The following is a 130,784-nucleotide window of genomic DNA, read 5'->3' on the forward strand; positions in this document are numbered from 1 at the left end:
TTTAGGATTTATTTTTCCATTATTTTCGTTATAGAGTTTTAGGGTTTATGGTATACATACTATTTTTTATTTTGGGCTACGGATTTAAGGTTTGATGTTCAAGGTTTAAAGATATATATACTACTATTTGAAAACTAATTAAAGAATAACATTTTAATTTTACTGGGAATCATGTCACGTTGTAGCACACCTATATTAAATAATTAAATAATATAAAATATATGTTCTGTACTAAACTAACACATTGGCGACCCGAATTTGACTTGATATGGTTTATGACTTACGGTTTAGACTTTAGGGGTTTGGCCAACTTTAGGGTTTAGAATTTATGATTTGGTGGTTGTTGTTTGTGGTTTACGGGTTTAATATTTATGGTTAATTTAGGGTTTAAGATCTACAGTTAATGTTTACGATATATTGTGGATTGTATTTTGTGGTTTGGTGGTTTGGTGTTTTATGGTTAATTGACGGGTTTAGGGTTTAAGTTTTACGTGTTGGGATTTAGGGTTTAAAGTTAAAGGTTATAGAGTTTGGGGTTTAGGATTTACGATTAATTAAGGCTTACATTATAGTGGTTTATAGTTTGGGGTATGATGGTTACGGATAAATAAAATGGTTGACGATTTTAGGGTTTCAACTTTAATTTAGGGATTGGGGCTTTTGGCTTTAATCTTGGATATTCTAGATTAATATAAATGAAAATTATATAAATATAAATTAATATTTTAAAAAATATATCAAAATGGGTTAAATCCCAAAAGCAGACACGAACAATGTTTTACTGTTCAACTATTTTATACATTAACTTTTATTGTGTGTGATCCAAATAATCTTGTAAAATAGTAACATAATTATTGATATAATTAAAATAAATTTTTATTTATATTACATACATAAATATTTATATTTATTCAATATAAAAATGTACTGATGTATTTTCTTTTTAAAATGTGTAATTATTAGTTAAAATTTTCTCTCTAATTTAAAAGAAATTATTAAAATATTGGTTAATTGAATTGAAATGTTAGCAAAACATCACCGTTTTGTGCTTTACATTTAGTGGCGCTTTTTGTAAACGCCGCAATAATGTATAATGAGTTAAGAAACTGCATCGTTTGGCATTGTCTTTAGTGGCGCTTTACCTGAAACGCCGCAAATGGTTTAAGTTTTATATATAAACGGTGCCGTTTTACTTATTTTAGTTGTGGCGTTTAGGGTTGAAAACGTCAGGAGTTTGATTTAACTTATGTCGAAACGACGGCGTTTGACTTGATATTTTGTGGCGCTTATGGATAAACACCGCAACTGGGTTAAATAGGAATAAAACGGCGTCGTTTTTTCCATCCTTTTGAACGAAACAAAACCAAAAACCCCGATTAATTGATCACCCTCTTCCCAATCTGTCATCTCCCCCAAATCCCTAAATTCCCCTAATCCCTAACAGTTCCCCATACCCGACGTATCCCTGTAAGGCATCGTCTGCTTTGCCACATCACAGTCCCCCTGCGTCTCCGGTGCCCCAACAATCGGTAAGTTCGGCATCTTCCCTTTTCTTTTTCATGCGTGGATGTTATCTGGCATACCGATTTTGAACAAAAAAATCCATAAACATCAAACAATGTCTGTTTTGGTAAAGATAACAATGAACTCCCTTTTTTTCCATGAACATACCTGCCCCGCTGCTTTCGCTTTCGTTTGGGCCCGGAGAATCCATTGCTTTTGGCTACGGTCTTTATTTACCTTTTTTGCACTTTTGTTTTTTTTCAAAACTATTAAATTCACAAACAGCAAGTTGTTTTTATTTTCCTCATTGAATTCATTGGTCAATCATGTAGATTTCGTGGAAGCAAAAAACAACTTGGAATTTTCCTCATTAAATAGTTTCTGAATTAAAGATTGGAATTTAATGATATTTCGTGGAAGCAAAAACAACTTGCTAATTTGGAACATATCTTATTCTGGTGAGTTCTCATTTTCTTTAGCTTTATTATTACTTTTTGGTGTAGTGTTGATTTATTTGGGAATTCGAATACTGATCTTCTTATTAAGTATCCATGTCTGCAAAATGGCTTCTGTCTGCAAGTTGCTGTATTTGTTGTTTTCTGATCATATTTATTGTTTACTACAACTATCATAAATTTTGCACACTCAATTGTTCTACCTAAGGAAATGTTTAAAAAGTTTGAAAGAAGGCATGTACATACTGAAGACAGTGCAGTTGCTGTTAGTTTAGTCTGCTGAAGTTGGTTAGTAGTTAGTTCTTCTGATATGAAGCAGTTAATTTTGTAATGGTTAGTTTGGGGATATAAATAATTAGGTTCTTCTGTTATATAAATGTTCTTCCTAATGTTTCTAAACTTTTGCATTGTTGAGGGAGATGGGTTTAGAGTTGTTTTAAGAAATTGTAATTTAGTTAAATACTCATCGCTTTCCTTGTTTTATTTTTTTCTTGTTTAATTGGTACTAATTAAAATTTGTTTTCCTTTTATTTTTGTTTTATGCAGTAGTTCGCTTCGAAGTCGAGGGAATTTGAGGTATTTATCCCTATGTTTCCCACCTTGATTGATTAAAAAAACACCTCCAAACGTTTAAATTTTGGATTTTGTTATATTTAAGCTTTATACTTTAATTATTATTTTTGAGTTTTAAAATGGAGTTTTAATTCAAATTTTTAAAAAAAATATTTTTTGTTATATTTAATAACTTTTTTTAAGGCTGTGGGTATCGATTTTATTTATCATTCTTGATAACCGTTTGTTGCTAGCTTAATTTGCATGTTACTTTGCAAAATTTTTCCACAACTGCAAGGTAAAAAGTATGATTCTAATTCTTGTACGTATTTTTAACCCAAGCAAAAACAATTACGCAAATGATTAAAATTCTTAAATCAGTTCGCAAAATTTCAATGGGTTTTGAACAAATTATGGCCGAATAGTTGATTCGTTTTAAAGTGAACAAATTATCGATTTTCAATTTTATGTCAATTAATAATTTATCGATGTTAAACAATTAATGTAATTTATTGAATGTTAATGTTTAAATAATCTATCATTATTTAATAAATTGATCGATTAATTGATTGAATGTCAATGAATTATCAAGTTTTGTAAGTTAATTGATTGGATGTTTAATAAATCGATTATATAATGAATTCTCAATGAATTATTAATTGATTGCATGTTAATAACTATCACATAAGTTTTATATATAAACTTAGGGTTTACATTACTTACATATTAACTTACATAAGTTATCTACAAGCTTATACATAAATTAAATTACTTACATAACTTGAATAAATTAAATAAGTTACATAACTTACATAACCTACATAAATTAAATAACTTACATAACTTACATAAATTAAGTAACCTACATAACATACATAAACTTGCATAAATTAAATAACTTACATAACCTACATAAATTAAATAACTTCCATAACTTACATAAATTAAGTAACTTACATAACTTACATAAACTTGCATAACTTAGATAAAAATATATCATATCACAAATTTCCGTAATTCATTTATGGTTATAACTGGCGTTTTAACTTACCCGTGCAAATTATTGTCAACGTCAGACTTCAAGAATTAAGAAATGGACCGGTCTTGGATGAATTTGTCAAGGGTTAGCAACGATTATCGAAATGGAGTACAGTATTTTCTAAATTTTGCATTTCAATATGCAAGCCAAGAGAACATGATTCTGTGCCCCTGTAAGAAGTGTATCAACATAACCTGGCATTATCGTGAGGTTGTGTACGAGCATCTAATTGTTGATGGGTTTGTTCGGGGTTATAAACAATGGTTATTTCATGGAGAATGCCCGCCTAGTACTTCATCTTGAAGAATGGATGTATCTAATTCTAGTACTGCTTACCATCAGTCTGATAGAGGGGATGACATGGAAGGTATGTTGCGGGATGCATTTAATATGCACAATCATGGTGTTCAGTCATTCCCAGCGGACTTTGTGGCTTCCGATGATTGTAATATTGGGAGAAATACTTTTACCGAACCGGGAAGTAGTGTACCTCATGAAGAGCCGAATGCAGAAGCGGAGAAGTTCTACGCGCTACTTAATGACATGAACGAAGAATTGTATGAGGGATCAAAATTTTCAAAAATGTCTTTCCCTGTTCGTCTTTTTCAGTTAAAATGTTTGGGCGGGTGGACCGAAAACTCGTTGACAATGCTGTTAGAGTTTTTAAGAGAAATGTTTCCGTTTGCAAAAATCCCTCAGTCATGCAAAGATATGAAGAAAATGATAAAAGATTTAGGCCTTGGGTGCAACAAAATCCATAGTTGCCCAAATGACTGCATGTTGTATTGGGGCGATCGGAAAAACCAACAGTGCTGTCATGTATGCGGCCAATCTCGTTGGATAAATAGAATCACAGAAGATGGGAACAACGATGAAAATGATGCACAGTCGAGGAAGAAGCCAGTTAAGATTTTGCGGTATTTTCCGTTGATACCAAGGCTTCAATGGCTTTTCATGTCATCGAAGATGGCAGAGTCAATGACGTGGCACCATGACGGACGAACCGATGATGGATTACTAAGGCATCCGGCAGATTCTTTAGCTTGGAAAGCATTTGACAATAAATTTCCAAGCTTTGCAAGCGATCCTAGGAGTGTGCGGCTTGGGCTAGCATCTGATGGATTTAATCCTTTCAAGATCATGAGCACTACCTACAGTACTTGGCCAGTAGTGCTTGTTCCTTACAATCTGCCTCCGTGGATTTGCATGAAGCAATCTTCCCTTATCTTATCTATGATTATCCCTGGAGAGAAAGGGCCCGAGAATGATATCGACATTTATTTACAACCACTTATTGAAGAGTTAAAACAATTATGGGCTGGTGTCGAGACATACGATGTGCTGAGAAAGGAGAACTTTAATTTACGTGCAGCTTTGATGTGGACCGTTAATGACTTTCTTGCTTATGCCAATTTATCCGGTTGGAGTACCAAGGGTCGTTATGCGTGTCCTTTTTGTGCTACACAAACATGTTCGCAATGGTTGTACAATGGGAAGAAGTTCCCTTACATGGGGCATCGTCGGTGGTTACCGAAAAATCATAGATTTAGATTTCAGAGTTCTGTATTTGATGGTACTGAAGAGTTTAGAGAAGCTCCTTCACAGACCAGTGGCTCTGAAATCTTGTTCATGTTGGAAGATATGAATTTCATTTATGGGAAGATGAACCAACCGCCAAACACGCAAAGAAATAGAAGATCAAATGATGAAGCTGATGATGACTCTGATGAAGAGGACGATCCTAATGAGGCAGACTTGTGGAAAAAAAAGAAGTATTTTTTTTGAGTTGCCTTATTGGGAGCATCACCTTTTACGACACAATCTTGATGTTATGCACAGTGAGAAAAATGTCTGCGAGAACATTGTGGGTACAATTTTGAATGTCGACGGAAAATCAAAAGACAATCTTCAAAGTCGACTTGATTTACTCCAAATGGGAATCCGACCTGATCTTCATCCCAATCCACTTCCGAATGGGAAATATCAATTGTTGCCTTCTATTTTTTCAATGTCAAAGACGGAAAAAGAAGTGTTCTGCACGATGTTGAAGGATATAAAGGTTCCAGATGCGTATGCATCAAATATATCTCGATGTGTTAGTGTTAAAGATCGAAGATTATATTCGCTAAAACCACATGACTATCACATCTTGATGCAAGATTTACTGCCAGTGGCTCTACGATGTTATTTGTCCAAGAAGGTGACGTCTTATATAATTGAACTATCCAACATAATTAAAGCCATTTGTGGCAAAGTTTTGGATGTTCAAGAACTTCAGAAGGTACAGGATCGAGCCGCTTTGACTTTATGCAACATGGAGAAAATCTTCCCACCTTCCTTCTTCACCGTTATGGTTCACTTGATAATCCATCTCCCGCACGAAGCAATTCTTGGCGGACCCGTTTTCTATCGATGGATGTATCCCATAGAAAGGTGTTAATTAAAATTTTTGCAATTTTCCTTCATTCACCTATATACCTTTAGTTTCAATAATTAAGAAATGTTGTATATTATGTTTAGGTTCCTATCCAAATTAAAGTCTTACTGTCGCAACAAGCGATATCCAGAAGGATCGATTGCTGAAGGCTACTTGGCGAAGGAATGTATGACCTTCTGCTCAAGATATTTGGAAGATGTTGAAACAAGGTTAAACAGGCCAAATAGGAATGCTGGACTCACGGACCATAACTTAGCCGATACTTATTTGTTCCAAAGTTTTGGAGAACCAATCGGCAAAGTTGAAATTGCAGAATTAGATCATTTATCGTGGGTACAAGCACATCGATATGTTCTGTTTCACCACGAATCATTGGAACCTTTACGGAAGTAAGTTTTACAAATTTGATAAATATTTATCAAACTAATAACTATTTATCTTCTAACAAGGTGAACATTTTTTTAACATAGTGAGTACAAACAAATATTGAGATCTCGTTCGCGCTCCCGAAGAACACAATATCGAGATATCAATAAGACGTTTACAGAATCTTTTTATGAATGGTTAAGCCAAACGGTATGCAGTTGGAGCTTCTGCTTACAAATAATAATGTTTTCTCATAACATTTTTAATTACTTAGTTTACTTTCCGTTCAATAGGTTTGGAGTGGGAAGAACGTAAACGACGAAGTTAAATGGCTCTCCCAAGGTCTAAATTGAGTGGTTAAAAGATATAGTGCGTTCCTTATCAACGGATTCAGATTTCATACAAAATATCGCGAGAGGTTGAGGAGAACACAAAATTGTGGAATAGTTGTCAATTCTGCAATCACAAGTTATGCTAGTGCTAGGGACAATAATCCTGTCGAGGGAAATGTGGAATATTTCGGACATCTTACTGACATAATAGAGTTGGATTACTACGGCAAATGGAAAGTTGTCTTATTTCGAGGTGATTGGGCCGATGTTAATACAGCTCGTGGAATTAAGCAAGATCAATTTGGTTTTACAATGGTGAAATTTGACCGATTGATTCACACAGGACAACAACTTATAGATGAGCCGTATGTATTCTCATCTCAAGTCAAACAAGTTTTTTACTCAAAAGATCCAACTGATGAGGGTTGGTACGTTGTACTCCGTAACATCCCTAGAGACTTGTTTGACATGGGCAGTGGAAGTAGAGATAACATCGACGATAGATCAGAAACTTTGCCCTTTCTAGAACAAAACTTAAACGACAATATCCCTAGTACTAGTGCACAATTTCAATGGGTTCGTCAGGATACCGATGAAGATATTTACGAATAATGATGTAGTAAGATTTTACGATTCTTTATTTATATGTAATATATTATAATTTAAATATTGGTCTTATTATATATTTCAACTGTTTTATATGTGCTGATATTGTTGTAATTAGTTATTAAGTTGTCAACTATTTTATGTGTATTGTAGATAAAATGCCTAGAAGAAAAATTCTAAGGGGAAGCATTACGAGGAATGATCCTAACTCGACAGAGACAAATAGTACTGAACAGCAGACAGCAATTGGATCTTCGAATGTTCCGATTACAGCTGAGGATCCTACAGAAGTTCAAAGTAATTTTACGTTTAATTTACATGCGTGTTTCTGTTATAGTTGATTTATTTTTCAAATTCTTATATTATAATATACCATTTGTAGCTGAAAATGGTGGGACGCGCAGAGGTCGAGGACGTACGCTACTTAGAGAGTTATACGAGTTAGATCCAGTCGAGCGTGTCAAAGTTGGACGAAACAGTTTTGGTCAGCCTGTTAGATCAGAAGCTCGACTTTTAGCAGGATACATGGGCATTTTAGTACAAAATGCGAATATGTTGCCTATCAACTACGAGTCATGGCATCAAATGCCTGAAAGCAACAAAAACCAGGCCCTCGATAATATTAAGGTAACAAAATGTTAATGCCATCTGTAATGCTTGGGAAATAGTTTCATTTATATTTACTTTATTAACTTGTGTTTTTTGTTTTTTGTAGGCGAGGTTTGCTTTAGAGGTCTCGGATGCTTACGTAAAGAAAGCATTGGGAAAAAGATGGAGAGACAATAAAAGTACTTTGAAGAAAAATTATTATAAAACAAAAACAACCCTAGATGAGAAATTGCAAAATGTCCCGCCGGGTATGTTAAGGTACCAATGGGAAGATGCGGTTAGATTTTGGCATTCGAAGAAAGGCGAGGTATGACGTACTTCCAAACTATTGTAATTATTTTGGTTTATAGTATTTTCTATTTACGTACTAAAAATTTCATAACGTAGGATCGTGAACAAGTTGGAAAAAGCAGCAGGCAAAAACAAAAATTCACCCACACAGCCGGGTCGAGAAGTTTTGCATGTGTAGCTGAGACGGAGGTATTTTTAATTTTTTTAATATTGTCGAATATGTATAACTTTCTGTTAAATAATATTTATACTACCATATTGTAGGAACTGTCGTCCGGTCAAAAAGTTGGACGCCTTCAACTTTTTGAAATTACACATAGGAAGAAAGATGGATCTCCCATGACTCCTGAAGCTGGTGAAATAATGGTACGTTTACTTAATAAGATTTGACTTATTTTAGTTATTTTTAGTGTTTATTTTCTAATGGTATAATTCATTGCTTGTAATGCAACTATTGTTATGTTGCATATGTTTTTTAATATATAATATTGCGTTCCTAACTATGTGATTTATTTATTAGGAAAAACTAAAGGATAAAAAGACGGAGTACGAAGCGATTGCTTCTAGTGATAGTTCTGTTCATCTTGAAGACATTGATAACCAGATTATTACTGAAGTTTTGGGTCCTGAAAGGTATGGTCGGGTTCGATTTCAAGGATCTTTTGTTAGCCCAACCCAATATTTTGGATCTAGCTGCCATCAATACATGGCTTCGGGGAGTCAGGCTCAAGCTGAAGTTCAGAGGTTGAAAGACCAAATGGCTGAGATGCAAGCGACCACAGTTGAGGTTCAAAGGAAATATGAAGAACTCCAGCTACAACTTAAAGCAGAGGCGGCAGCGAGGGAAGCGGAAGCTGCAGCGAGAGAAGCAGAGCAGGCCAAAAAGTACGACGAACTCCAGCAACAGCTTCAGGCTGTGATGAAGATGTTTCAGTCGCAACTTCCGCCTTCATAGTGTATGACATAAATATTTTTATCATTTTAACATTTAACATTTTTGCAAAAATACTATGAATTCACTTTTATTTATTGATATTAATATTTTTTTATTCGTTTAATTTGAAATATTATATAAATTTATTGCTTTTGGCTGGTTTAAATCTGGTTCCTTTTGATTTGTTGCTACAGGAGGCTGAAAAAATAAAAAATTTAATATAAAAAATCCCAAAAATAGCGCTAAAAAACATGATCTTTAGCGGCGTTTTTTTTAAGCGCCACTAAAGACCGCTAAAGAATATGGTCTTCAGCGGCGTTTTTTTCTAAGCGCCGCTAAAGAACATGGTCTTTAGCGGCGTTTTTTTTTGTAAACGCTGCAAACGTTTGCGACGTTTTCGTTAGCGGCCAGAAGCGCCGCAAATACCTTTAGTGGCATTAAAAAGCGCCGCTAAAGACCTGTTTTGGTGTAGTGATGTTATAAAACTTCTCTAAATGGTTCAAAGAGTTTTGAAATGATTTTCTAGTATTTTTGTCCATTATGAGGCCAACTTCAAGGAAATGTACTTTTAAGATTTGATTTCCTTGTTAATGATCACTTGAACAAGTTTGTCGTTTGAAAGGTGTTGAAAAAGTTCAAGTAGGTAAAAAATGTGTTTATTATGTTTTGATCCCATCTTGACTTCTGAATATTTAAATATTAAGTTTTATTTGATTCATTTAAATTAGTACAATTTAGTGTTTATTTGTGTTAAAGTAGTTTTGGCCTCTAGGTACATATAGGTTGTATATATAAGTACATATGTGTGCAAACATGTTTGAAATATGCGTCTTATGTTTAATATGTCATGTGCCAAGCTTATGTGCCTTATTTGAACATTTTAGGACACTTAATACTTTTAGTTTAAGATGCTTTTTGCTCATACAAAGAGCTTACCTTGTGATTCCTTGATTCAATCATGTTTATGATGTTGTTTTTGTTTGTTTATGTATGTTATAATTCACATGTTAGAATACTTTGTATGTATATTGTTCAATGTGGTTTTTGTATCTATTGCCTAAACTCTTACAATCCTTGTGTAAAAAAAATTGGCATAAATCGCATTATCAACCCAATCATGATAATTTTGACAAGGTTAGTAATATTATGTTATCAATTAATGAGAAAATTTCAATAAAACATATAAAACGAAAGATATTATATATTAAAATAATAACAAAAATACCAGCTGAGCAAATACTCTTATGATAACATTAAATAATCATTACTATGATGTTAATAAATCTCAAATTAGTTGTACTTAAATGAAAAAGGGAATCTTTGAAAATTGGGAACAAAATTCACAAATCCCATGTTTCATGTTTGGGAAATCTCAAAGAAAGATGCTTTCTTTTTCAATTTAAGTTATAGCTAAACCCAATAATTTCATAGCTATTTGGTCAGTCAATAAACAGTCATATATATATTTTAATTAAAAAAGGTTGCCCAAGAATAAATTTATAAAGGCTTTGGCTTGAGCTGTTTCCAAGTCATTAATGCCACTCAATTTTGGTTTCAAAATAGGGTTCATTTACTTTATTTCAAAGACATTGACCCAAAAAATATGCTTTAATTAATCATAAAAAAATGGTTTCGTATTATATTTGCATTTTATAATTAAATTGTAACTAAAATTGATCGACTTATTTAAAAAATTATTATTATTGATTTTTTATTAATAAATAAATAAATTTAGGGTCCACATTTGTCTCCAAATTGCAATATAAAAACATTGAAGGCCAGAAATGAAAATAAATTAAAAAAAATTGTAATAATTGATTCCCAACAATTTGCACATGGCCATTGCACTACCTTACCACCTAATTTATGGATCTTGTTTATTTGTCCCCTCAACCATTTATAAAAAAAACATTATAATCATTTCATACATAAAATTTAAAAAATATTACAAAAAGAACGGAAAACACTCAAAAACCAAAACCATTAATATATTTAAAGATATTATTTAAACAAACCATTGAAAGTAAACTTTATGAATTTTCTATTATTTGATTTCTTGTCCCTTAATAAATATCAAAATATATCCCTACTAACTTTTATTAATATTTCTTCTTCTTCAGACCTCGGTTCTCGATTCAACTGGTTTCACATACAATCTGATTTTGATCTGGCTTGATTTTAATTGGGATTGTTGTTTCTAAACCTACCTTAGCTTCTGTTCTTGCACTTCTCTACTGCTCTTGGTGCTGCAGTGCCATGGAAATTAAAACAATAGTTATTATTTATTCTAAAGTGTATTTTGAAAATTTTAATTAAACTACACTTACCAAGTCCAATTGCCTCAGATCCTTTCATAATTCGTAAGCGTTTGCACGAATCAACAAACATCCTATAAATTAATTAACGAGTTTTGTAAAAAAACTTGACAAGAAAATTTATTTAGAAATATAAAATTAAAGTTGTAAAAATAACTTACTCCCATGGAACATCTCCAACAAGCATCCAATCTCCATCTTTGTCTTCATAAGTAGGAACATACTCAGAACCATTCAAAAGGTCTATCAATTTGCTCTCATTCATGAAATCTTTCATTCCATGAGACCCACAGTTACCTAAATCATTTAATCCCAAAAAGAAATATTTTTTTTAAATAATTTACCTAAACCAATATTGAATTTTGGGGTGGATGTCAAATTACCAATAGTGAAGGAGCTGAACATTTTGCTCAAGGCATCAGAGAGTTGTTGGTAACTCTTGTATAGTTTCAAGTCCACTTTGCGTAGATAAGGTGCACCGTCCATGCTGACCTTAACAAACGCCGCAGCCGTGGTGGTAGTAATGGCGGCTGCACTGTTTCCGGCCTTCTTGCTGCCACCTTCCTCCTCGGAACTGGCTTTTTGGACGGCCATGATGTTCTTCCGGAATGACCTGACTGGTGGCCATCCCACCACTTGTGCCCTAAAAAAAGATAAATAAAATAAAATTATTGAAAATGAAAAAACAATCTTAGCCACTTCCCTGTTACAACCTTTGAATTATTGTTTGGTTGGTGGGAAAAGCACTAAAGATTCCATATGTTTTGTTTTTTCCCCTCTTTTTCCCGACAAACAACCAAAGCCATCAAATATCAAAATTAAACATTTCTTTTTTTCCACTTTACAAGGCCAAGATCTAATGAAGACTCATCTTCTTCAAGTTCAAATTAATATCCAACAATATTAGGAAAAGAAAATCCTAAAATCAAGAAATTAATTCCACCAAATGATATAAACTCATGCAATGAACTTTCTTTCTATGTTACTCAAAACAGCCAAGAAAATATATGGTTGATAGCTTACTTGGCAGGTGGCTTTGCAGGGTCAGTTGAGCTCTTCTCCTTCATCTTGTCGGAATCCTCGGCTACAGTCTCCTTTGATGAAAGGTTAAGCTTCAAATTAACGGTCTCTGAGAACCCTCGTTTTCCGTTGTTTTTGGTAGTTTCACCGTCGTTTCCATTGGCGCCGGGCAACCCTAAACGCAACTCCGTCTCTTCGAAGTTAATCGTGCTATACTTATCATCCTCTGTGCCCATAATGCTAGTCATTATGATGATTAAACACGAGCTTTTACGTGCAAAACCCTACAACCATCCAACTTTAGTCCTTTTCCTTTTTTTTTTTTTCGTCACAAAATATCTCTCTTTTCTCTCTCTCTTGATAGTGTATTTGCTAGAGAAATTGCAAGTAGGAGGGGGGAATATATGATAATGTTGGGAAAGAAGGCTAAAAAATGGAATTGTGGTAACATAATATAGTGTACTGGAATGGCTATGCTATGGATTGTCAATGGCAAGGATGATGCCACGTGGAAGATGATGTCATGAATGATGTTATGTTTAGAATGATTTCCAAATAAATAAAATATTATTTAAATATAATTAATAATAATTTTTTATATAATTATATATATATTTAACTATTGGGAAGACATTCAAAGTTGGCTCCACCAAATGCATTAAAAAGAAAGGAATTTAGATTGATAATTTTTAATTATTCATGACGACATTAATTAATTCCATTCCCTTCATTAAATCCTTGCCTAATTACTGCTAGAGCATGATTGATAATTGGCAAAAATGAATAAATATTTATTTTTATGAAAATATAATGGAAATTCCAAGGCTATCCATTAAAAGTCCTTTTATCCTTTACATACTTATCCACACTCTCCACTTCCTCTCGTCACCATTAAAACCTCACATTTCATGTCCCATTTGGGTGCCACTATTTACGCACACAATATAGCTAATACCAAAACAATATCCTTCCCATTAATTAATTAAATGGTACACTATTTATGAAAATTTTAATTAAAATTACAGCATTTTTACTTTAAAAATTTTATTTTAAGTAAAAAAATCTCTTCTCTATCTTTCAATTTCCAAATTGAGTAAATTGATTCTTTTTTAAAAGGTAACAATTTAATTCTTGTCAATTTCTAAAGTGAGCAATTAAAGACAATTAATCACGGCGTTAATGTCTTTAGTCAATTAAACATAATTTTGATTGGTATAGGAATAAATTTAGCTTTCGATATTTACATATTTTGTTATTTTGGCCTTAATTATAAAAAAATCAACAAAATCAGCCTCAACATTTACACATTTACAAAAATATTGTGGGATAAATTTGTTAAATTATGACCAATTTAACAAAATGTGTAAACTTTGAGGGCTAAATTTATAATTATACCAATCAAAATCATGTACAATAGACGGTAAACATTAACGTCGTGATTAATTGTCTTTAGTTGCTCAGATTTGAAATTGATAGGGATTAAATTGCTTTGATTTTTTTAGAGTGGTCAATTTTCTCAATTTCAAAATTGAGAGGTATTGGAGAGGTCTTTTTACCGATATTCTATTATTTTAAATGTCTTCTATTTAACCCTACTTATAGAATTTTTAAAATGTACTAATAATATATAAAATAAATTTTCTTAATTAAATTTAGGGTTAATATATCATTTGGTATTTATATTTGGTTTCAATTTTTAATAGTACTTGAGTATTTTTTGTCTCAATTTAGTACATAAATTTAACTTCAATGTTCGATTTAGTACCCTAACTAAACAACATCGTATGGTCCAATAAGTTTTTGGTATGTGTGCTATAATAAAAAAAACATAAGTACTTAATTGGGACAAAAGAAAAACTCAAGTATCAAATTGAACAGTAAAATCAAATTTAGATACTTATATAAGACAAAGTAAAACTCAAATACTAAATTAAACATTGAAACTGATTCTTATTTATAACTAATATGTACAACAATGTAATATACTGATTTCCTTTCAATTATATATTTAACAAAACTATAAAGATAACTATATATGTCATGATTAAATAGCACATGTTCATATTCTTTTTTTATTTTTTATTTAAAATTCTCAAATACAATTTGCACATAAAATCAACTCAAATTAATCATTTTAGGCATGATTGATAATTTGCATTGATTTTCTTAACAATTTCTGAGGACCTTCTTTATTTCTATTTTTATTTAAAAAAAGTATTATTAACCACAAAAAAAATACATTTTTAAATATCAAATGGAATCATTTAAGCCCAAAAATTGACTTTTTGTTTTTTATATTTTATATATTCTAGGGGAATGAAAAAAAGACCAGAGGACAGAGGCGGAGCCCACAAAAAGCATAGCACCGCGTTTGGCGAAAAAAAGTCAGCACAAAACCATGTGGGCATCTGATTGGGCGGGAGGGTCCCATCCTCTCCAAACACGGTCTTCTTGCTCTTAAGATTTTAGACACCTTTGCATTTCTTCACCTTATTTAGCATCTTTCCCTCTCCCACCCATGTGCCCATACTCTATGGTTGCAATGTAATCAAAATGCCATATAATTTAATGAATGTCCTCTAGAATGAGCATTCGATCGAATCGAATCGAAAATTTTTGAGTTAATCAAGTTTTCGAATCTCATTTTATCATCCTAACTTTATTCGAAGTTTTCTCGAATCGAGTCGAGTGAGATGGAATTCGAATCGAATCGAATATATTTGTTCGAGTTAAATTTTTAAAAATAATTTTGGGTCCTTGTAACCATTATCACCCATCGTAATAAAATTTGTCCACCTTAATCAATTTTTTTATTAACTTTCATCACCTCATAATTTATTTATTAATTTTTTATATACTGGTTAGCTTATTTGTTCGCTTAGTTGTTTCAATTATCTTCAGATTCTTGTCACTATGTATTTTGTAATTAAAAATATATTAAATATAAAAATATGATTTTTTAATAAAAGTTATTTTAAAAATAAAATGTGAAATTGATACCAATATAAAATTTTAACACGAATATTTTATGGCATAAATTAAGAATTCAATTTTAATATAAATATTTAATATGACTAAACAATTCAATAATATAAATAATATAAAGTGTAAAATTTAATTTAATAATATAAATAGTATATATAAATAAAATTATTACTATTTATGTTTAGTGATTTTTTTTTGGATAATTTTGAATTTTTATTTGAGAGTAAAGGGTGAGAAGTAAAAGTTTAGGGGGAAAATAAAAAGTTTTGGAGAATAAAAGTTTGAGGGAAAGTAAATAGGGGAGTAAAATTTTGGAGGGAAAATATTAAAAAAAAATTGGAGGGGGGAGGGTTTGGGGTAGATGGGAGGTGGGATGGGAAGAGAATAAAAGTTTTAGGGGAAAAGTGGGAGGAAGTAAAAATTTTGGGAGAAAATAAAAGGTTTTGAGGGTTTTTGGGAGTAAAATTTTGAGAAAAAAATGAATGGAAGAGTAAAATTTTGGTGGGAAATGGATTTTGGGTAGATTGGGGGGTTGGGAGGGGAGGGGAGTAAAAGTTTTGGGGGGAAAGTGGGAAGGAGTAAAAGTTTTGAGGGAAAAGTAAAAAAGTTTGGGAGTTTAGGGTAAAAATGTAAAATATTATAGTTTGATATTCGAATTATTCGAATTATTCGAGTTATTCGAATTATTCGAGTTATTCGAATTATTCGAGTTATTCGAATTCGAAAACTCAACTTGATTCGAACTTGAAATTCGAAAAAAAAATTCAAGTTGATTCGAATAACTCGATTCGTTTAACTCGAAATTCGAATTTTTTTTCTATTTTTTCGAGTCGAATCGAGTTTTGCTCACCCCTAATGTCCTCAATTCCATATAACACCAATTCAAGAATAGATTTTTTTTTTGGAAATAAATTAAATTATATATTTTTAGAAAATTAAAATGTAATTTTACTATTGTATTAATTTAAAATTTTACAATGTTTAAGGGACAAAACTAGAAATTTACCACTTTAATATCATTGTGGTGCTAACGAACTTTTAGCACATGAACTAAATTTAATTTATATAATTTGGTTAGTGGCTATTTATTTAATGTAATACAAATATGGGTAAATTGCATCAATTGTCCTAAACTTTGATTAAAGTTACATTTTAGTCACCCAACTTTCAAAAGTTACATAATTGTTGCTAAAGTTATCAAAATGTTACATTTTGATCACTCTTCCATTAACTTTCGTTAAGCAGATGATGTGATATGTTAATTTAAAGGGTTAATAACCAATTTAGCCCATGGGCTATAACTAAAATGTCAAATTGAAACTTTTAAAATTTTTCATAATAATAATTCTAAAAAAATTTAAAGGGTAAACTACTCGAAAGTCACTCAATTTTTAACGTGTTCCTATTTTGGTCACTGAATTTGGTTGTTGTTGTTAATTTAGTCACCCCATTAGATTAATTGTCATTTTTAATCACTTCACCATTAAAATGGCTTGGTCACTAAATGAAATGTTGATGTGGTAGTCTTTTGATTGTTATGACAATAAATTTAGCCCTTAACACTTACACATTCTGTCAATTTGTTCCTAATTCTAAAAAATTCAACACATTTAACCCTCAATGCTTACATATTTTGTCAATTTAGTCCAAATTCAAAAAAAATATGATTTTAAAAACTTGAAAATATATAAAATGTATTATAAAAATATAAAATATTAAAAATATATAATTACATAAAGGCTTAAATATGAATTTGGTTGAGGAATTCAAATCAATATTTCTTGAATTTTAACAAAAAATTGAAGGAACTCAACAAATTTTAACCTTCAATTTCTCTTGAATTTTTTGAATCAATATTTCCTTTATTTTCTTTAAACCCCACCGAGCTAAATGAGCCATTTGAATTAATTTTTTGAATCAATCACTACCAAATCCAACCAGCACCATAATCAAATAGTTGGGTGAGGGATTCAACTCAAAAAAATATTTACTTATAGAAACATTTATGCCCCCATTTTAGTGACAAAGTGTAGGGCTTTGAGGGATTCAAACGCTTAAGGCTAAGTGGTGCTTCACTTATTGATTTTTCCTCGTTAAAAGAAAACATGAAACTGAGTTTGGGTGTGTGTAAAAAAAAAAAAGAAACCGACTTTGGGTGTGGGTTTAATAGTGAGTGCTTGGTGATGAAGTGATGATGGAGTTTGGGTTTGGGTTTGGATTTTGTATCGTATTAGAGATTGTGAGGTTTGAGCGGGAGAATGAGAACAAAGATAAGCTTGAAGATGAATAGGGAAGGAGATGAAGGGATTAATGTTGTTTTACAAAATTTCTCTTTTTTGTTTGGTTGGCCAGAAAATTTGGAAACAAGAAGGAAAAATTTGAATTTTTTTCTTGTAATTTTTTAATGACAATGTTGTGCGGTTGCATATATCAATTTTAGGAGCATTTTGTGGGTTTTTCATGTTTGATTTTGGATTTTGATAGATTATTTTTTGAATGTTTTATATTTGTAAATATTTTATTTATAAATTTTCTGGATTTTAGAATTTAGATTAAATTGAAAATATGTGCAAACATTAAGGGTTAAACTTGTTGAAGTAGGACCAAATAGCAATTAAACCCTTATGTATATTTATATATTTTTTAATAATTTATATTTTATGTCTTTTTATAATAAATTATATTTTTTCAAGTTTTAAAATTATAAATTTTTGAATTTTTTGAATTTGGACTAAATTGACAAAATATGCAAACATTGAGGGTTAATTTGTTGAACTTTTCTAGAATTAGGACCAAGTTGACAACATGTGTAAAGTGTTAAGGGCTAAATTTGTTATTATACTAATCAAAATACTACCAGCATTCCAATTAGTGACCAAGGCATTTTAACGGTGGAGTAGAGGTGTTCATGGGTCGGGTCAAGCCAGGTCTAGAAAAAAAATTTTGGCCAGCATCCTAGGCCCAAAATATGGGCCTGAAATTTTATCCAAGCCCGGCCCCGGAAAAAATTTCTAAGCCCGGGCCCGGCCCATTTTCTAAACGGGACTCATTTTTTTCCCAAACCCATATTTCGGGCCTATTTTTTTACCCGAACCCTCCCATATTTCGGACGGACCGTCGGGCCGAGCCGGGCCACCCGGCCCATGAACACCTCTGCGGTGGAGTGACTAAAAATGCCAATTAATCTAACAAGAAGTGACTAAATCAACAAAAAAATCCGGTGACCAAAATAAGAACACATTAAAACTCGAGTGATTATCTGAATAGTTTACCCTTTAAATTTTTAGAACTATTATTAAGAAAAATTCTAAAAGTATAAAATTGATATTTTAGTTATACTTCAGGGGCTAAAGTAGTTATTAACCCTTTAAATTAAAGTGCCACGTCATCCTCTTAACAGAAGTTAATGGATTCGATAACTTTAGTGACTGAAATGTGATTTTAATAAAAGTTTAGGGACAATTGGTGTAGTTTACCCTAGAAATATATTTGAGGATGGAATGGATGATGGTATGGATGGGCATGGGGAACTAGGGGCAAAGATCCGAATTTAATCAACCAAAAAGGTCACACAACACTGAAAGCAAGGATGACAAAGACAAGCCTTGAGCTCCAAAACAAAACAAATTTAAAGAAAGAAGGCAGGCCCCATTGCCAGCCATTCTACAGTGAGAATTGTCCCCTCTCTGCATTCTTATCCCTCAATTTTTCCACTTTTTTCAACCTCAATTTTACCACTAATATTATATTATAAAAATAATTTTCCACTCATTTTTTAATCACCATCATAAAATATATATATTAAAAAAATTAAATTTTCTTCATAAAATCTGCCTATATTTCTTATCTTCTACCTATTTTTTAATTATAATAATAGGATAAAATTCGAACAACAAATACGACTAACACAACTTGAACCTATACTACACTTGGGGCGATAAATACCTTTGATCATCAAGCGATCACATGAAATTCTACCTACCTTTTTAATCACCACTAATATTTTCTTTTTTAAAATTTTATTGTATAGTTATGTGTATATTAAACATCTTATTTTGATTATGTTTAAATGTGTTCCGTTGAATTTATTATACTATTTTCATCTTTACAATTTATATAATTTTTTTTATTTTTCTCAATTAAGAAAAAAAAATTATATTTAAAAAAAAAACTACTCTCTCATGAAATAATTACCATTCTTTTTAAAAGTGACTATTATTTTTAAAAAAAAAGTAATTTTTTACATTCTTTTATATATATAATTTAATTTATTTAAAGCATTTTGATATCACATAAACCATAACTTATTTTTAAAAGTTATCTACTATTTCATTTAAAAATATAAATATTTTTTATACATTATTTCTTAAATTTTAATTTTTTTTATACATGTCTTTATCCACGATGTGTCCAAAATTATGTACTTACATAAAACCACATCCTAAACACAAGAAAATGTCAATATCTCTCTCCAACATCACACGTGTGCCACTTTATATAAAATTTTTAGGTCAAATTCACCTTTTCTTGAGGTTTTTCCCCCTTTTTTTTCCTCCCCAATCTATTGTACATTTCACATAGATTCTTATTTTTCAAAATGGGTACAAAAAAATCTTTCATTTTCCGTACTGTCCTCTTAGGGAAGAAAGCTTTGAGTATCATTTATTCCTTCCATTTGCCCTAAAGCCAGATGAAATGACCCCAAAGTTATAGGCCACTTTGAACCTTATAGTAAAATTAAAAAAAAAACCCTATAGCTTACTAAAATAAATTAATAATTTTATTTATTTTTCTAGCAAGTACATTAGACCATGAGATAATTTAAATCAGATTTATGTGCTGAGATGCTAATAATTTTCTTATAAAGTTATTATATTGTTGGGATAAGAACATATAGAGAGAGAGAAAAAGTCACTTTTTGCAATCATTCCTATGTTTTCGAGGTTTTTTTTTTTTTGATATGTTTGAATATTATAAAGTAATTAATTATTAGGATAAAATTATAATTACATATTTTTGTAATTATAAAAAAATTAATTTACAGTAAAAAAACAAAACAAAAACTGAAATTATTATAACTAATTCTTTCCATTCTCACCCCTAGCGTAAAAATTAGAGAAAATAATTAGGGTGTTTTAGTTACCTTCAAGTCAATAGGAGCCATAATTATTTAAGCATGCAACATTTGAATTTAATCAAGTTGTTATAAAGAGAAAAATCCGAATTGGTCCTAAAAACACCTTTATATAAAATTTAAAGATAAGAACATGGTTGTGTATTGGCAAAACCCCAAAACTCATAATTCAGTTTTGGAGCTTAGCTTAACGAGGCTATCCTATCCCCTGCTTGCTTTCTTCTTAGCTTAATTTGTCGTTATAACAAAGAATACCAACAATGAACTTGGTCTTTTTCCCCAAGCATGGCTTTGTGAGAGGATGGCGACTTCACCTCCAAAAGCTTTGAAATTCGAGTCATAATTGGAATTGGAGGAGTAGGGACTTTAAAAGGATAAGGCATGCAATTAATTGGACAAGTACTTCCATCTTAATTTCAATAATTTAATTAAGAAAATTTTCAAAAAGCCAAATCTATTCAAGAACAACCATTGCTAAAAAAGCATAATATAACTCAAATCTATGATTGAAGTGTTAGTAAATTATCTTTGATGATTTGATCTTTTTGAAATTACATGTATTTCTTAGAAGGTTTGAGGGAAAAAAGAAAACAAATTTCCTTTTTATCTTTATAGATAATAAAAAACAACAACTAAAGAACTACTTCTTTTTTTTATTGGGAGAAAACACACGTGATTGGTAAAAGTATCATGGAGGTTTTTGTATTAGAGTTAGATTATATTTTGTCTCTTTTATTCAAAAAACGGTAAATTAGTTCATGTACGTTAGATCAAAGAGAAAATTTGTCATCTTGTTAAAAATTTCATCCATTTCTACTGTTAAAAATTGGTCATTGTACATCAGCATGAGGTAGGCATGGAACACCACGTGTCACTATCTAGTTATTTTGTCAGTCGTGCCAATTTTTAACAGTACAAATGGATGAAACTTGTAATAGAAATTATCAATTTGCTCTTTTCATCTAATATACAAGGACTAATTTGTCCATTTTTTAGTAGAGAGAACAAAATGCAATCTGATTCTTAATATAAAGGTCTCCATGAGTCTTTTTGCTCTTTAAATATTTGTTGATATTAAGTCTTGAGTTCAAATTTGGAACACTACTTTTTTTTCTCATAATAATATATAATAAATTGATGATTACGGATGGGTTTAGATGGGTGATTAGCGTAAAAACAGTAGTGGCGGTGAAATTAGATACCTTAACGAAGCTGTAGCGTGAGATAAAAAGTAAATTAAACACACCACACCGCCTATCTAAACCCACACTAAAAGATGTGCCAAATTCAAATTACTTTTCAAGAACGTTAGTTAGATCTCTCATCATCTACCTGTCTTACATCTTTGGCAATTTAAGACCTAAACGTAGCAATATAAAGCTCACGAGTGACTTGTCGCCCTCTTGCCCTAACAAGATTTTAATGGTGAAAGGGATTGGAAATTTTAGGTGACATACATAGAAAGTGTAGTAATTTCTTTGAATTATGGGTAGGATGTCTATTTTAAAAGTTTACAATAAAGTAGAATATTGGGGCCACCCTATTTGGAAAATGAATAGAAATGTAGAGTTATTAAGAAGATGCTTCAATCTTAATTTTTGAAAAGTAGAAGCATAGTTAATTAAGTAATGTTTACTTGTTGGGGAACAAAGGAAATTAAACAAGAAAGATACATAGAGATGCTGCTCAAGAGAATATTAATAAAGGCAAATTAGGCTAATGATTATTATTTTTATATAATGATGGAAAAATGGGATTTAAAAGGTTTTTATATGTCCCATTTCTTTATATCTTTTATTATAATCACAATGATGATAATATTTACAAGAGTAAAGTTGGGGCTAGTAACAACAAACGCCACTAGCTTTATCATTTGCTTTTTGTTGTAGCCTTGTCGACATTTTAAATAAGATATCAAATATTAATAAAAGTGGGTTTAAGTTGCCAATTCATCTTTGATTTTCTAATGACGATATTCATCCAAAATTTCGTGTATGAGGAAAGTCTGGCAAATTGGAGTAATCCTTGCTTGAGCTAAGATACATTATCCCCGCTCCCTACCAACTAGAATACCTATCTCCATCTATCTACGGTGTCATCCTCTACCTCTAGCTTGCTCATTGATAGGATTTGGGCCAACAATCTCCTCTAATTTTTACCCTCAAAGTCAGGAGAACCAAATATTATTAATCAATCGCAAAGGTACGAAAGGGTTCGGTTTATATGATTTAATTATGTTCCCATAAAAAGACGAACATAGCATGGTTGACCAATATTTAGTTGGCATCTGTCGATATATATATCAATGGGGTTGGAGTCAATATTAATCAACTAAACCATATCAGCATTTTAGAAAACGACAGTAGTTCATTATATTACTTGACCTAACCCAAAAAGTAAAAGAATTACATACTCATTTTAAGTTCTAACTACACCAAAATAAAATTATGTATCGAATAATTTCATTGTCGGTTGTTGCTATAAATAGGGATTAAGGAAATGGTAAGGAAGATTAGCTTAGCTGGGGATGGGTTATTCATGGGGACCCAAATTGATGTAGGAATAGGGACTTGTTATATAGGCTGGCAATGACTGGCGGATGGGATGGAGAGACCCCCTCCCCTCAGTTCCCAGCCTGACTGTGGACCCTTTCTGCCTGCACTGTGGTCCTTTACTTCCGAATGGACGACCATTAAATGAAAGCTTCAAGTTGCAGAGAAAAAAGAAAAAATACTTGCTAATGTCGACGGTCATGACTGTTCAAACATCCAAGCACTCGTGTGCGTGCTTGCATGAAAGCAACGCATATATAATATTTTATAATATTATGTGATGCATGTATGTTTGTATTATATGTATATGATTCAGATTAAACATGGTACAATCAACCGTTGAGATTGGTTGACGGTGCTAGCCTCGTCCTTAATTACCATGTTTCAATTGAGTTGTATGCATGGATCTATCTTAAGACCAAATTAATTATTAAGCGGTTAGATGTTAGGAATTTTGGGTTTAGGGTTGAGATAAAATTTAGGTGACTTTTTTCCTTTTTAAGCATTTTTAGTTTCTTTATGTTAATTTTGATTGATTAGGAATTTTTTTTCTTTTTTTTTTGTAGTTTTTTAATCTACTTGGAACATATGCAAAGAGCAGAAAGTATGATATGAAACTGTGATTCCGCGTCAGCCCTATCCCTTTTCAATAGAGCATGACAAATCAGATTTTTCCTCCTGATTTTTAACTTTTTCCTCTTAAAAGAAATTCAAATCCAACTAAAAATACTAAAAATTAGGAGAAAAAATTTGATTTATCATGCTGATCTTATTAAAAAGGGATAAGGATAAAGTAAAATCACAGTTTCATGTAATCTTTTCTCGAGAGGAAAAGAGAGAGGAAGCAAATATAGAGTGAATGAGAAGGATGTTCCTCTTGATAAAATTAAGTTCCATTCAATACACAAAGCTTAGTGTTTAAGTCATCTAAAACAAGAAAACATAATCCTTTAGAGTTTCCCATTTGTTAAAGCAAAAGAATGACTTTTTACCAAAAGTATATTTACATCATATAATTGCAACTTTTTGATTATAAGTCTATGTTGTTAATCAACCATATATTGTCATATCATAATTATTTGGAAGATTAAAATGCATACATACCCTTTCAACCCATGGAGAGCCACTATCTCTTTTCTACCTAAAGGATAAAAATGGAGGGCCATGGATATTACTTCAAATCAATGTGTTACTTCTATACTTTCATCTTGATAACAACAAACTTTTTTAATTATATATTCCTGCATGCTGATTAATTACAAATTAAATAACATATAATAATATTTAAATAAAATAATAAATATCAAGCCTATGATGAGTAGGCTTAGTATTTTTATCATATCTAAATCAGTTGTTAATTTCTTATCATTTGCTTGGGGTTAAATTAAGGGGGCTTTCTTTCTTCTTCTTTTCAGATCAAAGCAAATGGATATTGAGCAACAAATGATCAAAATCCTGATTAATGATGGGATGCAGCTAAAGATATTTTCAAAGGAATTCTAACCTTATTTAGAGAGACACTAAATTGGAAGAAGTTACGTACCTCTCTTTTTTATTTCATGTTTTATTAACTACTTAATTGAGCGAAATTTTGGGCAAAATACCAAAAAAGTTATTTTTTTTTACATTTACCGAAATGGGCCCGGTATTTTATTATTTACCGGAATGGGCCCTTTTCCCTTAAAGCGCGTCCACATCAGCGCGAAGTCAGGGGACGTGTCAGCAAATCGCGTCCACATCAGCGCGATTTGCTGACGTTGACAGAAATCGCGCTGATGTGGATGCGATTTATTGCCACGTCATCAAAGCGCGCTGACGTGGACGCAATTTGCTGCCACGTAGCGTGCCCCTAGGGACGCGTTTTCCCTATTTTTTTTACGTTAGGTTTTTAGTTTTTAGGGTTAGGGTTAGGGTTTTTAGGATTTTTAGGGTTTTGAAGAAAAAAGTAACTTAATTATAATTTATTCAAAATTGAATTACGTTTCGTGTTTATGGGTTTTTAAGATAAAATCAAAGCATTTTCATTTATTCAGAAAAGTAAATTAATTATAATTTATTCAAAATTGTTTATTGGATTACGTTTCGACTAGAATACGTAACAATATAGCATTCCAATATCCGATATACAAACTTTTATAACAAATAACAAATTAATAATTATCTAAAAATGCATAAATAAAAAAATCTTAAATAATATTTAAAAATTAAATTTAACACTTACCATTTTCATTTGTTCGACAGGTATGTGCTGCTTATCAAGACGAGTCAATTCTCAAGCCATTGCTGAAATCGTACAAATTTTTACGATTTAAAAAAATTTAAAAAAATATTTTTTTTAAATTTATTTAAAAATAGGAATTTAAGAGAAATTTAAGAGGAAATTGAGAGCAAATTGAGAGCAAATTGAGATTAGATATGGATTTGAGAGAAATTTGGAAGGAATTTGAGAGCAAATTGAGAGGAAATTGAGAAAATAATTGAGAGAGGATTAGTTTGTGAAAAAAAAATAAAGTGTGGGGGTATTTATAGATTTTTTTTGACTGTTGGGGGGTAACAGTCAAAAAAATGACCGTTGCACTGTTCACGCGCGGGGAAATCGCGTCCCCAGGGGCGCGCTACGTGGCATCAAATCGCGTCCACGTCAGCGCAATTTGCTGACGTGGACACAAATCGCGCTTACGTGGACGCGATTTGTTGCCACGTCAGCAAATCGTGCTGACGTGAATGCGATTTGTTGACGCGTCCCCTGACTTCGTGCTGACGTGGACGCGCTTTAGGGGAAAATGGCTCATTCCGATAAATAATAAAATACCGGGCCCATTTCGGTAAATTTAAAAAAATAGGCTTTTAATGGTAAATTGCCCCGAAATTTTAGTGGCTTTATTCTATCATGCTTATATCTTGGAGGCTTTTCTATTGTTTTAAGTATGAGTTGCGAGAGCAATGATTTGTTTATTAAGCCTTCGTTTGTTTCACCCAAAATAATTTTTGGGAGATGATTTCTAGAAAATAACTTATTTTTCTGGTGTTTGGATGAATCTGTGTAAAATATTTTCTGTTGTTTGACATATTTCCTAAAAATATTTCATAAAAATTGTTTCTAATGAAACAAACATACATTTGAGTTTTTCTTTTTTATCTTTCATTATTTAATTGAGTTTATTTTATATCTATAAAATTAAATTTTACATTGTCTTTGCATATATTAAAATTATTTTATTAAATTCAGGTTCATTGCAATGTCATTTTTTAGTTACATGACTATTAAGTGAGTTTTTTTTTATTTAAAAAATGTGACATCAACAAAATTGACAAAAAAAAATTAACAATGTTAACAATTGGACTTGATTTTTAAATTTGAAAAATAAATGGGCTAAATTCTTGAAAACAAAAGTACAGGGACTAACTAAATTCTTAAAAATAAAAGTACAAGGGCTAAATTTTAAATTTGTGAAGAGGAGATGGACTTATGACATATTTTAACATTTATTATTAATATATCTATAATTGAAATAAATATTTATTATTAAAATATTAATATTAATTATTTTCAATTATATGTGAAGAATATTATTTAAAATTATTATTTTGAAAATTTATTTGATGAAACGGGGTCGACTTGGATTTTGAAAATGAAAACGAAAACGGGAGTCGCCACCAATCTTTTTTTGATGAGGTGTGATCGGGTCACCTCGAAAAGTGGTTGTTTTTAATAAACGATTTATTTTTTTATTAAAACAACGATTTTGGTCTACAAAATTCAAAAAAATGCGTTCGAGAGTCGGTTTCGCACAAGGAAGGATTAGCACCCTCGATACGCCCCAAATTGGTACCTAGTTTATTACTTAATGTCTTGGTGTCGAAAATTAAAAAACTCGAAAAGAATTTAAAAATACGATCCCTCTTTATATTGTGTTATTTTAAAATTACTCGAATAAATCAAAATAAGAAATGCCTCATTATCTCGAAGTAACAAGATGTCATATCCAGTAAGTTAAGACACGATACCTCGTATTTTTGAGAGTAAGCTTGTCTTTATTTTTTTATTTAAACCTCATTTATTTCAATTTTAAAAGGATATTCGACTATTTAGGTTTAACGCGAGAAAAAATCGAAACTCAATAAGTTAGGGCACGATTTCTCGAATTTTCTAAATACGGAATATTGCCTTTATTTTCGAAATTTTACCCTTTTGAATTTTGAGTACGAATTAATGGAATTTAAAAAAAAAACAAATGAGTGCAATTTTGATTATATTTAAAAAGAAATTGTTTAAAATGGAAAGGATGCCGTACACGACCTATAATGAATATACAACAATATTTAAAATTCATAACATAATATGCATCATAAAATATACACATAACATTGATACAAATAAATCGAAATGCATGAATAATAATGTAAGAAACAATATAACAATAACATTAATATAATAACAAAACAAATACAATTCTAATATATTTAGATTTGAAAACATTTGAAGATAACAAATAAATAATTAATAGAATGAAATTGCAATAATAATGGCAAGAATTGAAACAAACCAAATCAATATTTAAAATAGTGAATGAATAAATAAAATAAAACCTAATGTACGTTTGATCAAAATTAAGTAAATAAATAAATATTAAATGAAATATTAAATAAACTATTTTTTATGAGTAAATAAATAAATAAATAAAAATAATTAAACCGATAGGGACTGAATTGAAAATGGACGCGAAATCTAGGGCTTGAATTGCAAATAAATAAAAGAGGATCGCCAGGGGACTGAACTGAAACGCGCTCAGAACGCGAGGGACTTACTGGGAAATTTTCCCGGCCCTGCAGTGCAGCGTTTCAACGCAAATGACCACACATGGTTAAAGGACCAGATTGAAACAAACACCGAATTCGCGGCCCAAAAAAAAACTAAAAGACTTAGATTGCACTACGGCGCAAGATGGAGGGACCGAATGCATAAATTACCCATTCGGGTAAGATTGCGCAAAGCTCCCCTCCTCAGACGGCGCCGTTTTACAATCCATAAAAGCTAAAAATTTTACTTCTTTTTTGCTGTTTCATTTTGTGCAAAGAACATAAGAAATAAAGAAAAAATAAAAGGGAGACTCCCTTTTCTCTGCTAGGGTTCCAAACCAGAAACCCCGCCGCCATCAAGCCTCCACTGCCCGGTGGCCAGAGCCATGCGAGGACGCCTCCTCTCGGCGCATTGAAGCGCATTCAGAGGTCGAGGCTATGGAAGCAAAGGGAAAGAGAAGAGCTTTGGCCCCTCTCCAAACCCACATCCGGCAACGGTGAAGCGCCATCAACGGCGGGCCTAAGGGCCGATTTAGGTAACTCTTTTCTTTTCGCTTTTTTTTATTTTTTTACCTTAAAATAGATTTGAAATAAAATAAAAAATAATAATAACTATGAAAAAGAGAACGGAAAGAACAGTTCATTTAAAGAAGAACAACCTTTTGGAACTTCAGTTTCTGATTTTCGATTTACTGATGGGTGTTCGTAAAAAAACTTACAAGAGGATCATTTGGCTTTTATAGCCGAATCCTATTATTAAACTATCTTCTATCTACCTATTTACTGCCATTGCTGTTAGCATGCTCTGTGGTTGCATTCAATTTCTTTGCAGGTAGCAGTGGTAGAGGCGGCCGAGGTGTCAGACGCAGTGGCAGAGGCGTGCGTTGGAGGTGTGGTAGACGAGGAGGCCACGCATGGAAGCCTGCGGCGCAAAAAAAGGGTTAGGGATCCTAAGGTTTTCTGAAAATGTTAAACATTTTGGGCCATTGGGTCGCCTAGGTTTTTTTATTTTGGGTTTGGGCTGTTTGGGCCCTATTGTAAATGGACTGGCATTGGGTTTTAATTTCTGCTTGATTTTGGTTTGGGTCATGTTGGGCCCCGGGCAAAAATGAGCCATTACAAGAATGCTAACAATTGGACTTGATTTTTAAATTTGAAAAGTAAATGGGCCAAATTCTTAAAAACAAAAGTACAGGGACTAACTAAATTCTTAAAAATAAAAGTACAAGGGCTAAATTTTAAATTTGTGAAGAGGAGATGGACTTATGACATATTTTAACATTTATTATTAATATATCTATAATTGAAATAAATATTTATTATTAAAATATTAATATTAATTATTTTCAATTATATGTGAAGAATATTATTTAAAATTATTATTTTGAAAATTTATTATTAAAATAAATTTGAAATATTAAATAATTTATCAAAATAATAAATTATATTAATAATTTATTATATTATTAAATATAAATAATTAAATATGTATGTTTAATAATATTTAAAATTATAATATTTTATATTAATATATTAATAATTTTAAATATTTTAAAAATAAGAATAAATTTTATTATCAATATGATAATATTAAGCTTTATTTAAGTTAATTTTTATATAAGAATAAAATTAGGCATAGAAGAACTCTTTTCCAGAAAATGACTTACACTTTTAAAAATTGTAAGTCATTTTACAGGAAAAAGGGTTTATTTTCCGTTGACCTATAAATAATTTTCTATTAACCAAGCTATTTTCTGTAAAAAAAATACAGGAAAATGCATAAAACATTTTTCATAAAACATTTTACAGTGAAACAAACAAAGTTTATTAAGAGGAACTTATTTTAGATACATGTTTGTAAATAAATTGTTTTTTATTTGTTTGTGACTAAGCTTTCAAAAGGAAAAATTTAGTGAAAGAGTGAATCTAAATAAATATATAGAAGTGAGGCTGCAAGATTTTTGGTACTATTGATTCATAGTGAAATACAGTTTGAGCAAGGTCCTGCAAACATAACAGGTTTTGAATTGTATGACCTATTCTTGTGTTCATTATTTTTATTTTTGGGTTCCAAATGTATCTCTAGTTATACCAACAACTCAATGTTAACATGGTTTATAATTAATGATTGAAAATATATTTTAATATAATTGTTGATGTCTTCTTGGTCTGTGACTAGGCTTTGAACACAACTTTTGAAGTAATCGAATTGAGCTATTACAACATGAATGTTAGTTAATGTCCTAGGTGCTGAGGGTCCTCTAGAGATTTTTTAGATAATGGTAAATTTTAACGACTTTGTTATATGAATTAGACCTTATTTAATAATAAAATTCTTATAACAATTATATAGTACAAGGTGTTGGGGATAGTTATGGTGGTGGTTCATACTGTATACGTACGGTGCAACGAGTCATTAAGGATGGAGGTTTAGAAAGGTGGGAGAGTTGTTGTAAGGTGTTGATATTACAAGTACCCGAGTTCTTCTATGTCTATCTCGTGTCTTCTTTGGTGTTGAAGGGGGGTCGACTAGGCATGAGTCGCAACCATCAGTGTAGAGGGTAGAATGACTAAATGTCAACCACGAGCACTGTTACACTCAATGTGAGGTGACTAGATGAAATGTTGTCAAGTTTGAGATGGTGATGGATTGACGAGTTTTGACATGAATTCTTTTCTTTAAAGATTTATATAATATGGCGTTTGACAAGATGAAACTTGTCCAAATTATAAGAGATGATATGATAAGAACATAAAAACACATTATTATAAAAAAAATTAATTATAAAAGCATAATTAATAGAAGAATATTCTATTGGTTTTCAACGCCCAACCAGATCATCAAATCAGCTGTGAGGCTAGCAATTTCAGGTCATGGCTTGACCCTATCATTGATCCGTGAACAAGTTTAGTTGGAATCCATCCATGGTCATCACATCAAACGCTCCAGAATTCTTCTCCTGGATTCTTTGAAACCGTTTGATCTTTTTTCTGACTTTCACAAAGTTCTATGTACGTGGGCAGCTAAGCATTGTCCCAACCGTGTCCCCATAAGTTATAGACAATAGCCTCACTTATGCTGTTTCATGTTACAAACACCTTAGCTGCCCCAACATGTCCAATTTCATGTGCTAAAAGATACCTTTGCCCTAAACAACTAAAATTTTCTGTTTAATATATTGATTAAAATATTTAAATGCCATCTACTTATCTTAATTAATCATAATTCAAAATTATAATACACTTCAATCATTGTTTTTTATGAACGCGTAAAATTTTAAAAAATTCTTATTTTATTTATTTAAAGACTAAAAATTTAATTAAATATAAGTTATGAATTAAATTTTCACTTGATTGCAACAAAAATATACGACACTTAAATTTGAAATTTAATTTTTATATTTTGATTTAATATAATATAATATAATATAATAATTTTATTTTTAATTTAATATAATTTGATTCTTTTATTAATTTGGAGAAGGTGTTTTAAAAAAAATTCTATACTAACTAATTAACTATTACTTAAATTAATTAATGATACCATAAAAATAAAATAAAAATATATTATATTAAATTACATGAATTAAACCTCAAATTTCAACACGTACAATTTCTTATTGAGATAAAAGGTAAAATTAATTAATTAATTTAGCCATTAATTTTCTAAACAAATGTCCTTTACCTTTATTACCGTAATATTCCCATCTATAAAGATACCATTGAATTTCCGCAAGGCCTAAACACATGCATTTGTTCTTTCTCCTCTAAGAACTGATCATCTTTCAGCTAAGCTTTCAATCTAGCTTTAGTTATAGAAAAAAACAGTGGAATTAAGGGTATGGCATTTGAGAAAGATCTCAACCTTGATGCCACCGAGCTCCGGCTAGGCTTACCGGGAACCTCCGACGAGTCAGCTAAGAACCAAACGCCGGCAACTCTTCGGAGCAACAACAAAAGAGCCTTGCCTGAAGAATCTATGTCTAGTAATGCCACAGCTTCCAAAAACTGTGACCAAGAAACTGCTCCACTCCCCAAGTAAGCAATCTTTTTTTTAATTTCGACCAAAAATGAAAGATTCCTTTTTTTTTTTTTGTTAATCACTCATGTAATTATAATAATATTGCAGGGCACAAGTGATAGGGTGGCCACCGATCAGATCTTACAGAAAAAACAACTTGCAACCTAAGAAAAGTGAGGGTGAAATTAGTGGGATATATGTGAAAGTGAGCATGGATGGGGCTCCTTATCTTAGAAAGATAGATTTGAAGGTGTTTAAAGGGTACCAAGAATTGCTTAAGGCCTTGGAAGACATGTTCAAGTTCAAAGCTGGTGAATATTCAGAGAGGGAAGGATATAATGGATCAGAATTTGTGCCCACTTATGAAGATAAAGATGGTGATTGGATGTTGGTCGGAGATGTACCATGGGAGTAAGTTCCTTTTTCTTTTCAAGAATAATTATATTAACCAACTGAATTAAACTTTGGATTAGACTCGAAATGTTTAAGATCTGCGCGTAAGATTCGAGAATCATATCTTATAGATTTTTTTTCCTGAATGCAGGATGTTCACCAATTCTTGCAAAAAGCTGAGGATCATGAAAGGATCAGAAGCAAGAGGCTTGGGTTGTGTTGTTTGAAAAAAAGGAAGAAAAAAAAATAGCCCTTCAGCTTAGGGTATCCAAAGAAGAAATTACGATCCCTTTTTTTTTTCTTCTTTGTTGATTAAGCAACAAAGAAGATTAATCTTAGGATGTTGTCCAAGGCATAACCCAAAAAATATATATTTTCATGTATAGTTTTGGCATGTTTCTAATTTCCTTGTGGAATTTGTACAAAGGAAAACATATGAAGTTCATAACATGGTTTTCCTTTTTTTTTCTTTTTCATGTATATTATAAACCAAATCCTTCTTTTGCCTTTGGTCTTTATTTACATTATCCATCACTCTTGAAAGAGGAAAAAAGAAAGATGGAATCTTTGGATTTCAAAGTTAATATATATAATGATGAAAGATGTTTTCAAAAAGAGAGAGGTAAGGAAGAAAAGGGATTTAAAGTAATTCTTAACTTTCAGTAGGTCTAAGATATAGTAAATGATATGATAATTTGTTCAGGAAAAAAAATATTTGTGGTTCCTATTGTGTGATATAATTTGAACGAGGAAAAAGTTACATGTTTGTTGAGGTCAGTTTTTGGAAGACGGTCATGCTTGTTGAGTATTTATAGGTTTTATGACATCTGCTCGGAGCTGTCCAAGCTTGTGCTCCCATCCATCTGTTATACTTAAATTCATTTTCAGGGTTGTTAATCTTCGCTTCATTCGGCTCAACTCCCACCGAGTTGGTAGAAACTTATGGAAGCATGAACGAATGGGAGAGTGCTTGTACGAGCTCTTAGGCTCTGCAGGGAGAAGATTCGAATAGATTGTCGATTTTGATCTTTTTTTTTCCCCTCATCCCTTAAATTTATACGAGCAACTAAACAAACTCTCATGCAAGATGAGAAGTTGAAGGACTTGAACTGGTTTGTATCGATTTCTAAAACAAACATGCACCGGAAACAATGTACTGAAAGATTATCTTACCATTTAATTGAGCAATCTCTAACATAACTGATCTACATTCAAAATTATTTGTTCGATGTTCATCGATACAACAGACATACGAATTGAGAAATTTTACCAACAAGACGATGGTTTTAGGAATTCATACACTTTCCTTTGAGCTAGAGACCTCAAGATCTCGTTTCTTCTCTTCACTAACAGCTGAGGTATTCTCCTTCGGTTGCTCTGTTATTGACTCAGGCTCCTTTTTCAGTTCAGTCTCGAACTCCTTCGCAGCCTGCAAAATTTACGGACTATTAGGTTTAATTTCATCAATGATGTAGAATGTAAGCAAGGCTGGGCCACATCAAATTAGAAATATTACTTGAAATATCTTTGGCAAACATAGAAGAACAGATTTTTTTAGTGATCGTCAAGGCAGCACAACCTAATTGGAAGTACCCGTGCCCAACATCCGTATCTTGCACAATATCTGGGCATTGGTATGGATATATAACCCTCCAAGGACTCCCCAAATACATGGAAAGAATTTGAGAAAATTAAGCATAATTTGTATCCAACATAGAGTCTGAGTAACAAAGAAACTGACACGTGGAATAATGTCCTACAGGGAGTAAACTGTTCTTCACAAACTGCAAAATGATTGCCTATGAACAAAATCTAAAAAGAGCAATCACACACATGAAAAATTAAATCAAGTCACTAACAAGGAGACATTAGAACACTCGGCATGAGCCGCCAAAACGTTTTCAATGAATCATCTCAACACGAGCCGTACAAAGATTTCTTCGGAATTCAGTTTAAAAGGAAATGATTCTCAGGATATTGAGACAAATAACCAATCTCTAATTCATGTCACTTACTGGACAAGAAAATGACATTCCTTTCACTGAGCAAACAAAAAAGAACCTCCTTGAAAATGGGAAGAATGTAAAGCAAGCTATACCTAATTCAGATTTCCAATCATCTAGTTGCATGTTCTTCATATTTATCCCATTAAAACTAAAATTTTGGAATAAAACAGGCATAGTACAAATCCACCCTCATCCTAACTTCGACCAAACAAAGAATGATAAGCTTTAGCAATTGGAATTTGGAAGCAAAGAAAAGGTATGCTGAAGTTAAGATGATAACAAAAGAGGTGCTTCTCAGATTAATTCACTGAATATAATATATATAGCAATTGCAATGCAAAAGACTGGTATGATGAAGTTTGAGGACGGCACAGAGTAATTCTATCAAAAGAACATAGCTATAAGAATAGAAAGTTCACTAACAGGAACCATACGAGATGTCAGTTTGAATTAGGATTGTTACATCACAAGAGAAGGTCATAATTCAGCAGGATTCTCATTTCAGCTCTCCACTTCTGGGGGAAGCAAAGAATGTTAGCATTTAGCTTAAGTGGAAAGCACCTACCTCAGTCCCTTGTTAGCTTGAAACATTTAGCTTCAACATTAAATCACTGTGAAGCTTCCAACATGATAAATGACAATGTCAATAGGGATTCTTTCACCCCTGCTAAACTTATCCAAACTTTACATTTTGTTCTCTGAAAAGCTAAGAAGAAATTGTTTTGGTAAATCATGATTGGTTTTACCTTAAACCCGAAACCCCTAAGAACAAAGTTGCTTTACACTTGGTTTCATACATTTTTTGACAAAACACAAGAAAGGAAGTGCATAATTATTCTATTCTAGCTTCATTTATATTATACTTTGTTTTAGGAAAAAATTGTATTCTAGTATTATTGATTATTTCATTCTGGCTATGCGATTCATATGGGTTTGATATAAAGATTTCACCGATAATGTGTAAACCAACTGTGCTACAAACTTTTGCTATCAAACTCAAACACTTCTGGTAGAAGAGACGGCTACACTAGAGCGGCACATGGCACTGAAGACCGCTAAGTTGTAAAACTAGCAACCACCAGGATTTGACTATAGTCAATCCTAGCTTTTAACAATAAGAAACTAATGCAATAATCATCCATGAAAACCAGTAAATCTAAACCATCGACCATACTTATCTGGATAAATTTCCACAAACACAAGGTGTTCACCATGAAGAACACAGTCAAAGGTAATACTGATGTTACTCTAATTTTTCTAAGTGTTTTCATGTATTCGGGGGGTTGAGAGTCATATCCTCATGGTGTGTGTGACATAGGTACTTCATGGGCATAGGGTAATATCATTGCATTCATTTATCAATAGTTCCCCAATGTATTCAAGGTGATTATAATTGATGAATTTTACAGTAAGGAATCTAAAATCAATTCAAGACTCGTTACTATTGGTTTACAGATGAAACTTCAGCAATTATTCCAAGGAAACAAAGCTTGTAGACCCTAGCTTTAGTAATGATTCAAGAAATGCCAAATAACTCACAAATGCAAATAAAAACGTTGAACATTTAGGAAACAATCAGAATTTGAAAACCCGATTAAACAATTCACAAAAAAAAAAACACATTAAATTGATCATCTCTTAGCTAAATTATCTGTCAGATATGAATCTCAATCAAGACAACATAACAAAGTAAAAAAATTCCGTTCCTTTTTTATTGTTCTCCTAAAGTTTCTCAGTGGAAAACACCAAAGCCTCCATTTTCACAACAATCCAATAACAAATGAACCAACTTTTTTTTTTGAACAAAACAAAAAGGATTCAAATTCTCGATCATTTTCCTTGAGTTTTTGACATATCAAGCAAAACCCAGATAAGGAATAAACAAACCTGTTGAAAACTCTTGACAGTTTTCCCAATACTCTTCCCAACTTCAGGCAACTTCTTTGGTCCAAACAGAAGAGCAGCCACTCCAGCAATAACAACGAGTTCAGGCACACCAAGACCAAACAAAGCATTGCAAGTAAGACCCTTTTTAGCAGGCTCGGCTGTTGTCCCCCACCTTGGTCGACCAACAACAAATGAAACAGATTTGGTCTGAGATTTTGCTTTGTTCAACAAAGAAATGGTGCTACCGGTACCTAAAAAATTGGATTGAGAGGAAGAAAAAGGAAGTGAAGGTGCAATTGGGGGTCTTGCAAGAGAGAGAGTTATAGAAGTAATTTCCATGGTATTCCCAGTCAAGATCTTAAAATTCAAAGAAAATTGATATGTTTCTAAGAATTAGAGAGGTTTATGAGTGTGAAGCTGAGGTTTTGAGCAAAGGGAAAAAAATCAAGAAAAACAGATAACAGGAAGCGTAAGGTTGGGAACTTATTAGGGTCAGTTCTCTGTATTTATCTAAGATTTGACTTTATCTGTTGTAATCCTCTTGGCATGAATTTGATGAAAAAAAATAAGAATTACATTCGATTAATTTTATTTAATTTATATACTATATTATTTTATTTACCTACTATATTTCATGAAACACAAATAAAGAAAATATTGGCTCCCCATTGTTATTGTTGATTATAATGGTTAATTTGACCAATTGATTATTGGTTTTATTAATTGTTTATTTAAAATTGTTTGGTAAAATTTAATTAATAGTTGAAAGTTGATATGTACAAAATGATAAATAAACGTATGTCGCATTTTATTATTAAGTATTTATTTGTTTATAATATTTTAATTTTTCTTTTCTTTTCTTTTCTTGAAAGGAAAATTATTACATTCAATGTATGAGATAATACAATTCGATGGAAAAAATAACAAACACCTGTTGTACGTGCTAAAGGATGAGCTCTATCAACACAACAAAAGCTTTAGCTTCAGCTTCAACTTCAATAGAACATTATGGCACGTTGACATTTGGCAAGTCAAGCACAACATATCAGGATTTATTGCAAACACTTAATACAATAAAGAAATCAGCCCTGGATGGTCCAAAGCGACAGGCATAAATCGGCAAAAGAATCGAGCATCCACCAAGCTAGAGAGGATGGCGACAAAATCAACCCTAAAATCACTCGCAAAAGCAAGGCTACATGCATAAGTAAGACTAGAAAACGTACTACAAGAGTAGACAAAAACTTCTAAAAGTGGAGAATTATTAAACAATAGAAAAATAAACAAAAAACATATAAAGCTTAAGGCAACATAAGTCCAAACCGACTCGTGAAATCATTTATTATTCTAAAATACTCTCAAAACAGAAACAAATTAAGAAGTCAACAAAGAGCTACCCACTCCTTAAAAGAAACTATCGGTGGTCAGTGGTGTTTCAACGATGATAGGCATCGTCATTTGTCCATCACAATTTGTGAAAATAACAAAGATACCCACAAAATATATTTGCAAACTGAAAAGAGAGAAGATGCATGGAGTGAATGAGAAGAAGAAAGAAAAAGAGGGTTGATGGGAAGGAGATAAAGGCAGACAATAGCGAGTTTGGAGGCTAACACCACCGCTAGGCAAAAATAAAAAGATAAGAAGCAAACGACTTAGAGAAAAAACAATTTTTAAGGTTTTGAAAAAGTTTTAATCAATTGTACTTTAGTTTTTATTTGGTGAAATTATTGAAATAAAACACTATTACCAAGGAATTAAAACATTTATTATGGAAATTAATTGGTGAATATTTTTAAAATTAAAAAAAAAACAAATTTCTTAAGTTCTTTATTTACAAATGTTAATCTTGTAAAAATTGATAAATATTAATAGTGTATCAATATAATTGTAAACTATATTCTTAGCGATAATTATATCATGTTCTTAGTATGTAAATTAGTGATAATTATGTAAATTACAAGGACAAAAAAAATGAAATACATTGAATCATAGGTTTGGACTTTGAAGGTGAAAGTCGAAATGGGAGAATGTAGAATACTGATATCTTAACACCCCTATTAGGTTTGAGAGCATGTGGCAAAGGGGGTAATTTTTTAGCAAGCATAGTCAGATATGTCATTCCACATATCTTATTCCCAATCAACTGTGAAAAAATTACACATCCATGCATTTTTTTGTTTTGAAGGTTTTAGCTCCATTCACCATACTATTAGATGGTTTGACTACCCAATTTTCCATTTGTGGTCAAATCTATTAAAAAATATCTAAAATTTTATTTACCAAACACCCCATTACGTGACAATCTAAAATTTCAACAATTGATATATCATCCATTATAATATTAAAATAATAGTTAAGCCAATCATTAATTACAATATAATATTTTAAAAAAAATACCTATATTACATACAATAATATTTAAGGAAATGGTTATATTACATACAATACAATAATATTTTGGGGATGATCCCCATATTTTGGGAAAGGATGCAAATTGAACGAGACATATTACTATTTTTAGAGAATTTGAAGGTTTTAGCAAATCAACACCTGTTTTAGATCTTAATGCTTACATCTAATCGTGCCAGACTACTTGTTGTCGTGGAAAGAACTATTGTGGTTGATATTCTGGGTGGGGACTATAAGTGTGACCTTGAGCATTTAGAGATGAAGTTGCTTCATCATGCCAGGTTTGGAGTCATAGGTTATGATATATGCCCTCAAATCTCTTATACTTTTGGTATTTTGGTAGAGTTGCTCTTAATACTGTTGCTATTGTTGTTCATGTCCTAAGTTCTTATGCATCATTTGGTCTCTCTAGAACTCTCATTTGCTCTTGAAACTCCAAGAATTACCCAAGGAACTAATTTGCGTTTGAATTAGGATTCTGGGCAATTTATTCATCGAACGTTGGTATTGAACATGTATTTGATGGAAGGCGAAATGCAGCAATGTGTGGAGGTTGATGATTATACTAGCTCATAGGTGTCACTATAGGGATTGTAAAGATGCATGAGTGAGGTTTGCTAGTTTGACCAACGTGATGTAGTTGAGTTGATGGATGTAGTAGGTTTTCCGGAATGTTTTTACTGGTCCACGCTCATCAAATCAAATTATTGAGGTAAAAAAAAGGAGGTGAAAGATGGTGAATCACACAGTAGTAGAGTGTTAAGAGTCGCAAGAGAAAAGGGAGGCAAATGTACAAGACATAAATGTGGAGAGTTGAAGAAGAAGTTTCCTTCTAAGGCCAAGGATGAATATTTACAAGCGAGGGTGACCTCCCCTTAGCCTTAAGTCTTGATAAGGAATTTGTATTTATCTTATTATGGTTGGTCATTTAAGAAAAAAATAACCTTCTAGATAAGCGGTGATCATGTGATTGATATGAATCAAGTAATTTTATATGATTGCATACATAGAACAATCCAATAACTATATTTGACGAGATAAATTAAAGGAACTCCACATGTTGTGCATGTATTCGTTTGCGATGGAGATAGTTGATAAGGTGGTGGTTATCGAGATCATGATTTGACTAAGTGAGTGTAATGAAATTGTGATTTGACAAAATGAAGATAGCGAGACTTGTTCTCTTTAGATATTAATCACAATTTTAAATAAAACTATAAAATAAAAATAAAAAATCTAGTTAAAATTTTTTTCAGATACATGAATGAATATACTCTTGATCTATATTTAAATATGCCATCTATAAAAATAATAAGCATGAAAACTTTGAAAAATAGAGAGTCGGTGGCAACAAAAATCGTCACACCATTTGAACTTCATCTTTACATTCTCCAAACGAAAACTCACGTGTATCATACACTTTATTATTATGCCTCCTACCCACTAACCTCTCTCCCTCATGCCATAATGCAAAGGCTTCCTCCCCATGCACCGCATCGTCCCCATTTTCCAGTTCTTCATCTGACATCCTCAGTGGAACTATTAACCCAATGAACCAGCAAATAATGCTGGTCACAACAACATTCAAGACGATCACGAACCCCATGGCAGCAATTTGAATCCCCATTTGTTTAAACCCAGCTGGTGTTCGACCATTTTGCAGACCATAAACGAGGCCGAGGTATTTTTCCCAGTCTGTCACCATGTAGAAAAGGCGGCAGAGCTTTGGGACGGCAAAGAAACCTGTAAGAATGCCTCCAAGGCCACCGGCGATGGCGTGGGTGTGGAATATGGCGATGGGGTCGTCGACCAACTTCAATAGCTTAACTTTGTTATGGAGAACCATCATTGTGTACCATGGTACACTTCCTGAGATTATTCCCATTATAATAGCTGCCCAACACTGAACTACCCCTGTTAAAATGTCATATAATATGCCTAAGTAACCATATTTTCCTACTCAATATTTTTCAAATGTAAAAAAAAATACAAGGATTGGAAGCACAATTAGACAAAAAAAAAATTAAACATACTGAATATCAAATACATACATGTATCGAATACTTAAACCCATCCATGCGAATAACATACTCAAAATCTACACTTTTTAACCATTAAATACAAGAAAAAGTTCAGACGCAAACCCGAGAAACATAACTTACACATACACACACATACGGATCTGAGTAAAATATATAGGTGAAATGTACCTGCAGCTGGAGTGATGCAAACGAGGCCAGTGATCATCCCTTGTATGGCACCAAGAACAGAGGGTTTTCCAAAGAAGAGACTGTCAAGAAGGAGCCAAGTCAAGATGCTTGTAGCAGTGCAAACGTGAGTGTTAAGTATAGCTAGACCTGAAATATTGCTTGCCACAAATGGCGCTCCACCATTGAACCCACTCCACCCCATCCAAAGCAATCCTGCTCCTGCTAGCATCAATATTACATTGTTTGGTGGGCAGTTTCGCCTGTCTTTTTCAGCCCTTGGACCAACCTGAAACAAAATCAATTCATTCCTTAAAATTTAATATAATATCCTTTCCTTTAAACCAACATTTTACTCACTATATTAGTGCTTTCTTACCCAAAAGGCTGCAGTGAAACCAGCAACCCCGGCCGAAAGGTGAATAACAAATCCGCCGGCGAAATCTATAACGCCTAGCTTTGCCAACCATCCTTGAGGACACCATATGCTAAAAGCTGCAATCGTATACGAAAACGTAAACCACAATGGCACGAACAATATCCATGCACGAAAGTTCATTCTACCTAAAAGCGATCCGGCTATCAAAACCACCGTGATCGCCGCGAATACCGACTGGAAAAACACCATCGTCGCCGTTGGCAAGTACCCCGCAAATGCCCTCTTTAGCAAGAACTTCTCGTCTAATGCAACACCCGGTTTTCCTAGGAAAAACACGAGTTTGTCCCCGAATGACATGCGGAAACCCCACCCTACCCAACATACGAGAACCATAGCAAAGGCGTAAAACGCCATGAAAGCCGAGTTGATAGCCCATTTCCTTTTCACCATGCTTCCGTAGAGGATGACGAGGCCTGGGATGGTTTGGAGACCCACCAGGGTTGCTGTTGTTAGCTGCCATGCGTTGTCACCTTTGTTCATCCATTCAGGGCTTGCCTCATCTGGTATAAGGTTGGAAGGCAGCTCCATATGGAAATCAAAGTTGAAGTTATGAATATGAAGTCTAAATTGAGGAGAAATAAAATGGAGTTTATAGCTGTTTTGTAAACTTTTTGCTTGGGATGTGATGTTTATTTACTTGTATTGATAGTCGTTCCTTGAGGCCGGCCATGCAGGCTAGTAATTGGCTTCATCTTTGAATTTTCTTCGGTACTTGTGGAAATTTGACACTGACAAGGGAATATCCAAATTGCCAAGACTCCGGAAACAGCCAATCATGGAAAACCAACAAAAGAATGGATGTATAAATCTCGGGTTTTAGTTCGTTCGGGTTCGGATCCGGATATCTATACTTCCTCTCAAATTATGGCCTCATTCGAAAAATATATATCGGATTAAATTAAAGGATTATATTTGCAGGATTTTCCATATATCTTTTTCACTGGTTTCAACTTGAAGTTACGTAGGAATTGATGTGACCTTTTAATGAAAAAAAATATGACCCTTTTGTTCCTCTTCATTGCAGTGCCGGCCTGGGCTTGGCGTCAAGTTTACTGGCAACCATTCAAATTTCTTGCCAAGGAAATTTGAATGTTTAGTCTTTTTAATTTATCATTAAATCTAGTATTATGTTTCATTTTCCTGGAAAAAATTGGTATGACAATGACCAAGAGTTAAGAGAAATATCAAACAGGCTTTCCAATCAATTCCAAGCTCATGCTTATATTTTCTGAAATGCTTTAGAATGGTTTAAAACTAAAACTTCCAACTATATTGAGTCGAGCGGTAAAACTTCAGTGTTGTCTCTTTATTAATGGAGAAAATAAGCTGCTGCAATCCCTAGTAGCTCGAGTCGAGAATTGTGTTAAATCGAGAGCTAAATATGTTAGAATTTGAGAAGTTTTAAAATAAAAATTATTAATGTTATATATGTAACCATCAACCTAAATGTCCTAAAAGGATTTGGGTCTCTCGCCCTTGACTCGAGTGGACCCGACTCGGAAGAGACGTGCTCATCAAAATAGCTCGCAAGAAGAGTTTGCGGGCGCACCTCATAGGATGGGGTCACGAACTGTATTTGCAAAAAGGGTTGCAAGCCCTGCAAGTAATCCAAACTCGTGACCAACGGATACGGAGCTCGCTGTGTTGGAGCACCTTGCTGATAGTATACGAGAAATTGAAGGACACCTTCTGACTTGACTAAAATTTATCATAAAATAATAATGAAGGAATACCGTATAAGAAAAAATTTAATATAAATATTAAATATGATTATGGTATAATAAAATATACTAATTTTTCAAAAATATACAATTTATTGCATCTTAAATAAAATCTAATTGAATAATTATATTAAAATATAATTAATAGTACCAATTACAAAGCCATAAATTTTATTTAGAGAGATTGAGATAAAATTATAAAATTTTGTAGGACTCAAATTAAAATTTTTATATTAAAACTTAAAATGCTTCAATGGGATTATTATTATTTTGGAGAGAAAAAATATGATTTTTTTATTTATTCAAGAGTTAAAAAATTTTAATTTAAAGAATTTTTTTTTTTCATTTAACAAAGAAAGTCAAGACCCCTGACTTCACCTATTTTCAACATGTTAGACAAAACACATTGTGGAACACATATCAAATATTATTTATAAATTTGAATCTATAGTTCAGATGTAGAGTGTAGAACAGGTTAGTGCCTAAAAAGGACTGCAATGAACAACCATTTCAAAAGTTTGATTAAAAGCAATTAATACATATTGGCCATGTAATTTGACCTATCACAATGGGTTTCTTTTTTTTGTTTATCAAAATTTGCACTTGAACTTTTTTTTTAATTACAATAATAAAGTAAAATCTGAACAATCAATACGATTAACGTGACTTAAACTCAAGTCATATTATGGAGTTGATTTTTCTTGTTACATGAAACTAACTGACCGTCAAGGGGTATTTTTTGGGTATCTCCTTATAAATATAACAAGACATAGAATAGATAAGGCCAAATAATTTGTACCAACATAAATTAGGAGGTGGTTGGTTAATATTTAATGAACCTATATTTATTTTCTTTGACCAATATTCTGGCACTTGCCCAATTGAGGGCCACTAGAATTACATATAGAATTTGGCGAAAACTAAATAACATTTTTATATTTTACTTGAAATCTCTCTCCATTTTTAGAGAAAAACGCTTTTAATGGCATTTAAATTTATGTTATCTTTGTTGTTGTTGCAATAGCAATAGTGTTGATTAATCTAAAGCTCAATCAAATATATATATATGCAATAAACCAAATTAATGAATTTATATTATTATTTAAGTCCCTAATTAAATTTGTGTCACGAGTCAATCGGGCACAAACTCGGTTAAGAAATTACAGAAATCTCATTCCTTAATTAAAATAAGTTATATTATTTGAGGTTACTTTAGTATTTTTATTTTAACAAAAACCAATTAAAATATGTATATGGTGGGATTTAAGCCGTGTTAATTAAATCAGGAAAACCTTAAATTTATCGTTCAACCAAAAGTTCGTTTTGTTATTTTTCATATATTTTTATTTTAACATGCACAATTTATTACTTTCACCAATTGTATATATTAATAATATTATTGATTGAGTTGACATCATAAGTTAACTCAACACCAACTCAAGATTAATAACAACATCACGATAAACAATTGTATTTACGTGTTTAAATTTTATTTTACTCATAATTTAGTCTAATTTTTTTTATTTTAATATCACACATATTTCATGTATTATTTTTATTATTTTTTATTTTTTAAAACAATTGAATGAAAGTTAAGTTACATTCACATGCATAGCATGAGGTTTAACACTTGAATCAGGAATTGGTCCAAAGAAAATTAGGTTCTCCAAGTTGTTTATATTAATTTTGTTAATTCAATGTATTCAAAATTAGAAAAGTTCAAGCAAGAATTTAACAAAAATGGAGGAATAATATTTCTTGAAGGACCCGAGTTGGAAAAGTGGGATCCAAAATATATTTTATTATTCTAATAACTAAAAAATTTTAATGGAATATATATATTTACAAGTCATTATCACTTAGGCCAGAAGCCTGAAGAAAATTCTCTTTGAAAATGAAAATGGAAAATTTTAATTCAGCCCAAATAATCAATAAACAAGACTTTGGAAGAAATGGACTGAATTTAATTAAAAACCAAACAACTTACCAGAAAATTCATTTATTACGACTTTTTTTAACTATAAAAATGCTTTGCTTTTTTCTAACTTAAACAAAGGTAGCTTTTAAGATTCAGAGAAAAGAACTCACGCATTAAATCCAGCAAACATGGGAGAAATCATGTCTGAAGAACTCATTGCTGAGTTCCAAGAAGCCTTCTGTCTCTTTGACAAAGATGGGGATGGTAAATTTTCTTCTCATATGTTGTTTTTATGTTTAATTCTTCTCTATCTTCCATAGGATCATTATTGTTGGTTTTGTAGGGTGTATAACCATGGAAGAACTAGCCATTGCAATCAAGTCATTGGATCAAAATCCAACACAAGAAGAGCTGCAAAACATGATCAACGAAGTTGATAGTAATGGTAATGGAACTATTGAATTTGGGGAATTCTTGAATCTCATGGCAACAAAAATGAAGGTAATCTATAACTATATTCAAGGTTACAAGCTCTATATAATTGGTATGTAGTCTATCATTACAAGAGGGGCGTCGGAAAAAGATGTATTTCCGATCACTATTTTTCCCAACAAAAAAATTATTCTTATTATTATTAGCAAGAAAAAAGAGTGATTAGTATGTGAAATCTAACAGGAAGCAGAAGCAGAAGATGAACTGAAAGAAGCTTTCAGGGTATTTGACAAAGATCAAGACGGCTACATATCACCTTATGAGGTTTGATTAATTATTAAATATTTCGATCTTAAACACGAGTTACGATATTGTCACGTTATGATTATAACATTATCTTCATGTTAAATTTTTAACTCTGTGTTTTTAACTATATGTTGTCGGATTTGATAATGTAATTATGCAGCTGAGGCTAGTGATGATGAACATAGGGGAGAAACTAACAGATGAAGAGTTAGAACAGATGATTAGAGAAGCTGATTTGGATGGAGATGGTCGAGTTAATTACGAAGAATTCGTCAGAATGATGTTGGCTGCTGCTTCTTAATCCACTTTCATTTTATTCCGCCCCCCAAAAAAAACAATTATTTAAATGCATCCACAAAATTTTAGGTTTAAGCTTTAACTATTTTAGGGTGGGCTGGCTAACCAGAGAATATATATATATGATAATGGAACTCAAATTTCAATCATGATGTAATTTTTATATAATTATAGAGCAATAATAATTTATTTTCCAGTCCAATTAGCTATATATACTAGTGCGCTAGTTTTAATCTGACTTTTTTAATGAAAAGTCGGTTACTTTATTGAAACTAGAACCCGTAAAACATAGTCTACGAAAGCAATCAAAAACCTAAAAAAAAGGTTCAAAAATAGAAAGTAAAATAAACAGAGACCTCACACACAGAGACCATCAAGTGAAAATAACAAGAACGACAATGAGCAAGCACTTGAGGATAAAAGCTTCCCCAAATCAAAACATCCCACGACCCGAACTACGGTACGTCAAGTGTAAAAACTTTTGAGAGAAAATAAATTCCTTTCCTCTTTATTAACAGGCCAAAAAGAGGTATATATATACATGATAAGCACGGAAAATAAATCACCCAATAAATATATGATAAATCCTTAACTTCTCTCCTAAATATATTATTTACATATTTAACAGACATTTGCATATCTAAATATATTCATTAATTTCTTTCCTAATACCCTCCCTCAAGTTGGTGCATAAAGATTTTAAACCCCCAACTTGCATAGAAGATACCCAAATTGTTGTGTCCCTAACGCCTTAGTGAATATATCGGCTAGCTACTCAGAGCTGCAAACATAAGTGATTTGAACATGTCCATGTTGAATCTTATCATGAATAAAATGGCAATCAATTTCAATGTGCTTTGTTCGCTTATAAAACACAGGATTTGCACTAATATGTAAGGTTGTTTGATTATTACAATACAACAACATAAGATCAAAGTGAACAACACCAAGAGACCCTTTAACCATTTTAGTTCACATACAGTTGTAGCCATGGAACGATACTTTGCTTCAGTAGAAGATCTCGATACTGTATGTTGCTTTTTAGTCTTCCAAGAAATAGGAGAGGTGTCTAGCATAACAAAAAGGACAACTTCCCCAATCAGAGTCACAGTAACCTTATAGTCGTAGATCACAATCAACTCACAAAAGTATTCCTTGTCCACGACTTCCCTTCAAATACCGAACCACGCGCAAAGATGCTTCCCAATGAGCTTCCTTTGGTTGATGAATAAATTGTGCCAAGATATGAACATTGTAGGAGAGCTTAGGTCGAGTGAGAGTCAAGTAAATCAATCTTCCCACCAATCTCCGATACTTCCCTGAATATGCCAAAACAACACTCTCTGCCAAGACTAAATGATGATTTTGTTCGATGGGAAAACCACATGGTTTAGCACCCAATAGCCCAGCTTTATTAATATTATCCAAAGTATATTTGCATTGGCAAAGAAAAATCCTTTTGTGATTACATGCCACCTCTACGCCCAAAAAAAATTTCAATGTCTCCAAATCTTTCATGTGGAAGCAGTGGCATAAATAATCTTTAAACTTCTTAATGACAATATTATTATTTCCCGCAATAACAAGATCATCAACATACACCACAATTGTATCTTGTCCCGATTCAAAGTAAATAGTCAATAGTCAAACTGAGATTGAAGAAATCCATACCGCTTGAATGCAGTTTTCAACTTTGCAAACCAACACTAAGGAGCCTGTTGTAAACCATAAAGTAATTTACATAATCTACAGACTTTGCCAGCCTGTTGAGTGATAAAACCAGAAGGCATCTTCATGTACACCTCTTCTTCTAAATCTCCATGCAAGAATGCATTATAAACATTCATTTGATGAAGTTCCCATTTCTTTGTTGTTGCCACCGAAATAAAAGTAAAAACAGTCACCATTTTTGCTACAAGAGCAAAGGTCTCATTGTAATCAGTTCCTTCAATCTGATTATTGTCAAGAATCACCAATTGAGCTTTCTAACGTTCAACCGACTCATCTGAATTATATTTGATTCTGTAAACTCATTTACTCCCTATAGCTCATTTTTCTAATGGTAAGTCTCCAAAGTCCATGTCCCATTAGACTCAAATTTTTTCCTCATAGTTTTTTTCCATCAAATATCTTTTATGGCCTGAACATACAAGGCAGGCTTCCATTCTGCTGTCATAGCTGCTAAGAAATAACGACATTTTGGAGAAATTTTATCATAATTTACATATGTGTTATAGGATAGGAGATACCTAAGGACATGATTGGTTTGGATGAACATGCAAAGGGGTTTATTCATTGTATAGCATATGCCACAAAATTTCGCAGTCGGGTAGAAACTTCTTTTGTTCTATGACCATGCCCAAGTTGTTTTTAAACAAATTCACTCGAGACTTCAGTGACACCCCTAATCATCGTTATCACATTGAGTCACAATTGGATTCTCAAGTACTTAACTTTCTTCATCCTCATTCAAGTCACCATCGGCATTATTGGTGATACCGAAAGGAGCACTCTGTACTAAATCTAGTTGTGCACCCTCCTTACTAACACTAATAATGGAAATTCATCTTCAGATAACACAACATCTCTTGATACAAAATACTTTATTGTATCAAGATATAAACTTTCCACCTTTTTTTTTCCAAAGGGGTATCCTACACTCAAGCATACAAATTCAATCTCATTATCAGTTCTAAGTACTTTCATTTCTTTATGAAATTGTATTTTAATCATAGCAAAGAAATTACGCATGACAATGTCCATTTCTATTTTTTCAGTCAACAAATATATTCATACACCATTAGAAAAATCATCAACAATGGTCAAAAAATACAAGGCACCACAAGAAGCTTTAACACGGTAAGGTCCCCACAAGTCACAATGAATTAATTCAAAATTTTCATTCACTTTAGTGTCACTAGAAACAAAAACTTCCCTTATTTTCTTAGCTCTCAAACAAATGTCACATGGTTTATTCTTCACCAAACTATTACTATATTTAATCTGAGGAAGAGATTCAACAATTTTTGCATATGGATGCCCCATCCTCCTATGTCATAATTCAAAGGAATCTACATTACTAGCATTGCATGCTTGGACTAATGCTGCCGACTTCAAATAGTAAAGCCCCTTGCGTTGTTCACCTACTCCAATCACTATCCTCGAGGTGTGATCCTGTATAACATAAATTTTATTAGTAAATTGGACGTCACAATTAGATCTATCAACCAATTGTAACACAGATATCAAATTGCAATTCAAATTTGGAACATAAAGAACACTGTCCAGTTTGATATGTTTTCCCAAACAAACTGATCCCTCCTTCAACGCCATTACCTCTTCATCATTAGGCAAACCAATTGGACATGCCTCAATTTCTTTCAAATTTGTTAAACATTCTAAAGTACTTATCATATGTTGGAAAGCACTCGAATCAATGATCCAACTCAAATCACTCTTACCATTCAACTTTTCGCTAGTACTCGATTTGAACGTGTTCAACATATTGCGAAAAAACATCCATTGTTTAGCTATCAAGGCCCCATAAGTTGTTCTTTCTCCTATTGAGCTATTCATGACTATTTTATTTTTCTCTGGCTCTTGATACCATGTAAAAGCTTTTGAGAGAAAATAAATTACTTCCCTCTCTATTAACATGCCAAAAAGAGCCATATATAGCATGAAAAATAAATCACCCAATAAATCTATGTAAATCCCTAACTTCTAGAATAAATCTATTATAACTAAATATATTTTTTATATATTTAACGGATATTTGCATATCTAAATATATTTATTGGTTTCTTTCCTAATATCAAGCAATCTTCTGTCCTCATCAGCGATAGCAGCAACCAACAGTGGTGCCTCCTCCATCCAAAAACGGTCTTCCCCTTTAATATTTTTTATTGTATCATATTAATATAAAATCTTAAATTTAAATATAAAATGTAGCATAAATTTTAATTCTTAATATCAATAGAAAATAAATATATGTTTTTTTTTATTTTTATATTTAATTTTACATGAATTATTTAAAATATGAATATTATAATATTTTATTAATTAAAATTGATGCATTCTCGATTAGGTATTAACTATTCTTAGGTATTAAAAAGTGATTGATACTTATAAAAATATTTAATTTTTCTACTTAATTAATTAATAAGCTATACTTTTTTATAATTATAATTATTATTATCTTCAACTATTAATTATTTAGTTTTATATTATATATCATTTATTATTTTGTATATAATATTTTTTACTCGTGTATTATAAATTATTTATTACTATGTTAAGAAGTGTCTACCTTTTCATTTTTAATTGATTACAAACTATTATTGATGGTTTACTTTTGTTATGTTTTTGTCGAAACAGATGTTGTAAAAAGCTTTTAAACAGAATTGATTTGCAAGTTCAGCAAGAGGGTAAAGAATAGTAAGAGACCAAATTTGTTAACGCGGTTCGGATTAAACAATCCAACATCCGTAAAGCTTGGCTAAGAGAATGAGTTTACTAAATATTCTTTTCAATACAACACTTGATTTAAGCTCAATACTCACAAGCATAATTGCAACTTCATTGTTGCCCAATTGATTTCATTCTCTCTCCCCAAAGCCTCGCATACAAATGTAATCTCACCAAAAAATACTTAAAGGAACTAAGAGGATTTCCACAAATATTCGGAGTAATACAAAATAAAACACTCCCAACAAGGTACCAACTAAGGATTTTCCGCAACTTATTTATAGACTATGTTTTATTTAATTTATCACACACGAAGATATATTAGTTTGAAATTTGAATTTGATTCGTGCCAAATAAAAGTTAAATTATCTCTTCCAAATCGAAAACATTATATCTTTCGAAAAGATCCTTGAACTCAGCAAGATAGAGTCTCACAGCGTCCTTCAAATGAGTCTGTACAAATCATATCTAGTTCCCTTTTTACATCGAAAACTTGCAGTTACAATAAACTCAACATTTAACATACTACGTAAATTATTACAAGTTAAAATCGTTAATTCAATAAAATACTTTGACTGTTAAAAAACTTGTGTAATATCAGAAAGTTGGAAATTTAAATTAGTTTCAGAGACAATTGAAAAATAGATGAATCCATTATTTGAGTGGAAAAAGCAAGTGATTTATGATATTAGCATAATTGGACCATACACATTCTCGTTATGCATCTCTAGCTAGGAAGGAATTCTTCACTGTTATAAACACCTCACTACATTCTCTTTCAAACCATTAAATCTTTATTCTTGTATCACCATGATCAAAGGTGAGTATTCAAGTGAAAAATTTTCAAATTAACGAATTGATAAATCTTATTTTTATCATTCTAACTCAATTTTATTTTTTTGTGTAAGATACACTTGATTTGATATTTTCTTTTTCAAAGTAAGGCCACACAAATTTATTATTTTAATTTTTTTTAAAATTTCATATAATTTAATTGTTTTTATATATTTTTTATAAACATTTCAATTTTTATAGTTTTTTAAAAGTATCAATTTGCTATTTTAAAATTGTCAAAACCCCCCCAAAGAATATTTATGTCAATTTGTTATTAAAGTTTAAAAAATCAAATTACTTATTTGAAATTAAATTAAAATTTGAAAAAAGAAATTCAATTTCTTTTTTTCAAATTAAATACGCCCGACACTCCCATCACGTCCAGACACGTATAAAAGGACCACAACAACTCGGAAATACCAGTACATAAAAACCTCTATAGCATTTTGGACGAGGACAACATGGACTACCCAAAAAAAAGGATAAAGACAAACCATGCTTTGCTTTCTAGCTAACCACCTCTCACCAACCACGTCCCAAAGACCCTCCCATCTTCGTATCAACAACCAAATTGTCAGGCTTGCATGTAAATGAAAGAAAACGAACTTAAATCATCATCAAAATAATGAACCGAATTTTCGACAACCAACCCAGATGAAACACAATCAGAAGAACCTTAAAGACATCAACAACAACGACAACCACAATGTGATGTCAAAAGCTGATGCTGTCACATAAATATAACATTTTTCAGATTTCTCATCACAGTAATTCAACGATCCAAAACTAAAGAAATGGATAACAAAGCTTATAGTATCCCAAGCCACAAGAGTTCATCCATGTCCTTGCTTTTTCCTTCAAGCTCCTTCCAGGGTTAATGATCCTCAATCTTCTTCAACCCCTTCATGTCCGTCGTTTCCACCCTGCATTACATACAACTTATCAACAATGTCATAGTATATACACACATACAGACATATATCTGTTCGTGAGCATGTGATGTAAGCTGATGATTCTATCGTGCATTGATGATAAATTTATATCATGAAAACGGGCGGCTGCATAGCATTCTTAATGCCAAAGTTAAGAAATGTCACTCATGAAACCGAGTTAAAGATGATAACACCCTAAAGTCAGTCAAGATTAGAACCCAAAGCCTAGACCAAGAACTAACTGGAAAAACATACAAAACTGACTTAACTAACATGATAGCCAACAGAAGCAATGAAGCAAAATCCTCCGGAGGTAGATAGATATCCTTGGTTCTAAGTGACCATTGTTACATATGGACCCAAAAAAAAAATATACCGAAGCTAGTTGGTAATAAAGCAAAAGAAGCAGCATATGCTATAACAAATTACGGCAATGCTCAGCTCTGTTCTGCTTAGCTAGTTTTAGGGGTAATGCAAACAAGCTCTTGATTAAAGTAGTTCTCAGATTTGGAGAAGTCAAGCGTAGAATTACTTGGTTTCTTTACTACCAAGTACTAGTAAGCAATATGCATTCTTTGAAAACGAGTTCACAAGTGACAAAATCATATAAGTTCAAGGTCCAAACAACATGTAATCATAAACATATATCTTGATTGGTAAGAAGGAACTAGGAAATTAAAATTTATAAGCAATTTCTGGTTGTATAGATAAAACAATGCAGAAAAGTAGGAACTATAACTATAACAAAACGTACGTTGATCCATACAAAGCAATCTTCTGAACCTTCGTAATTTCCAAACCTGACTGATTGTCTTCAATAAATATTGTCAAGCTGGTAAAGGTAAAAGCAAAATTAACACTATGTTACTTAATGTTATAATAAGACAAAGATGAGGACATCAGTACCAAAACTATAAACATACCTACGGACATTCTGAAACTTGACATACTTCACGATTACAGGTTTTCCCTGCAAAAAAGGAAGAGAAGGTGAACTTTATGAGATTTATCGATTCACGGTGTTTTTTTTTTAAATACCCTTATTTTTCCAACAATGGAAAGACGGACAAAGAAGAGCTACCTTTAGATTATCCTGGGATAAAACAACAGTGTCACTTGGAGGGAAGTCACTGACATTACTGCATTAAGTAAAACAAAACATCCTCAGTGAAATGTAACAATGAGAGAAAGTAACAAATTGCGAGAATGTAACAATGCCTTTGACCTTACCTAAACCCCATATGCTCCCTGTTTGCAAAAAGTTTCACTGTCTTTGGACCTGAAAAGACAATCATCATGTTCAACAATCGGCAACATCAAAGGTAATTCTACTAGAGTACAACTGAGAACTGGCACTCGTGATTCGTCAACAGAATAAGCCAATGGGACTTTGCTTCTATGTGATTGAATGCAAGATATATGGAAAGGTAAAAAATATACAAAACTTTACCATCCTCTTCGGATCCCATGACAACAAAGGAATGTAGTTTAATAACTTGAGTGAAAGGGATATAAATCAGAAGTTGCTCATCGGCATCGCTCTCTAGGTTCAAGCCTTCATCTTCTCTATAACCCTAATTCATGAGCATAAAATTGAAAGATTTCACACAAAAGCAACTTAATTAGCAAAATAAATACATGGTCTTTACAATGGTGAATCAATTAACCCTAAAATCAATGTTTAAATAGAACTTCAACAAAAACCCACTATTTTTCCACAAAATAAATAAGCATATCTGCCTAATTGATTCAATAAAAAAAATTAAAATCGGCCATTATTAAGAGAAACAAGAACAACTTGAAGAGAGTTACCTGTTTGAGAGCATTGGGCAAAGGGTGACTGGAGCTTTGGTTAAGGCATTCAACTCCAGACCAATCAATAAAATCCAAGAGATCAACCTAATTATCAAAAAAGAAAGTTCCCAAATCATCAAGCTACTATAATTTTAAAGAATCCTTCTTTGAATAACCCCCCAAAAATACACTAAAGACGAATTCTTTCAATTACCCAAAACAATATATATATTTAAAAAGAAAAAAAAAACTAATCTTTCAAGTAAAGAACACCATCTGAAAAGATACCCATTTCTTTTCCATTCAAGAAATTGTCAAATTTTCTGGGAAACCAAACAAAGGATATCCCATAAAGGAAAGAAGTTTGAAGACAAGAAGACTCACTTGGTTTCTGTGAATTGCAGTAGCTGATTCAGCAGCCGACATGGTTCAAGAGTAGAACGAGATTGCTGAGATAGGAAGTTAGAAACTTTGTTTTATACAAAGAAAAATAAAAGGGTTGAGACGGAATAATCGAAGAGAAAGTTAAAGAAGAGGAGAGATCTTAAGACAATCAAATAGTGATCATAGGAAAAGACCAAACTAGAAGAAGTTGTTGATACGTTGTCGTTTAGTTACGTAAAACAAGTCTTTGGTTTTTGACATCTTTACCCATCGAATCGAAAGAAAGAATAGTATTCAAAATCGAATTAGCGGTCAAATGGTATAACAAGCGCGCTTTAATGTTACTCATTTGAAACTCTGTTGGAAAGGTTTAGATAAAATATAATATTAAAAAATAAGTTTTGGATAAATCTTTTACCAAGCTCGACTCGAATATATTATATTATAAAAATATTATATTAATTATATATGTTAAATAATTATTATATATATTTATATTTATATTAAATCATTAATCCAATAATAATTAAATCTAAAAAAAATTATCAACTAAATAACTCAACTAAAAATATAAAATTTTAAAAATTATACTTAATACAATAAAATATTTATTATATTTATTTCTGTTTTTTAATATAATAAATATTTATTATGTTTATAGTTGTGTTTTTCAATATAAATATTTTTCAAAGATTTTTTAAATATATTTTTAAGGTGCTAGAAAATTTTTATTTTAGTATTTTTTGTGCATTTAGTGTTATATATATATATTAAAATATTTTTAAATAAAAATTAATTTTAAAAAAATTAAATATGGTTAGGTCAAGTCAGACTCAGATTTACCTTTCTTAAATTTGGCTCGGCTTAGGCAAAAAAGTAAGTCATTTTTCAGGCTTGTCAAGACCCAAGCTTAAAAACTGATCTAGATACCTGACATGGCCCGGCCCGACTAATGAGCACCACTAAACTTTAACTACCGCTCCATACAAATTAAAACAGTAAATATTGATTTTTGAAAATTCATCATTTCGTAATTTTAATCTTATTAATATGACATTATTTATTTTATTTTGAATATTTTTAGATAAAAATTTAAGATAATAATGTGAACATTTTGATTTTTAATAAAATGACACGACAATTTATTTCAAAAATAAAATTTTGAAAAATAAAATATTTTTAACATCAAGTGATAAGTAACTATCTACTTATCATATCAACACTTTTTTGTTAAAAATTTTATATAAAGTAAAAAACTAATATGTTATTAAATACAATTAAATTTAAATTTGGGTTGGTTGATTAGTAGGTTTAGAGTTGGCGGTTCAATTAATCTAATCTCTCTAAATTGAAGTCTCAATTGATTTTCGATTTAATTAATGAAAAAGAGAAGAAAAAAAAAGGTAAGAAATTTAAGCAGGTTTTTTTAATAAAATAAATTCAATCTGAAAAAAATAAAATAAATGAAAGAATTTAAATTATAAAAAAAAATTCAACTATACACAAAATTGGAAATGGAAAACTAAAGTTTGAAATCTTTCCAATTGTAGGGTAAGGGTAGGGCCTAAAGTTTGTAGCTGTCCTTTGCTGTTTACAAGTTTTCCATTAAATTTATTAGGCCCAAACACAGCTATGTCCAAAATCAAAGCCCAAAAAAAATTAAAAAGTCAAGGCAAATCCCTACACTTGAAAAAGAAACTTTTTACCAGTATTAGGATGAATGCCACAAAACTCCAACCTTAATCTTCATTGTTAACATATAATAGTCTTACTTTAACTGTGGTTATGTTATGTGGACAGTATTAGGCATATTTGCATCACCTTTTTAATATTTGAAGTTGGAATTTTAATATTGTATTTTCGTTTAAGATATTTGATAAAAATTTATTGCCGATAGGTGTGTACTGTTCCAATAATAAAAATGTACTTTTCATTCTGATGAAATTTTCGATTTATACAGATTGTACCACTATATTTTGTCTCATTCCGCCTATACTAACTAGTGCATAATTAATGAATAAATTCAGGCCGACTTGATTTCATCCCACTTAAATTATTGTTTTTAATTAAATGTAATTATGATGTATAAATTTGTTAATATCAAATCTATTACTTTTATGAGATGATCTTTCTTTTTCTGGTTTATTTGGATTTGTTGAAAGCATTTTACATTTAAATTTTATTTAATCTCATTCATTTCATATTTATTAATATTTTTTGTTAGGATCGTCCCGATTAAGCAACAAACAAGTAAAAATAGTAGAAGAAATTGAGAAGATGAACACACAAATTTAACGTGGAAAAACCCCTCCAAAGAGGATAAAAACCACAGGCAAAGATAATTTTACTATAATGGCAAAAGAACGAAGAGTACAAAAGATGGAGATAACAACTAAATCCCGAAAACCCGAAAACAAAGAACACAAAATTTTCTGGATGTGTTATGAGTTCTAATCTAATGAGTGTATTTTTCTAAGATTGTAAAAGAGTCTATTTATAGGCTAAATTAGTAAGTCAAATAAACTATACTAATAAATGTTAAATATATTATACTAATAAATACTAAATCTTCTAAAAAGAAAATATATTTTTGTTTAACTTGACTTGCAAGCAATCTCTTAGAATTTGGGTCACACAACTCTAACATTTTTCATATATTTTAAATGATTTTAAAAATATCAATATATCCAATATAATAGATCAAAATATATTAATATGTATCAACAAAGAAATGTTTTGTCCATCAATATCAACAAGGGTCTCTAATGCCATTTGCCACGTGTAGCACCCCAGATTTGGGGGTCTAAAATTTTGGCATATAGATGTGGGCGTATAGTAACCGCTACATGAATTACTAAAAATTTGACTTCATGATATTTTGCTACATTAAAGAAAAGTTTGTGTTAATTGATAAAGGGTAAGTAAATAATGAGTATTCGCCAAAGGGTATAGTACGTCTAATTTATCTGGAATATTGTGTTAGTTAGATTTTAAGTAACTTGGTTAAAAATCAACTCGATAACCAAGCTGGATAGTTGTGATTGCAAGATATTTATTAATATTTCTCTTGAAAACTGTAGACCATTAAAAAAGTAAGTTCTAAAACATACGACACTTGTTAAATTCTACTAAGTTTAGTCATATTTATGTGTGAGAAATGAGTTATGAAAAGATTCTTCTGTCTTCTTCTTATTCCTTAAGTGGTATTTACTGATACCTTCCTTAAAATTGAATGTATGTTATATCGATGATCTAGAAGCTATGGTTCTTTTATGATCAATGGTTATTTTGTATCAGGGTAAGTATTTCAGCTCTACATGTTAAATTTTGAATGAGTAAATTTGTATGTGGTAATTGAACAGTAAGATCATAAGTATAAGGTTTTTGCATGAGATTATTAGCAATTGATATGATAAGTCTTTTGTATGTACTAAAGTAGTAATAATGAAGTTATGTTTTTAAGCCGTGGTTGTTGCTGGTTTGAGATGGATATTTGGATCTAGAGTTTTGAACTACAGTAAGTAAGAATCAAGTGAGTCTCTACTCTGACTCTTGCATGTATATCGTTCATACTGAAGTATATCTATATGAAAGTGATCAAACTGGAGACTTGAAATCATGGATAGTATGGTATGAATATGATACTTATACAACTATAGAAATAAATATATGATTAAATAAGATATAAGTTATTCTACTTGAAAATAAGTTATATGGGAAGTATGAAGAATGTTATGAAATTATGAAATCTTGGGTCTGGGATGTGTCTGGTTCGTTGAGTTTGTCAAGTGATTCGAGTAATCGCGGTGGTAAATAAAAAAGTCCGTCGGGACTGTAAACACGAACTCAAATATGAAACTCTAAAGGAAAAATTAAATGGCCATGGCATACTTTGAAAAAGAACTATTGAATGACATTTAATCTAACGGGGTTCTCTGCGTGTCCCAGGACGATGATGGGCAAACCTCACTCAATGTGAGTTTAGGTAAATTCATATCACAAACACGTCAGTTTTGGGATGCCTATGTGGAATCCTATCAGCCTTTGTGGCTTACCCTGTGTGGATCGCCTTTGTGGCATACTCTGACTAGATTGCTTTAGAGCGCATTCTATAATAAGGACTTATGCCACGTTTGATATATCATTTGTTGGTCTCTGATATGTTTGTGAAGCCTGTCGGGTCTGTAAACAAAAGACTTTGTATGATTGCTATATAGCGTGAACTGTTAGGTATGTCTAGTAAGGGTTGAATCTGAATGTCTATCTCTATTGTAAAATATGAGTAAAGTATTTTAGTTATGTATTAAATTAGGCTAATATGAGATATGGATATGTTCTAGGTTAAAAGTGAATAAATCTTAAGGGCTTTTGTGAAAAATAAATGTGTATCTGTACGTTAGGAAGAGTATCTATCATAATGATCTATAAAAATGGAAAGTGAACGGTATTGTGTCGTCTTCTAAAATTATTTTGAATCTGAGTTAATGTTATATTGAATTATGAGATTTTGATATAACATGATATGGAATTCGTCAGAATGGTCTATACATTGATTTATTAGTATGGATATGTGTGGTACGAAATAAAGGTAGACCTGAGTATGAATTGATGACATTAAATTCTACGTAAGTATTTGTCAAACATATATGTATCCACCTGTGATAAATGTTAATGAACAACTGTTTGAAATAAGAGAATGGGTTAAGGCATGTGTTGTTGGAAGTGATTTTTGAGGGTATGTTTTGTTAAGAAATTATTGTGGGGCTAGAGATCTATGAAACGTTTGGAAGCATTCCTTAGTTAGGGCCAGTTCTTTATTGCTTTTGAGAAGTGCTTTTCAGAAGTGCTTTTGAGAAATTTGAGTGTTTGGCATTGCTGTCAAAAAGTGCTTTTGAAGAATAAAATGTCCATTTTAGACATGAGATTATAAAGTAACAAATATGTATTAAATAATGTTCAAATTAGTTAATATTATGATATTTTAGCAAAAATATAAAAAAATAATTTATTATAACTTATTGTTAATATTTTAATATATAATATTAATTTTAAAAATTTCTAAGTAATTAATATTAATTATTTATAAAAATTAATTAGAATATATAAACTATATTTAAATATTTAAATATAAAAATTAAATATTTGTAATTAGATATTGACACGATTATATTATTATAAAAAGTATTTTTTATTTTTAATTAATACTTTTAACACATTTTATTATTTTATTTTAAAATGTATTTGAATATATAACTCATATATTTACTAACATAACATAAAAAACATAAACCTAACGAATTAAAATATTACATATATTTAGATAAAAGTTTTAAAAATGGATAATATTTATATAATATAAATACTAAAAATCAAGAAATCTATCATAAAATATAGCCAATACAATGTTCCAATTTCCAATGATAGGCTGATTCAAATTCAAAGACATTAAATATAGAAATAAGCTAATTTTAATAGTAAAAATATATATTCGAAAGGTCCTTAGAAGATATTATCCCAAATCCATGTCCAAATACACCTCAACATAGTTCAACCAGACATGGAGTAGCAAAAGTAACAATAGTAAGGAAAACTGCAATTGAACTAGCTTTAACCATAAAGACCATCTGCATTACTATGAAACTGTGGCTTTTGGATATCAGTAGTTGAAGAATCTTTCTGCATGGTTTGCGAGCATCAGAATTGGAACTTAAGTTACTATTGTTTCTAGTCTTTGAATTGGAGGATTCCCCTGCCTTAAAGGAAGAACTACTACTTTTTAAAGTGTTGCTAGATGTGGACATTTCCGTTCTTCGTATTGATGAATTTCGGCTAGATGAAGATCCAAGCCTTAAAGAAATCATCATCGCTCAAATCCAACAGCCCATCATCCTCACTCCCTGTCTCTATTAAGGGAAGTCCAAATGAAAGACATCATTCTTTTGAGTATGACAATAGAAGTTAATAAGAACAAAATAAACAGGTAAAACAACACCCGATACAAAAACACATGATATATCCATGACCATTCTCTTTGGTTATTGATTATTGGGGAAGTTCAACAAACAGAAGGAGAGCAAAATAAGACAATGAGAGAAAGGAAGATTGAAACAAGAAAATAAGCCATAGTTGAAATTATTTGTCTCAAGAAATACCAAGAAATCAACAGCAAATCAACAGCTTCATAATATTAAACTGAAGAGGAACTAATAAAACAGAAGAAGAAATATAAAAGAAACTCTCACCTGCTGCAGAAGAGGAACAAAGAACAGAAAATAGAGCTTTGAAAGCCGAAAATGGGGAAAAGAAATCGGGTATAAAGCTCCAATTTCACCAGCAGAGGGGAAAGAACATTTAGGGAACCAGCAGAGGGGGAAAACGTTTGGGGGAAAAGACGGGTATTTGGTCAATTTTCATCCAAAAGCAGTTACGGCAGAAGAAAAGGAGAATTTTTTAGCTTCTCCATCTAGAGAGAAGCACTTTTTTGATGGAGAAATTTTAAGAGAAAAGGAGGCTGTTCTTGGCTCCTTTTAAGAGAAAAGCACTTTTGGGTGAAAAAGTCATTCTCAAACGGGATAAAGAACAGGGCCATAGTTAGATAAGGAAGATTGAGCATGACAAGAGCATGACAGATGGTGTGTAAGAGAATGATAAATTGTGGTGTTATTCGTTGAAATAAATGATGCAGAATAATTGGCACACAGTAGTTCCTACAAGATTGCAAAGTATCCATCAATGTATTGTTGTGTTAAGCTCACTAAGTACTCATATACTAACAAGATTTGTTACTGCTTTTCAGGTACTTGAGATGAGACTTCACCTGTAGGGACAACGCCATGAGTACACCCAAGTGGTGGTAGAGTGGACTATTATGTATACAGTGAAGATGTGGCGTAGTCTAGGAATACGCCTTTTGAGTCTGTATTAAATAAACTTCCATTTTGTAAGGATTTATATCGGCTCTGTTGTAATAAGATTATTTTAAGTTACTTCCCTTGTTTTCATACAATAAGTTTCTAATTAAAATGTCAAATAACATGCTTAAAGAAATGAGAAATTGTAAATTGTTATCGTTATTGATTTAGTTTGTGAAGTAACACTCGAAATCCGGACCTAGTGAATCGGGTTAGGTTTGGGGTGTTAGATCACGTACTCATTTCTCACTATCTTAACTCTATCATTTCAATCAAAGCCACATTTAATTTTATAATATGTTTTTTAATAAATTTGTAACATATTTTTTCACTATGTGGAACATCATGTAATTTGTGTTTAAGATTTTGATTAGGTTTATATTTACAAGATGAATACATAAATATTAGTTAAGATTATTTATTTTTTAAAATTATAATTAAAGCATAAGGCCGCTTTTGATTTATGAAAATATTTTTTTTATTTTTAATTTTTTTTAATTTCTTATTTTTTAAAAATTGAAAAAATGATAAATAAAAATAAAAAATAAATTCAATATGAAATTATGTTTGGTACCTATTATTTTATAAAAGAAACATGTTAATAAAATAAAAATAATTTTATATTTATATTTATATAGACTGGAACTAAGGTTTCGCGTTTAACATTAAAATAAAAAAGAATATTTTTGTATTTATATGAGCTTGAACCCTGATCAATTCGTTTAAAGTTAAAAAGTAATTATTTTCATCATTTTTAGGTTTTTAAAGCATTTTTAGTGAAAAAAATAAAAACAATTTATTTTTGAGCGAAGCCTTTAAAGTGTTGTCCTCTGATCAGTCGACTAAATCATCTGACGAAGTTATTGTTCCTATGATGTCTATATGCTCGGTTTTAGCCCTAGGTTTTTATCTCCCTATTCCGAAGAGAGCCTAAAGCGATTCACAGAGTTTGACGAGAGTGCCTAATCCACCAAGAAAATATTTTTAGCATTTTAACCTTGGCAGAGTTCAAACCCATGCCCTTATATTGCATTATCGGGTAAGACACATTTTCTTTAATATGTTTCATTTTATAAGAAAATGAAAAAAAAAACACTCCATTTCCACAAACTAAATGGATCATAATTTTTTTAATTAAAAATAATATATTAAAAATAACAATTAGTTAGAACTAATAATTGTACTGATATTAACTAACCCTCACTAGTTAACAAAATAATAATTTTTTTTTTGAAAGCAACAAAATCGTTATCTATTAATATTGTGCTTTACACAAAAAAGAAATGGATAATTATTTAAGAAAACAAAAGGAGGAAATCATTAACGCAATGATTAAGAGCAGTAAACAAAACCAAAAATAAAAGCAAATATTTCTAAGTGGTAAGCAAAACCCTTTCGATATTGACTTCTCTTTTGTTTTGACTTCTCCCTTCACTTGTGCTTTTTTCATTCCATTAGTGGATTAGTGGTCACCTACTTCATCACAAATAATTAGCTCCTTGCATGTATGTATTTAATAAAATAAAATAAAATAAAACAAGAAACATCACCTTTTAATTACAAAATCCAAATAATAAATGGATTTATATTTAAAGATAATTATTTAATACATTGATAATATTTTTATAATAATAAAAAAAAAGAATCAAAAGATTTACAACTTGGATAAATTTATCTCAAAATTAGCACAATAAAATTTCGATAAAACCGGATAGATACATAACTGCCCAAGCTGAGCGGGCACCATCTCCCGGAATACATGCTTCACCAACACTTGCCCAACATCATCACGTAACGCACTAATACGGCGGACCAACTCAAAAGGGCTCACACCGGCAGAAGGATCATTAATCAAACTCACAGCCTGAGTGCAATCAAGTTCAACCAACAGCCTACTGAATCCCCTCGATCGGGCAAGCTGCAAGCCATCAGCAATGGCCCAGTGTTCAGCTTTGCCCAATTTCCGACAGAAATCGAGACATCACTGGCCAGCGTGATCTACCATACTATTTAATATCCTTTTGCAAAGAGATCTATCTACCATACTTACAAAGGACAAAATCCCATATTTAAGAATTGTACTTGTACCCCATTAACCAACCTCTCTATTTTATAAATCAAAAAAATATATATATAATAAGGAAATGCCACTTTTCAATTTATTTGTTTTAATTCATTGGAAATAGATGTCCATCTTATTTGCTTCATAATGGTCTGCCTTAAAAGTGCATCACATTATCATAACGAGCAAAGTAGTTGAGACATTGACTCATTCTCAACATACAAAAGTTAAGCTTTTCACCAAACACTTGATGGGCAATACATCCCCCCATTAAAAAAATTTGGTTTGTTTTCGCTCCTTTTTCTAGTTCAATAGGTTACCCTTTCTATCTCCCCTTAGTACAATGGAGTGTTCACCGGTTCAGTTCATACTTGAAACGATAAACATTCTTGATCATCATGTTAATACACGAGGTCATTATTTTTTATTTATTAAACTTGTTAATATTAAATTTCTTTACATTAAATCCACAATTAGCATGTGTAGTTTATATTGATGATTTTGATCCTAACTTTAGACAAATGAAGGATAATATTTAACAGAAAAAATGAAGGCTACTTATAACTATAATATATATGAGTTTGAATAATTTAACTATAGCATTTCGATTAAATTTGTAAGCCGCCATAAAAAGTAAAAAGCTATTAATATAAAGTTATTCTTTGTTAACAAGATTTCAGCATAGTTAATAAATGTGAAAGTTTTGGATTTTGAGTATCTTAATCTAAAATCCACGTGAACCTCCGAAGTTCATAATATATGAATTTTAATTCAGTTAACTCAATTCGTCGGTTAAATCATACCAATTTTTATTATACTTCAATTGTACTCATTGAATGAATAAATAATAATTAACCTCTTAAATCTTATTATTTATTTTGAGCAAACTCATGTATATATATGTTTTATTAAATTTAAATTAATTTTTAATTTTAATTTATAACTAAATAAAGTTTTAGTCTAAACAGATCGATATATAATTGTTCAATGGGCATAGAAAAATATAAAATTTAATTTTAAATATTTTCTCTCAACTACCTTTTCTAGATCTCCTGCCATATTAAATTTTGTGAACAAAAAAAATGTGCGCTACCATCAATAATAATTAACTCAATTAAAAAGGGTAGCATATTTGCATAAATGATCCATGGCATAAAATGATTAATTATAAAGGACCCTGATCACAAAACTAATTTATTACAAACTTTTTTTTTGGTAAATAATTTATTACCAACTTATTTTCTTGAAAGGACAAACTTTTAATTCTTACAAAGATATGTATATAATTGGTCTTCCTATTAGATCACATATTTATATTTGCAATTAAATCATTTATATATTTTGCTTTCATGGTTTTTCGGTTCCTTTTTGCACGTCATATGTCTCATTTATTTTATTTTCATAATGATATATTTCGTCATTTAATTAAAAAATGTATTATAGCTTTTTATTTAACATTTTATCTATTTTAGCCTTTAAATTTGTGTTATTTATTAAATCACCTTCAAAATAAATAGAAAATTTAATGTACATTAACTTGCTAATGTGGCATGTACATGAATAGACATGTGGATGTCACGTTAACAAAATTAATAGAGATTAATTTTTTTATTCATTTTTAAGATGATTTGACAAATAATACAAATTAAATTATTAAAATAGGCACGTAAGATTACAGTCCCTCGTATATAAACTGACATCAATTTCCATATTGAGGGGGACGAATACTTGTTTTAAATATCAAAATTATAATACTTTTTATTATAAATATGTTATATATAAAAATAATTATTCAATGTATTTATTGAAAAATCTGTTTCTAGAAATAGACAATTCATGAATAATTTGTTTGTTAATCAATAATTTAATGAATTAAAAAAAACAAATTCATGGAGAATTATTGATGCAAAACATACATTGTATATGAAAGAGAAAGAGAAGTCGAGTCGGATATGAAATGGGGGGGGGGGGCAAACTGACCCAAATGCCCAACAAACCAAACCCGACGGGGCCCACGTAATATAAAACGACAAGCTAACCCACACTTCAAAGTCCAGAGTCCCTTTTTAGTAGTTTAGACGAAAAACAAAGGGTATTTTAATAATTTAAATGGAGGGAAAAAACGCGCCGGATAATATGCATCGTGATTGCAGATCAAGCGAAACAGGTTTTGGCCCCACCTTGTCCCCTTTTGTCGGTCTATACTCTTCCTCCACTTAAGTATTTGTAAATTAAAAATATATATCTTATATCAAATTGCTCCATTCTATCCAAATCTCCAAATTTTGATTTAATAAATTTGAAAATTTTAATTTTATTTAAAAAATTAATAATTATATTAATCCATTTAAATCCAATTTACACTTAATTAATTTGAATAACTTGAATTTTATTAATAATGATATCACATGATTGTAAAACAAACACAAAAAGACTCGATATTAATTAACTAAAATTAAAATCATCTAGTAAAATTTAAAAGTATATTAGGAGTTTGATTTTTATTAAAAAAAATCACCAAACATATGTTTCATTTATTAATTATTATTGTATATTTTTTAATTATCAATGAATTCTTAAAGAAAATATAAGAGTCCAAATTTTTTATTTTTCAAGGTATTTATAAAAGTGAGTTTAGTAATTAATCATTCGCATTCTGTAGGCTTATTAAGAGATTAGATACTGATTATAAGTTTTAAAACTGCTTCATATTCAGGGCGAAGATCGAACTCTCCGAACTCTCGTAATTTTCCAACCTAAATTATTTAAGGGTAAATTAGGTAAATTAACTATTTAATTTAATACTTATAATAATTAACTCATAGTTACTGAATTTTAATGTGTTATGGTAACTTATTTCCCATGAATAGGATAATATTTTATTAAAAAAATGGTAGCATTCGTCAATAATTAATGTTATATGCAGAGTTGAAACATCTGCATATCATTTCATCCAAAAACTCAATAATATTTTATTAGGTCTTGTTTGATAAGTTTATAAAAAAAATTAAATATTTATTATTTTCCCACACCTTTAATAATCTGATAATAAGAATTATTTAATGGAATTCTTCTAAGAAAGTGTGTAAATGGTAAGTAAAAAATGAGTCATTTATTATCTAATGAATAATATTTTTATCTATTTTATTTCCTTTAATATCAAATAAACTTCTAGATTTATATTTGATTTTCTTTAAATGTTTCTAAAAACAAGGATAAAATGTTAAATAAAAAATTAATAATTTGAAATTTATTTTATTAAATATTTTAAAAATAATATATTAAACATTTAATTTTTCAAACACTTAACTTTTTTAATTTATCAAATAGCACATTTGATGAATATTTTTAATTTAAGTTTAATTTGATGAGAATTATAAATAAATAAATATTTAAAAATACTAAAAAATAGATATATATTATTTTTTTTAAAAATGCATCCAAGCACAAAAATAGTGATAGAGAATGAACTGCATTAGACCTGTTCATGGGCCGGGCCGGGTTCGGGTCGGCCCCACAAAAAATTTTCAGCCTGTTTACTAGGCCCGGGCCCGGCCCGAAATATGGGCATGAGATTTTATCCAGGCCCGGCCCGAAGAAAAAATATGGGGCCCAAGCCCGGCCCGGCCCGGCCCGTTTTTAATTAAAATTAAAATTAAAATTATTTTTTAATAAAATTAAAACTAATTGTTATTAAAATTAATTGTTAGTAAATTTATCAAATTATTAATTGTATTAATTGTTGTAATAAAATCTAACATTTGATTAGTAAATTTATCAAATTATTAATTGTATTAATTGTTGTAATAAAATCTAACATTTGATTAGTAAATTTATCAAATTATTAATTGTATTAATTGTATTAATTGTTGTAACAAAATCTAACATTTGATTAGTAAAACAAACTTGATGTTTTATTATTATTATTTTGTAACACTAGTCAAGGAAATGAAAGTAAATAAACTTAAAATAAAAAACTATTATATTTTAAAAATAAATATATATATATATTTAATATTTTTCGGGCCGGGCCGGGCCGGGCTAAAAAAATCTTGCCCGAGGCCCGGCCCATTTTTAAACGGGCCTAAAATTTTGCCCAAGCCCATATTTCGGGCCTATATTTTTACCCAAACCCTCCCATATTTCGGGCGGGACGTCGGGCCGGGCCGGGCCGCCCGGCCCATGGACAAGTCTAAACTACATAGAGTGGAAGCCTATTTTCAAAACAATTTCTCGCATCACTCCTAAAATATTAATTATTACATTATTTCTATTAATATTGAGTTTGGTATCATGAACTAATTACACTTAGATAATGATGAAAATAATCTTAAGTAGTATTCAAAAAGCCACTTAATAATTGGATTTGGGCATAACTGTTTGTAATTACGCAATGATGACATATTTAGATAACCATTTAATTGATGGATCACATCAAATTTGATGTGATTGGAGAACTCCAATTACACTTTTCAGTTCTCAAGGTAATGTGAGAATTGAAGTAATTATGCAGGTAACTACAATCAAATCTAGTTTTTAAAAAAATATTTTTATACAAATTATAAAAAATTATATTACAAGTATAAACACGTATGAGTATTTGGGATGGTTTAACAAAAAAAAATTATATTATAAATCCTTAAAAAATTGTGTTATAAAAATATTTTGTGTATTTTATAAAATTTTCACAAAATGATATATTATTTAAATCTTGAAAAATTTCTAAAATTATGACTAAAAAATTTATTATAAAAAAATAATTTTCATGCTATAAAAGTATTATAATATATTTATTTATAAAAGGTTCTGACAAAGAAGTATAAATATAACTTATTTATGAGTCCATGTTATATGTTATAAAAACAATATAACTAATCATAAAAAAATGTTCTAATTTTTTTATCTTAAATTATTTAAAAAAAATAACTTTATTGAGTTATGGCAAAACTTTATATTATTTATAATAAATGTTGTGAAAATTTTTAAACAATTTATAAAACTTTTTTACGAAAATTATATATTATTTTTTACTTAATTTAAAATTATAAAAAATATATAACCTAAGTGTTTTTTGAAATTGAGTTTTTATAATTAAAACTATAGACCATTTGGATTGTGAACTAAAATATTGTAAGGTCAATGCTAATTATGTAAACAAAAAAAAGACTTTCTTACACCATATCGTAAGATACGCCGTTTGAGAGAATGATGCACACAAACATTATAGATAACTCACAAACTTTTTAATTTGAGACATTCTAGGTTTCAAAATGTGATTTGAGAAAACATTTGTTGATGTAAAAATATATTTCTCATATTAACATCGTCTTAGTATAACACAAAAAATAAGGTTTGATTGTACTAATATATTGCATATTTCATGATTTCAATTATAGATGGAATTGAAATGATCCATACTTCAAATTGTACATAGAAGAAAGATATATGGATAATATTAATTATGCAAATTCAAATTCAGATAATGATAAAATCGGTCAAGGACCAATAAATAATGATAAGGAGCACATATGCATTAGAACAATTGAATAAAGTTGTATATGATGTTCATTTTTCTTACTATTTTTATTTGTAATTATATTATCAACTACTTTTTAGACTAACAATGATGATTTGATTTTAATTTTTGTTACTTATTTAGAAATTATTTTTATCCTACCAATAATTTTTATAGTAATGATTAATATTTTTAAAAAATATAAATTATGCAACTGCGTGATTATAATTCATACCACCAAACATGACTTAAAAAATTACGATGTAACTACACTATGTCATTGACATACGTTAAGAGAATTACAATTCTATAAGTAGTAGTTACTAACACTTTTATTTTGTAAATTATATCATTTCAAGAACATATTTGTCATTACATCTCTTTTATATAGAAAAATAGAATTATAAATACATACAATAACAAGGTAAAACCCAAACAACAAGCATAGCTAATACAACTTGAACCTAAGCCACATCTAAGGTAATAAACATCTTTAACCATCAAGTTATCACGTGAGATTATTTATCACATAATTTTTTATTATAAAATAATACACTGATATTATTATAAAATAATAAACGAATTAATCTTAACCACGTTAACTAAAACCGCTAACGAATCTTTAAGTAATAATCTGATAATTTTTAATTTTACAGGAGAAATTTAAAAACTGACATATGACTTGTTTTATTATTATTCAATATCAATTAAAAATATATTAGTGTATTAAATACTCTATTAATGTGTTAAATAATTATTTTTCATATTAATTAAAAAGTAATATATTGCGGTCCAATCCAACTCTTTAATCTCTCACACTTACAATTTTTTTTTGTCATTTTCTTCCTTGAGGAAAAAAAAAAACCAACCCAATGGAGAAACAGCTGCAACAATCAGCAGCTTCCTTTGCTTCTTCATCTCCACCTTGTTCTTCTTCTCATATTTGGTTCTTCTGTAAACACAGTCTTTTTTCTTTAGCTTCAACTCAAATGGTTAGGTCCGCATCTTTCTTTTCATTGTGATCTCTTTCGATCAACAATCTATATACCCTTTACTGCTATCACTCTCAGGTGCATTCAACATTCTTTTTTTCTCTTCTGAATCTTTAGATTTCCTTTTTCCTTTTCTGAATCTCTATTTCACTGTTCAACATTTTCCAAGTTCGTTGCTTTCTTGATTCTTGGTCAAGAAAATTGGGTTCTTGGTGATGCATTGTAATTGTTATTCCTTTATTTTTCTTCTTGGTGTTTTCAACCTAATGTGCATTTTATCTAAAGTTTTGTGCTTTTTGCTTGTTTAGTAAATAAAAATGTTGATTTTTTAAGCTGATAACTATGTGGTGTATAAATTATAACAACTACTTTAATCAGATATTTCTTTTCTAATTTCTTTTCACTGTTCCATTTTTCTCTTCTATTCTGATGTTTCTATTGGTTCTTATTTGGTCTTTAAATAGAAAGGTTTTAAAGCTTAGTACAATTAAAAATGGTTGCTGTGCTGAGCTATCAATTCATGATTTTGACTAAACAAAATAATTTAACTTGATGGGTTGTAGAAAAAAAAGGGTTTAAAAATTGCAAGATGCTGACATTTTAATCTTTACTGTACCATGAAATTTAAAACTTTCTAACATTGTTGTCTGAAATATTTTTGAACCATTGCTTATATTAGCCCTCTTTTCTGTCTGTCATATGGTGAATGTTGATTTTCATTTTTGTTAAATTGTTGAATTGGTTTTTCCAATTCTAAAAAGCTGGAATCTTTTTCTCTTTCAATGTATAAATTCTTTGTTTCTTATTTTGTCTATGTTTCATCTATGTTTTGTTGTTAGCGGTTCACTTCTAAGAGTATGCATTCAAGTAACTGGACAGATAGTGTAGCATATCCCTTTGCATCTCCTATGTTACTTGACTTGAGTGTCGGATCCAGATATGTTCCAATTTTATTTTATTTTCCACCTATTTGGAGGATCCTTAGAGGGTCATATCCGATACCTATGTTTACTCTAGCACTTCAAGCAAAATGAAGAGTCTGAGCAAGATACTGCATCTCTATCATTTTGGAATGATTCATGGATATCTAATGTGCTGACTTCTTTTTTGGTCGAATCCGGAAAAAGGAAGTCGAATACATCTGCCACATGGAGCAGTATGAGGTACTAGAGCAAATTGGGAAGGGAGCTTTTGGTTCAGCTCTTCTAGTGAGGCATAAGCATGAAAAGAAGAAGTAAGACTGCGAATAAGACGCATTGCCTTATGTCAATTAGAGTTCCTTGATTGACTCATCTTATGTCAATTGATTTATCCTTTTCTCTTTTCTTTGGGAATGATAAGGTATGTGCTTAAAAAAATCCGTCTTGCTCGCCAGACCGATAGGTCAAGAAGATCTGCTCATCAGGAGGTTTGTAATTCCCTGATAGGTCTTTTTAGTTCCTTATTTTCTTTATGCTTCTTTTATGATCTCTAGTGTTGCTGATTGTAGGCCAACTGCTTGTTTCTCTGGTATGAACTTAGTTTTAATCAATCTATAGACTAACATTTCATGTGGTTCATGTAGATGGAGCTTATTTCTAAAATTCGAAACCCATTCATTGTGGAGTACAAAGATTCCTGGGTAGAAAAGGTATGCTTTATTTCCACTATTTCCTGTAATATCTGCTCTGCTTGGCATTTTCATTTTGCACTTTCTTTTTATTGTCTCTTATGTTATATACCTCTTGCTGATTTGTCCATATCATCTGAATCTTTGCAGTGATCTATGGCCTAACATGGGTTCTCGTTTGTCTTTGTTTTCAGGGTTGTTATGTGTGCATTATTATAGGTTATTGTGAAGGAGGAGACATGTAAGTTCCTTTTCTTGCTGATATCGAGATATATTTCTGTAAGTTGTTATCAAATCATAATACTATTTTCCTTATAAACCAGGGCTGAAGCAATAAAGAAAGCAAATGGCAAGCTTTTCTCAGAGGAGGTTTTGTTTTTTTTTCTTTTCCCTTTCTTTTCATTTTAATTTTTCAACTCGTCTTCCAGTAATTTCTCATTTCCTCTTATGTCGAAGTTTATTGTTATTTTAATCTCTTAGACAACTTTTATTTTCTAACAATTGCAAGTCCAAATTTTATTGTATCGAAACATGTTTAGAAACTGTGCAAGTGGCTAGTTCAACTCCTGATGGCTCTTGACTATTTGCACGTGAATCATATTCTTCATCGTGATGTCAAGGTTAGTGGCATGATGTTGTTCTCATCCTGAATGTATTACGATCTTCTGTAATGCACCGAGTTGCTTTCTACTGATAATATTTTATTTGATCCGTTTTTCAGTGTTCAAACATCTTCTTGACAAAAGACCAAGACATTCGTCTCGGTGAGTGATTTTACTGTTTTCCATTTAGTTCCTTGAAAGAGTTAGAATTTCTCCTCATAAAGATGAGAGTAAAACACTTATGCAGGTGATTTTGGACTTGCTAAAATTTTGACTTCCGATGATCTCACATCCTCTGTAAGTACTTACATACAATAAATTAAGGTCTTGATTTTGTTAATCATGATTCTATATCATTATTCGATGCTGTTTTCTTCAGGTTGTTGGGACTCCGAGCTATATGTGTCCTGAGCTTCTGGCTGACATACCCTATGGTTCTAAGTCGGATATCTGGTCATTAGGTAAACATGCTCCCACACAAAAGAGCACTCGCCTTTGTCTGTCAATCTCTATAGAATTCCAAGATTTTAATCTTTATATGTGTTTAAATGACTTAAAAAATATATTTTCCAGGATGCTGTATATATGAAATGACTTCTCTCAAGCCTGCATTTAAAGCGTTTGTGAGTTTTTTTTACCCTATCCTTTTTACTTCATAACAATTTGCAGCTTGTTGCATATAAATCTTTTAGGTTCTATTATTGCACATAATCTTGAGTCTTGACATTTTGTTGCATCATGAGCTTTTAGGTATAATTAATACTTTGACATCAGGATGTATTTCTCCTTCTGGAAACTTCGTTTCATGTTTAGTAATCATTTTCCGGTTTCATGTATTGTTTTCCTTTTCCTAATAAACTTAAATCATCTCGAGCAGGATATGCTGGCACTGATAAACAAGATCAATAAATCAATAGTTGCTCCACTTCCAACGAAATATTCTGGGGCCTTGTAAGCTCGTTTTCCTTCCATGACTGGTGTCATTGTACTTTATTTCTTCTTGTTAAGTGGTAGCATAATAATTGGTTTTTGCCTTGTGAATTTCGTTTTCTAATATGCGCATTTTAGAATGATGGGTTATGTTGATCTAACTATTTCTTGATTTCCATTTCAGTCGTGGTCTTGTTAAAAGCATGCTGCGCAAGAATCCTGAACTCAGGCCAAGTGTATATATAACTCTCCTCTAGTCTATGTCTTTTATGTTAATACATAGCATCTATATGAGTTGCCTATAATGTGCTCAAATGTAAATTCATACATAAATGATTTTAGAATTGGATAGAACGAAACTACAGTTGTTTTAGTTGCCATACTGTGCTTTGTGCCTGGTTTTGGGGCATTCATTCATTTTCATGTGCACATTTCTGGAATTTATGATCTTTCTGATCATCATATCCGTTGTAACAGGCTGAGGAATTGCTCAGACACCCGCACCTTCAGCCGTATGTTCTCAAGGTTCAAATTAAAATCAATAATCCGAGAAGGAACTCTTTACCTGTGAATTGGCCAGAAACCAATATAAAGAAAACTAGATTTTCGGATCCAGTAGAAGTCCGCTTCTCTGGTTACAGGGAGAGGCGTCAGTCGTACAGTAATGATCGGACATTGAATCCGAGCATTTCTGGAGCTGAGCAAGATTCAGTTTGCTCTACCAAAGGAATACATCATGCTGTACCGGGTTATTTAAATCAAAGATTAGAGGATTTGTCTGTTGATCGCAGCCAAGGAACAGTCATTTGCAAGCCAATTACTTCAAAACTTTCTAGTATCACCAAGACTCCAAGAAGTTCTTTGGCAAAAGCTTCTGGAACTGCCAAGAGAAATACAGAGCCAACAAAGAATCGTGACTCTGTAAGTTCCTTAGAGTTCTTCTCCTTCCTCCCTTTCCCCCGCCTTTTCCTTTCTCAGACTTGTGTTCAACACATTCCTCGAGATTGCTAATAATAACCTTTTTCTAGTTTCAAAAGCTGCGGTTTTACTGTTTATCTTGTGCCGACAGTTTCCTGGTTCACGCACTCCGATTAAAAAACCTCTTCCAGCAACTCGAAGGACATCCTTGCCACCACCAACAAGAACTACAGTACGAGAATCAGCTTCTATGTCTAAAGCTGGTATTCTTCACCTCATACAATCACCGGACGTTTCAGTTAATGCTCCTCGAATTGATAAGATAGCTGAATTCCCATTAGCCTCGTATGAAGATGCATTCTTCCCCATCCACAAAACTTCATCAATATCTGCACAGGGCTCCTCTGGCTCACCGCAATTTGTTGATCGTTCAATCACAAAAGACAAATGTACTGTTCAAACAAGTGATCGAGCATCCATCAAGCCCCGTTTCACTGATGCATGGCAGGGAATTCAACGCAGCATGTTTAAAGCTGATGGAGAGAATGCGACTGATTCCTCCGATCAGAATGCCACTGCTGGGGCATCAAGCCGTACCTCATCAGACACACAGAGATGGAGATTTGACCCTTCATCGTTCCAGCAACGTGCTGAGGCATTGGAAGGGTTGCTTGAATTTAGTGCAAGGTTGCTGCAGCAAGAGAGGTATGATGAGCTTGGGGTGCTACTAAAGCCGTTCGGACCAGGTAAGGCCTCCCCTAGAGAAACTGCTATCTGGTTGACTAAGAGCTTTAAGGAGAATACTGGTAAACCAGAGGATTAATAATGGTGAACCCTGTGGTCTGTATTATTATCTGTAGCCAAAAACATGTATCAAATTTTTAGAGTCCGATCCAGGCTTATCTGATTTTAGGCATTGATTCATATTGAGAGAACCTTAGCAATTAGGCATTTTGGTTTTCAAGTAAATGCTAATTGTTAGTTCTAGGTTGTAGTTCCGTTATTTTCTTCGAAATGGATGATGAACATTTCTTCCACGGTTCTACCTATCGACTTTTTATTTATATTCACGACGGATACAAAAAATGGATGATCTTGATGCTGAAACTAGTATCTTTGTTCCTGTACCGAAATAGAACTTCCGGTTTTCACTTATCATAGCCATCTCAACCAAGATGAGAAAATATAAAAGAGTTACTTTGTGGTGATAAGAAGCTCCCCAGGGCTCCATTCCAACCGTTACACAGCCTAACCCAACCACCGGACCATCCTCACCACCCGTCAAATCACCCATCTCAGACACCTCCAAATACTAGTTCACATTATTCCATTCAAGAGGCTCAGCAGAAGGGGGTTTGCAAAGGCTAATGAACAACAGTAAGGAAAAATGAATTTGAACACAGCAAGAATTGTTTGATTGGACATCAAACCATTGAAAGATAATAAATTTTTTAAATCTTGAATTGCTCTTAATTTAAGTCAAACTTAGTTTTTCCTTGGCAGGTAAATGCTTTTCTATGTTCTGGTTTTTTGTTCTTGGTTTTATCCTTTACATTCGACACTCGTATTTGACATGATTACGGAGGTTTTGACTCCTCCAAATACATGGAAAAAAAAATAGACCATACTCGTATCTGATACTTAAAACTTGAGTCTAAACAATTATGTCCAAGACAATTTTGTACCACCAAGCTTAGTACTGTTGGAAAATATTTCACTCCAAGCTACAATTTACATCAAATGATTCCAGATTTAGTCTACTTGAGGGCCCATTACTTTAAAGAAACAGAAGTTTAGAAGTTAAGAAAACACTAATAAGTGAAAATGAAACTTTGCAAGAAATCTTCAAGGGAGTGGCAAATGGCTTCACCAGGATTAGGATTTCCATTGCAGGCCTTGGATAATATAATATTATTGCAAAGAAAATATATAAATAAATTCAATGGCAAGAAAAAAAAACATACTAATATACATGAATTAAAAAAGAGAAATAAAAAAAATACTAGTCAACAACACTAACAAGTTATCTGTATAAATTTATAAGATCTTTGGTCTTTGTTGTCTGGGGTGTGATCAGACATGGGAAAGGCAAGCAAATGGTTAGTAAACTTCTTGCTAGGGAGAAAAGACGATAAAGGAAAAAGGAAGAATTTGTCCATATCTTTTGATGAAGAGAATTTGGTTTCATCCCCGTCTGCAACTCCATCGTCCGCATCTTCGTTTAAGCGGAGATGGAGTTTTGGGAAGTTGTCGAGTAAAGATCGAGCTCATAAGAGTTCCCGGTCACTTGACTCAATGACTGCAACTCCACTTTTGAAGCAAGCTGTATTCAATATGGAGATCCGGCATGATAACACGAGGGTTTTTACAATGGCCATGATGAATTCTAGCAGAAGGAAAACAAAAGCAAGATACGCAGCAGTGGAAAATGCGGCAGCGACCCAGATTCAAGCCGCTTTTCGTTCGTATTTGGTAATGATCATATGCTTAAGTTTTTGAATTCCATGGTTGCAGTGGCCTAATGATTTTTATTGATCAATATTGCAGGCAAGGAAAGCATTGCATGCTTTAAGGGGACTAGTAAAGTTGCAGGCATTGGTTAGGGGTTACTTAGTGAGAAAACAAACAACTGCTACTCTCCGAAGCATGCATGCGTTAATGTCTATACAAGTTCGAGCTCGGTTTCAGAGAATTCAGATGGCTGACCAATCACAACTTGATGTAAAATCCCAATCATTAAGATATGGCAGGTTTCTCCAGGAGATGGAGTTCAAAAGATCACAAAGAGTAAGTTTTTTCCATCATTTTCTAAGCAACGAAACATCAATTATTGTTGCAATAAGTCCAAATTCAACAACTAATTTATCAATGTTATGTGCATATAGGAAGGTATTAATGAAAAACATGGGCCTGTGAAGAGCCAAAACGGTTTAATGAATCATTCACAAATGGAGAGGATTGAGCAAGGAATCATCAAATATTACTCAGGAGAGCTTCCAATCTTAAAGAGGCAACAAAAGCATGAGGAGTTCTCATTCACCACACACAACAGTCCGCGACATTCTCCTCCGATGTCGAAGGTAACGCCTGCTAGATCCTCTTTCAGTTCTCATGATTATCCATACATGCCGAGTTACATGGCAAACACACAATCTTCGAGGGCCAAACTCCGGTCACAAAGCGAACCGAGACAACGGCCTGCATTGAACTTCAAAGCCAAAGGCAAGAGAATAACTTCGGCCGAAGAAATGGATGATGATATTCTTCCACGTTATTCATTTTCACAGTCGAAAGGTGTTGCGGATGAACATCAAGATCCGTGGATTGTCAAACTTTATCAATCCACAATTACACCAAAGATGGATACCTCTTCTTACAAATGAGGTAAGTCAAGTGTTCACTGCAGTAGGTTCAAGATTGAATCTTTGTCACACGGACTCAGGAGTAAAAGCTGGATATAGGTATATATTCGACACGAATATATTCAGTAAACTTCTATGTATTTGGAAGTGCTTGAAAGATGATATGTGAAATCCATATCTGAATATCTGGTAGGGTACACAAGTATCCAACAATGATACTTCAAAAAAATTGAAGAATTAGAATAATACAGGATTTAACAGATGAAAAAGAATACAATCTTCTGCTTTTATATGAATGAAAAGATTGCAAATACTTTCTAAATTTCCATTGTTCATCAGAATAACTGGGTATCCTGTTTTTTGTTTGCACAATCCATCAAAAGTATGAAAGGCAAAAAAGTTATATGAACAGATGATTTAATATGGATTCTGAAAGGAAAAGAAAAGTATACCACAGCCATACAAATATTCATAATCAACATTCAAACTGTGCAGTGTTCATTGTATGGGCAGTCCGGGAGAGCAATGCCGCCCCGAGATTTCAGCTCGGTATATAATTATGTATCATGTACAATAATTGAGATATTTTTATGGATAGAATTGTATATTTTAATGGATGGAAACAGTCAATATTTTACAAATAGAGATCAATGGTGAAAAAAGACAAAAATTCAGCTATTGCCAACTCGGACAGAAGCTGAATAAAAAAGCTCAGTTGTTGTGATAAGCCAAAATTTAGGCAACTAGAACTATAGTGGTCCCTCAGGCAATTCAACTCTGTGTTCTAAGATAATGGAAAAAATGACACCATCCATTAAAATTCACAGTTTAAATTACAGTTATAAAATTGCATCATATCATATTTAATTATAAATATTAATGCGATAATTGAAAACAGAAGTTGGGTTTTGGTTGGTCGATTATAAGTTAGTGGCAAATTCACATAAAAGTCGGCTCCTTATTCATTCTACATTTTTCTCAAGTCTCTCAACTTCCATACTAAAAGAATTGTTTTTTAGTTTTATAGTACTAAAAAAAGAGAGAACTTTGGAAGTTGAATGCTCCAATAGATTATTTTAACTTCATCTTCCCAGACAAATACTGCTCATTTCGGCATCTTTGTTCTTTAGATTCCTTTTCTTTTTTTTTTTGGGATCAAAAAAGGGTATTCTTGCCTCTAATTGTATAAGGAAAGTTAAAAAGTTGCAAAAAATTTTGGGTTTATCCATGGCTTCTGCTTCTTTTCTTTTTGCAGCCACTGGTTTGAGTTCAGTGGGTGGGGTGAAGTCTCCAAGGCTCTTTGTGAAATCTTCTTTAGACAACAATGTTTCCGACATGAGTGTTAATGGTAACCTCTATCTTCCTTTCTTTTTTATGGTCTTTTGATTTTCATAATTGTTTTGTTTGTTGTGATTTTCTGGGTTCTGGGTTTTCTTCCTTCTGTGATTTTATTTTACCGGAACTCTTTTTTTTTGGTGCTCTTTGCGAAAGCTAGTTTATTTGGGGTCTTTTGGATTCTGGGTATTCTTGGTTTTGTAGACAACATAGTGAATTGTAGTTAATTTAGCTAAATTTATATACCAAGGACTTAGACATGAAATTTTGGGATGCTAAAGTGGGGTTACCGTGCAATGAATTGAAGTTAAACTGTAGGAGTGTAGGGATATATAGCCTAGAATTCTTGTTTGTTATCATTTAAAGATCTATGGTTTTTGATGTTTGATAATCATGTTTGAAAATTATTTTTGTAATTTGTAGCAAAATTTCATGTCACCATGGTAGATAATTGGATTTGATTACTTTGCAGCTCCAAAGGGGTTGTTTCCACCTGAACCTGAACATTATAGGGGACCAAAGCTGAAGGTGGCTATTATCGGAGCCGGCCTTGCGGGCATGTCAACTGCGGTTGAGCTATTAGATCAAGGCCATGAGGTTTTTCTTGTCTCTACATACCTATTTTTACATTATCTTAACCAGATTGGCATTTTAATATGATGGGAATTACAAGCAGAACCATATTTTGGCATTTCCAGTTTCTAATAATAAAAAAAACTGATTTTTGGAAATTTCTTTCCTTAGATATACATGGTTTAGTGATTTTTCAATATAGTGGCTATAATTTGATGATTACTTTGGTATCTTCAGGTTGATATATATGAATCAAGGTCTTTCATAGGAGGGAAAGTCGGTTCTTTTGTCGATAGAAGAGGAAACCACATCGAGATGGGGCTGCATGTTTTCTTCGGTTGCTACAACAATCTATTTCGTTTAATAAAAAAGGTGAAGAAGTAAGGCTTGTAATAGTGATAGGACCTTCTGATGGTCATTCGACATATTGTCCCTTCATCTGAATTTTTTCATTGGAAAACATGTTCGACTTAGCAAGGAAATAGATTTCTGAATATGGGAGCTACCTTGAAGATGGTCCTTTTAGCCATTAGTTGAAAATTTACTTATCAACCTTTTAAGGCTCGGTTATCTGATAGTTTTTGTTTATGTCTACCTTATCTTAGGTGGGTGCTGATAAAAATCTGCTTGTGAAGGATCATACTCACACATTTGTAAACAAAGGGGGTGAACTTGGTGGTATGGTCTATATTTCACCCTATTTAAACAAATTCTGGGATAATTATTTTTATGTTAGAATCTCACTTCAAATAGGACTAAAAACATATTCTTTTAGCCATGCATTCCCACGATCAGTTTCGTGACTTCAAGTTGTGATGCAGAACTTGATTTTAGATTTCCAGTTGGAGCTCCTATACATGGAATGCGTGCATTTTTATCGACAAATCAGCTGAAGGTTATACTCTTTCTACTACCCTTTTCTCGGCAGTACATTAATATTCCTTGCTTCCGCTGACTGTTATCATGCTTCTCCTGTTTTATTTGCTATAATTGTCAATACTGCTACAATATACCTTTTCTTTTCCTTAATATAATTTTTTTTTTGTAAGCTAAAGCAGATGATGCTTAAGCTAATCATTTCACTCTATATTTTTTCAAGTGTAGACTTACGATAAAGCAAGAAATGCTCTGGCTCTTGCCCTAAGTCCCGTTGTTAAGGCTCTTATTAATCCAGATGGAGCAATGAGGGATATAAGAGATTTGGATAATGTATGTAAAAACTATCCCTTTTATGCGCTTTTTGGATTCTTGTCAATTTTGAGTCTTTTAAAGAAATCTCTTTATGCTTTTCTATTACTTTAAATTCATTCATCTCTTGCAGATAAGCTTCTCAGATTGGTTTTTGTCTAAAGGTGGTACACGCATGAGCATCCAGCGAATGTGGGATCCGGTTGCTTATGCCTTGGGTTTTATTGACTGTGATAACATCAGTGCTCGTTGTATGCTTACGATTTTCTCTCTGTTTGCCACTAAGACAGAGGCTTCCCTTCTGCGTATGCTGAAGGGTTCTCCCGATGTCTACTTGAGTGGTCCAATCAGAAATTATATAACAGAAAGAGGAGGCAGGTATTTTATTAATATAGCCCTACAAACTATTTAGTGCAGATTATGGTTCACTGCTTCATTGGATTTCTTTGAAATGAGTTGACTGCTTCGCTTGTTTAACATCTTTACTTGCCGAAACAGGTTCCATCTAAGGTGGGGATGCAGAGAGATACTTTACGATAAATCCGCTGATGGAGAGACATATGTTACCGGACTTGCCATGTCCAAAGTAAACCTCCCCCAATGTTGCTTCCTGTAATTATTGGAAATTTAGCTGCAATTTATAGATGTTAAGGTTTTTAGTTCAAAACTTTCTGTTTCATGCTTAATTTTAAGTTTCAAATCAATGCAGGCTACTAACAAGAAACTCGTAACTGCTGATGCTTATGTTGCTGGTCCGTAGTTGGATCTTCCTCTTCAAAAGTTCCATATTACCTTTTTATATTATCTCGAAATGATTCTTAATCATTCTTACTCCATTGATGGCAGCATGTGATGTCCCTGGAATAAAAAGGTTACTTCCATCCGGGTGGAGGGAATCAGAATTTTTTAATAATATTTATGAACTAGTGGGAGTGCCGGTTGTTACCGTGCAACTCCGATACAATGGCTGGGTCACAGAGTTGCGGGATCTACAACGGGCAAGGTGATTCTTTCATATTTATTACGGCTGTTTTCAATGGCCTACTAAAGTCTCCCTTTGCTTTTGCTTCTTAAAAACTAACATATCGCTTCGTGTGTTCCATTTCTTGGTTATCCTTGACTCTTCAAAAGGCAACTGAGGCAAGCTATAGGCCTTGATAATCTTCTGTATACTCCAGATGCGGATTTCTCCTGTTTTGCGGACCTAGCTCTCACTTCTCCCGAAGATTACTACATCGAGGGACAAGGTTCATTGCTCCAGTAAGGACACATATTTTCTTACTGTTATTACTTCATATATTTGCTATGTGCAAGGGTTGTCTTCTTCGGTTAAATATTAGTTGATTTTTGGATTTGGATCTGAAGAAAATTGCTATGACAGAGAAATCTGTATTCTTATAAAACTTTTTGATACTTCATCTGCTCCTCAATTGACCAAAATATCTTATTGCTTGTTTGGCTGTTGTCTTTTCAGATGTGTATTGACACCAGGAGATCCGTACATGCCGTTGCCAAACGACGAAATCATTAAGAGAGTATCAAAGCAGGTTGGAAACTTCTAAGGAATCCTTTATTCTTAAGTTAATTGCAACTTTCAAGAGACCGAAATGCATAGTTTTCTTTGTCCGAGTTTAAGTCCATTTCCACTTTCTCAATAGCTAATCCGTGTATGCTCACAAATTGAAGTTGGTCTCAAATAGCCGTGGTTTGCCCATATGTACTCTAGCACCCTATGTTACTTGCACTCAGTTGCAAGTTTCCGGTACGAGTATGTTCAAATTATTCTAAGTTTGTTCATGCATGTCCCAATATTTGTAGAATGTTCAAATAATATTAGTTTGGCTTGTCAGTGGATCTTGTCTGGTTTTAATGGCAGAAGAGAATCAGGAACAACTGGCTGTTGTTAACTTTCAAGACTTTTGCTGTCTCAGGCGACACTTAATGTGATCTAGATGCACTATTATTTACCTTCAATACCTTTGTTTTTTACATCACTTCTCCTGTTCTATTGCCAGGTTTTGACTCTATTCCCATCATCCCAAGGTTTAGAAGTTATTTGGTCGTCTGTTGTCAAAATTGGGCAATCTCTATACCGTGAAGGACCTGGTAAAGATCCATTCCGACCTGATCAAAAGACACCCATAAAGAACTTCTTTCTTGCTGGATCATACACAAAGCAGGTAACTTCTACCTTTCTATTGCCATCTTAGACGGGCTTGGTTATCCAATGCTGACTATTCTTTTCCTTCCAACCCAAGAATTAGAAAAAGGGTGACCAAGTGCCCAACATTTCTGCATTTCTAGGAAGACAGGCTGTTTCTGCTAGTTGAACGATTTTTTTTAAATTGTAGCAAAAAGCCAATGTGGGGGAAACTAGGTTAAGGTTCGAACTAACATCTGAAATCCCTTCTAGATTTCTCCTATTCTGAAGCTATGGCCGCTTTTGTTTATATATAAAAATGCACGCTAGGACAGGAGACTGCAACATAAGAACAGGGGAAAGCTGGAAGGGGTGTAGATGTTTGGATTTGAACCTCAAACATACTGAATTTCACCTGTTAAAAGTTTCTATGAACCAATTAGGTTAAACACTGGGTTCATTCTAAAGACGAGAAATTGATAAATCTAGCCTCCTAGAGAAATATATGGGGCTCCATGTATAAACACAAAGGAGGCTGCAGCTTATGAATAGGGGAACGCCAGAAAGGGGTCCAGATGTTAGGATTCAAACTCCAGGCATACTAAACCCTACCTCTTAAAAGTCGAGGTATGAACCGATTAGGTTAAATCCTGGTTCAACCTAAAGACGAGATATGCCTGAATTGATAAACCTAGCCTCCTAGAGAAATTTATGGGGCTTCATATCAGTCAGCCAATTAGATCATTCCTGGCCTGGTTGTGATAGGTTACCTTAAAACTAAGACCTGCCTAGTTTCATATTGACTCCCAAAACTAAGTTACTGTTTTTTGCTCTTCCTGACAACGACTCAATGTTTATAACTGAACAGTTTTATGTAATATTTTAACACCCAATCCTGACTCCTAAAAGGAAGGGTTTCTCCGATCTCACTCCAATCCTACCCGAGACATAGTTGACTGTGATCTAAACCTTTCTTAACTAAAGAAAGATGGGAATGATATACATTTAGCATTGTATTACTGTTTACAGGATTATATAGATAGCATGGAAGGAGCAACTTTGTCTGGCAGGCAAGCATCAGCCTACATATGTGATGCCGGGGAAGAGTTAGCAGTGCTGCAAAAGAAGCTTGCGATGGTTGGTTCTCAAGAACAGATGGAAACTTCAAGTGTTACCGATGAGTTAAGTCTTGTATGATTGTTTATCTGTATAGTAATATACTCAAACCACCTAAAATGGCCGAGACAAGGTGGTTGCTGTTGCCTCCATTCAACATGTTTTATAACATTTATATAATCAAAGGAAGTTATAAGGAAATTACTTTTACACCCTTCCTATTTCCCATGTACATAATCTCAATAGATTTTTCCCAATGATTTTGTTGTTTTTTCTTGTACTAGAAAAAAAATTACGGATAAAGTAATCTGACTCGATTTTGTTTACTGTTCTGTACTCATTAAATGTGAGTAACATTATCCGAATCCAAATTAAATCACATAACTTTTAACACAGAATTCACTTGAAATCCAATGTAAAACGGTTAGCCACTGATTTCTCAACCACATTATATGTTGTTTATTCATGCTAAAATAACTTACAGGGCAACAAAAATGAGAGATCAATCAAAAACATAATATCGACTGAACCATGGGTGGAGTAGAAAAGGACTTGATAATCTCGGGTTTAATCCTAGACAACCCCTGCTTCTACTTATCAAAAAAAGAAAGGAAAAGAGCATAAACATCAAAGATGCACTCTTACAAAGTTGAATATGCATATAAAAATTTACCATCAATCTTTTGATGAACATGATTATCTGTAAGGCTTCAAAAAGAATGGGAAAGAGAAACTGTAATAAGACTACTTGACCAGCTGAAATATTGATCCAATGGAAAACGTTCCCTGAAATTAACATGATTATTTTTTAACCTATAGAAGTGCAAACATGAACATCCATATAACTTCAGCAGCTAAATGCCTCATTTCATACAAGGTGTTGTTTAACTTAACAAAATTCAACAAAAACCTGAAAATCAGATTGTTGTAAATGGATAAAGCAACTAACTGCCAAAACAACCCAGAACTAGTTTCTGCGCCTGTTTTTAGCAGTCTTAAATCCACACTTACAAGGCTTACCCCAAGGTGTCCGCGAACCCTTCCCGTAACTTCCACTACTTTTACTCCGTCCCTCACCACCACCATGAGGATGATCGACTGGATTCATTGCGACTCCCCTAACTACTGGCCTCCTGCCCAACCACCGACTCTGTCCAGCCTTCCTAAGCTTCTTAGCTCCATGGCTAGGATTCGACACCGTACCAACCGTTGCTCGACATCGAGTATCAATCAACTTTTCAGCACCTGATGGCAATCTAATCAAACAGTATCTTGATTTCGGTTCTTTGAGGATCTTAGCTGAAGTTCCAGCCGCCCGGACTAGCTTTCCGCCTTGACCCGGGTTCACCTCAATGTTGTGGATAAAGGTCCCAATTCGCATTGAAGCAATTGGCATACAACTCCCAATTTGTGAATTAATGTCAAGATTAAGTAAATCTCTTTTCATATTCTCAATCGTTGATTGATTATGAACATCGGCCGCAACTGCAAAAACAGATGAATTCATTTTTTTTAAGCAAACGATATTTAAAGCTTCCTTTTATTTCGTCCCTTGATACAAGTATAGCGTTAAACAATGAACTCTAGAATTATAATAAACCTAGAAATTACAGAACGATTTTCTATTCATTCCAATTCCTTATTCTGTCATTTTGCATCAAATTTTGAACTTGCAAGAGAAGTAATTTCTCATAACACAAATGGCGCTAAGATCAGACGCCATTTTGCAATATATATTTTAAAAAACGTGAAAAAAAAAAGATAGAGAAAAAGAAGTACCAGAAGAGAGATTGCGATTTGGAGCACGAAACGATTGATGGAGAAGCCTATTGAAGAGGTTCAAAGAAGCTGTACGACCTCTCAACAAAGCCATTTTTTTTTACTTTAGTTATCAGATTTTGTTTTCCCAGAGCTAGGGTTTAGGATTCGAATTTTCCTGGAAAAAAAGACGACGAGAAACAAAACAAGAGGCAAAAGTCTAAAACGCTGCGCTTATTTGCCTAACAGGCTGACGGGCATTATATAGGAGGTCCAAATTTTCGAATTTCAAAATACTCGGCCCAAATAAAGCCCTAAAATAACCAAATCAGCCCAAGAAACCCTAATCCCCCAATCAATGCTATTAAAAAGTTAGATGCCACTTGCGTATTCTTTCACTTCGAGCTTTTGCTGCTGATTTTAAAGCTGCACCCGAAACCAAAAGAGGAAAGGAAAAAGGAAGATTGTTTGTTTTGCGATGGCGGACAAGGCGGTGACGATCAGGACAAGGAAGTTCATGACCAACAGGCTCCTTTCCAGGAAACAATTTGTTAGTTCCATTTCCTCTTTTTCATTCATTCTCCTTTAATTTTCTCGGTAATCAGACATGGGCCAATTTTAGAATTTAAGTCTTATATGGGATTTAGTGTGAGCTGTAGATCTAATTAATGAAAGAAAATTGAAAAAAAAGGAGAAATAATTGTTTAGGGTTTTATTATTAGATTGCAAGTAAGATGATTGATTTAGGATTTTTTTTTTTGAGAAACTGAAAATCAAATATGATCATTCAGAGACATGAGATTTTTTTTTAAATTTCATGTATTGGAGGATCATACTCTCATAATATGTCCAGATAATATTAAGTTCAAGCAATATAGCTATTGGTTTTTAATTATTTGACTTAATTTAATTGTTTTTTTTTTGTAGGTCATTGATGTTTTGCATCCAGGGAGGCCCAATGTTGCCAAGGTAAATTTTAATGTTCTTCATTTGTTGTGTATTTTTGAACTGCTGGTAAACTTGGAGAGGTTGTGTTTACATGTATTTTGATTTGTTGATGTCGGATTGTTAGGCGGAGCTGAAGGAGAAGCTTTCTAGGATGTATGAGGTGAAGGACCCAAATTCGATCTTTGTGTTCAAGTTCAGGACTCATTTTGGCGGTGGCAAATCTACTGGATTTGGTTTGATTTATGATTCTGTCGAGAGTGCAAAGAAGTACGAGCCCAAATACAGGCTGATCAGGGTAATCTTCTATGTTGTTTCTATACGTTTTCTCTGGATTTTGCTAGCTTTGCTTGGTATGATGTGATTGTCTAATTCGTAGAATGTTGAAGTCCTTTGTTGATAATATTTTTCATTTTTCTTGAAGTACTGGTATCCGACTCATATCCACATATGATTTTAAGGTTACGACCTTTCAAGGATTTTCTAAATATATAAAAATATTAAAAATTTGAACATAGTCGTGTCAGACACTTATTCGTAATTGACACTCCCACGGGAGTCCAAGTAACATAGCAGTTAATAACTCTAAAAGGCATGTAACTTAACCTTTTCAGTTCTATTGCATTCACTTCTGCTTTTGGTTCCCTATCTATCTGAATTGATGGTGGGTTGTGGAAATGCTCAAAATATTTAGTTTTTCGTATATTTTGAGAGAACTGAATCATATCTATAGTCACATTGAGGGTGTCAAAACACGGGTACTCTTTGAAGGAAAAAAAATGAAGAGTCAGAGCGATATAATTCCCTATTGCATGCTATTTTTCCTTCCATTGTTAGTTACAAGTTTCATTTGCAATGACATATCTTGGGTCCGGATATGCTGGAAGTGATGTAAGACGCTAATTATTTACATTGCAATTTCAGAACGGACTCGATAAGAAGGTGGAGAAATCAAGGAAGCAAATGAAGGAACGGAAGAACAGGGCTAAGAAGATCCGGGGAGTAAAGAAGGTAAGACTAATTCTTCTTTCTTGATGGCCTACTTGAACTGCTTCCTGTTTTTAAACACTTCTGTGAGACTGAATCCTTTGACCATTTTGCTTGATGAATAGACCAAGGCCAGTGAATCAGCGAAGAAGAAGTGAGGTAAGATGCCCGGAACGGAAAAAGGCGAGGATCGCGCTTATCTTAAAGCCGATGTTTCTCGAGAGCGATGCATAAGTAGTCTGAAGTTTTTAGGTGTTCTTGAACCTATATTTTTGGAAACTGAGTTTGGTGTTATTTGATTATTTAGTTATACGCTACTTATAGTATCTGATTATCCTATTTTGAAATATTTTAGTGTTATGCAGTTTTATTTCCAATAATATAGAAAATAAATAATTTATTATGATTTTATTAAATGAGTAGGTTTCAAGTTGCAGTATGACTATGTACACCACATAAATATTATTTTTAAATTATTCTCTTATATTTGAAGTATCGTAAATTGTATTTTAACTGGAGGAAAATTTTTCAAATTCTAACATTGATTAAAAAAAAAAATCATTTACACTTATGGTGAAAAATTTTCTCTTATTTATTTTTTAATTTTTAAATGAAAAAATAATTTATCCTTTATTAATTATTTATCCTTTTATTTATTTTTTTGTTATGTTTAGTTTTTTCATTAATAATTTTCAAAATAATAATTTAATCAATATTAAAATTATTTTAATTATCATTGAATTAATTATAAATTACATAGCATTCTAGTATCTTGAATATAATCTTTTATTATATGTTAGTTTATTTTAATACATGTTAAATATTTTAATATATATATTCATATATATATTTACTTTGAGAGGATTTTTTTTCTTTTATATTTAATATTTTTTCATCAAAACTTTCTAAATAATGATAATTAATTAATTTTAAGTAAAAATAATTTTTTAAAAAATAAAATAAATGATAGATAATAAATATAAAAAGAATATAATTATCTTTTTTTATTTATTTCAACTTTAAGTAATCTCATTTGATTTGTAAGTGAAATAATAATAAAATATCTCTTCAAACTTAAAAGGAAAATAAGTGCATATTTTTTCAAACTATAACTAGATCATGTATTTTACATCAAATCTTAACAGTAAAAGATATTTACCCTTATATCAAGATGTGTATTAGATAAAGCAATTAAATATGCTTAAGTCGAGCTCTAGTTGTGACTTATTTGTCAAGTGTTTATTTATTTTAAAAGTAATTTAAATACAAATCATCATTATATCAAATAAAATGTCCATCAAATTAAAGAATTAGTGGCGAAAGATCTTATTAATTTGAAATTTTACTAATTTCGAATTTTATTAACTCAAACTCTTTTTCTCTCGTTAAAAAAGTGTTTTAAATAAATGAAATATTCTAATAACATAGAATACTATTATTTTGTTCTTTCACAATATGTTTTAATAAATGATTTGGAAGAAAATTTTTTATTTCTATCGAAGCTTTTAAAATTCTAAAAATATATTTATTTATTTTAAGTAACCGAGTATCTATTTATTCATTACTAGCAATGAAATCTTTGGGGACCATGTGGACCATTTCAGGTTGGACTCCTCTTGAAACGGGTTGAATTAAATTCAATTCCGATGGGGTTGTGTCGAGTTTTGAGGAATGAGTTTTTATTGATGGTGTTCTCAGATATTCTAATGCGATTTGGTTATGGGGCTATACAATGAGTTTTGACAATGAATCAATCTTTAAAGTTGAAACAAGAGCGATGTTAGAATGATTATTTTTAGCTTGGGATAAAGGGTTTAGGAAAGTTAAAGTTGAGTGCGATAATGCATTGTTGTTTAAATTATTGTTATCTAGTGGAGGAGCTAGGAGTATTTTAGTGGAGTTACGACTACTACATCAGGTACTGCGTCGAAAATGGGAGGTTCGTATCCGGCATATCCCGAGAAATCTTAATGGTGTTGCAAATCACATGACCAAATGTATTAATATAGGAAGTTCTTTGATACGTTTATTTAGAGCACCACCAGCATTGGTTATAAGATTGTTGGAAAGAGATCGTTACGGGTCTAACTCCTCTTAGTTGTGGTTTATCTATTATAATAGCTTAATGCTGTCTTTTTCTACCAAAAAAAAAATACAAGTGAGGATGATATATAACTTTTATTATTCTAATAAAAAAAATGGACAAATAGATAACTTTTATTTAATTCTAATATATATTTTATATTTCTATAAATCTAATGATGTATAATATATTTTTATATCATATACTTTAAATATTATTATTCTTCTATAATTTTAAGGGTAAACTTTACAAATGGTCATCCAACTATGTTCGTATTTCTGTTTTGGTCACTCAATTTTAAAAATTTTTAATTTAGGTATTAACGGGTTAATTCATTATTGGTCACCCACGGTTAAATTGATAACGGAAAGCCTTTTTCTAACTAGTATAATAACACATTTAGCTTTCAATCCTTATATATTCTACGATTTGATCCTAATTCTAAATAATTCAATAAATTTAACATTTTAGATTTACAAATTCTATCAATTTAATTCTCAAACTTCCTAATCAAAGCTTTCAGCTTAGACATTTCACATCTATAAATTTATAAACACTCCCCGCCCCCCCCCAAAAAAAATTTCCAATAAAACAAATGGTAAGAGGTTCTATATTGATACCAAAGTAACTCAACAAAATTTTTTTTCTAATTTACAATACTCAAACTTAAAATTTTATATATTAATTGTCTTGTTCCTTAACCTAACAAATATATGATTGGTAAGCAATACAAGGGACATTCCACGAAAACAAAGACACATTTTTATATCTTGTGCAATAAAATATACTCATGTAATGCACATGCTAAATATGTGTATCAATTAAAATATATTTAATCATTTTATAATTTATAAATGTTAGTTTTTGAGTTTTTCTTTAAAGATAAATTACACTGATAGCCATTCAACTATTAGTAAATTTAAAATAATTTAATTTTTTTTAAAATACCATACTTGAATTTAAAATTTAGACCATGTAAACTAAATATTTTGAAAATAGATTAATAAAAGTTAAACTTTAAAAAATTAAAATAGGTTTCTAAAAAAAATTTAGAAACACCTTTTTTTTAAAAAATAAAATGTTTATTGCAAATAGATTTCATAAATAAAACGTTAATAAATTTTATAAACACTTTCATATATGTTTAATCTAGAAAATTATATATACTATATACGTATAATAATGATTCAAGACATCAATTTTATCAAATAAGATATTGAGTTACAAAATATACAAAATGATTTAAACTTAATTATAATATAATTATAAAATTTATATAAAACCATAAAATATATTTAATATATTAAAATTGATAAATACAACCAAGTCCGTGCATCAATTAAATGAGTTTTTTTTTTTTTTTAAGCTTTACAAATTTATAGACGTGGTTCAAAAGTTAAAAACTTTGATTAGGAAGGATGAACTGATAGAATTTGTAAAAGTGAAGGATGAAATTTATTAAATTATTTAAAATTAGGATCAAATTGATAGAACATGTAAGTATTGTTGACTAAATGTGTTATTAAAAAGAATTTTTCATTATCGATTTAATTACGAGTAACCAAAACAGAAACGAATTCAAACATTAATGCATAAATTGAAAAATTTTAAAGTTAGGTGACTAAAACAAAAATGTGGGCATAATTGAGTGACCATTTGTATAATTTACCCAAATTTTTCTTTCAAATAACACCCTACTATTATCACCGTAAGCCTTTATAAAGCAGTGATTTGAGCTTGGCAGTACTTGTAATTGAAAAAAAAAAGGGTGAAGGGTAGGAGAAAGGAAGAGAAAAGAAAAGAGAGAACTGCCAAAAATTGAAGGGAAAAAAGAGATTTGAGGCAGAAAATATAAAGAAAAAGGTCATAAAAAAAGAATGTTGATGAAAAAAAATAAAGATTAATGTAAAAATGAAGAAAAATAAACAAAAGTAAAAGTTGGCATTGGTTCTGCCACTAAGCATTAATCCTTTCCTCATGAAAAAATAAAGAAAAAATGTCGCAGTTATCTTTCAGTATAATATCTATAGTGTTGGATTCCAGAGGGGAAAAAATATCTTTTGAGTTTCATCTTTGGCCTCTGCAGCTTCGATTGGATTTTTTCTGTTAACACAAGAGAAAGATCTTAAGACAGTTTTGCTTGAATGCTCCGATGGAGATGTGCTAGAAACTCAGAATATGAAGGACCGTCTTTTGGAGTCGCGTCTTCAACCAAATACGAGAAGAACAATGCTCCTGCCAAAAATGCATTCAACAAAACAAAAGCAAAGTTACAGTTTAATTCTCTCTTGAAACTGTTCTTCAAAATTTTGCAGCATGGGTCTCTTAAGACTTAAGCTACTCGGCTTCAGTTCAAAATAAGCTTGAATTCGGTTCAATCAGTGTCGACTTCATGCTTGAACAACTTTAGCCATTAAGTTAGCTAAATTGTGAGTATTCTAATATTGAAAATCTAAATTTGAACCCCAACTCACGCATAAGCGGTCAAGGTTGAAATGAAATTAAGCTCAGTTTTTACTAAGAAAAAGAGCTTAATCAAGCGAGCTTAAATAGTTTGATTTTTATTTTGAATTGAATTTTGAACCTCAAAATTTGAGTCAAGCTCGAGCTTTTTGCAGCTAAGCCGAGTTTGACTATACCCCTAATTTAGACAAAGAACGTTGAAAAAATTAGTCACGGAATTAACACAAACTATACATACCTGATGCATCTCCTTTTCTGCACAAAGTCCATCTGCACAAGCCGGGAAAATAATAAACAAATATCACACAAAATTATACCTAATATTATCAATGACAAAAACAGTAAGAAAAGTAAGAAAAGTTCATCTTTCTGAAAGTGAATTTTTTTTAAAAAATTTTGCAAGAGAAATTAAGATATCTTGTCAATCTCGTTTGCGTAGCTTAAAAATTTCACTGCTGGAGGGAAATATAATTTGTTAAATAAGCAAAGCTACCAAAAACAACTCAAATCATACCGGAGATAGGAGCAACGTTGGTGCCTTATTTCGTTGACCACATCATTTAGCTTCTTGGATAATGGATTATCATATTGCTGCAGTGCAAACTGTGGAAAGGAATTATTAGATAAAAAAATGCCAAGTTGGCAATTGCGCTTTTTTAACACCTCTTACTGTACAATCCTAATAAGCACAAGTTAGAGAGAACCGCTTAGTTATGTTGCTATGACTCTTAATTAAGTACCCGGTAAATAAAATAAGATCTTTTAAATACTTTTTTTTTTTAAAACATGGAAAAATTGAATATATACATACTCATACCCAATGCTCATATCTAGTCCAAATAATATAGCTTTTAGCTACAATGATTAAAATTTCCACTTAAAGTTATCAGAAGAATCTCATACCATTGATCACCTAAAATACAAAATGCACAGTACCCAAATAAAGATGCCAAACAGAGATCACATGAGAGTCTTTAAAATCATTAGAATCGAGTCTAATAGAGTAGGCAATTTTATGGTAGAAAACAAATCTAATTATGTCCCAAAACCAAGGGTTGGGGATTCAGAATTTTGAGATACTGTGTTTCTATCTAATATGTCATATGGCAACTCAAATAATAGAAATCTTATATACGGACATAAATAACAAAATGAGCTCAGTTCCTTTTTCTTGAAAACTTAGCACATTTTATATTAGGAAAAGAAATTTTCAAACTGTTCCAACTGCATAATTTTGTTTATAAAATTAGTAAAATGCAACCCCTTTTTTTTTTTCAATCTTGATAATATCATCATATGTTTAGATCATTAAAAAATAATTACCTGGCTAGGTGTTTCTTCAACTGTAGAAAAGCCAAATAGTTGTCGCACTATATTTGAATCCACCAAGCTCCCAATGTATATTAAGCCATTAACACCATTTTCAAGAAGATAAATGCCCTCCTCACTCACAAATTCACTGGAAAGAGGAAGTATTGGAGGAATTGCAGATCCATTCTCTTCCTGTCAACAAGCAAAACAAGCATAGGGATTATGTCAAGGATCCTTTTGCAAAAAGGAACCCTCCAAAACCCCAAAGAAATAATAATAGAAGAATGCAAGAAAGGCAGACCTCTTTATCGAGATCAAGGTTGTGAACTGCAATCATCTGAGGGAGCACTAGACAAACTGCTGAAGGAGTAGAAATGTGGGAAACATAATTGATCCAGAAAGACCGATCATCTACTCTCGCATCAGTTTGCAGTCCAGTACTTTTAGTTAGTGCTGAAAAGAATTAGTAAAAGAAGAAAAGGATTATCTGTCCTCAGTCTTAAAAGGTAATCCAACTGAAAGTATTGAGTGCAAAGCATGATTTGGCAGCTCTAAAATCCACCTCTCTCAAACATGCATTTTGAAGGATAAAAAAAAATTCTAAAAATCAAGAGGATCCAACTTTAGGCACAATGACAGTTACAAGACAGTATAGATCAGAATAAATTAATATGTAGATTGGAATTTACCAAGAGTGTATAGAGGCAACAGCTTTAGTGCTTCAGGAAGAATAAACTGCCCAGAGGATGTTGCTGTGATGCAAAATTTACGGTATGCGAGCAATTTATTGATGCAAATGTTTGTCACTTGTTCCCGTATTTGCAAGAGTGGAGTAAAAGGTATTTCATTTGCAACTGAAAGCAAAAGCAAAATGAAGAAAAAGCACATAAAGTTGGTCTTCTTTATTTTGATTTTTAGTAGCAGATTCCAGGGAATAACAACAATAACAATGGAGCCATAATTTTCAGTATTAAAGCCTCAGATCCTTGATGAAAACCTATTGTGAAGGGCAAAAATGTCGTACTGAATAAACCAAGTCAAAGCAAGGAAGATGGTGCAATTTACCTTGCTTTAAAGAACATACAAATTGTGCATCTAAGTCAGTTGCTCGGAACAAGTTAGTAATGTTTCTTGTGCATGGCAAAGACAAAGTTGAAACTCGGATTCTTCTTTGGCCATACACAGTGGTATAAAGAAGAGCACACTTGATAAAGAAAGAATGGTAGAGTTAGAGCATAAGAAAATTTTCATTCAACAATAAAGATAGTGTGAATGGAAGACATCATGATCCAAGTTATTGATACCCCAGCAAGGAAAGTAGATGCTACCTGAAAAGCACACTCTGATCCATCCTGCAGTTTATCATCATGTTTCAAAGTTACCACTATAGCTTTGTCAGAGTCTATCTGCATAAAGACAAGCAGAGTAAGAAAAAAAGAAACATAAAACCTAGAAATTAACTCTCTAGCAATCTCTAAATCAGTTAGTCAAACAAGGTCAATCTTCATTGAGGACAACACCAATAAAAATCAATTGAAAAGTGGACAGACCCCTGGTAGGTCAACATCTGTCGGAATGCGTTTGCAAAAGTTCCCATGGTATTCTTTCACATCAATGCCCTACAGGAATGAAAACAAAATAAACATCCCAGCATAAAGCATCTTCTGAACATGGAACGGATAACATCATAGCAGGTTTTGGCCTCCAAGAGTAATACCTGGCTGCATCTCACACGCATCACTGCCTCAAAACCTTGAGGCCTTGTAATATTCCATCTAAGATCATTGTAAAGTTTTACCGGATCAGATATGGATGAGAAAGGATAATAGTAATAAACCTGAAAAAGAGTGAAACAAAGTGAATGAAAGAGAAGTAAATGAAAAGCAAGGAAAACAAGAAAATAAGTGAAATGGGGCAGGAGAAAGCTTTTGTGCCAAAGGCAATTTTTGCAAATGCCCAAAGAAAAATGAAGCAACATAAAAGTTTATTATCAAACTTCATTGTCTCAATTTTTGAATTAATCTTACCAATTCATTTCACATGTTTTATTTGGCAAGCTCCAATGCAAGAGCTAATAATTTGCAACCTATTATTAGACAATAGAACATAAGAATTAGACATTCAACATTACCTGCCCTCCTGTAGTTCCTGGGATAACAGAAATGGAAGCAATGTCTACGTAAGTCTGGGTAGTGATAAATACATCCACGCAGACCTGGCACATGTTGGAATACAAACAATTTGCTAATATAACTTCTTTGTAGCAACGACTGAATGCCAAGAGGCTGAATTTCCTATTATCTGTGAATCATGGGGTACTGATAGAAAAGAAATTATTGACAAGTTCACCTGGCACTCTGCAAATTCAATTGCCATTGTCTTTAAAGTTTTGTCTGCTGGTTGGAGTGGTTTATGAGGCTCCTAAAATCCAGAAAATAGCATAACAGTTCATTTAAAACCACTAGATTCATAAATCAGAAGAGGATATAGAGTTCAATTGCCGTTACCTTTTCTCCTGCAGAAGTATTATCTCTTCCTTCAGCATCTCGTGCAGAAAGTGCAATCATGCCAACTGATGGTAGGACTGCGTATGGTACAATCATTAGAAATCTCTTTCATTCAAATGCATCAAACAACTTTGAAATACTGAATATCAGTATCTAGTTACTGCAATCAATCCCCATATTCAAAATGAAATTTAGAAGTACAGTGAAGTTATATGCAAAGAGAAATCCATTTCAAAAATGTAAAGAACAATAAAATAAAGAGCCTCTCACAGTAATTACAACTGGAAAACCAAATCTATAAAAGGAAAATAAAGCCATTTTTTTGTATTGAGGACCCTTAAATTCCTATTTATTTTTATTCCAAAATAGACCAGGTTAAAAAAAAAATACACCAAAACAATTTCAATCAACCCACTTCATAAGAAAACAAAGAACAGAGCATTCATCTTAAAAGGAAAAGAATATCTAGTGAAATAATCTTCTGGTTTATCTTTAAAAGATTTATGTTGATAATGTCTGATTCAAATTATTCTTTTCAGTACCCTTATCTGACAATGTAAACCATTGATTTAAACATTTATAGTATACACTCAAATAGGCTTATTCATACAAATATAAAACATATAGGCTTGCCTGATTGAAATACCAAAAGCTTCCCTCCAGAACTCTTAATTGCCAAGAAAGCAGCCTGAAATAGAATGGAATAGTATAAAATGTCTAAAACTAAATCAATGAATTCTTGCATTTCCAACAGTTGGCTAATATTTACAAGCAAAGCAACAGCAAAGTTAAACAGAATGTAATGAGTCATTATAAAGTCAATTGTGATTAGAATATCATAATATGAAAGCATAAAACCCATTTTAAGGAAAAAAATATGGCATCTTTGGGCTGCTTTAGAAATGCTTAAAGAAAAGTGTAGTAAAGGGAAAGAAAACTTCTGCAATGCTCTCAAACTGATTTGCATGAACATGTAAAATTTATCGAGGAAGAAAAAGACCTGCTTTATCAAGAGAATACCTTGATTGCCGCAACAAAAGCTGATTCAGCAGTGCTGTTGTCCTGAAACATGGTTGGAATGCTTTCCAGCAATTTCTGTATATGTTTACGACACTAAACCCAAATTCCCAATGGTAAAATGTTAATAAATAGCTTTACTGAATGCAACTCTAGACGAAAAATCAATCAACTTAAAAATAGTTCATTTTTGTCTCATGCTTTAAAGGCACAAACAAAGCCAAACAAACATCACAGCCTCTGTGTGAGTGTGTTGTGTGTTGGAAATATAAAGATGAAAAACCAACCTCCGAAAGCTGAACAACAACATCAGTTTCAAGAGGAATATAAACATCTTGCACATCTGGAACAATTAGCATCAGTGGCTGCAGTGTAAGTTGAAAGTTAAATTAACCTGAGACTTGTTAAGAGTGTATAGGTAAAATATTTGTCAAAGCAACAAAGCATAACAATCCAAGGTGAAGAGACGGAAACCAATCCAAATATAGTAAAGAAATTCTGCTACAAACTCCTCCAGGCTGAAATTATGTAGATCACAAAGGAAATGCAGTAATCAGTGGTCCTACCTATCTCTTCCATGTGCTACCATTCATCTAGAAATATTAAAAATAAACATGCTTATTTTAAATTTTATTCAGCAGGAAAATGCAGATATATCTCATTTAAAATTTAGGGAAAAGAAGGAAGAAAATAGAATCTGAGAGGTTGAAACTTGAAAGTAATTGTCAATTCCATAAAAAATTCTTAATAAAAAGGAACAAAAAACACTAATTCCCTTTGAAAGAACTTAATGCAACTAAAACTAAGTATTACCTGATGCAGTACACGTTTCAAATTATAAAAATGAACAGTTGAGTCAAATGTTGCAATTCCCAACATTGTCCGAGGACCTTCCTGCAATAATAGAAACATCAAAACAATAGGTATCCCGTCTTCACACTGAATAAACACAGATAGATCTTATAAATACCAAATAACTAACAAAACAAATAAATATAAGCAATATATTTTGCATTCTCAATTTAGACCTATATTAGTTTATGAACATTAAGAAGAAAAGGATGTATTTTATAATGTATAAGTTGAAGATAAAATTTATGTTTATTTAGGCTTTTTTAGGTCATTTACATTATTTTATATTAATTTTTATTTTAGAAATACCCTAGAAATTAGAAAGTTTGAAGGTTAATTACTACTTCATGTTTTATTAGTTCAGTTCTAAATACCTAAGGTTAATAGTCTACGGAGACTTTTGATTATTAAATTATTAAGATCTCAGAAAATAGTATTGAGTTACTTGTCCAGTTGTCCTACATCAATGTCCGTTGTGGTTGCCATATTGCAGCAGGGATGCCAAAATGAGACATCACTTGATTCTTAGAAAATAAATTAAGGCGCATAATCCCAATTACTAAGAGTTCATCATTGAAGATGGTAACTCCACAATTTTAAGACTGTTAGCACAGTTCTAAGACCTTAAGTAAGTTTATGAAAGCCAACTGGATACCCAGAACAAATACAATCACATAAATAAACACGACTAAAAACTCACTGGAAGGTCTGCAATGACTTGGCTGATTGCAGCACATGCTGCAGCAGTTGCACCAGTCTGTATTGCATTCATGGAAACATCGATGAGAAAGAAATACACAGCAGGCATTGGATCTCGCATCTGACAATTATGATAAATGTAATAGAGAATTACATTGTTGAAGAGCCAGAAAAATTGAATAGGAGAAGTATGAGAAACAAGGCGATGTTGTTATAAACACAAATTAAGTAGTAAATGTTACAACCATAGAGAGGCTATACACAAAACCAATAGCTAAAAAGAAAGGCTTTTGAAAACCATACCAGCATGTTGAGAGGTAATGGACACCATCGCAGGATCAAGTAACATGAGTGAAAAGTAAAATAGATATTTCATGGAGCGAAAATTCATGTTGACAGGGAATAGATCTTTTGTTCTACTCTTAAACGGTTGAGAAATGCTAACTGAACTTGAAAAAGAAAATGAAACTCCCGCTTGGTTTCTGACAATATTTTCTGTTTTTATCTTTAAAAGTAATTTTTATTTTATATTTTTTGAAAATTAAAAAACTCATTTGGTAAATAGAAATAAAAAATTATTTTTAATGATAAAAATATGAAAGTATAAAATTTTAAATAAGGGTTAAAGTGCAAATCTGTCATCATACTTTAGGTGAATATTGAAATTTGCCACTATACTTTGTTGTCATTGATATTTGCCATTATATTTTGAAAATATAAGTAAATTTTCTATTCAACTCTTATGTGATTAAATTATACTACTATGCTTTGAATCTTAATAAATTTTGCCACCAACTTTGATTTTTAATTAAATTCACCCCTCAATATTAATTTTGATGATTTGAAAACATAATTTGATAAAAAATTAATAAATTAAATTAGAATTTATATTTAATGAAATAAAAAGCTTGAAAAATAAAAATACAATATCATAAAAGAAAATTAAGCTTATTTTTATAAAATAACATTTTATTAAATTATAATATTATATTAATTAACTTATTGTTGTTAAATATTAAAGAAAAATATAAAAAAATTTATAATTTATTAAATTTTGTCTTCAAATTATTTTAAATTAAAATTGAATAACAAAATTCAGTAAAAAATTTAACTTTAGTGGCAAAATTCTAACATGTGGTAAATTTGTCTCTATTTCATAAGACCAATGGCAAATATCAATCAAAGCAAAGTATAGTGGCAATTTTCAATTTCCACTTAAAGTATAGTGGGAAATTTGCATATTAACCCTTTTAAAGAAACTTCAAACCGAGGCAAGAGATTAGATGTTTAGTAATTTCTGTAAAAAAAGAAAAAAAATTACATGGGTTTGAACCAAGGCTTATTCATTATTTAAAATTTAAAGTCAAAAACCCTTATTTTGAACTTTTTCAGTTTTAAACGAAAAAAACTTTTATTTTTTTTTAAATCTTTATATATGTTCATTTTTCATAAAATCATTTTTAAATTTTTTCAATCAAACACACTTTCTTCAGCGTTTCCAATTTTCAAAAAAACAAAAACAAAAATGACATCTATTTCCTTAAACCAAATGGAGCATTTAATTTCTGGTACTGTAGAGCCAGCAAATTTAATTAACTAACCATATAATCCTTCGTGGCAACAAATTCAACAGTGCCCCTACATAGCTCAGGTCTCTCATCAGCATCTCTACGCCTACCATCAGGACCTAGATTGCACTGATACTCATGGGGAGTGGAACCAACACACCCTGGAATAAAATAAGGAAATGTTAAAAGCAAAATCCTGAAGTTCAATTCTCAAAAACAATCACAGCAGGGATAAGAGAGCAAAATCGACATAGGAGTAATCTTAACATGTGCGTGTGTGTAAAAGGGTTTTGAGGTTATTATTGATATCTGTACATAACAAGATTCTTTACAAAATCAATCTCCCTATTGCCAATAACAACAAAAGATTCGTACTGACCAAAGATTCTTTGAGGTTATTATTGATAACTTTAGAATGCAATATGTTCCAAGAACTACAATATCTTGACCAAAGAACAAAACAACAGCAACATTCCATACTGACCACAAAAGTTGCAGATGAACTGCCTGCCATGATCAGTAAACCTCATGAAAGGGTTTATGTAGCCTTTGCAACGGGAGCATCGAATTGGACCACCTTCACCAAAATCCACAACCTATAATAAAGAAAGCTTCGATAAATATTTATATGTATGTTTTCAGCTATTACTTTATTCAAAACTGTATTAAACTCGGAGGTGATCCAAATCTGTCCCCTAGTTACCAATCATAAACTCTTCTTTTCTTTAAGTTTCCAACAAATTGCACTGAAATTTTGCATCTTGGTACCAAGTATCATATTGCAGAAAAACATACTTTTCAAGACCCTAGTCTGACAAGGTAGCTTTTGCTACAGCTGAAATCAGTTTCTTGAGAACCATTTTTTATCAAAGAAAATAAAATTTGTTTTGACTACTTTCTTTCCCATTATGTAATTTATTCAAATCTAGAGCAAACCTCATAGTTTTCACTTTCACTAATTATGTAATTTAATCAAATCCCTAGCTACAAGAACATTAGATATTTAATTAACAAAAAGGAGACAAATCTGCAACCCCTGTTGAGTGGAAGAGAGTTTCATTGTAAGATTTGAGGTTAGGTAAGACTTTAGGATAAAAGCTTTCATGGCAAACAAGAAAGGTGGAGATAAAATCACCCATGAGACAAGTCAACAACCAACATGCAAGTATATACAAACACAAATAGCCTAAAAGGCAAGAAGTCCTTCCAGAGAACAATGTGGAGGTCCTGTCATGCACAAGTACCAAAATTCACTGCATAAATAAATTTTCAATAATTGATGAGATGGGAGGTCTTTTAACTTAATTCAACAGTCCCTAGTTGTTCGTGAGAAATTTTGTGTATGGTATTTGTGCCATGAAACTTTTCATAAGAGAAATAAATAATGGCTTTCTATTTAATCCTCTGAAGAATGAATAAAAAAAAAACCTGAGCTACAGAAAATACCAGACATAGCACATAAAATTTCAGAAGAAATAATGAAATACCGGAATGGGCTCTTCAGATGGGTGAAGAGGGGCCAGAGGCTGAACCATTAAGGCTAATTCCATGCCACAATTGGTTAAAAGGTCTGCAGTACAAGGAATCTGTCAACATAACAAAGGATATCCAAATTAGTGATAAAAATAGTGGCATCAAACATTCTTATTAAAAGAAGAAATTAATTGTCAGCAATTCAATATCAGAAGTTTGACTGTAACCTGATGGATTGTGCATCTCATATAGCGTGGGCTGCAGTTTCCAGTGTCCTTGACAATGTAATCACAAGAAGCAGGCTTTTCAAGGAAACAATGTATCCATAATGGAAAAACATCAATAGATTTTTAAAAAAGAAACAAAAATTACAGAAAGGAGAAAGGGACGGGAGGAATCTAATAAGATTACTCAACCAAATTGTAACAACAACAATAATAATAAAACCTTAATGCTTTCTGGGAGATCAGTGCAATACCGGAGGAATATTGGCTTGATTGCCTTGGCGAGTGTCATACTGAATTACAGAATAACTTGTAGTGGGCCTTGGAATTTGATTTGAATTAATCTTACGTGCATCTTCCAGGCTAGCACCACTTTGATCAATGGCAGGTAATGGTTGGTTTGGTTGTGGTGGTGGCATTCCGAACATTCTAGGCGGTTGAACAGCAGCATTAGGTGCTGCTGTAGGTGGAGCAACCTAAAGAAATTCAGAGGACAAAAAAGAAGAATTTAACTTAAAGAAGAAACGCCTCTTTTATTTACAGCAAATACTCCCATCAGAACATCCACAAATCTTGATGTTAAAAGAATAATCAATGCAGTACCTACTTGTTGATAGTAGAAAGTGTAAAACTATGAAGAAGATACCTTACATACTAATGATATGCACCTCTTATAAGCTTTCAGCCAAGTTTAATATTGGAATATTTTTATGTTAACACAATGTCAGATGCCACTTCATTATCTTTAACAATAACCAGCTATGCAATTTAAAAAACACCGCCAATTCAATTATAGATATTAACCCTGGCAAGTAGTGATGCCTTGATATGGCAGAAATATAAAGTATCCTTCCAAGATTCTGGAAGTTATCTAATATTTACTTGGGGTATATTTTATGTTCATCAAACCACAAAACTGCTCAGTACCATAATATTTTGTCCTAAAGAGTCGGTCTGCAACTATATTCTGCTACCATCTATTTTAAAAATGGAAAGTCATATATCCTCATTTTTCTACTTCTATATTCCCTTTATTATGCATCCATTTTTGCCACATACACACACCTTCTTGGCAAACAGCAGGACATAAAGATAAAATTCCTACTTCCTGTGGACTATGTTTTAAGTCATCCAACAGAGAATAAGAGAAAACTTAGATTTTAATTCTCTCAGCAAGTTACTGATACAAACAATGATAAGAAGCTCACCAGACCAGGTGCCCATGTCTGAGTCCCAAAAGGAGCAGCCAGAGGTGCTGAAAAAGGCGGAGCAGATTGCGTAGGAGGACCTGGCTTATGACTGGCCTGAGGACTCCCAACAAAAGGCCCCATACTAGGAGCCGGGCCAGGAGACCTACCACTCACCATCATTGGTGGAGGCACCCCAACAGGTGGACCGTTTCTAATCGAACTACCAAAAGCACCTGGTCGACCACCAGGTCCAGGTGCACTTGAACCTCGTGGACTGATGACAGGACCACCACCCATTGAAGAAGGTAAAGACCCTGGAGGTGGTCTAGTCCCAAAAGGCGAAGGCGGCCCACTTGGTGGCCCAAAAGGCGAAGGCGGTCCACTTGGTGGCCGAAAAGGCGAAGGCGGTCCACTTGGTGGCCCAAAAGGCGAAGGCGGTCCAGTTGGTGACCGAAAAGGCGAAGGCGGTCCACTTGGTGACCGAAAAGGCGAAGGCGGTCCACTTGGTGGCCCAAATGGCCTAACTGAACCAACATTTGGAGGAACATTGGGTCCAGGAACCACCAATGGAGGTGGTGCACCAGGGCGGGAATTTGGCTGGGAAGGAGCCGACGTGGAAGAGCTTGGTGGTGGTCTTACTAATGGAGGAAGCGTTGGGGCTGAACCGGGCAACGGAGATGGCTTATTTGGATTCCACTTCTGTAAATTATCTGGTAAAGATTCTTGTTTTTGCTGGAAATTTGGATTGTGAGTCTGAGGCGGGGGTTGCCTTGGTACCCCCGATGGCATAGGAGTTGCCATTTCCCTCCCTTTTTGTCACTCTTTTCAACCTTTTTTCCAAACAAAAAAGAATTCAAATCGAAGCATCAACAAAATAATAAATAATATACATAAAACAATAATCAATTCCTTTATGCATTTTACATCTTTTTATTTATAATAAAATCTTCAACATGATAAACCTCAATTCATAACTTATATCAAAATAATAATAAAAAAACAGAATTTTACAAACTTATTTATGCAATTATTATAAACATGACAATCTAATCAAACCTGAATTTTTACGTCAATCACACGAAACAAACATCATTTTCCTATACTTCCTAGATTTTCAAATAAAGAACATGCTCTATCATTCAAATTTAATACGTGTAATTAATCTTAAAAGGCATTGTTTTAATTGATTTTATTATAATCCATAATACATGCAAATGAAAAGGAGAAAATGATTAAACAGGAAAAAATGTAGAGTAAAACCTGAGATTAAAGAGGACCAAAGAATGGTGATTAAGGTTTTGGATCTGGATAAATGCAGGTTAGGGTTTTAAAAAGAAAATTGAGAAAAATGGATTAGGATTTGGGGATGAAAATTTTAATGGCGAAATGTTTTGCAGAAACAAAAGGCGCGTTTTTCGTATTTTCTCGGAGTGATTGAAAGTGTCCGTACGAAAATATATACATAGGGATCGTGCCACGTCATTTTGAAAAGTGGAGGTGTTCCAACAATTTACAGTTTCCCACGTGGGAATTTATATGTCCACGTCACTAGTAACTTTTTTAAGCTTTTCTTTAAGAGTTAATTGCACCATATCTCCCCAAACTATGACCCTCATTCTAAATCTATCACTAAACTTTAAAACATTTTAATTACATTTTCAAACTATTGATGTTATATCAATCAAGTCCTTCCATTATTAAAACCATTAATTTAACTATTAAATTATAGTAAAATCTTATGTGACGAAATTTAAAATGAAAATTTAAAAAAAGTGAGTGATAGTTTTTGTAAAAGCTTTGAAATCTCAAAACCAATATTTTCACAACATCCATTTTCACAATATTCATTTTTCTTTAAATTTTTCATATTAAATTATGTGACATAAGAGTTGATGTTTCATTTAAGGGTTAAAATAATGATTTTAATAATGGGATGATTCTATTAATATAATATTCAAAATTTGAAGGTGTAATTATAATGATTTAAAGTTTGAGAACTAAAATAAATAAAGGTCGTGATTTCGGGATGTTTGGTGAAAATAACTATTCCTTTAATTTTCTTTGGATTTTTTCGTAAAACTTAATTGATTCCCGAGCTTCACGTTGGGAATTTCATCCAAGTCAAGGACAATAATTACATAAATGTATTTTACACCATCATGTACTTGTCGAAAGAATAATGGTTATTATATTTTTAATATTTTAATATGATCAATAGTTTTTATATTTTTCAAATTGGTCAAATTTAGTCCCTTTACTTTTTCGAATTTTAAAATTTTAGTCCTAACTCAATTTGTAGTTGTTAAATACATTTGGTTAAATTCAATTACTAGTCCTATATTATTTGTACCATTATAGATTTGGGTTATGTTCTCCAATTAGATCATTCTAGTTCTTATACTTTTCAATTAGAGTAACAAATTACTCAGTAACAGATTGTCAGATAACAATTTCAATGTCTAATTCAGATCATACAGACCCTACGATAGGTCTACGTTCGATTCGAACGACAATTATGGCCCTTGAGAAAATTTCTGATTTTTGGCCCATACGCCCGTGTGGATTCACATGGCCTAGTTAGCTGGCTCGTGTGGTCCATACGGCTGTGTGGCTCAAAACAGTGAGTTACACTATCTGGCACACGACTAAGCACACGCCCGTATCTTTAGCTCTTGTGACCCTAAATCCAAAACAGTGAGTTGCACAGCCTGGATACACACTCGTGTGCCTCCAATTCGAAAATAGTGAGACACGTGGACGTGTGGCTCATATGGCCTACCACATAACCGTGTGGCGTCGAAAGCCATGATTTTCGGTGTTCGCAATTCGTAGAAAATCGGGTTTTTGTTACACACCTGAGGAAAAATCAACTTAAAAGCAACAAGAAAGACTTCGGAACCTAACAACGAACAACCAAAGACCATTTCAACAATTAATTCCCAAAAGAATGCTCAAGAACTCGAACAAAAAAAGTTATGCCGAAAACTTTGACGAAGAACACCAATCTCAAAAAATTTATGCACTCACCTCGTACAAAATAGTGATATACCGAACTAACGCATTGAGGGAACACTACTTTCAGGATCTTCGCCTAAATAGGAATTGAGCAAAAATAAATAGGAAACAGATTATTGGCAAAAACGAACAAAAAGCAACAACAAACCGAATTCCAACCCAGAACTTACAAGATTAACCTTACTGTTGAAAAAAGTAACGAGACGCGCCAACAAAATGACCAAACGAGAAGTAAAAGAGGGGAAACAAAATGATAGGAAACAAAAGGAAATAAAAGAAAAATAAAGAATAAGAAGAGGGCAAGAACAAAGAAAACAAACATAGAATGAGAGGGGGAATTTAGGAAACTTAATTTAATAATAAAATTAAACAAATTTTCCAGAATAGTAAAAATATATCCATTCCTAACACAAGTTAACACATAAATAAACTTAAGTCGTCAGTTCAATGATAGGAGTTATGCCAAAATAAGTTGTAAAATTTAAGAGGATAGACTCAAACCCCCAATCTCAACACATAAACAAAGCACTTAGCCACTGATACAAACACTTACTTATCAACAAAATTTATCAAACAATTGTTCAAATATTTTGGGCGTTACAAAATGAGTTTTGAAATATATATTTATATAAAGCTAGAATTCAACTTTTGCAAAACAATCATTAAGATCGATCGATTTTTTAAATTAAATTGTACCTTTGGAAACACACTAAGTTTTTCTATTAAAGTAAGCAAATATTTAAAAAAAAGGTCATTTCAGTGGTCAATATAATCTTCTGAATTTGACCGTAACGTCTAGGCCGAGTTTGGGAGATTACATGCAACATCCCTACTTAAAAAAAAAAAAGAGAAGAATAATATTTATGGTAGAAGTCCTTGAATAAGTGATCTATAAATAAATAGTAGTATAATAAATTGTGATCATTTTTAGAGAAAACTATCAGACATGAAAACACAGAGGATTATTAGTAGAATATGTGGTTAAGTTAAAAATTTGGTATCGAGTTCAGTGATTAAATTGAATAAGTTAGAAAAGTATAGAGACTAAAGTGCAATTATCCTATTTTTATTTTGATGGAAAAGACTTAATAACAATTTTTCCATTACTTAAAAAAATCAATGGTTTCATGATGACTTTTAAATGATTTTTTATTAAATAATAAAATTTGATTAATTAATATTATAATATATATAAGAGAAAAAAGAGAGGAAGAAAACATCTTTCTCGGGCAATTTACACAAAAAACTTTTTTTTAAATTACCGAAATGGACCCGGTATTTAATTATTTACCGGAATGGGCTATTTTCCGGTAAATCGCGTCCACGTCAGCGCGATGTCAGGGGACGCGCTAGCAAGCTTTGCTGACGTGGCCCCGATTTCATGCCACGTATCGCGTTTTGGGGGACGCGATTTTGCCGTTTTTCCCACGTTAGGTTTTTTTGGCTTTTAGGGTTTAAGGTTTAGGCTTTTTAGGGTTTTAGGTCGTGGAAGAAATAATTTCGAGTTGACGTTTCTGATCAAATAGTATAAAATCGCTTCTAGCAGAATGCTGTTTGATAAGAATTTGTGAAATCGCGCCCTCGTGGACGCGCTTTTGCTACAGTAGGTCCTGGAAGAAATAATTTTGAGTTGACGTTTCTGAGCAAATAGTATAAAATTTCTTCTAGCAGGATGCTATTTGAGAAGAATTTGTGAAAGCGCGCCCTCGTGGACGCGCTTTTGCTACAGTAGCATGTTTGGGCTGAGGCTATAAATTAGGCAGAAAATGTTATCAGAATGCATAAGTCACAGTAGAAACAATTTAGAGAGGCTAAGAAGGTTAGAGTTTCAAATATGAGTGAACGTATTAGTGTTGTTATTTACTACGATGGTGAGGTTTGCCACACCGAGAATGGTGTTGTTTTTTTGTCGGAGAATACGGTGCGACTGATTTTTAACCAGAACATAGATTTGACAAAATTTTGTAAAAGAATTAGGCGTAAAATTTTCGGAACGACGCCAATGAAAGTTCTGTCTATTACGTATCGATTCTGCTCTTCTATTGATCCGGTGACATATGACTCGTTCGACATAAAAGGTGCTCGTAGCTTGGAGGCAATGGTACAGACTCATCTTGCTAGTGGAGCACCTTATATTGAGTTATATGTACAATTTACATCGCCAAGTGATGTACTTGCGACCGGTGTTCAAGATGTATACATGAACCCTGGCCGACATTCGGTTAGCGGGTTACAGAACACGAAATAGCCCATGTTTGGTAGCGGTGTTGAACGCACATCCCCCGCAAGACACTCTATCGGTGGATGAGACATGTACGTCGGTGGCTCGATGTTTGATGCTGAAAATACGTACTGGGGAACGACATCAAGTTCTAGTGGTTGGCAATCTACATCCAATTGGGGACGTTATGAAATACCCAGAAGAAGGGATGATGTACTCCCTACGACGTCAACCGGTGAGGGGACCTCGTATGCTGCAGATGATTGTAGGTTAGAAGATGACTTCGATGTGGATCCACCTCAAGAGCCCGGGCCTGATGGTGCAGAAGTTTGCTTATTTTCTGAACCGGAGCCTATTCCAACAGAACCTGAAGATGCTGAAAGGAGTTCAGATGAAGAAGAAAATCCACGATTCAGAGCATACTCACCTCCAGCCCACATGCATAATGTCGATCTGTCTGCAGATGATGCGTTAGAGTTTCCAGATCTACCACGCCGATTGCATGATCGTATAAGTTCAGGGCTAGATTCGGGTGAATTTGAAGTTGGTAATCAGTTTACCAACAAGGATAGTTTTATTGGTGCTTTGAAACAACATAACATAAAAAACGGCGTTAACTACCACGTCGTTAAATCCAAATCTGATAAGTTTGAGGCGAAGTGTGCAGTCCAAGACGGCACATGTTCATGGAAAATCTACGCATCGTTAAGGAAAAGGACAGGGTTGTGGGAGATTAAAAAGTACAATGTCCACATACATGTACTGCAGGTACAGTATTAACGGTTTTTGAATAATACTTTTATTATGCAATGTTGCATTATTTAATGTACTCGGTTTATAGGTGTTTCACAAGATCATCCCAAGATGGATTCAGCTATGTTAGCTAGCTTGATACTGCCTACGGTTAAAGCAGATCCCAGGACTTCAGTGCCAGTGTTAATTGCCAATATTCATAGCCAAATGGGGTACACGCCCTCTTACCTCAAGGCTTGGATAGCAAAGCAAAAGGCGTTGGAGAAGATGCATAGTGGGTGGGACGCCTCATATAATGAAATATGGCAGTGGTGTCAGGTGCTAGAAAGATACGTCCCAGGTGCCATCACAGACCTTGAAACGGAACATGCGTACTACAATGTCGATTGCTACGTGGATGCCAAGTGTTCAAACGCCTATTTTGGACCTTTAAGTAATACCGAGACGCATTTCCATACCGCAAGCCGTTTGTACAAATTGACAGTACCTTTATGTTCGGTAGGTATACTCATCGGCTATTGCTTGCAGTGGCACAAGATGGCGGTGGGAGAATTCTTCCAACTGTATTTGCAATAACACCGGGGGAGTCGTCTGATGACTGATATTTCTTTTTCTCTAGGTTAAGGAGGCATGTGTGCCCCCAACCTGATATCTGTGTTATTTCAAATCGGGGCGCCGGTATACTAGCTGCATTTGATCGATAGGGAAGCTTATGGTAACTTACACACCATAGATATTGCCTAAGACACGTTGCTTCGAACTACTACAGGCAATATCCATCTAAGAGCGAATGACGACAATATCCATCTAAGAGCGAATGACGACAAGTGACCAACATGGGTATTTAGTCTATATCTGTGTTATTTTATTTGTCAATTTGAATTAGTTTTATTGGTAGAAGTGGTATAAATTATTCGCTATGATCTTATATTAGCAGGGTATGAAATAAATAAAGACCGTTTTCACGAGATGTTGGCAATTTTACGTTCAATTAACGGAGAAGGGGCGGACTACCTTTGTAACATACGTTTCGAACAGTGGGCACAAGCATACGACGGCGGCCTACGATATGGCCATATGACATCGAACCTAACTGAATGCATAAATTCTTAAAGAAATGCGCCATCTACCGATAACATCGGTTGTGCGAGAGACATATTTTCGTTTGGCGGCGCTATTTCCAAAGCGAGCAGCAAGTTATGCAGGCCAGATGTAGGGGAGGCCATGTATGGTGCAATAAGGTAGTTCAAGAAATTAACAAGGCCAAGGCGAGGGCAAACACCATGCACACTGTGTGTCATGATCGAGACAATTTATGGTTTCGCGTGACAGAGTTAGACAGACCGCACCAAGGTGTTGTTGGCGGGCAATATCGTGTACAATTACGAAATAGGACTTGTGACTATGGGATGTTTGATGCACTTCGTTATCCATGTGCTCATGTTATTGCAGCTTGTCAGAATCTCCGTCTGGATCCGATGAGCTATGTGGACGAAGTGTACAAATCAGAAAACATGTATAGCGTCTGAAGACATGTTTTCCCACCGGTCCCAGATGAACGTAAGTGGCCGCCCGTATCTCTTGCTCCTTTTAAGCTGTTACCAGATAGAGAATTGCGTCGTAAACCAAAGGGTCGACCTTACTCGACTAGAATACGTAACAATATGGATATCCGAGAAACAGCCAGTCAATAGAAGTTGTGCGAATGGTGTAGGAATCCAGGCCATACAAGCCGATCATGCCCTAATCGGAATAGTTGAATGTAATTGTAAATAAATTATATTTTTTCAATTATTTATTGATAATTGTATTAATTGTTAGTAACAGTCAAAACATTTTTTCAAATCTAACATTATGTGAATGTAAAAATATTAATTGATAATTGTATTAATGGTTAGTAGAATTCTCAAATAATATCAAAATATTCAAAATATTTGTACAAATTAATTAAGCTCATGTTATTACATCAAATAATATCAAAATAACTCAAAAAATTTCTATTTTATTACATCAAATAAACTTCTATTTTATTACATCAAATAATATCAAAATAACTCAAAAAAAATTCTATTTTATCACATAAAATAATATCAAAATATTCAAAATATTTGTACAAATAAATTTAAATACAAAAATCAATGTCTATGCTCGGGGGATTCAGTGCCACATGGCGGTCGTCGACGGTTACGCGCTAGATTCCTCATTTGTCTTGCTTCCGGCGCCGGTTGTTATTCCTCCGGCAGGGATTCTAGTTCTTCCGGTATGGTATCTGGTTGTCGGACTTGGGATGATGATCCACCTTCAAAGAATAGTATTTGTGGAGGTGTTTGCATCACGAACGGCGACGGTGTTTGAAACCCATACGTTGGTGGGGATTGGTAAAAAGGAGAGCTCCTCGACAGCCCATCTTGCGATCTCTCATGCGCCGCTGGCCTATACATCGGCTGTCCACTCGGCATAACAGGAAATGGAGCTGAACCGGACATTTGGCTCCAACCTGCCATAGGACTCGGAAAAGGATACATATAAGGGTTAGGATACATATAAGGGCTAGGAAAAGCACCTGGCATCATCTGAAAAGGCGGTTGTGTGGGTATCATCGGTTGAACTGTTGCGTCGGGTGATTGTGTTGGTGCTCTCGTTGGGCCTGGTGATTGCATGGCCGCTGATGATGAGCCGGATAAATGTCTGGGCCTCGTTGAGGGGCTGCCTTCGTCATCTTGTCGTCTTGGATTTAGAGGCCCGCGCCTTTCCCTTTGGACATGTATTTGCTGCTGCCTCTCTTCTGGCTTCAGTAAATACGGCTTGCCATAGATCCTAAACCATGGCATGTATTCTGGAACGCACGCTAAATCCGAAACGATGATTGGTTCCCGAGTAGGTATATATTCATACTGATCTTCCCACATTTCCATATACTCGGACCAGTATCTCGGCCAATCCGTATTCAATTATCGAAGGTCGACTTTGTGTTGATCGTCAAACACCTCAAGATCCACGGGAATCGGTTGTCTACATCCAAACTGTCGTAGCACTCTGTCTGACTGGTGCGGCTCCACGATTGCGTAGTTGATCAACACGACTTTCACATGCCAAGCTAGTGGATTTTGTAAGAACTCTTCCAGAATTACTGCCCGAATTGTCGGATACTCGTATGGTGTCCATTGAAACTATATGAACATGATAAAAATATTAGTTCTATACATAATACGAAATACTAAATACTAAATACCAATCGACTAGCGAATGTATAGAAATATCTATTTTATTTAATACTTATTTGTGCTTCCGACCGTTGGTCAAATAGAAGTCGTAGAGAGGTAGGTAATCGAGCATGACTTACCGGATGGTTCCACCCAATTAAATAAATTTTTAGCATACTTTTATTTTTAAAAATCTACATAATAATTGTAAAATCTAATATAAAACTTACCTTGTTATGAGTGGGAATGTATATGGGTGGTCCACTCGAAGACGTAGAAATGGAAAACGAAACCGTGCCCGTGACTGCAGTAGTGACAGGTAACCTCCGATTTTTGCTCTCCTCGGTCGCGTCGCCCTGCACATCTTCCGATATAACGTTGCTAAGACGGCAGACCCCCAACTCAATTCACCGGTTAGTCTAAAATCAATGAGTTTCAGCAGCCATCTTAGATGTACGTGGCTCCGTGACGTGTCGGGCATCAGATAACCACCAATTAATTGAAGAATGTATGCCCGAGCATATCAGATTCTTTCAATTTTGGTTGAATCTTCATCCGGATCAGGGAATGTGTCACGTAACCAGCCCATCTCGATCTTACCTCCCTCCATTTTCTCCGGAATAGCGCCCAAAAGCTCGTAGCACACCGCCCCCCAATCGCTAGATTGGGCAGACCCGGTGACTGGGTACCCGTCCACCGACAATCCCAATTGCAGACTAACATCTTCTAGAGTGATAGTGCACTCTCCACATGGAAGATGGAATGTGTGCGTCTCGGGTTCCACCTCTCGATCAACGCACTGATTAGTTTCAGGTCCACCTTGCATCCCCAGCCTACCGCCGCCACGTGCCAAAAACCCGCTTCCCGCAGGTAGTTCTCTACCAACGATTATGGAGGACCATGCATATTCTGGATATTGCATTCCAATACCCGATCTACAGACTTTTATAACAAATAATAAATTAATAATTATCTAAAAATACATAAATAAAAAATTCTTAAATAATATTTAGAAATTAAATTTAACACTTACCATTTTCATTTGTTCCACCGATATGTGATGCTTATCAAGACGAGTCAATTCTCCGGCCATTGCTGAAATCGTACAAATTTTTAAGGTTTAAAAAATTTTAAATTTTTTTTTAGATTTTGAATATTTGAAGGTTGCTTTACATATACATATACCAATAGTTTTTGATTTTATCAAGTATTTTGAAAGTTGTCATTAAAGGACATTGATGGAAGCCTAGAAAACTTAAGTTGTCAATATGAATAATCATGCATATTTAAGTTTGTTTTTATTGGTTTTAGTTTTAGAATGGATAAATGTGTTGTTTCGTAATGAATTGCTCCTATTGTAGCTAAAAACGAAGCGAACATCTTGGAGGAGAAAGGCAAAGAAAATGAGTAAAGCGATAAAAACTTTTGTTTGTGCTAATATCTTATTTTCATTACATAAAGCTTTAGAATATTTAATTTAATATGACTAGTTATATTTATTTTATTTTATTTTTATGAGTTTTGGATGAGCTTGAATAATTTAGTTAATATTTATAAAATTATGTTTCGAGATGAATACTATATTTTTCATAAGACTAAATTAGTGAATTCATGGTTATGATTTGGATTTGTGTATTATGATTTTCGATGATTGAGCAATAAAACATTTAATATGTTTCAAATTGGAAGCCTATTTTACATTAGCCGATATGTGATTTGAATATGAAACAGAATTGGAATGAGAATTATATGAAAATAGAATTGAAAGGGATTATGAAATTTGGTTTTTACCCCGTTTCACTAAGTCAAACTAAATCAGATATAGTTAGCATGCCATAGAGTCTTTATGTCAGAGAATTTAAATCTCCCCAATTTCCAAAGGGTTGAGGGAGAAAAGGCCAAGTGGATCAATTGTTATTATTGTTAGCCCCAATTCCCAGAGGGTCATGGGCAGTCCCAATTCCCAGAGGGTCGTGAGCTACTCTGATAGCCATCGTTGTCGAACAACTCGGGGTGACGGATTCGTGTATCTGGTTATGAGTCTAAACTTTAGTATGGTGTCTAAATTGAAAGAAAAGCAAAAGTAAAACTTGAATTTATTTGAATTTCCATATTGTGCAAATTAAATTAATTCCGAAATTTTGAATTTAATTAAAAAAGCTTATTTCCTTTATTCGATTTGTCAATATCAAAATATTAAAGTTTATTAATATTAGAATTTTCTTTTATTGTGATGTTATTAATGTTATTTATAATGATATTAAAGTTTATTAATATTTATAATCATGATTTATGTGATATTAACACCACTGAGCATAAAAATTGCTTAGCGTACGGTTTGTTAATTTTTCGTGCGCAGGTAGTTAGATTCATTAGATCGTTCCAATAGCATCCGAAGAACCGAAGTTTAGTTCAAACAATGTTGGTGAAAAGTTTACTTTATAATTGATGTAAATGGCATGTACCTAGGCTTATATATATATAATATTATGTCGCAAACTGAATTTAAATATTTTTATTATGTTTTCTTAGCTAGTATTTTATAACTAATATTTTGATAAAATATTAAAGCATAGAAATCTAATTTATTGATATGTCTTGGGAAATCGTAACGCTGGGAATTGATTTGGGAGGTAATTTGAATGTGGATATTTTGTAAAAATCTAAAATTTTAAAAAGTTTTATGTAAAATAGGAAGAAATGCTACCAAAATTTGTATAAAATAATTTTACCACTATATTTATTTTTCAAAGGGAAAAAAAGGGAAAAGTGAGTTGCTTCGGCAACGAAATGTGACATTTTATATTCGGATCCAACAACTGAATAGGGTATAAGGTGTCACATTTGAGTTGTAATGACCCAAAATTCACGGGCATCAGAAAAGTATAATATCGGGCCTCCGTCTTAGTAAATTGAGTTCGAAAATAATTATTAGAAATATTTACTAGACTAGTTGTTGTTTAATTAGGTTTTAGATAAGTGAATTTAGCTTAATTAAGAATAATTAGTAAAAAGAATTAAATTACAATAGAAGTGAAAGTTTAATTATAGATTAAAATAAAATAAAGGGGATTAAATAGGTAATTATGCTAATTGCCAAATTTGAGGCGATATAAGTATAAAAATTTAAGATTTTTATGTATTATTATTATATTGTGAAATATTAAAACAGTGACAAATGTATGGTAGTGATAATAAACATGTGTAAAATACATAAAAATACACTTGTAATATATTTGTGTATTTTCTTAAATAATAAGCAAAAGATATTTATTAATTATTATTATATTACAAAGTAAACAAAGACAAGTGTATGGTGATGATTTAATACAAGTGTATTAATAAAATACATACATTTGTAATACTTATAATTAATTAATTAATTATAAAATAAATAAATAATATATCTTTGATTTTTATGTTGAGTAATTATAAAATATATTATTATATTATTATTGATTATTCAAATTGTATTTTATATTAATTATATTATTACTATTATTATTAAATAAATTTAAAAAAAGATAATTGTATGATGATAAAATTGTACATGTGTAATATATGTATTTGTACACTTGGAGTAAAATAAAATGTTTCCTTATAATTTAAGTAAAAGATAATTATTAATTAAATAATTATATTATGAGATTTTTTTTATTTGATAAACAAATTAAGCAGTGACAATTGTATGGTATTGATGGTGTACAAATGTGAATATATGATTAGATATTTAATAGATATTTAGAATAAAAATATATTAATATATGTTAAGCTAACAAATAAAATAAAGTAAATAAATTATAAAAGAAATAAAGAACAAAAGATAGAAAAAAGAATCAGAGAAGCATTCGAAACAGGGGAAAGAAAGAAGAAAAAGAAAGAAAAAGGGAAAATAGGGTTTATGTTGAATAAATGATGGAATTGAGGGTTTATTTGATAGAAATTTTGATTGGAATTGAATAAAGGATTGAATGGTAAACTAAGCTATAAGTTTTATGTTTTAGGGACTAAATTGAGGGAAATTCGAAATTAGGAAAATATGCTGAAATTTTAATAGTCAAATTTGAGTTTGGATGAAATTTGAATAGAAATAGAGTGTGAATTGAATTAGGAAAGTAAGTGAATTTAGTTAGGATTAAATTGAGAATAAGGAAGAAATTGAATAGAAATTCAATTATTTATTATAATTAGTGCTGAAATTAATAGAATAAATTATTATTATTTTCGTAGCTAGCAAAGAACCAGAAGCATCGGCATGAAAGGGAAAAGAGAAGATTATCGAGGAGTAAACTCGAGAAAATCACGGTTTGTATTACTATAACTTAATCTATTTAATAAATGCTATATTGAAATTGTAATCATAGTGTCGAAACCATTTTTATGAAAACAAAAATTAGTTATCGACTTTAAAAACGAAAAATGGAGTCGCCACCGATCATTTATTGAGGTGTGATCGGCTCACCTAAAAAATAATTTTGCTCTACGAAATTTGAGAAAACAGGTTCGGGAGTCAGTTACGCACGAGGAAGGGTTAGCACCCTTGTAACGCCCAAAATAGGTACCAAATTGATTGTTTAATGTCTTAGTGTCGAAAATTTGAAAAGATTTTAAAAGAAAACTTTTAACTCATGAATGAATCAAAATAATAAAACATTCTTATTTCAAAGAAATAAAACATCACACCTAGTGAGTTATGGCACAATACTTTTAAATCTTCAAAATTAAGTTTATCTTTTGATTTTAAAACTCACACAGTTAAATCTAAGAAGGATATTCGGTTATTTAGGTCAAATGAAGAAAATCGAAACCCAGTAAGTTATGGCACAATTTCTCAAACTTCCAAATACCGAATATTGCCTTTTGTTTTAGAAATTCTTATTTCAAGATAACAAAATGTCATGACCAGTAAGTTAGGACCCGACATTTTTAGATTCCCGAGAATAAGCTTTTATTTGAAATTTGTGTGAATTTATTGCAAAATAAATATTTGGCTCTCTAAATCCATCGAAAAATAATCGAAATCCAATAAGTTAGGACACGATCTTTCTCGAGAATCATGAATGCCAAGTATTTTGAAAATTTATAAAATATGATGATTTTAATGCTTTGACGAAACTGAAATATATTTTCTTTAAAAGTATGATAAAATGTTAATGCATATATATATATATATATGTATACAAAAATCATGAAAATAAATCAATAATAAAATATATAAAATATGTACATACATTTTAAAAATAATAAAAATAAAAATGTATAAGCATAATATATTAGTAAATTATAAAGATATGGATATATAGGTATATATAAAAAATGTTTATAATAATTTCGAATAGTGTATGAATATATATTATAAAATATGTATATATATGAATTATAAAATATAGAAAATGCAAGAATATTATAAAATATAAATGAATATACGTATATATATGTAAAAAATATGAAAATAAAATATATATAAAATATGCATATGTGTTTAAAAACATTTAAAATATATACATATATATGTTAACATACATATGCGTGTATATATGTAAGTATAATAATAAATAATATAATAATAATTAATAATAATAAATTAAAACAATAATAATAATAGTGTAAAAAAATAGAAGGACTAATTTGTAATCCAAACAGAAATTTAAAGGCAAATTTGAAATAAACATAAATGTGCGAGCCCCGTTGAACACAAACACAACAGATGGGGACCAAAAGGGAAATTAATCCATTCTCCCAAAACGTTGCGTTTCAGTAAGGACCAAAGTGAAACAAACATAAAACAAATGGTTAAAATTGTATATATAAAAAATAAACTGCATTGAAAGCAACCCATAAGCAGAGGGACCAATCACGCAAATGGCCCACTTTTTAAAAAATGTGCGGATCCTCCTCGGGTCGGATCGGGTTGCGCATGGGTATAGGCTACACGGCGCCGTTTTGGGGCCACTAAAATAGGCCCCAAACGACGTCGTTTAATGCCCTATAAAAAAATTTTAAAACCCTAAATCAACATTTCCTCTGCCATTCCACAAATGCGCCGCAACCCCTCTCCTCTGCCGCTTCAGTCTCCTCTCCCCACCGGTTACAACAACGATTCAAACACCACGCATTAAGGAAGTCGACGGCGCACTGCCACCGGTAAGGACTTTTCCCCTTCTTATTACTTCGCTTATTTGTTTAAAAAAACCAGGAGAAACAATAAAAAAGAACAAAGCAGTAAAAAGAAAAGAAAAACGAAACCAACTGATTACCTTCAAAATTGTTTCTTTTTCGATTCTTTGTTTTTGTTTTTTTAATAATGTTTTTTAATACAAGGTTTTTCTCCCCCCTTTTTACAAATACTACAATCGGCTTTATAGTCAAATATTATAGAAATTCTTATCTTTCTTACATTTTTTATTTTCTCTGTTATTCTAGGCTTGTTACAGGTGCACTGGAGGAGAACGTGCGCAACATGCACGGAAGCTGCTGAACGTGGGCGAGGTTGCTGCGACGTGGGGGCGATGGGCAGTTGCTGCGGCGCTGAGGAAGGGAAAGAAAACTACTGTTAGGGTTTCAGCCTTGATTTGGGTTTGTTAGGCCGAGGCAAAAATTGGTTATTACAGCTGCCTCTCTTTGCTCGTTGTCATGTAATGGGAACATAGCAAAGACTCCAAAAATAACCAATTTTGCCCGGTCATGCTGGACCTTGGTGCTCTTTTCCTTCAAGTAGCTTCATTCCATCCTATTGCATCTTCAGAGGTATAGGAATTGGTGCTTCGATCCACTCCACTGCAACGTCAGAGAGATAGGATCTGATACCTTGTAGCTTCTCAAAAGAATAAAATTTGCTATCTTTAGTCTGCTCTACTGCAATTTCAGAGAGATAAGACTTGTAACTTCAACTTACTCTGCTGCAACTTTAAAAATAATTTTGATGCGATCTGCTCTTCTGCAACTTCAGAGAGATAAGATCTGATGTTAATCCGCTCCACTGCAACTTTAGGGAGATAGGATTAGTTTCTTCTATCTGCTCCACTGCAACTTCAGGGAGATAAGACTAGATGCGATCTGCTCTCTGCAACCTCAAAGAGATAAGACCTAGTATCTTCAATCCACTCCACTGCAACTTCAGGGAGATAGGATTTGCTATCTTCAGTCTACTCTGCTGCAACCTCAAGGAGATAAGACTGTACGCAATCCGTTCTACTGTAACTTCAGAGAGATAAGATCTGATTTTAATCCGATCCACTTCAACTTCAGGGAGATAGGATTATTTTCTTCAATTTGTTTAACTGTAATGTCGGGGAAACAAGATTCGCCATCGTGACTTCAATTTGTTCCACTACACCACCAGGGAGGTAAGATTCGCCGTTGTGGCTTCAATCTATCTAACTGCAATGTCGAGGAAACCAGATCCACCGTCGTAGCTTTAATCTGTTCCACTGCACCGCCAGGGAAGTAAGATCCGCCGTTGTGGCTTCAATCTTTTTAATTGCAATGTCGGGAAAACCAGATCTGCCGTTGTGACTTCAATCTGTTCCACTGCACAGCTAAGAAAGTAAGATTCGCCGTTGTGGCTTCAATCTTTTAATTGCAATGTCAGGAAAACCAGATCTGCTATCGTAGCTTTAATCTGTTCCACTACACCACCAAGGAAATAAGATTCGCCGTTGTGGCTTCAATCTTTTTAATTGCAATGTCGGGAAAACCAGATCTGCCGTTGTGACTTCAATCTGTTCCACTGCACCGCCAGGGAAGTAAGATTTACCGTTGTGGCTTCAATCTATTCCACTGTAATGCCAAAGAGATAGGATTCGCTGCCCACAGCTTCAATCCGCTCCACTTCAGCTAATCCAAGCCTTAACACCAGGGAGATAAGATTCGCCGTCGTGGCTTCAATCTGCTCCGCTGCAACGCCAGGAAAGTAAGATTCGCCGTTGTGGCTTCAATCTATTTAACTGCAATGTCAAGGCAATAAGACTGGTGTCTTCGATCTGCTTCGCTGCCAGTACAGGAAGGCAAGATCTGTCATTTTCAACCTACTCCGCTGCTGCTCAGGGAGACAAGGCTGGTATCTTTGATCTACTTCGCTGCTAATACAGGAAGTCAAGATCTGCTATGTTCAACCTACTCCACTGCTGCTTAGGGAGATAAGGCTGAAGTTTCACCGGCTTAGTCTCTGGGGAACATGACCCGTATAATTCAATTTATGAACCTAATTATGCCTAGTGATTAGGATGACATGATCAGAATGAATCGAATGCTCCTAACTAGACATGTATGAATGACATCTGAATGAATGTAGAATATTATTCTTTCTGAGAATGATCCCGCTTAGGTTGTCATTACTCAAAGTTTATTAAGGTCATATCACTGACGTGCTACAACGCCTTCTTGCTTGGCTGGCATCTCCAAATAAACACTTAATCAGATTGCCCCCCACCATAAACTTCAAAGTTTAATCCACTAGGACACGAAATTTGTATCATCTTTTCACTATAACCCAATGGTTGAAAAACATGACTTCTCGATCTTCTCTTATCGCAATGTAAAGCACTTTGGTCCTCTATACCATTCTCAGGGTGTCATACCAAATGCCTATGCACAAATGAATAATTTTCTTCTCCGAGGAAACCTCTTCTTATTGCAAGGTGATCATCGCTTGTTTGTTCATTGACGCTTTGTCACCAACACGACATCTTGTCATTTTGTTCAATTAATGCTTTTGACAACAAAATCCAAAGAGATAGTCTTAATTTAAACTCTTCCTTCTCAGATTTCCTACCTTTGAACCACGTGCGTTCTAAACAATATTCCTGTTTCATGTTCCCGTATTATTTAGAAACTTCTAGAGTAATATGCAAAATTTCTCTTGTAAAATTTTTATTAGTCCATTAATCGTTATTCTAATGCAACATGCTTGCAAAAAGAACAAAATGACGGGTAAAATAGAATTGATTTGAGAGCATAGATTCCATGAATAAACTATCAAGAATATTGAGAATAAAAAAGGAATTAACTTGTATCTTGAAAAAGAATGAAGTATTCAAAGAATAAGCAAATATAAACAATATAAAGACTAAGTGCCTCAGATATCGCAGCTTGAACTTCTCTGTACAAACTTCCTGAAGACCATTCTGAGTTTGACATGTGCTTAGGAGATCTACAGTACTCTGTCGATGCCCCAAGATGTTGCGTACCCCTTTCTGCTGATTCAGGTATAGCAAGATCATCGCACACCCTAATCTAATCAAAATTCGAGCAGCCCTTTTCGAGTTTTCAACTCAAATCCCCTTTGGTCTAAGGCGCCCTTTACGGGTTTTCACCCTAGCCTCTCCATTTTTACTTTTTCCATTTTTCATTTTTCATTTTCATTTTTTCGTCATTTTTTCCAATTTATTTTTTACGACTCGCCATTTGCAGGCTTTTACCTTGGTCCTTCGTCATTTTTTCCAATTCATTTTTTACGACTCGCCATTTGCAGGCTTTTACCTTGGTCCTTTCCTTCTTTAAGCGAAGTATTTCTTGACTGAATCTGAGTTTACAAGACTTTGCAGGTTTTTATCATCCATCTCGCTCAAAATCAAAGCTCATTTGGAAAAAACCTTGTCTATAACATAAGGCTCCTCCCAATTTGGCATCCGTTTCCCTTAAAAAAATATTTTTTTATAGAGGGAGGATTTTCAACATTTGGTCACCATCGTGGAATTCTCTGGGATGAACCTTTTGTTATAGGCTCACATTATTCATTTCTGGTACATCTAACCATAGTGAATAGCTTTTAGCCTTTTTCCTTCTATCAAGTTCAACTGATCACATTGCGATTGGATCCGTTCTGCTTCATCCAACTTGCTCAGCCAATACCCGGCGAAAAAGAATTTCGACTTCAATTGAAAAAATCGTGATAAACTAAAGAGAGGCATTGCTCCGGTAGAGTTTTCACTGCATCATTCATGATATTAATCTTGAACATACCGTAAATTTCTGATATCGTGCTATTGTTCAGATTGTAATGACAGTGCTTAACCCGGGCATATCCTAGTATGACCATGCGAAGACATCTTTGAATTCTTGAAGTAACTCAATAACGTCTCATTTTTTCTTCGGTCATGCATGTTCCCTCAAGGTCACAGTCTCCATTGTCTCCTCATGAGGTAAATTTGTTTTCTTCTTGCTCTACCATCCTCAACAAGTCAAGAGATAAACTACAATCTATGTCATTTTCAAAGTCATGAAATCCCTCTAAACACATGCCTCTCTCAAAAGAAAATTCTGAGTTTGTAGTAGCGTCACTCATGTCATTGATATCTGGGGACCTATAATAAATATCAAAGAATATACAAAAGAATGTATAAATTTATGAATAACTATTTGTACAATTATGATTATGAATGAATGAATGATATGGAAGAAAATCCAAGAGAATGAAAGAATAATTATTCAAAAAGACCGAAATAATATTGGTTCAAAAATGATCGCAATGATGCATTTCATTAAAATAACGACATTTAGGCATAGGCCTATTTCACAAAGGAATTCTTATTGCCTCTAGGCTAAAAGTAACAAGTGTATTTTGAACATTGCTCTAAATAAGCCCTAAATACTACAAATATTTCTTCTATAGTTCGATTGCTTAAAACACTCCCAGGTTTATATAGGTGGATATCTAACAAGGTCCCTTTTAAATGTGCCTTCATATATGGCATTGATGTGAAAATTTCCTACCACTTCTTCATATAGTACCTTCACTCCATTATCAATCATGATTGGGTAACGGATTTCCTGCACTAGATGAGTCATCAAACTTGACAACTCCCATGTTGATGAGTCTTTCAACTAGCTTTTTGAAGGTAGTGCAATTCTCTATTGAGTGCCCTGAAATTCCTGCATGATAATCACATTGTGCACTTGTGTCGTACCATTTGGGGTACGGAGGCTGTAGGGGTTTTGAGAGAAAAGGGGAAACAACGTGTGCATCGAATAAGCTTTGATACAGCTCCTTACACGACATTGGAATTGGCGTGAACTGGATCTTCTCAGTACCTTGCTTCACACCCGATTCTTGTCTTGATGAACCCTACTGATTAGCAACCACCTTTCTTGGCTGATTCACCGTAATCGATTTGCTGTACGTATTCACGCTGTTCACCTTATTTTCTTTTTCCTTTGATATTTTCCTTCTGTTATTTCCTCCAGCATCAATCTTTCCACTCTTTATGGTACTTTCAATCATTTCACCATTCATGACTATGTCAGAAAAGTTTTTTGTGGCACTTTCTAACATATGTATGATGAACGGGGTTTTCAATGTATTTATAAAGAGCATTATCATTTCTTTTTCCAAGAGCAGTGGCTGAACTTGGACTGCGATCTCCCTCCACCTCTGTGCGTATTGTCTAAAACTTTCATTCGACTTCTTTTCCGTGTTCTGTAGGATGATTCTATCAGGAACCATTTCTGCCACATGACTTTACTGCTTCATAAAGGCCTGTGCCAAATCTCTCCAGGAACCAATCCTGGTACGACTTAATTGATTGTACCATTTAGATGCTGCTCCTGTGAGGCTATCCTGGAAGCAATGTACCAAAAGTTTGTCATTATTGACATACCCAGTCATTCGCCTGCAAAATATGGTAATGTGGGCTTCAAGGCAACTAGTCCTATTGTGTTTATCAAATTTCGGTATTTTAAATATGTAGGGGAGTACCAAATCTGGGACCAAACTCAGATCCTTTGCATAAATTCCATGATAGTTCTCGGTGCTTTCCATAGCCTTGAATTTCTCTTCAATCCACCTCTACCTTTCCTCTAATTGCTTTGGCAATTCTTCTTTCACCTTTTCTTTTTCAACCGCCTCATCAAAATCGGGGATAATAGGATTGACAGGATTATTCTCAGGGCTAGAGCCTGATCCAGCTTGGGAATTCATCAGCCTCAAAGCATCAGCCTGAGACTGTTGAGGCTTAATTGTAACAGAAGATTTATGTGGGTAAACTTCAACTTGAGGCTACACATGTGGAGCAGTAAAGTCTGGAGGATACCGAGGTCCATCATCGCCCCCTCTTCAACATTAGCCATAGGGCCTTTTCCCTTTTTTTTCCACCGGTCAACAGCTGAGTTAACTGGGTCATCATAGTATTTTGAGATTCCGTCATTTTATCCATCATATTTTGTTGAATCTTCTCGAGCTGCTCCTTCATTTGCTGCTGAAGCTAATCTTGCACGTCTTTTTGAAATTGTTCAAGCTTTTCTAATCTTTGATCCATACTTTTTGCTCGTGTACCGTAACGGTGTTTGGTTGGCTGGTTGGTTTCCAGGTTAACTGAAATGATTTTAATCAATTAGGCACTTTTAGCAGACTAGTGCATATGATGCAATGTAATACAAATGCATGAGATGAATGCAAAAAAAGACGCTGATTCTTATTCAATCCCGTTTAGAAATTTTTACTAGAAGACAAATTTCTTTACATAAAGCGGATATATACATACAGCTCTGCCCTCATACTCCAGGAGAAGACATCTTCTCTTTCTTCATCTGGATGCTAAGATAAATCTTGCGAATTTTTCAAAATGGTTGTCTCCACTACCTCATTTTTGCTTGATCCTGGTTATGATCCATCATCTGCCCATCCCCGTAATGCTCCTCAACTTCTTTAAGGAAGTTGGAATGTCAGAAACTCTTGAATAATCAGCTTGACCTTGAGGCACGAAGTAAAGTCATGTATTCCCCTATCACATTTCTTGCGCTTCTCGGAATATATTCAGGCAGCCGTATTATCTTTCACTTTATCAAGAAACTCATTTCCCATAATAAACTTTCTATCTAGCAACCAAATACAAACCAACGCCTTTATAATGAAATGCCATGTAATTGTAATGCCATGCAATCAGAGTAAAACACAAAAAAGTCAGTATCAAGTAAAAACATTAAAACTAATACAATCAAGAAATAATAAAAACTCCTAGTCAGGTATCTACTAAGGTTCAAAGTAATTCTACCTAGGGTGAGTTCCTAAGGTTCATTATATGAAGTTTGGCTTCTAGAGCAAGGGTACCCAAACCAAAAGATTTCTCGATCCTCACCCACTATAGGCTCACATAGACCGAATTCAGTTCAGGGGGATACATTTCCCTATGGCTACACGGAGATGAAAATCTCACGAAGACATAGGTACGGATGTATCCTGAAAGCGATCCACTATCCTGCACGGAGGTGAAAACCTCACGAAGGACTAGTTTCTCACTCCCACTTAGAAGGGTAAAATTGACCATGAAATGCAAAATGCAAATAAACTAACGAACTTATACCACTTAAGCAAACATATCATGATGAAAACTAATGAATGCAAAAGGGGAATCACGATTTAAAACAACTTTTGATTTTCGACAAAAAAGACAAAAATAATCAATTCATGACTCGACTATCTAAAGTCCCCAGTGGAGTCGCCAAGCTGTCGAAACCATTTTTTTAAAACAAAAATTAGTTATCGACTTTAAAAATGAAAAATGGAGTCGCCATCGATCCTTTATTGAGGTGTGATCGGCTCACCTAAAAACCAATTTTGGTCTATGAAATTTGAGAAAACGGGTTCGGGAGTTAGTTACGCACGAGGAAGGGTTAGCACCCTCGTAATGCCCAAAATCGGTACCGAATTGATTGTTTAATGTCTTGGTGTCGAAAATTTGAAAAGATTTTAAAAGAAAACTTTTAACTCGTGAATGAATCAAAATAATAAAACATTCTTATTTCAAAGAAATAAAACATCACACCTAGTGAGTTAGGGCACAATATTTTTAAATCTTCAAAATTAAGTTTGTCTTTTGATTTTAAAACTCATACAGTTAAATCTAATAAGGATATTCGGTTATTTAGGTCAAATAAAGAAAATCGAAACCCAGTAAGTTAGGGCACAATTTCTCAAACTTCCAAATACCGAATATTGCCTTTTGTTTTAGAAATTCTTATTTCAAGATAACAAAATGTCATGCCCAGTAAGTTAGGACCCGACATTTTTGGATTCCCGAGAATAAGCTTTTATTTGAAATTTGTGTGAATTTATTGCAAAATAAATATTTGGCTCTCTAAATCCATCGAAAAATAATCGAAATCTAATAAGTTAGGACATGATCTTTCTTGAGAATCATGAATGCCAAGTATTTTAAAAATTTATAAAATATGATGATTTTAATGCTTTGACGAAACCGAAATATATTTTCTTTAAAAGTATGATAAAATGTTAATGCATATATATGTATATAAAAATCATGAAAATAAATCAATAATAAAATATATAAAATATGTACATACATTTTAAAAATAATAAAAATAAAAATGTATAAGCATAATATATTAGTAAATTATAAAGATATGGATATATAGGTATATATAAAAAATGTTTATAATAATTTCGAATAGTGTATGAATATATATTATAAAATATGTATATATATGAATTATAAAATATAGAAAATGCAAGAATATTATAAAATATAAATGAATATACGTATATATATGTAAAAAAATATGAAAATAAAATATATATATAATATGCATATGTGTTTAAAAACATTTAAAATATATACATATACATGTTAACATACATATGCGTGTATATATGTAAGTATAATAATAAATAATAATAAATTAAAACAATAAAAATAATAATAATAGTGTAAAAAAAATAGAAGGACTAATTTGTAATCCAAACAGAAATTTAAAGGCAAATTTGAAATAAACATAAATGCGCGAGCCCTATTGAACACACACACAACAGATGGGGACCAAAAGGGAAATTAATCCATTCTCCCAAAACGTTGCGTTTCAGTAAGGACCAAAGTGAAACAAACATAAAACAGATGGTTAAAATTGTAAATATAAAAAATAAATTGCATTGAAAGCAACCAATAAGCAGAGGGACCAATCACGCAAATGACCCATTTTTAAAAAAATGCGCGAATCCTCTTCGGGTCGGATCAGGTTGCGCATGGGTATAGGCTATACGGCGCCGTTTTGGGGCCACTGAAATAGGCCTCAAACGACGTCGTTTAATGCCCTATAAAAAAAATTAAAACCCCAAATCAACATTTCCTCGTCCACTCCACAAATGCGCCGTAGCCCCTCTCCTCTGTCGCTCCAGTCTCCTCTCCCCACCGGTTACAACGACGATTCGAACACCAGGCATTAAGGGAGTCGACGGCGCACTGCCACCGGTAAGGACTCTTTCCCTTCTTATTACTTTGCTTATTTATTTAAAAAAGCTAGGAGAAACAATAAAAAAGAACAAAGCAGTAAAAGGAAAAGAAAAACAAAACCAACTGATTACCTTTAAAATCGTTTCTTTTTCGATTCTTTGTTTTTGTTTTTTTTAATAATGTTTTTTAATACAAGGTTTTTCTCCCCCCTTTTTACAAATACTACAATTGGCTTTATAGTCGAATATTACAGAAACTCTTATCTTTCTTACATTTTTTTATTTTCTCTGTTATTCTAGGCTTGTTACAATGCACTGGAGGAGAACGTGTGCAATGTGCACGGAAGCTGCTGAACGTGGGCGAGGTTGCTACGACGTGGGGGCAATGGGCAGTTGCTGCGGCGCTGAGGAAGGGAAAGAAAACTGCTGCTAGGGTTTCAGCCTTGATTTGGGCTGGGCATTGGGCTATCGGTATTGGGCTGTTAGATTTAAGTTTGGGTTTGTTGGGCCCAGGCAAAAATTGGTTATTACACATAGGACATTTAAAGTAAGGTAAGTAATAATATTTGAAATTAAGTAAGAATATGTGTGAATATTGAATTATATGTGAATTGAAATAATAGTGTTTTGATTTGATCGAATATTTAAAATTGTTGCGGAAAGGAATTCGAAATTGGAAAAGTAAAATAATACTCTATTAACTTATCGGACTAGATTGGATACAAATGGCATGTCATAGGATTTGTGATGAGATGAGGAGATTTGTAGTTCGGCCGAGAAGATGATTATGTTATTATATGCTTCGGTTTATCCGAAGAGGCATTTAATGCCTTATTGGTGTGTTTGGGAGGATATGATATATTGGTGTGTTATGGAGGATTTATATTTATTTCGGGTGTGTTTTGGTTGGATATTTCTAGTGTGTTTGGGTGGAATCCGCGTATCTGTCAAAGTCCGAGCCTTGTTAATAGGGTAAATAATTGAAATGAAAATTTGATAATGAGATTGAATGATTTGGCTCTATTGAAAAGTACAAGAAAGAATGTATGAATTAAATTATGAATTGAATTAGTATATGAATATATATATATAGATTTAAGATTTATGAAGTGATATATAATTATGTGTAATTAGTTTAAATGATTTATAAAGCTTATGGTTGATGTTTGTAATTTATTATTGCTAAATAGTTTAATTTATAGTAATACCATTGAGTATGAAATACTCAGCGTACGGTTGTTCCCGTGCGCAGGTAATTAGATTTCAAGGTCCAGTTCAGCATCCAGAAAGATCTCGACTCCAACAAGAAAATTTCGGTGATGTTTTCTGTCTTAAATGAAAGTGGCATGTACATAAGAATTATAATAGTTATTTTGGTATGTTATATAGTTTTGTTGTAAAGAAAGGTATTTGATGTTTTGATGATTATATTAGTAAAATGGTAGAAGTTATTTATAGCATTGGTATCGAATTGAAATGGCTTGATTAGTTTTATGAATTAATTAGAAATGATAATGGGTTTTTCATTAATTAAGTTGTTATGTCAATATGTCAAGTATAATTTAAGTATATAAATGTATTGGTTGAATTATTGGGATTGGTTTGGTTGCGATTTGAAATTTGCAGGGGGTTTTATGTAAAAATAAGCAGAAATGCTGCCGAAATTTATAAAAAAAATGAATGAAGTCAATTATTAAAATTTATATGAATTTATAATTTATTTTAATATGTTTGTTATTTGTTTAATTATTATTTGTAAATTGTTTGATATGTCCGGTAATGCCTCGTAACCTTGTTTCGACGACGGTTTGGGGTTAAGGGGTGTTATATGAGCGGTATTAGAGCTATCCGGATTTGATACCGGATGTGTAAAAATGTGATGTAATATGTATAATGAAGTTTAGTGCACATGCCATTATTAAATATTGAGTTTGAGCTGAAATCGGATGCTGAAATTGTTTTGTTTAAAATTTAGTATAGCAATATGTCTGAGGAATCGAGAGATAGTATGGAACGAGAAGTAGAAGATGAAAATAGACCAAATGCACTTGGTGAAGAGGGAACTAGTGTTCATCAGTCCCCGAGAACTTCTGGACAAAGACAGTCGGCTCAAAGTGATGATCCATTATTGCATATTGTTACTGATTTGTTATAGAGGGTTGTTGGTATTGCACCTCAGCCTGCACCTCCCGTTAGACAGAGAGGTTCTTTGATTAAAGAAGCAAGAAAACACGGGGCCACTGAGTTTATAGGTGTGAGAGGTGTTGATCCTTTTATTGCTGAAGAATTGTTAGAATCAGTTGAAAGGATATTTGAACAATTAGAATGCACCCCAACTGAGTGTTTGAAGTGTGCTGTGTCTCTACTGCAAGGAGATGCCTTTCATTGGTGGAGAACAGTGGTTCATTCCCATCGTGCAATGCAAATCGAATTAATTGGGAGTTGTTTCAGACCGAGTTTAAGAAGAGGTATGTTGGAGAATCGTATCTAGAAGAAAAGAAGAAAGAGTTTATTGAGCTAAAACAGGGAAAGATGAACATTATCGATTATGAACGAGAATTTCTTCAACTGTCCAAGTATGCTCCAGAATTGGTTCTTACTGAGGAAGCTACTTGCATTGGTGGCTCTTCGTCAACTTCTTAATTTGTTTTTGCTTTGAGAGTATTTTAGAATAATAAATTATTTCACATGTCGATTTGTACTCATGTTGTCTTAAGTTTTATATGATTTTTTTTGTTTTTCCATTATTTAATAAGTTTCAGTTTTAGAAAAATTTGTCTACTTTTATAGTACGTTTTTTAGTCTTGATTATGTATGCAATTTTAGTTTTACAAGTGATTTTAGGGATGGTTTTATTGTAGAGTTTGGTGAATGTTGGATTCTTTTGTCGATTTTTGCCCGCTGCTTTGGACCATCCGTGACTGATTTTCTTATCGTATTAAGTCCTTACAATCATTCCAAATATGTCATACTTGAGTTGTAATAAAACTAATTATCAATGTGTCATAATGTTTTATTAATATTGAGGTTAAAACTTTTGTTGTATTAATGAAACTTATCTTTCATCTACGACAAATGTTTACTATTCTTTTTTCTGAAATAGATAATTCCATTCATTGAATGAATTAATGAATTTAAGTTTAAAATAAATTTCTAAATTTTTTTCAACATTTTCGTTGTAACTTTATTTCTTAACAAATCAACACTTGGCACTACACTCAATATTATAAGGTTTTATTTTTCTTTTTGGTTTTCTTTGATCCACTCCATTTTACTTATTTGAAACATTTCTTTTTCTCTAAAGAAACCCAACCCAATACACCAAACTACTTAGATTTAGACTTGATGAGAAGAGCCACAACCATTAGGTTGAAATAGGAAACATTGTTGATTAAAAATTCATATACATTTTGTTCTGATCGAAAAACTCAATTTGTAATAATCTCTCGTGCTATCACTAAGTCAACATAAGATTTCCAAGATTAATTTATATGATAATACAACAAACTTTTTAATGGTATTTAAATTTGAGACTCGAGTTTTTTTACTCGTTACGAGTTTATATAATTTTGAATTTTAACTAGTTGAATATTTAAATCATTTTAGAATATTTGTTGAAGCCATTTTAGTTTAGGAATAAAATAACTTTGGGTTGAAATCGTATTGATTTTAGTTAGTTTTGGGTTTAAACCAATTTAGGT

The 130,784-nt window shown here is 32.5% G+C and overlaps 12 protein-coding genes and 3 long non-coding RNA genes across 17 annotated transcripts; 7 read left to right on the top strand and 8 right to left on the bottom strand.

Annotated features, from left to right (window-relative positions):
* Positions 1–11,094: 11,094 nt before the first annotated feature.
* LOC121225159 (auxin-responsive protein IAA16) lies at positions 11,095–12,916 on the bottom strand. The gene is made up of 5 exons (XM_041109254.1): positions 12,463–12,916; positions 11,823–12,082; positions 11,601–11,736; positions 11,452–11,513; positions 11,095–11,370 (listed from the first exon to the last, which is right to left on the bottom strand). Exons 1-5 carry the CDS (start codon positions 12,705–12,707, stop codon positions 11,333–11,335), a joined length of 741 nt encoding a protein of 246 aa, XP_040965188.1. The 5' UTR covers positions 12,708–12,916; the 3' UTR covers positions 11,095–11,332.
* A 15,295-nt stretch (positions 12,917–28,211) lies between these two features.
* On the top strand, positions 28,212–29,119 carry LOC121225160 (uncharacterized). Its single transcript, XR_005923076.1, has 2 exons — positions 28,212–28,466; positions 28,763–29,119. It is a non-coding gene; the product is annotated as an uncharacterized lncRNA (long non-coding RNA).
* A 2,516-nt stretch (positions 29,120–31,635) lies between these two features.
* Positions 31,636–32,848, top strand: LOC107920280 (auxin-induced protein 22B). The gene is made up of 3 exons (XM_016849900.2): positions 31,636–31,968; positions 32,060–32,362; positions 32,496–32,848. Exons 1-3 carry the CDS (start codon positions 31,772–31,774, stop codon positions 32,569–32,571), a joined length of 576 nt encoding a protein of 191 aa, XP_016705389.1. The 5' UTR covers positions 31,636–31,771; the 3' UTR covers positions 32,572–32,848.
* Positions 32,849–33,498: 650 nt separating this feature from the next.
* Positions 33,499–36,857, bottom strand: LOC107920281 (sec-independent protein translocase protein TATA, chloroplastic). The gene is made up of 2 exons (XM_016849901.2): positions 36,238–36,857; positions 33,499–33,773 (listed from the first exon to the last, which is right to left on the bottom strand). Exons 1-2 carry the CDS (start codon positions 36,574–36,576, stop codon positions 33,639–33,641), a joined length of 474 nt encoding a protein of 157 aa, XP_016705390.1. The 5' UTR covers positions 36,577–36,857; the 3' UTR covers positions 33,499–33,638.
* A 3,034-nt stretch (positions 36,858–39,891) lies between these two features.
* LOC107919693 (ammonium transporter 2 member 4) lies at positions 39,892–41,916 on the bottom strand. Its single transcript, XM_016849088.2, has 3 exons — positions 41,236–41,916; positions 40,860–41,145; positions 39,892–40,563 (listed from the first exon to the last, which is right to left on the bottom strand). The coding sequence occupies exons 1-3, from the start codon at positions 41,821–41,823 to the stop codon at positions 40,010–40,012; spliced, it is 1,428 nt and encodes a 475-aa protein (XP_016704577.1). The 5' UTR covers positions 41,824–41,916; the 3' UTR covers positions 39,892–40,009.
* A 3,044-nt stretch (positions 41,917–44,960) lies between these two features.
* On the top strand, positions 44,961–46,171 carry LOC107919002 (calmodulin-like protein 11). Its single transcript, XM_016848547.2, has 4 exons — positions 44,961–45,198; positions 45,278–45,435; positions 45,610–45,690; positions 45,833–46,171. Exons 1-4 carry the CDS (start codon positions 45,123–45,125, stop codon positions 45,971–45,973), a joined length of 456 nt encoding a protein of 151 aa, XP_016704036.1. The 5' UTR covers positions 44,961–45,122; the 3' UTR covers positions 45,974–46,171.
* A 2,679-nt stretch (positions 46,172–48,850) lies between these two features.
* On the bottom strand, positions 48,851–49,609 carry LOC107919775 (uncharacterized). The gene is made up of 2 exons (XR_001690448.2): positions 49,431–49,609; positions 48,851–49,143 (listed from the first exon to the last, which is right to left on the bottom strand). It is a non-coding gene; the product is annotated as an uncharacterized lncRNA (long non-coding RNA).
* A 2,252-nt stretch (positions 49,610–51,861) lies between these two features.
* Positions 51,862–54,687, bottom strand: LOC107918413 (PITH domain-containing protein At3g04780). Its single transcript, XM_016847973.2, has 8 exons — positions 54,381–54,687; positions 54,015–54,101; positions 53,653–53,776; positions 53,433–53,481; positions 53,284–53,341; positions 53,126–53,172; positions 52,957–53,034; positions 51,862–52,193 (listed from the first exon to the last, which is right to left on the bottom strand). Exons 1-8 carry the CDS (start codon positions 54,420–54,422, stop codon positions 52,145–52,147), a joined length of 534 nt encoding a protein of 177 aa, XP_016703462.1. The 5' UTR covers positions 54,423–54,687; the 3' UTR covers positions 51,862–52,144.
* Positions 54,688–59,843: 5,156 nt separating this feature from the next.
* Positions 59,844–61,433, bottom strand: LOC107918611 (uncharacterized). Its single transcript, XR_001690171.2, has 2 exons — positions 60,623–61,433; positions 59,844–60,283 (listed from the first exon to the last, which is right to left on the bottom strand). It is a non-coding gene; the product is annotated as an uncharacterized lncRNA (long non-coding RNA).
* An 8,255-nt stretch (positions 61,434–69,688) lies between these two features.
* Positions 69,689–74,956, top strand: LOC107920407 (serine/threonine-protein kinase Nek2). 3 transcript variants are annotated; one of them, XM_041109258.1, is made up of 15 exons: positions 69,689–69,938; positions 70,988–71,094; positions 71,202–71,268; positions 71,425–71,490; positions 71,664–71,710; positions 71,793–71,838; positions 72,009–72,089; positions 72,191–72,233; positions 72,319–72,368; positions 72,451–72,532; positions 72,645–72,694; positions 72,949–73,022; positions 73,186–73,237; positions 73,479–73,922; positions 74,030–74,956. In XM_041109258.1, the coding sequence occupies exons 2-15, from the start codon at positions 71,009–71,011 to the stop codon at positions 74,243–74,245; spliced, it is 1,404 nt and encodes a 467-aa protein (XP_040965192.1). In that variant the 5' UTR covers positions 69,689–69,938; positions 70,988–71,008; the 3' UTR covers positions 74,246–74,956. The 3 variants fall into 3 exon arrangements, with proteins under 3 accessions (XP_040965192.1, XP_016705605.1, XP_040965191.1); XM_016850116.2 differs by having other exon boundaries at positions 74,071–74,956; XM_041109257.1 differs by lacking the exons at positions 69,689–69,938; positions 70,988–71,094; positions 71,793–71,838 and having other exon boundaries at positions 74,071–74,956.
* Positions 74,957–75,071: 115 nt separating this feature from the next.
* LOC107920409 (protein IQ-DOMAIN 14) lies at positions 75,072–77,821 on the top strand. Its single transcript, XM_016850118.2, has 3 exons — positions 75,072–76,391; positions 76,467–76,706; positions 76,805–77,821. The coding sequence occupies exons 1-3, from the start codon at positions 75,999–76,001 to the stop codon at positions 77,300–77,302; spliced, it is 1,131 nt and encodes a 376-aa protein (XP_016705607.1). The 5' UTR covers positions 75,072–75,998; the 3' UTR covers positions 77,303–77,821.
* Positions 77,822–78,099: 278 nt separating this feature from the next.
* On the top strand, positions 78,100–83,843 carry LOC107920020 (zeta-carotene desaturase, chloroplastic/chromoplastic). Its single transcript, XM_016849500.2, has 14 exons — positions 78,100–78,629; positions 79,089–79,213; positions 79,427–79,561; positions 79,795–79,867; positions 80,011–80,084; positions 80,294–80,398; positions 80,511–80,755; positions 80,876–80,963; positions 81,087–81,129; positions 81,224–81,380; positions 81,509–81,637; positions 81,852–81,924; positions 82,393–82,557; positions 83,547–83,843. Exons 1-14 carry the CDS (start codon positions 78,509–78,511, stop codon positions 83,712–83,714), a joined length of 1,701 nt encoding a protein of 566 aa, XP_016704989.1. The 5' UTR covers positions 78,100–78,508; the 3' UTR covers positions 83,715–83,843.
* A 577-nt stretch (positions 83,844–84,420) lies between these two features.
* LOC107920021 (60S ribosomal protein L2, mitochondrial) lies at positions 84,421–85,627 on the bottom strand. The gene is made up of 2 exons (XM_016849502.2): positions 85,413–85,627; positions 84,421–85,118 (listed from the first exon to the last, which is right to left on the bottom strand). Exons 1-2 carry the CDS (start codon positions 85,504–85,506, stop codon positions 84,601–84,603), a joined length of 612 nt encoding a protein of 203 aa, XP_016704991.1. The 5' UTR covers positions 85,507–85,627; the 3' UTR covers positions 84,421–84,600.
* A 146-nt stretch (positions 85,628–85,773) lies between these two features.
* LOC107920022 (40S ribosomal protein S24-1) lies at positions 85,774–87,726 on the top strand. Its single transcript, XM_016849503.2, has 5 exons — positions 85,774–85,941; positions 86,319–86,360; positions 86,464–86,634; positions 87,261–87,347; positions 87,449–87,726. Exons 1-5 carry the CDS (start codon positions 85,870–85,872, stop codon positions 87,479–87,481), a joined length of 405 nt encoding a protein of 134 aa, XP_016704992.1. The 5' UTR covers positions 85,774–85,869; the 3' UTR covers positions 87,482–87,726.
* Positions 87,727–91,256: 3,530 nt separating this feature from the next.
* On the bottom strand, positions 91,257–104,135 carry LOC107918354 (protein transport protein Sec24-like CEF). Its single transcript, XM_016847889.2, has 25 exons — positions 103,971–104,135; positions 102,729–103,540; positions 101,775–101,996; positions 101,524–101,598; positions 101,311–101,409; positions 100,308–100,419; positions 99,857–99,984; positions 98,257–98,376; positions 97,518–97,598; positions 96,992–97,069; positions 96,708–96,800; positions 96,321–96,375; positions 95,688–95,764; positions 95,530–95,601; positions 95,312–95,395; positions 94,898–95,017; positions 94,731–94,799; positions 94,509–94,586; positions 94,246–94,384; positions 93,870–94,034; positions 93,482–93,633; positions 93,193–93,372; positions 92,384–92,472; positions 92,108–92,139; positions 91,257–91,641 (listed from the first exon to the last, which is right to left on the bottom strand). Exons 2-25 carry the CDS (start codon positions 103,509–103,511, stop codon positions 91,532–91,534), a joined length of 3,213 nt encoding a protein of 1,070 aa, XP_016703378.1. The 5' UTR covers positions 103,512–103,540; positions 103,971–104,135; the 3' UTR covers positions 91,257–91,531.
* Between the last annotated feature and the right edge of the window lie 26,649 nt (positions 104,136–130,784).

Source organism: Gossypium hirsutum, chromosome D13 (genome assembly GCF_007990345.1).
Source record: "Gossypium hirsutum isolate 1008001.06 chromosome D13, Gossypium_hirsutum_v2.1, whole genome shotgun sequence".
Lineage (NCBI taxonomy): Eukaryota > Viridiplantae > Streptophyta > Magnoliopsida > Malvales > Malvaceae > Gossypium > Gossypium hirsutum.

What these genes read in the sequence shown, in the direction of transcription:
- LOC121225159 (XM_041109254.1), bottom strand. Translation starts at nt 12,707, where the DNA reads ATGACTAGCATTATGGGCACAGAGGATGATAAGTATAGCACGATTAAC. An exon ending in CCTGCAAAGCCACCTGCCAA is followed by an intron (nt 12,083 to 12,462) that starts GTAAGCTATCAA and finishes ATCTTTTTTTAG; the next exon opens with GGCACAAGTGGTGGGATGGC. An exon ending in GTTGGAGATGTTCCATGGGA is followed by an intron (nt 11,514 to 11,600) that starts GTAAGTTATTTT and finishes ATTAATTTATAG; the next exon opens with GATGTTTGTTGATTCGTGCA.
- LOC107920280 (XM_016849900.2), top strand. Translation starts at nt 31,772, where the DNA reads ATGGCATTTGAGAAAGATCTCAACCTTGATGCCACCGAGCTCCGGCTA. An exon ending in GAAACTGCTCCACTCCCCAA is followed by an intron (nt 31,969 to 32,059) that starts GTAAGCAATCTT and finishes ATAATATTGCAG; the next exon opens with GGCACAAGTGATAGGGTGGC. An exon ending in GTCGGAGATGTACCATGGGA is followed by an intron (nt 32,363 to 32,495) that starts GTAAGTTCCTTT and finishes TCCTGAATGCAG; the next exon opens with GATGTTCACCAATTCTTGCA.
- LOC107920281 (XM_016849901.2), bottom strand. Translation starts at nt 36,576, where the DNA reads ATGGAAATTACTTCTATAACTCTCTCTCTTGCAAGACCCCCAATTGCA. An exon ending in CTGTCAAGAGTTTTCAACAG is followed by an intron (nt 33,774 to 36,237) that starts GTTTGTTTATTC and finishes TAAATTTTGCAG; the next exon opens with GCTGCGAAGGAGTTCGAGAC.
- LOC107919693 (XM_016849088.2), bottom strand. Translation starts at nt 41,823, where the DNA reads ATGGAGCTGCCTTCCAACCTTATACCAGATGAGGCAAGCCCTGAATGG. An exon ending in GTTTCACTGCAGCCTTTTGG is followed by an intron (nt 41,146 to 41,235) that starts GTAAGAAAGCAC and finishes ATTTTGTTTCAG; the next exon opens with GTTGGTCCAAGGGCTGAAAA. An exon ending in TTGCATCACTCCAGCTGCAG is followed by an intron (nt 40,564 to 40,859) that starts GTACATTTCACC and finishes ACATTTTAACAG; the next exon opens with GGGTAGTTCAGTGTTGGGCA.
- LOC107919002 (XM_016848547.2), top strand. Translation starts at nt 45,123, where the DNA reads ATGGGAGAAATCATGTCTGAAGAACTCATTGCTGAGTTCCAAGAAGCC. An exon ending in CTTTGACAAAGATGGGGATG is followed by an intron (nt 45,199 to 45,277) that starts GTAAATTTTCTT and finishes TTGGTTTTGTAG; the next exon opens with GGTGTATAACCATGGAAGAA. An exon ending in GCTACATATCACCTTATGAG is followed by an intron (nt 45,691 to 45,832) that starts GTTTGATTAATT and finishes GTAATTATGCAG; the next exon opens with CTGAGGCTAGTGATGATGAA.
- LOC107918413 (XM_016847973.2), bottom strand. Translation starts at nt 54,422, where the DNA reads ATGTCGGCTGCTGAATCAGCTACTGCAATTCACAGAAACCAA. An exon ending in CTGCAATTCACAGAAACCAA is followed by an intron (nt 54,102 to 54,380) that starts GTGAGTCTTCTT and finishes TTTGATAATTAG; the next exon opens with GTTGATCTCTTGGATTTTAT. An exon ending in TATCCCAGGATAATCTAAAG is followed by an intron (nt 53,173 to 53,283) that starts GTAGCTCTTCTT and finishes CCTTTTTTGCAG; the next exon opens with GGAAAACCTGTAATCGTGAA.
- LOC107920407 (XM_016850116.2), top strand. Translation starts at nt 71,009, where the DNA reads ATGGAGCAGTATGAGGTACTAGAGCAAATTGGGAAGGGAGCTTTTGGT. An exon ending in GTCGGATATCTGGTCATTAG is followed by an intron (nt 72,533 to 72,644) that starts GTAAACATGCTC and finishes TATATTTTCCAG; the next exon opens with GATGCTGTATATATGAAATG. An exon ending in ATCCTGAACTCAGGCCAAGT is followed by an intron (nt 73,238 to 73,478) that starts GTATATATAACT and finishes CCGTTGTAACAG; the next exon opens with GCTGAGGAATTGCTCAGACA.
- LOC107920409 (XM_016850118.2), top strand. Translation starts at nt 75,999, where the DNA reads ATGGGAAAGGCAAGCAAATGGTTAGTAAACTTCTTGCTAGGGAGAAAA. An exon ending in CCGCTTTTCGTTCGTATTTG is followed by an intron (nt 76,392 to 76,466) that starts GTAATGATCATA and finishes TCAATATTGCAG; the next exon opens with GCAAGGAAAGCATTGCATGC. An exon ending in AGTTCAAAAGATCACAAAGA is followed by an intron (nt 76,707 to 76,804) that starts GTAAGTTTTTTC and finishes ATGTGCATATAG; the next exon opens with GAAGGTATTAATGAAAAACA.
- LOC107920020 (XM_016849500.2), top strand. Translation starts at nt 78,509, where the DNA reads ATGGCTTCTGCTTCTTTTCTTTTTGCAGCCACTGGTTTGAGTTCAGTG. An exon ending in ATATAAGAGATTTGGATAAT is followed by an intron (nt 80,399 to 80,510) that starts GTATGTAAAAAC and finishes CATCTCTTGCAG; the next exon opens with ATAAGCTTCTCAGATTGGTT. An exon ending in TTAAGAGAGTATCAAAGCAG is followed by an intron (nt 81,925 to 82,392) that starts GTTGGAAACTTC and finishes TTCTATTGCCAG; the next exon opens with GTTTTGACTCTATTCCCATC.
- LOC107920021 (XM_016849502.2), bottom strand. Translation starts at nt 85,506, where the DNA reads ATGGCTTTGTTGAGAGGTCGTACAGCTTCTTTGAACCTCTTCAATAGG. An exon ending in AAATCGCAATCTCTCTTCTG is followed by an intron (nt 85,119 to 85,412) that starts GTACTTCTTTTT and finishes CTGTTTTTGCAG; the next exon opens with TTGCGGCCGATGTTCATAAT.
- LOC107920022 (XM_016849503.2), top strand. Translation starts at nt 85,870, where the DNA reads ATGGCGGACAAGGCGGTGACGATCAGGACAAGGAAGTTCATGACCAAC. An exon ending in GGAGGCCCAATGTTGCCAAG is followed by an intron (nt 86,361 to 86,463) that starts GTAAATTTTAAT and finishes TCGGATTGTTAG; the next exon opens with GCGGAGCTGAAGGAGAAGCT. An exon ending in AGATCCGGGGAGTAAAGAAG is followed by an intron (nt 87,348 to 87,448) that starts GTAAGACTAATT and finishes CTTGATGAATAG; the next exon opens with ACCAAGGCCAGTGAATCAGC.
- LOC107918354 (XM_016847889.2), bottom strand. Translation starts at nt 103,511, where the DNA reads ATGGCAACTCCTATGCCATCGGGGGTACCAAGGCAACCCCCGCCTCAG. An exon ending in AAGTCATTGCAGACCTTCCA is followed by an intron (nt 97,599 to 98,256) that starts GTGAGTTTTTAG and finishes CTATTATTGCAG; the next exon opens with GAAGGTCCTCGGACAATGTT. An exon ending in TGAAACGTGTACTGCATCAG is followed by an intron (nt 97,070 to 97,517) that starts GTAATACTTAGT and finishes CTTACACTGCAG; the next exon opens with CCACTGATGCTAATTGTTCC.